The 144179-nt window shown below is 45.3% G+C and overlaps 4 protein-coding genes and 2 non-coding genes across 6 annotated transcripts; 5 read left to right on the top strand and 1 right to left on the bottom strand.

Annotated features, from left to right (window-relative positions):
• Positions 1-33810: 33810 nt before the first annotated feature.
• On the bottom strand, positions 33811-102758 carry LOC144698507 (uncharacterized). The gene is made up of 9 exons (XM_078570446.1): positions 102661-102758; positions 99923-100031; positions 96954-97066; positions 94714-95236; positions 89174-89337; positions 75119-75877; positions 51614-51903; positions 35320-35376; positions 33811-34028 (listed from the first exon to the last, which is right to left on the bottom strand). The coding sequence occupies exons 1-9, from the start codon at positions 102756-102758 to the stop codon at positions 33811-33813; spliced, it is 2331 nt and encodes a 776-aa protein (XP_078426572.1).
• Positions 70559-125778, top strand: LOC144698505 (uncharacterized). The gene is made up of 5 exons (XM_078570443.1): positions 70559-70672; positions 114975-115891; positions 122637-122971; positions 124998-125225; positions 125643-125778. Exons 2-5 carry the CDS (start codon positions 115289-115291, stop codon positions 125776-125778), a joined length of 1302 nt encoding a protein of 433 aa, XP_078426569.1. The 5' UTR covers positions 70559-70672; positions 114975-115288.
• trnat-agu (transfer RNA threonine (anticodon AGU)) lies at positions 84453-84525 on the top strand. Its single transcript has one exon. It is a non-coding gene; the product is annotated as a tRNA-Thr (tRNA).
• Positions 89902-92700, top strand: LOC144698251 (uncharacterized). The gene has a single exon (XM_078570232.1). It carries the CDS (start codon positions 90160-90162, stop codon positions 91186-91188), a length of 1029 nt encoding a protein of 342 aa, XP_078426358.1. The 5' UTR covers positions 89902-90159; the 3' UTR covers positions 91189-92700.
• Positions 109842-110684, top strand: LOC144698506 (uncharacterized). The gene has a single exon (XM_078570444.1). It carries the CDS (start codon positions 109842-109844, stop codon positions 110517-110519), a length of 678 nt encoding a protein of 225 aa, XP_078426570.1. The 3' UTR covers positions 110520-110684.
• A 15507-nt stretch (positions 125779-141285) lies between the features above and the next one.
• trnak-cuu (transfer RNA lysine (anticodon CUU)) lies at positions 141286-141358 on the top strand. Its single transcript has one exon. It is a non-coding gene; the product is annotated as a tRNA-Lys (tRNA).
• Positions 141359-144179: the final 2821 nt, after the last annotated feature.

Raw genomic sequence — 144179 nt, 5'->3', positions numbered from 1 at the left:
TGTGAGCCTCTTTTCCATATCTTCAACAGCTCAATAGAGTCAGCGATTGTTCTCTGAGATCGGAAAGTAGCTCATGGTGTTCCCACTTTCCAAATCAGGGAAAAATCAGAGCCAGGGAATGACAGGCCCATCAGTGTGGCCACGATCACAGGGAAGATGCTTGAAGGTTTCTGATTCTGTTTCTGATCACTGGGGGAGAGAAGGATCCATTCGAGATCCTCAACATGGATTCCGGGAAAGAATGTCATGCCTTAGAAACCTGTTGTGTTTTGTGAAGAAGTTGCTGTGCTGGTGGATGAGGGGAATCAGGTTGACATTGTCTATCTCAAGGTGTAATCCAACACCAGCATCTTGTATTTACACAGAGGGTTGTGGGGCTGGAGGAGGTTACAGAGATACTGAGGATCCGTTTGACATTGTCTATCTCAGAGGTGTCAAACTCCTTTTCCATGGTGGCTCTGCCAATATCCTGGCACTGGGTGAGGGCCACATTCAGCAGAAGTTATTAAAATGAAACAAGATACTGATAAACTTTATTAGTATTCACTGACATCTCGATTTTATTCACTGCTCCTGCTGCTCCTGATACCTGGCAGCTCTTCACTTGAACCATCACATCAATACTTGGAGCAAATGACTGGGCTGAGGTCTGTCTCGGATAAAAACATGAGGACCTCTTGTCAGCACAGAATCAGAGAAATTATAGCACAGAGGAGGCCATTCAGCCCATCATGTCTGTACTGGCTGAAAATGAGCTGTCCAGTCCAATCCCACTTTCCAGCTCTTGGTCTGTAGTCCTGTAGGTTACAGCACGACTGGTGCATAACCCAGTACTTTTTAAATGTGAGTATTTCTGCCTCTACCACCCTTTCAAATAGTGACTTAAAATTCCCCAGCACCCTCTAAGTGAAAACATTACTCAACTCCCCTCTAATCCTCCCACCAATTACTTTAAACCTCAGCCCCCTGGTTACTGGCCACTCTGTTAATGAAATAGGTCCTTCCTACCCAATCTATCTGGGACCCTCATCATTTTATACACGTCAATTAAATCTCCCCTCAGCATCCTCTATTCCAAAGAAAACAACACCCGCCTCTCCAAATCCTCCTCAGGGTTAAAATTCACCAGTCCTGGCATCATCCAGATAAATCTTTTCTGTGCCCTCTCCAGTGTGATCACATCCTTCCTGTAAAGTGCTGACCAGAACTGGACTGTGCTCTAACTAGTGTTTTTTATATTTCTAGAATAACCGTTCTCTCACCTTCTTTAACTTCAATGTGATGGAAACTCACAGCTGGAACCTGTCAGCATTTGAAAGATATTTACAAATTTTCGAGGGTTCCTTACAGTTGGGATCTTCCTCTGTTCTGTCCACTCGAGGTGTTAGATAACAGACTTTCTCCTGGGAATATCGAGCTGGGGTTTTGGGCCATGTGGTGTTTCCTTGTTCATCTTGTTGACTCTAAATATTGAATTGTGTGGTTAGAGACACCAGGTAATCAAGCTGACAACAGATTATCTCACACTGACTTTATTAACAGCACTGCAATCATACAGATAGAGTATAGTTCCCCAATCAGAATAGGGATAATCACAGAATCTTTACAGTGCAGTAGGCCATTCGGCCCATTGAGTCTGCACTGGCTCCCTGAAAGAGCATTCCACCTAGTCCCACTCCCCTGCCTTATCCCGTAACCTTGGACATTCTCTCTTTTCAGGTAGCAATCCAGCTCCCTTCTGAATCCCTCAATCGAACCTGCCTCTACTGCCCTTTCAGGAAGTTAGTTCGAGACTCCAACCACCTTGTGGGTGAAAAAATGTTCCCTCACATCACATTTAGGGAGGGAACTTAAAAGCTTCACATCAAGGCAGGGCCGCCAATGATGGAGTAATTATAATCTTGGGTGTTCGAGAGGGCAGAATGAGAGGAGCGCAGAGGGTCATGTGACTGGAGATTACAGAGATAGGGAGTGATGAGGTCATGGAGGGATTTGAAACTGAGGATACAAGTTTTAAAATTGAGGCAAAATTGACCAGGAGCCAATGTCGGTCAATGAGCACAGGGGTGATGAGTGAATGGAACTTGATGTGAGAAAGCTCAAGGTCAGCAGAGTTTGGATGATCTCATGTTTCCGTGTGGGGATGGGGTGAATGTGAGAGGCCGGCCCGGAATGTACTGGAACTATCACGTCTAAAGGTAACATGGATGAGGGTTTGAGCAGCAGATGAGCTGGGGGTGGGGTGGAGACAGGCGACGTTATGGAGATTGAAATATCTGGTATTAGTGATGGTGTGGATATGTGGTCAGAAACTCATCTTGGAGTCAAATATGACACCAAGAATGTGAACAGTGTCGTTCAGCCTCAGACAGTTCCCAGGGAGAGGGATGGACTCGGTAGTTATGGAACGGAATTTGTAGTGGTGACCGAAGACAATGGCTTTGGTCTTCCTGATTTTTAATTGAGGAAATTTCTGCTCATCCAGTACTGGATGTGAGATAAGCAGTTTGATAATTTAGTAACAGTTGGATGATGTCACCTAGTGGCAGCCTGTAGATGAGAAATAGGAGTGGCCAAGGATAGATCCTTGGAGGACACCAAGTACAAGGACTTTGGAGAGGAAAGGGAGGTTGGAAATGGGGTGGTAGTTTACAACGACAATTGTGGAAAAAGTTTTTTTTTTAGGATGGGTGATGATGGTGGATTTAAAGGTGAGGGGAACAGTACCAGGAGAGAGACAGAACCATTAGCTGATATTGTTGAGATGGAGAAGTTGGATGGTCAACAGTTTAATGTGAATAGGGTTATGGGAACAGAGGTGGGTCTCATGGACAAGATGAGCACTGAGAGGGCATGAGGGGAGATGGGAGAGAAACTGGAGAAAGATGTGGGTTCAGGGCTCGGACAAGGGGACTTTAGAGACAGTTTGTCCCGGTGGGCTAGTGGAAGGGAGGGAAGCAGCAGAGGCAGCTGATCGGATTGTCTCAATCTCAGTGACAAAGAAGCTCTATGAGCTCCTCACACTTGTTGTTGGAGGTGAGGATGGAGGAGACAGGAGAGAGGGAGAGTCCTTCAGAAGGAACTAATTTGTGTTTGAGATATTAACAAGATTCACCAGACAGTGTGTTTTACACAAAGCTGATTTATTTGACTTTTATCCAGAATATTAACACCTATAACTGGGCTGGAATTTATTAGCATCCGCAGAAATACTCCCCAGTGAAAATCGTTCAGTCCCGGGTGGTGTTAACAGGAAAATCCCATCATTGTATTTAAAAAGACTCAATATTGTGTGTGTAATACAAAGCTGATTTATTTGACTTTTGTCCAGAACATTAATGCCTAGAACTTAACATCAGAGAAACAGACCCTAATAAACATCGTTCACTCCTGAATATAATTAACAGTAAAATCCAATCACTGTCTTTATGTGTGAACTCGCTGGTGTATCAGCAGGTTAAATGAATGAGTGAATCCCTTCCCACACTGGGAGCAGGTGAATGGTCTCTCCCCAGTGTGAACTCGCTGGTGTGTCAACAGGTGTGATAACTGAGTGAATCCCTTCCCACACTGGGAGCAGGTGAATGGCCTCTCCCCAGTGTGAGTTCGCTGGTGTACAGTGAGTTGAGATGCTCGCCTGAACCCAGTTCCACAGTGAGAGCACCTGAACGGTCTCTCGTCAGTGTGAACATGTTGATGGGACACGAGTTCCCCAGAACTTTTAAAGCACGTCCCACAGTCTGAGCATTTATAAGGTCTCTCGTCAGTGTGAACTCACTGGAGTTTCAGCAGGTTGGATGACTGAGTGAATCCTTTTCCACATTCAGAGCAGGTGAACGGCCTCTCCCCCTTGTGAACTCGCTGGTGTTGTTGCAGCCCTGTTGATCGAGTGAATCTCTTCCCACACACGGAAAATGTGAACGGCCTCTTCCCAGTATGAACTTGCTGGTGTTGCAGCAGGTTGGATGACTGAGTGAATCCCTTCCCACACTCAGAGCATGTGAACAGTCTCTCCGTCGTGTGAACTCGTTGGTGTTGCAACAGGTCGGATGAGTGAATGAATCCCTTCCCACATTCGGAGCAGGTGAATGGTCTCTCCCCAGTGTGAATTCGCTGGTGTCTCAGCAGGTTGGACGATCGAATGAATCCCTTCCCACATTCGGAGCAGGTGAGCGGTCTCTCCCCAGTGTGAGAGCGCCAATGAGTTTCCAGCTCAGATGGGCATCTGAATCCCTCTTCACAGCCTCCACATTTCCATGGTTTCTCCCCATTGTGAACAGTGCTTTTTCCCTTCATGTTCAAAATCAGTTTACGATAAATTGAGCGACTCCTTCAGATCCAGATGTGATGTTTGGTTTCAGTTTCCCGACTGAAAATCCTCCCCTTCTAATACCCTGTGAAATTGATTTAAAACAGAAAAAAGGGAGTGAGAGAGAACCCACAAAAACACAAAGGCAGGTTGTGAAATTGAGCTGAATGAATCTGGGAATTTGTGGGGCCGGCACGAGGAAAAAGTGACCATGAAAACTGCTGGATTGTCATAAAAACCCAACTGGTTTACTAATGTCCTTCAGGGAAGGGAACCTGCCACTCGGTCTGGGCCTACACAAGACTCTGGTCTCCTTAAGATAACAGATAGGAACCGGAATAAACCATACGGTTCATTGAGCTGCTCCACCATTCGAAATGAGCATGGCTGATCACGGGCTTCAACTCCACTGTCTGAGAGAGAAAGAAAAGAAGAGAAGGGGGTAGTAGAAGCGGGGATAAAGAAGACGGACTTAATAGAGCTACATCTCACTGCATAAGTGTGAGCTTATCCATTCTGGTCGGAAGAATGAAAAGGCAACATTATTTAAATGGAGAGAAACTTCAGAATGCACCAGTGTAGAGGGATCTGGGTGTCCTCGTGCATGAATCGCTGAAAGCTAGTATGCAGGTACTGCAGGCAATAAGGAAGGCAATTGGAATTTTGTAACTTATTGCTAAAGGAATAAAGTATGAAAATAGGGAAGTTGCTGCAACGGTACAAGGCATTGGTGAGAACACACCTGGAGTACTGTGCACAGTTTTGGTTCCCTTACTTGAGGAAGGATGTAGTTGCATTGGAGGAGGCTCAGAGGAGGTTCACTAGATTGATTCCAGAGATGTGGGGCTTGTTTAATGAGGAGAGATTCAGCAGTTTATGCCCATACTCGCTAAAGTTTAGAAGTATGAGAGGAGATCTAATTGAGGTATATAAGGTGCTAAAGGAGACAGACAAAGTAGACGTGGAGCGGATGTTTCCCCTTGTGGGGTATTCTAGAATGAGAGGCCATAGTTTTAGGCTATGGGGTGGTAGATTTAAATCAGAGATGAGGAGGAATTGCTTTTCTCAAAATCTGTGGAATTCACTACCTCAGAGTGCAGTGGATAAACTTAAGGAGGAGATAGATAGATTTTTAATTCGTAACGGTTTGAAAGGTTATGGGGAGATGTTGGGAAATTGGAGTTGAGACCGAAATGATATCAGCCATGATCGTAATGAATGGCGGGGCAGGCCCGAGGGGCTGAATTGCCTACTTCTGCTCCTAGTTCTTATGTTCTTATTCAAGAGTCAAGCCTGGTACAGAATTTTTTTTTCTAATTATTTGATGGTATATGGTGGTATATGGCTTGGTCAGCATTTATTACCCATCTCTATTTGCCCCTGAGAAGGTGGTGTTGAGCTGCCTTCTTGAACCACTGGCAGCTCAGCCTCACCTTCTCAATGCACATTGTCCTCGGGGAGTCAGGCATTCCCCAGTCACGTGCTCAGCCCTGGCTCCCCGCTCTCATTCTCTTCCGCCTTTGTCATCCAGCCCAAGCCCCGCCCACTCCATGACGTCACCAATATGGCCGCACATGCGCCCTGCTCCCCGCTGAAACAAGATGGTGGCCATTAAACCGGTCCCGGGGAAACAGCGGCTCCAGGAGATTCGCAGCACCGGACAGAAACGGTTCGGGAGTTTCTTGTTCGCGGCTTGTGGCCTACACCAGGGGTTTCTGAAGCCTTCCCGCCCACCCACTGTCGGTAACGCTGCCTCCGCTTCGGAAAAGAGGTAAAATATAAGCTGGTTTAAGGTGGGGGGGGTGGGGAGGGGTGGAGACAGGTAGAGCTGGATAGAGGGCCAGTGATAGGTGGAGATAACCAAAATATGTCATAGACAAAGGGATAAAGAGGTGTTGACGGTGGTGATATTATCTAAGAAATGTGATAATAGGTGACATTAAGGGTAGAAAGCAGGATGAGCAAGGTACAGATAGGGTTATCTGTGGGGGTGGGGTCGGGGGGGAAGGGATCGAAATAGGCTAAAAGGTAGAAATAAAACAATAGATGGAAATACATTTAAAAATAATGGAAACAGGTGGGAAAATAAAAATTTATATAAATTATTGGGAAAAGGGGGGATCGGAAAGGGGGTGGGGATGGAGGAGAGAGTTCATGATCTAAAATTGTTGAACTCAATATTCAGTCCGGAAGGCTGTAAAGTGCCTAGTCGGAAGATGAGGTGCTGTTCCTCCAGTTTGCGTTGAGCTTCACTGGAACAATGCAGCAGGCCAAGGACAGACATGTGGGCATGAAAGCAGGGTGGAGTGTTGAAAAGGCAAGCAACAGGGAGGTCTGGGTATTGCTTGCGGACAGACCTAAGGTGTTTCGCAAAGCGGTCACCCAGTCTGCATTTGGTCTCTCCAATGTAGAGGAAACAGCATTGGGAGCAACGAATGCAGTAGACTAAATTGAGGTAAGTCCAATTGAAGCACTGCTTCACTTGAAAGGATTATTTGGGCCCTTGGACGGTGAGCAGGGGGGAATTAAAGGGGCAGGTCTTGTTTTATCTCTACCTTTTAGCCTATTTCGATCCCCCCCCTGCACCCCACTCCCACAAGGGCTATCTGTACTTAGCTCGTCCTGCTTTCTACCCTTAATGTCCCCATTATCAGCTAATATCACCATCGTCAACACCTCTTTGTCCTTTTGTCTATGACATCTTTTGACTATCTCCACCTATCACTGGCCCTCTATCCAGCTCTACCTGTCACACCACCCCTTAAACCAGCTTATATTTTCTATTTTTCCTTAGTTCTGATGAAGAGTCATTCGGACTCGAAACGTTAGCTGTATTCCTCTCCGCAGATGCTGTCGGACCTGCTGAGTTTTTCCAGGTATTTTTGTTTTTGTTCTAGAAACTCACAACATTCTCTCCTCCTGCGACCTGGACCAGGATGACCGCGCATGCGCCCTGCTGCACATTGCCCCTATAAAGATGGCGGCCGTTACCCCGGGCCTGGCGAAGGGAGAAATCCAGAATTTCTCGGCCCGTTCTCTGTAAACACAAGACCGGTACCTTGTTATTTGGGGTCTGCGGCCTGCACTGTGTCTTTATGAAGCCTCCCTGCCCACTCCACCGACTCCATTCCTCCTCACACACCCACTAACTCTGTTAGTTTGCTCCACTCGACATTCCCTCACTCGCTCTGAGCAGTTTCAGTACCAGACCAGCACTGCGCATGCTCGTGAAAAATACCGCAATGTGCATGCTCCAAGCACACACCGTCCTGCGCATGTGCGGGGAGCTGCTGTAATGAGAATAGGGCACATTCTGCACCGCAGTGAATGCTGGGTGACCACTCCGCCATTGAAGGGTAACGTTGTAGAATGAAACTGCAGTCCAGTAATCAGAATACAATGGGTGCCATCGGGACAAGGTATAAAGTCTTCGAATCAATTGATACAGCAACTAAAATGCTCTGGGCTGTACCCTAATTCCCTCCTAGATGTTATGAAGAGCAGAACAAATACCCTGCAGTTAGATCCGAACTCGATGGAGTCTCAGCATATGGATTATTTTTCACTATACATGGTTCATTTTAACCCTGCCAACAGGAATGCTCTGACGGTGGATTAAATCCTTTGAATTTTAAAGTTGGTGTGTTTACTGCTTTGCAAACTGAATAAATCCCTTCGCACATGTGAAATATCTGGATGGTCTCTGGATGTGACTGTGTTCCTGTGTCAGTAATTGGGTCAATGGTGTGAACCATTTGCATTTTCAGCTTGTGCACGTGAGCTTACTTAGACATTTTTAGCTGAAAAATGGATCTCAAACCTTATGGCTTCCACATTCTTAGCACTAATTAGTTAAAGAAAATCAAAATGCTGCAGATGCTGGCTTACTGAAATAAAAAAAAGCAGAAAATGCTGGAATTCTCTGCAGGTCTGGTCGCGCCTCTCGAGAGAAAAACATAGCTTTTAGCGGATTAGCGGGTCTGTGAGATTAGGACTAATTCTTTTGTGGATTCTCAACATAGACTTGTTGGAGGTGACAGTCTGTTTCTGTTTGGTAATATTTCTGAAACTTTTGGATGTCAAAAACGCATCAATGGATAAATGGCAGCATGAAATATTGGGTACAGTCGATGAAGCTTCACTAATAAATTGGCCTCCCACTATTGTGAGAACCTATTTATCATTCACATGGATTGGGACAGACTTTGGTAAACTGAGATGTCATGGGAATGTGTTAATTATTAATATCACCTATGGCGATTCCAGGTTAAATTACCACCAGGAAATCAGTTACATAGCGCATTTAAAAAAAAATTATTTTACTTATCTTATTTATTGTTATTTATCAGTCATATGTAGGCCAGACCAGATGAGGATGGCAAATTTCCTTCCCTAAAGACATGGGTAATAAGATGTGTTTTTACGAAATCTGATGGTGGTCTCATTGCTTGTGATTGCAGATTTATTAATTGAATTTAAATTCCACCAGCTGCCGTGGTGGGATTTGAACCTGTGTCCTCAGAGCATGAGCCACCCTCTGGATTACTCATACAGATGTCCCGGCTTTAGAAAGACAGCTTATCCTGAAAACAGCCCCAACTTTGCATTTAAAATAAGAAAACGAACACTAGGTGGTTATTGCACCAATCATTATAAAACAGACCAGCATTTAACTTTACAAATATGTATAAAGTAATGGAGCCAGAGTCCATAAGTTACACGTCAAACATCACACAAAAAATGTCACAATGTGTTACTCATACAAAATCTTTAAAAAAAACCAATTCCAGCTACTGACCTGATATTTACAAACAGTTACAACTATCATCTTAGTTGGATTTCTCTATTTAGAGCAGTGATCTAAACTCAGAGTTTAACAGTTAAATGTTACAAATGTGCCGCAGCCTTCAGAGGACACGTGCGCAATAATTAAGAATATCCAGTTAAGATGGGATGGAAGTCACTTCCATTTAATAAAATGTCTTCCTTTGGATTGTATGAAGTCTGCTTAGCACAAAAAATCACCTAATGCTGAAAGGGGGTGAATATAAAGTTCAAGGTTGCTGAAATAATTTAATTGCTTTCTTTGCTCGGCTGGAGTCTTCAAAAGATGGGTTGGAAAACACAGGTGGAGCAGCACACAGCAGGTTAATAAATCAATTAAATAGATGCGTATTATATCAGCACATGAATAAATATCGTGTTTCAGTATCTTTTAAGTGAACATTTTGCTTTCATTTCTCCACTTAATATATTTGAGCCAAGTTTAATTATTGGCTCTGAAAGGTTGTATCATAATTAAGTCCTCTCTAACAGCATTGCGGGTGTTCCTACACCACAAGGACTGCAGCCGTTCAAGAAGGCAGCTCACTACGACCTTCTCAAGGGCAAGTAGGGATTGGCAATAAATGCTGTCTCACATTCTGTGCATGGATACACAAAACTGAAAAACTACTAATCACAAATTGAAAACAAGCCTAGGATCAATTGAAATACAGATCTGTAAAAATAATAATTGCAGAAGATGAATCTTGAAATTTAAAAGTAAAAAAACAAAGCTGGAAGCACTCAGCAGCTGAGGCTGCATGATTCATCAGAACTGCTCTGTCGAGTTCCCAACAATGTATCAACATGAAGCAGGAAACTCTCTCCTCCCTGCTCCCACTCCTCCTCACTGAGTCTGAACTGGGGACAATGTGTTAACATGAAGCAGGAAACTGTTCTCTCTGCTCCCACTGCCCCGCACTGAGCCTGAACTGGGTACAATGTATCAACATGAAGCAGAAAGCTCTCTCCTCCCTGCTCCCACTGCCCCTCACTGAGTCTGAACTGGGTATAATGTGTCAACATGAAGCAGGAAACTGTTCTCTCTGCTCCCACTCCCCCTCACTGAGTCTGAACTGGGTACAATGCACAAGGAGCCATTACTGTGTCCAGAGCTTTCTAAAATTATTATTTATAAATAACGTTCAAAGTAGTGTTACTATTAGTTATGTTAGAGTGGGTTAACACAACCGTTTAAACTACCCTCTGGGAAGCTTGGACACGTGCTCCCTGCAGACAGGGCATCATTTCACTTCACAAGGTCTCAGAGGGAGGATTAGCATTCTCCCATCCCATCAACCTTTCCTTCTCATTTCAACATTCCAGCAGATAAATAATGTTTCAATCTGCTAATATAATTGTAGAAAATAAGCTATAACTGTTAAACTCAATCCCAGACGAGAGTGTGCAATGCGCTGAAATCAATTCATTTTGCTCACCACAAGTGTGAACAGTTTGCTAAAAACAAAAAGCTAAAAGCTACTGCGGATGCTGGAAATCCAAAACAAAAACAGAATTACCTGGAAAAACTCAGCAGGTCTGACAGCATCGGCAGAGAAGAAATCAGTTAACGTTTCGAGCCTTCATGGCCCTTCGGCAGAACTGAAGCATAGTTAGAAGAAGGGAGAAATATAAATTGGTTTAAGGTGGGGGTGGGGAGAGAGAGAGACATTGAGGGTGTGGTGATTGTGGAGATGAGCAGATAATCAAAAGATGTCACAGACAAAAGGGTCAGAGAGGTGTTTTGTCTGAGAAAAGTGCTAATTAAGAATGGAGGACAGGATATTCAAAGTACAGCTCTAGTGGGGGTGGGGTGGAAAGGCTAACAAGGTTTTAGTTTTAGATTTAAAAATAATGGAAATAGGTGGGGAAAGAAGAATCTATATAAATTATTGAAAAAAAAGCGGGGGGGGTGGGGAGGGAAAGAAACGGGGTGGGGATGGGGGGAGGGGGAGTTTAAGATCTAAAGTTGTTGAATTCAATATTCAGCCCGGAAGGCTGTAAAGTGCCTAGTCGGAAGATGAGGTGCTGTTCCTCCAGTTTGCGTTGGGCTTCACTGGAACAATGCAGCAAGCCAAGGACAGACATGTGGGCAAGAGAACAGGGTGGAGTGTTAAAATGGCAAGCGACAGGGAGGTTTGGGTCTTTCTTGCGGACAGACCGCAGGTGTTCCGCAAAACGGTCGCCCAGTTTGCGTTTGGTCTCTCCAATGTAGGGGAGACCGCATTGGGAGCAACGAATGCAGTAGACTAAGTTAGGGGAAATGCAAGTGAAATGCTGCTTCACTTGAAAGGAGTGTTTGGGCCCTTGGACGGTGAGGAGAGAGGAAGTGAAGGGGCAGGTGTTGCATCTTCTGCGTGGGCATGGGGAGGTGCCATAAGTGGGGGTTGAGGAGTAGGGGGTGATGGAGGAGTGGACCAGGGTGTCCCGGAGGGAACGATCCCTACGGAATGCCGTCAGGGGAGGTGAAGGGAAGATGTGTTTGGTGGTGGCATCATGCTGGAGTTGGATCAAAGGATCATCCTCCGCCATTTCCGCCAACATGTCTGACATGTGACTCCAGATCCACACTGAAATGTGGTTACTCTTAATAACCCTCTGAAATGGTGTGGCAAGCACTTGCCTCAAGGGCAACAAATGCTGTCCCTGCCCACATTCCATGAAAGAAAGCTTTTAACATCACCGCCACTGAATGGCTACAATTTCGGAAGGAAGTGAAGACAGAGGGTCCAGAAAAGATGCAAGAGAATGCTTCCCCTTCCAAGGATAACAAACCAACTTCACCTCGCCTAATTGAAGTTCCGATCTCTCGTGAATCTTTCCTCCACACTCTCACATTCTTCGTAAAGCTCAGCATTGGACACAATGCTGCAGTTGGGTCCAAAGCAGTGTTTTATTCAGGTTCATTCTAACTTGGTTGATTTTGTACTTTATTCCTGTATTCATAAAGCCCACGATTCCACATGCTTTATTCACGAATTTCTCAGCCTGCCCCGCCATCTTCAATGATTTGTGCACATATGGACCCAGATTACGCTGCCCCTTTTACAATTGTATCCTTTATTTTATATTGCCTCTCCTTGTTCTTCCTACCGAAATGAATAACTTCACCCCTCTCTGAATGAAATTTTATCTGCCACCTGTCTGCCCATTCCACCATCTTGTCTGTGTCCTCTTGAGGTTTATCACCATCCTCCCCACTGTAAACACAAATTGAAAAATTGGTGTTGTTTGCAAATTTTGAAATGCAGCCCTGCACACACAAGTCTAGGTCATTAATATATATCAAGAAATCAGTAGTCTGACTACCGACCCCTTGTGATCCCACTGTATACTTTTCCTCAATTTGAAAAAGCAGCCGTTCACCATGCATGTTGTTGCCTGTCACACAGCCAGTGCTGCCTCTGCCCCATGGATTTTAACTCTGCTGACAAGCCTGTTACTTGGCACTGTATCAAATGTCGTTTAGCAGTTCATGTGCACATCAACCGTGTTACCCTCGTCAACATTCTCTGTTACCTTATCAAAAACTCAAGAAATTTAGTTCAACACGATTGTCCTGAACAAGTTGTACAAGTGACCTAATTTCGACCTGAATTGCCGCTTCTAAATGCTTTCCCACACAGAGGTTAAACTGACTGGTCTGTCAATGCTGGGCTGACCCTTCCATTTAAGATCACTAAGGATTTAATATTAGTGCCAGGAAGTGTGGGGAAAATGTAAGGAGTTGTGAAATTCTAACATTTAAAGACACTGATAACTGATAAATAGCTCAATAAATAATCAGTTTTCAAGACATAAAGTACAGATAAATTAATTTATGAGTAACTGAATTGAATTATTAATAATGTCAGGTAGAGTGCTTGGAATGGAGAAACGAAAATTACTGCAATGCTTAAAACATGAAATGAAAAGATTAAAAACTGGAAACACTCAGCAGGTCTGGAAGAATCTGTAGAGAGAGAAACACGATTAACTTTTCAGGTCTGTGAGCCATTGAAACGGGGGAGATGGAAGAGGAACAGAAGGAAAGGTCTAAGAAAGGCTGCAGGGCGGGAAAGATTAACTGACAAAAGGTTTCATGATGCAAGGTCAAAGGGAGTGGTAATGGGACTAATAAAAGCACAAAAGCTGCTTCTAGATTAGGTGTGAATGGCACGATAGCAACAGTCTGAATACAATGTGAAGAAAATGAGAGAAATAAGAAAGGAAAACTAGGACTCAAAGAAATAAGGAACAAATGAGGGCAGAGATTATGATAGAAAATTGTTGAACTCAAATTTTGATTCCCGAAGTCTATAAAGCGTCTCCTTTTGATCTGATTATGAACTGTTACATTTCTATATATTCTCAGGTCAGATGAAAGGTCACAGAGCTGTCACGTTAACTCTGTTTCTCTTGCCACAGATGAAGGCCTGACCTGCTGAGGAATTCCAGCATTTTCAGATTCATGTCGAGATTGTAGACTGTGAAAGTTTGTAAAGATAGAGATTGTCCCAAATTAATTTGCCACATTGATAACAGAAGTCTCGGTCTCATGAAACTCCAGTCTCATTATATTTGGGTCTGAGGGAGAATGTTCACTGTTTATATTGGGTCCTGGGATGATAATGTTCACTGTTTTAAATTCGGGTCTGGGGGATAATGTTCACTGTTTTATATTCGGGACTGGGGGGGATAATGTTCACTGTATTGTATTCCGGTCTGGGGGATAATGTTCACTGTTTTAGATGCTGGTCTGGTGCGGAATAAAATGAAGAGCTTCTTTAATTGAGGACAGTAAGTGCATTTTTCATATATATAAACAAAACATTTAAACAAAATAATCTATCCTGTTGTGTGGGACAAAATATTTCAGTTTTACTGAATTCAATTAAGGCGAGTTTGAAGCTAAATCCTGCAATTCTGTAAATATAAACTAAAACCAGACAAGCAGAAGTCTGCTGATGGTGGATGGCGCCGGGATGGTGGTGGGGGGAGGTGTCCGGAGGATGTCTAACACACACTGCACAGGGTGAGCAGGGGAAAGGGGAGGAATTACTTGATTAAACAGGGATCCAGGGACAATAGCAGAAGTTGGGAATAATTTGAATGGAGCAACGGGATAGGGACAAGTCAGAGAATCATAGAATGGTTACAGCAAAGAAGGAGGCCGTTCAGCCAATCGTGTCTGTATTTGCCCCCTGAAGGGACAATTTACCTAATGCCACGTCCCTGCCTTTGCCCCACAGCCCTGCAATTAAACAAGATTGAACAAGTCTTAAACAAAACTTGTATGAAACAAGATGTTTACGTGAAGGGGCAGCAGAAATAAAGAAAAACAACTTATTTACAGAGTGTATCGGGGGTGGGGAGCAGCATAATATACCTGTGCAGGTCAGTGAGGATCCCCAAGGTCCATCAGCCGTCTGCATGCAGTGTTTAATGGGCCTTGGGGGAGGTGGAGATGGAACCATTTGGGACAAAGCACAGGGCGGGAGGTCACCCCTCCCCCACTGTCCTGGTCACACGAAGGACTCACCTTGGACTGTCCCAAACCTGGGCCGGGCGGGGTCAAGGTGCAGGAAGCTGCAAGCTGGTAGGTTGAGCTGTGAACTGGGCGGAGTTGAGGGGTTTGAGTGACAGGTCTGGGGCTATATCAGAGCAGGCACAGTCACGGCTTCCCCTTTCCTCGTGGAAGTTTGACTGGAATCGTGTTGGTGAGTGTTTCTAAACTCTGTCTCACTATCCCGGGAATGGAGGTGGTTTGGAGGTTGCAGTGAGTGTTGGATTATATTGTTTCTCCTCATTCTTCCCGTTTCTCCCACTCCCAGTTCCAGGCTGCAGGTCCCGGTGATTCTGGATGCGGGACAGTTGTTAGTCCCGGCCCTGGTGTGGGTGCGCAAGCGCAGATGCGCGGCTTATTGTTCTGTAATAATGGCGGGTGATCGTCCTCCTGTATTTTGCTGCAGTTCTTCATCTCCTTGACTCTCCCGGCGCCATAGTTGCCACCTGCCGATTGCGGCTACCGACCTTCCAACAGGAAATTAACAACTTTTAGATAGAGCGGTTTCTGGGGCGCATTGCATTGTGGGAACATTGCCCGCCATTAGTCGACGGCCATCGCCGAGAGTTATCGTGCAGCCTGAAGGCAGGTCAGCGACCTGAGCCCCTACTTCTGTTTCTTAATCTGTTCATGCTGCCTGACCTGCTGGATATTTAAAACAGTTTAGCTCTTAATTTCAGTTCCAGTCTTGCAGAGCTTTGCTTTTGTTTTATTGTTTCATGCAGCCGCGTCTGGAAACACAGGCAGACCAATTAGGAGCCGGTTTAAATTAGGGTGGGTGTTGAATGGGGGTCTTTTTTGTTGCATCAATTTTGAGCTGGAGTGGAATTGGAGGAGAAGCTGCTGGGGTTAACCCCGAGCACTTTGCAACCCAGTCTGGCCCAGCAATTTCCAGTGTTTAAGGCTGTTAAAGGAGGTAGATCCTGTGGTAGAACAGAGTGACAAACGTCCGTTCAATTTAAGAGTGTTGCTTTAGTAGCAAGTATTTCTACAGTGCCTTTTTTTCCGAGATTTTTTGTTAACTCGTTTCTTGGTATTTGGTGTCACTAACAAGACCAGCAGATATCGTCAATCCCCAGTTGTCTGTTAGTCAGGTGTTGGTGGGCCTTCTTCCTGAATCGCTGCAGTCACTGTGGTGAAGGTGTTCCAACAATGCTGTTTGGTAAGGAGTTACAGGATTTTCACTCAGCGATGATAAATGTCCAAATCAACAACAACAATTGCATTTATGTAGCACACTGATTAGAATAGAACGTTCCAAAGTATTTCACGGGAATATTATACCGGAATATTTAACACTGAAGCACATGAGGAGATATTGGGGCACATGATCAACAGCTTGGTCAAAGAGGTAAGTTTTAATGAGAGAACACATCTTTTACCAGTTTCTCTCCCATCTCCTCTCATGCCTTCTGTGTGCACCAACTGCTCCATCGACCCTCTTCCCACTAAACTACTGACCATCCAACTTCCCCATGTTTGCCGTCATTGTCAATGGTTCTTTCTTTTCAGATACTGTTCCGGTCTCCTTTAAACCTTCCATCATTATAACATCCTTAAATAAAAACAAGCCCTTCACTCTTCCATCTTTGCATGCTGCCGCCACATCTCCAGCCTCTCTTTCCTTTCAAAAATCCTTAAACATTTTGTAATCTCCCAAAACTGTGTCCATTTTTCCGAGAACTCCCTGTTTGAATCCCTCTGCCCTGCCTCAGTTCGAAAACAGTTCTTATCAAAGCCACAAGTGAGATCCTATGTGGCTGCGACACAGGTAAACTTTCTCTTCTGGTCCTTCCCGGCGTGTCTCACCTTCTTGGAGAGGAGACAGCCAGACCTGTGAGGAACACCTCCGATCGGGCAGCGGGCTGAGTTTGAAAATAAACCCAAGGGCGACATCACAGGAAAACTTGGTTGGTGAGAAGTTGCTATTAGGGATTGTGTTTAAATAGCTTAAAACTAGAAAAAAAAACATAACATTTATAAAGAAGTAGCTGCCTGTATTTCAGTAAGGAACACCAACAATAGGGCAGTAACATTAAATCAAGTCAAAGTGAAATAGAGTCATAAAGTAAACCAAAGTAAGGTAAAGTTAGGAGAAGTGTCGCAAAGTGAAGTTACTGTTAATTTATTCTACTAGTCCTCCTTACTTTAAGTGTAAAATTAGAAGGAAGTAAAATGGGTAACAGGAAGTAGTAGTGAGGCTACAAGGCAGGAGAAACAAAGCAGAGCATTGAGTCTGCTTCGAATGCAGAATTATGTTAAAAAGGGAAAATTAAAGGCACTCTCTCTGACTGCGCACAGCATTCTCAATCGATGATCAAAAGGCACAAATAGTAAGATATTATAGGGGTAAGATATTATTGCCATTATGGAAACATGGCTGCATGGTGACAAAAACTGGGAACTGAATATTCATGGATACTGGAAGTTTAGTAAAGGCAGACAAGGAGGTGGAGTTGTGCTGATAATAAGGGATGAGATCAGTGCATTAGTAAAGGAGATCTCAGTTTGGAAGAACAATGTGGAATCTGTTTGGGTGGAGCTAAGCATTAGCAAAAGGCAGCAGACATTTGTTGGAGTTATTCATAGCCTGCCAGATAGTAATGTATTAATCAGGAGATGACAGAAGCATGTAGCATAGGGTATACATTGATCATGGATGACTTCAATCTACATGTACACTGGATAAACCAATTGAGCACTGATGCAGTGGAAGATGAATTTCTGGAGTATGTTGGGGACGGTTTTCTAGAGCAGTATGTTGAGGAGCCGACTCGAGGACAGGCTATTTTAGATCTAGCATTATGTAATGAAAAAGGACTAACTAATAATCTTGGAAAAACTCAGCAAGTCTGGCAGCATCGGCGGAGAAGAAATCAGTCAACGTTTCGAGCCCTCATGGCCCTTCAGCAGAACTGAAGCATAGTTTCAACAAGGGAGAAATATAAATTGGTTTAAGGTGGGTGGGGGGGAAGAGACACATTGAGGGTGTGGTGTGAGCAGATAATCAAAAGATGTCAGAGACAAAAGGGTCAAAGAGGTGTTGAAGGTGGCGGTCTTTGTCTGAGAAAAGTGCTAATTAAGAATGCAAGACAGGATATTCAAAGTACAGCTCTAGTGGGGGTGGGGTGGAAAGACTAAAGGTTTTAGTTTTAGATTTAAAAATAATGGAAATAGGTGGGGAAAGAAGAATCTATATAAATTATTGAAAAAAAAGGCGGGTGGAGGGGGGGAAAAAGAAACGGCGTGGGGATGGGGGGAGGGGGAGTTTAAGATCTAAAGTTGTTGAATTCAATATTCAGCCCAGAAGGCTGTAAAGTGCCTAGTCGGAAGATGAGGTGCTGTTCCTCCAGTTTGCGTTGGGCTTCACTGGAACAATGCAGCAAGCCAAGGACAGACATGTGGGCAAGAGAACAGGGTGGAGTGTTAAAATGGCAAGCGACAGGGAGGTTTGGGTCTTTCTTGCGGACAGACCGCAGGTGTTCCGCAAAACGGTCGCCCAGTTTGCGTTTGGTCTCTCCAATGTAGAGGAGACCGCATTGGGAGCAACGAATGCAGTAGACTAAGTTAGGGGAAATGCAAGTGAAATGCTGCTTCACTTGAAAGGAGTGTTTGGGCCCTTGGACGGTGAGGAGAGAGGAAGTGAAGGGGCAGGTGTTGCATCTTCTGCGTGGGCATGGGGAGGTGCCATAAGTGGGGGTTGAGGAGTAGGGGGTGATGGAGGAGTGGACCAGGGTGTCCCGGAGGGAACGATCCCTACGGAATGCCGTCAAGGGGGGTGAAGGGAAGATGTGTTTGGTGGTGGCATCATGCTGGAGTTGGCGGAAATGGCGGAGGATGATCCTTTGAATGCGGAGGCTGGTGGGGTGATAAGTGAGGACAAGGGGGACCCTATCATGTTTCTGGGAAGGAGGAGAAGGCGTGAGGGAGGATGCGCGGGATATGGGCCGGACACGGTTGAGGGCCCTGTCAACGACCGTGGATGGAAAACCTCGGTTAAGGAAGAAGGAGGACATGTCAGAGGAGCTGTTTTTGAAGGTAGCGTCATCAGAACAGATGCGACGGAGGCGAAGGAACTGAGAGAATGGGATGGAGTATTTACAGGAAGCGGGGTGTGAGGAGCTGTAGTCGAGGTAGCTGTGGGAGTCGGTAGGCTTATAATGGATATTGGTGGACAGTCTATCATCAGAAATTGAGACAGAGAGGTCAAGGAAGGGAAGAGAAGTGTCAGAGATGGACCATGTGAAGATGATGGAGGGGTGGAGATTGGAAGCAAAATTAATAAATTTTTCCAGGTCCCGACGAGAGCATGAAGCAGCACCGAAGTAATCATCGATGTACCGGAGAAAGAGTTGTGGGAGGGGGCCAGAGTAGGACTGGAACAAGGAATGTTCCACATACCCCATAAAGAGACAGGCATAGCTGGGGCCCATGCGGGTACCCATAGCCACACCTTTTATTTGGAGGAAGTGAGAGGAGTTAAAGGAGAAATTGTTCAGTGTGAGAACAAGTTCAGCCAGACGGAGGAGAGTAGTGGTGGATGGGGATTGTTGGGGCCTCTGTTCAAGGAAGAAGCTAAGGGCCCTCAGACCATCCTGGTGGAGGTGTAGAGGGATTGGACATCCATGGTGAAGAGGAAGCGGTTGGGGCCAGGGAACTGGAAATTGTTGATGTGACGTAAGGTGTCAGAGGAATCACGGATGTAGGTGGGAAGGGACTGGACAAGGGGAGAGAGAAGGGAGTCAAGATAACGAGAAATGAGTTCCGTGGGGCAGGAACAGGCTGACACGATCGGTCTGCCAGGACAGTTCTGTTGGTGGATTTTGGGTAGGAGGTAGAAGCGGGCCGTCCGAGGTTGGGCGACTATCAAGTTGGAAGCTGTGGGAGGAAGATCTCCAGAGGAGATGAGGTCAGTGACAGTCCTGGAAACAATGGCTTGATGTTCTGTGGTGGGGTCATGGTCCAGGGAGAGGTAGGAGGAAACGTCTGCGAGTTGACGCTCAGCCTCCGCGAGGTAGAGGTCAATGCGCCAGACAACAACAGTACCACCCTTGTCAGCGGGTTTGATGACAATGTTGGGGTTGGACCTGAGAGAACGGAGTGCAGTGAGTTCAGAGAGAGACAGATTAGAATGGGTGAGAGGAGCAGAGAAATTGAGACGGCTAATGTCACGCCGACAGTTCTCAATGAAAAGATCAAGAGAAGGTAAGAATCCAGAGGGAGGGGTCCAAGTGGAGGGAGAATATTGGAGATGGGTAAAAGGATCCGTTGAACGGGGAGAGGACTCCTGCCCAAAGAAGTGAGCACGGAGACGAAGACGGCGGAAGAAGAGTTCAGCATCATGCCGAGCCCGAAATTCATTGAGATGAGGGCGTAAGGGTATGAAACTAAGTCCTTTGCTGAGCACTGAACGTTCAGCATCGGAGAGGGGAAGGTCAGGGGGTATAGTGAATACGCGGCTGGGGCTGGGATTGGAAGATGGGGTGAGGACGGAGGTACAAGCAGGGGTGGAGGGTCCCCGATGGGTGTTGGAGTCGATGAGTTGTTGGAGCTTGCGTTCCTTAGCACTTGAGAGAAAGAGAAAAAGTTTCTTGTTGAGGCGACGGATGAGGCGAAGAATAAAATGAAACTGGGGGCACGCGCAGCTTTGAAAAAGGGTGCGGCGGTGCTGCTGGAGGGAGAGGTCGAGTGTGTTCACATGGCGGCGCATGGCACTGAGTGTGGATCTCAGAATGCGACGGGAACAGCAGTCCGAGAAACGTTTTATGTCCCGGAGATACCTGTAATCCTGGGTGGGTTCGAAACAAGAGGGATGGAATTTCAGTTGAAATCCACGTGGGGTGAGTCGGAGACGGAGACAGTCACTGACACCATATCTCCTTTCTCAGTGACTGTCTCCGTCTCCGACTCACCCCACGTGGATTTCAACTGAAATTCCATCCCTCTTGTTTCGAACCCACCCAGGATTACAGGTATCTCCGGGACATAAAACGTTTCTCGGACTGCTGTTCCCGTCGCATTCTGAGATCCACACTCAGAGCCATGCGCCGCCATGTGAACACACTCGACCTCTCCCTCCAGCAGCACCGCCGCACCCTTTTTCAAAGCTGCGCGTGCCCCCAGTTTCATTTTATTCTTCGCCTCATCCGTCGCCTCAACAAGAAACTTTTTCTCTTTCTCTCAAGTGCTAAGGAACGCAAGCTCCAACAACTCATCGACTCCAACACCCATCGGGGACCCTCCACCCCTGCTTGTACCTCCGTCCTCACCCCATCTTCCAATCCCAGCCCCAGCCGCGTATTCACTATACCCCCTGACCTTCCCCTCTCCGATGCTGAACGTTCAGTGCTCAGCAAAGGACTTAGTTTCATACCCTTACGCCCTCATCTCAATGAATTTCGGGCTCGGCATGATGCTGAACTCTTCTTCCGCCGTCTTCATCTCCGTGCTCACTTCTTTGGGCAGGAGTCCTCTCCCCGTTCAACGGATCCTTTTACCCACCTCCAATATTCTCCCTCCACTTGGACCCCTCCCTCTGGATTCTTACCTTCTCTTGATCTTTTCATTGAGAACTGTCGGCGTGACATTAGCCGTCTCAATTTCTCTGCTCCTCTCACCCATTCTAATCTGTCTCTCTCTGAACTCACTGCACTCCGTTCTCTCAGGTCCAACCCCAACATTGTCATCAAACCCGCTGACAAGGGTGGTACTGTTGTTGTCTGGCGCATTGACCTCTACCTCGCGGAGGCTGAGCGTCAACTCGCAGACGTTTCCTCCTACCTCTCCCTGGACCATGACCCCACCACAGAACATCAAGCCATTGTTTCCAGGACTGTCACTGACCTCATCTCCTCTGGAGATCTTCCTCCCACAGCTTCCAACTTGATAGTCGCCCAACCTCGGACGGCCCGCTTCTACCTCCTACCCAAAATCCACCAACAGAACTGTCCTGGCAGACCGATCGTGTCAGCCTGTTCCTGCCCCACGGAACTCATTTCTCGTTATCTTGACTCCCTTCTCTCTCCCCTTGTCCAGTCCCTTCCCACCTACATCCGTGATTCCTCTGACACCTTACGTCACATCAACAATTTCCAGTTCCCTGGCCCCAACCGCTTCCTCTTCACCATGGATGTCCAATCCCTCTACACCTCCATCCCCCACCAGGATGGTCTGAGGGCCCTTAGCTTCTTCCTTGAACAGAGGCCCCAACAATCCCCATCCACCACTACTCTCCTCCGTCTGGCTGAACTTGTTCTCACACTGAACAATTTCTCCTTTAACTCCTCTCACTTCCTCCAAATAAAAGGTGTGGCTATGGGTACCCGCATGGGCCCCAGCTATGCCTGTCTCTTTATGGGGTATGTGGAACATTCCTTGTTCCAGTCCTACTCTGGCCCCCTCCCACAACTCTTTCTCCGGTACATCGATGATTACTTCGGTGCTGCTTCATGCTCTCGTCGGGACCTGGAAAAATTTATTAATTTTGCTTCCAATCTCCACCCCTCCATCATCTTCACATGGTCCATCTCTGACACTTCTCTTCCCTTCCTTGACCTCTCTGTCTCAATTTCTGATGATAGACTGTCCACCAATATCCATTACAAGCCTACCGACTCCCACAGCTACCTCGACTACAGCTCCTCACACCCCGCTTCCTGTAAATACTCCATCCCATTCTCTCAGTTCCTTCGCCTCCGTCGCATCTGTTCTGATGACGTTACCTTCAAAAACAGCTCCTCTGACATGTCCTCCTTCTTCCTTAACCGAGGTTTTCCATCCACGGTCGTTGACAGGGCCCTCAACCGTGTCCGGCCCATATCCCGCGCATCCTCCCTCACGCCTTCTCCTCCTTCCCAGAAACATGATAGGGTCCCCCTTGTCCTCACTTATCACCCCACCAGCCTCCGCATTCAAAGGATCATCCTCTGCCATTTCCGCCAACTCCAGCATGATGCCACCACCAAACACATCTTCCCTTCACCCCCCTTGACGGCATTCCGTAGGGATCGTTCCCTCCGGGACACCCTGGTCCACTCCTCCATCACCCCCTACTCCTCAACCCCCACTTATGGCACCTCCCCATGCCCACGCAGAAGATGCAACACCTGCCCCTTCACTTCCTCTCTCCTCACCGTCCAAGGGCCCAAACACTCCTTTCAAGTGAAGCAGCATTTCACTTGCATTTCCCCTAACTTAGTCTACTGCATTCGTTGCTCCCAATGCGGTCTCCTCTACATTGGAGAGACCAAACGCAAACTGGGCGACCGTTTTGCGGAACACCTGCGGTCTGTCCGCAAGAAAGACCCAAACCTCCCTGTCGCTTGCCATTTTAACACTCCACCCTGTTCTCTTGCCCACATGTCTGTCCTTGGCTTGCTGCATTGTTCCAGTGAAGCCCAACGCAAACTGGAGGAACAGCACCTCATCTTCCGACTAGGCACTTTACAGCCTTCTGGGCTGAATATTGAATTCAACAACTTTAGATCTTAAACTCCCCCTCCCCCCATCCCCACCCCGTTTCTTTTCCCCCCCTCCACCCGCCTTTTTTTTCAATAATTTATATAGATTCTTCTTTCCCCACCTATTTCCATTATTTTTAAATCTAAAACTAAAACCTTTAGTCTTTCCACCCCACCCCCACTAGAGCTGTACTTTGAATATCCTGTCTTGCATTCTTAATTAGCACTTTTCTCAGACAAAGACCGCCACCTTCAACACCTCTTTGACCCTTTTGTCTCTGACATCTTTTGATTATCTGCTCACACCACACCCTCAATGTGTCTCTTCCCCCCCACCCACCTTAAACCAATTTATATTTCTCCCTTGTTGAAACTATGCTTCAGTTCTGCTGAAGGGCCATGAGGGCTCGAAACGTTGACTGATTTCTTCTCCGCCGATGCTGCCAGACTTGCTGAGTTTTTCCAGGTAATTCTGTTTTTATTTTGTTTTGGATTTCCAGCATCCGCAGTAGCTTTTAGCTTTTTGTTTTTAACTAATAATCTTGTTGTAAAAGAACCTTGAGGGGCGAGTGAACACAATATTATAGTGTTTTATACTATGTTTGAAAATGAGGTAGTTCACTCTGAAGCAAGGGTGTTAAAGTTGAATAAAGGAAATTATGAAGGCGTGTGGGAGAAATTGGCTGAGATAGAATGTGAAAATACATTAAAATGTACAGAGGCAATGGATAGTCTTCAAAGAATTATTAAATAGCTTACAGCACATACACCTTCCTTCAAGGTGCAGAACCCCCAAAAAGTCAGTCAACCGTGGCTGACAAAGGAAGTTAAGGATGGTATAAGATTTAAAGATAAGGCTCATAAAGTTGCCAGAAGTGGGAGTAAACCTAAGGATTGGGAGGCGTTTAAGATACAACAAAAGAAGACCAGGAAACTGGTAAAGAGAGGGAGAATAGCATATGAATGCAATCTAGAGAAAAGATAAAAATATACTCTAAGAGCTGCTTTAGGCAAATGAGGGTCCATTCATGCAGAGTTGGGGAATAGAGAAAGGACAGAGAAGCTAAATGATAATTCTGAGTCTGCCTTCACCGGGGAAGATACAAGAAATCTCCCAGGTTTAGAGATCCAAGGGAGTAGGGAGAATAAGGAGATGAAGGTAATTAATATCAGTAAGAATTGGACTGAAAGTTGATAAGTCACCGGGACCTGACATATTAATTAGCAAAATAAACCCACATGGGATAGGAGCCAATACAATGGCATGGATTAAGGATTGGTGAACAGGCAGAAAACAGAGAGTAGGAATAAAGTGGTAATTCTCGTGTTGGTAGGCTGTGATTAGTGGGTTACCACAAGGATCAGTAAATGGGTCCCAGTTGATCACAATATATATTAATGATATGGATGTGGGGACCAAATGTAATCCTTCCAAGTTCGCAAATGATACAAAGCGAGGTGGGAATGTGTTGTGAGGTAGATGTAAAGCAGCTATGGGAGGATTTGACTTAGTGAGTGGGCAAGAACATGGCAGATGGAATATATTGTGGAAAAATGGCAGAAGGAACTGACGTTCAGAGTATTTCCTAAATGATAAGAAATGAGAAAGTGTAGATGTACAAAGGGACCTGGGTGTCCTTGTCCATAAGTCGCTGAAGGCTAACATGCAGATGCAGCAAGCGATTCGGAAGGCTCGGGGAATGATAGCTTTTGCCACAAGAGGATTTGAGTACAGGAATAGTAAAGTCTTGCTTTAATTGTTTAGAAACTTGTTTAGACCGCACCTGGAGTAATGTGTGCAGTTTTGGTCACCTTGCCTCAGAAGGATATTATTGCCATAGAGGGAGTGCAGCGAAAGTTCACAGGCCTGTTCCGGGGATGGTGGGACTGTCTTATGAAGAGAGATTGGGCAAATTCACCCCCCTTAATCAGTACATATTTCACCACATCTCCACCTCCTTTTAGATCTGAAGAAGGGTTTTACGGAATCGAAACATTAACTCCGTCTCTGTCTCCGCAGATGCTTTCAGACCTGCTGTGTTTTTCCGGCATTTTTTGTTTTCGTTCCCCTGTTCCTATGTCTGCGGTGGATCCCCCTCTCCCAGGCCTGGGCTTCCATGTGATGTTCTGACTGATGACAGGATTAACCTTCTCCCTAGCCTGTCCTAACCCTTCTGCCCGTTCATTTATTGAAACCAGGGATTCTACTTGTTCTAATGGTGATTTTCCCTGCCTGGCGAGTCATTCCTTGAAGTGAGCCCTTGAATTATTTGTACATTGTTTTATCATGTTCCCACGTTTCAGTAACAAATGTTGAAATGTCTGCTCCACACCCACAGGGTTTCATCTGTTTAAAGTCACAAACAGAAAGGTCCAGTTTTCTCCTGGAATTTGAGACAAATCAGCTTTCAGAATGATGCAGAGTTTCAGCCAATGAGGGAGAACCGAGATCAGCCCCGCCCCTCATTCAGTCTGATTGGCTGGAGGAGCAGCTGCTCCCATTCGGTCATCCAGCCCCACCCACTCCTCCTTCGCTGCTGGAAAAACTCAGCAGATCTGACATCATCTGTGGAATGAAAATAAACAATTAATGTTTCGAGTCCGTATGACTCACTGTTTTGTTCTCTCTCCACAGATGCTGTTAGGCCTACTGAGTTTTTCCAGCATTTTCTGCTTTTGTTTCAGAATTCCACCATCCACAATTTGCTTTTACTTTAAAGTTGTGAAGTCACCTGAGCCAAATGAGATGCACCCAAGGATCCTGGGAGAACTGGATTAACAGAAATTTCCTCCATTTAAATATTGAGAAGACTAAAGCCATTGTCTTCAGTCCTCGCTACAAACTCCACTCCATAGTCACTGGCTCCATCCCACCACCTTGCTGGGAGTTGGAGCGGAGCGGACCTGTGGGAGGTAGTGGGGAGCTGAGGAGCCCCTATAAATACAGATCGGGGATTTGAATGAGGAGCGTCTATAAATACAGCCGGGGGATTTGAGAGAGGAGTGTCTATAAATACAGACCGGGGATTTGAGAGAGGAGCGTCTATAAATACAGGCCGGGGATTTGAGTGAGGAGCGCCTATAAATACAGACCGGGGATTTGAGTGAGGAGTGTCTATAAAAACAGACGGGGGATTTGAGTAAGGAACGTCTATAAATACAGACGGGGCATTTGAGTAAGGAACGTCTATAAGTACAGATTGGGGATTTGAGTGAGGAACGTTTATAAATACAGACGGGGGGTTTGAGTGAGGAATGTCTATAAATACAGAGCGGGGATTTGAGTGTGGAGCGCCTATAAACACAGACGGGGTATTTGAGTGAGGAACGTCTATAAATACAGATGGGGGATTTGATTGAGGAACGCCTATAAATACAGACGGGGGATTTGAGTGAGGAACGCCTATAAATACAGACGGGGGATTTGAGTGAGGAGCGTCTATAAATACAGACCGGGGATTTGAGTGAGGAATGTGTATAAATACAGACGGGATATTTGAGTGAGGAACGCCTATAAATACAGACTGGGGATTTGAGTGAGGAGCGTCTATAAACACAGACGGGTATTTGAGTGAGGAATGGGCTGTTTCACTGTTGCAGCTGCTGTGAGGCAGCAGGAGTGGGGGGGAAAGTGGCAACTGTGATGTCACAGGAAGCTGGTAAGTTGAGTGGTTGGTAAGTGTTCAGTCTAAGGGACAGTGTGTGAGAAACCAGCTTAGGACAGGCGAGTTAAGGTAGATCTATAAATAAAAATAACTTTACAATAATAAACCAAAATTTGAACACTTTAAAATTCAAATAAAACAACAAAGATTTTAAACAAGCAATAAAATAGAGTTACTTAAATAAACATCTAATACACATCCCTTGTAGTTAAGAAGCATTTGATCTTTAGTTGTCAGGGGTACTAGCATTCAGTAAACAGTAAATTGTAGCATACATGGGAAGAAAGTAATTAAAGTAAATTAACTAAATAACATAAGTTAGAATGGTAGGACAGGGGTTATGTTGCAGCTGTGAGATGTGGGAGCTTTTGGACATCAAGGTGATTCATGACAAACACGTCTGCAGGAAGTGTAAGCAGCTTGAGGAATTCCGGATCAGGATTATTGATCTGGAAACCGAAATGCAGACACTGTGCAACATAAGGGATGGGGAGAAACACCTGGATACTTTGTTCCAGAAGACAGTCACACCTCTTAGAAGAGGGTCATCTGTTTGATCAGCAGTGAGGGACAGGAGGATGTGACTGTCAGTGAGGCAGGTAATGGGACTGAGCAGGCAGGAGTGGAGGGGCCTCAGACTTTGCAAGTGTCAAACAGGTTTGAGGTGCTCACAACCTGTGTGGATGAAAGTGAAATGTGCAAGGTGGATGAGCTGGCTGGCCATGACACTGTGGTACAGGAAGCCATTCACACAGGGGGAGCAAAAATGAATGTAGTGGTAGTAGGGGGAAGTATAGCGAGGGCATTGACACTGTTTCCTGCAGCAAAAAGTGAGAGTCCAGATGGCTGTGTTGCCTGCACAGTGCCAGGGTTCAGGACATCTGCTCAGGGCTGGAGAGGGACTTGCAATGGGAGGGGGAGAATCCAGTTGTCGTGGTCCATGTACGTACCAATGACATAGGTAGAACTAGGAAAGAGGTTCTGTAAAGTCAGTATAAGGAGCTAGGTACCAAATTATGTAGCAGAACCTCAAATAATCTCTGGATTATTACCTGAGCCACTTGCAAATTGGCATCGGGCAAATAAGATTAGAGAGACCAATGCGTGGCTCAAAGACTGGTGTGAGAGAACTGGGTTCCGGTTTGTGGGGCACTGGTATCAGTGCTGGGACAGTGGGGGCTGTACCGTTGGGACGGTTTACACCTGAACCGTGCTGGGATGTGTCCTCGCAAATCGCATAGCTAGGGAAGTAGAGAGGGCTTTAAACTAAACAAGAGCGGTGAGGGATCAAGTTTGGGTAGAGGTAGCAATTCAAGGTGTAGAGTCAAGACAGGAGAGCCAAATAGTAACATGAGAAATGAGGTTAGAGAATGACAGGAAAGGACTTAGAGAAAAAACCTAAGAATAAATCAACAATCAAGACTAGATGTTACAACGGTAACAAAAAGACAAGACTGAAGGCTCTCTATCTGAATGCACGTAGCATTCAAAACAAAGTAAATGAATTGATGACCCACACAGAAGTAAATAAATATGATCTGATTATAATTATGGAGACGTGGCTGCAGGACAACTAAGATTGGGTCCTTAATATTGAGGGGTACATGACATTCAAGGAGAATAGGAAGCTGGGTAAAGGTGGCGGGGTTGCATTGTTAATCAAAGAGGGCATTGGTGCAATAGTTAGAGATGACCTTGGATCAGGAGATCAGGATGTAGAATCGGTTTGGGTGCAGATGAGGATTAGTAGGGGAAAAATAGTCATTACCAGGAGTGGTTGACGGGCCCCAAACAGCAGCCATAGAGTAGGACAAAGTATTCAAGAGAAAATATTGTGTGCTTGTGATAAAGGGACGGCAATAATCATGGGTGATTTTAATCTACACAATAACTGGAAGTATCAGATTGGCAGTAATAGCCTGGATGAGGAGTTCTTAGAATGCTTTTGAGATAGTTTCTTAGAGCAGCATGTTCAGGAACCAATCAGAGAGCAGGTTATATTTGACGTGGTATTGTGTAATGTAACAGGATTAATTAATGACCTCAGAGTAAGGGCACTGCTAGGTAGCAACGAGCACAATATGGTTGAATTTTACATCCAGTTTGAAAGGGAGAAGAGTGGGTCAAAGACTAGTATCTTAAACTTAAATAAGGGCAACTATGTGGGGATGAAAGCTGAGCTAGCTGAAGTGAACTGGGAAACTAAGCTAGAGGATAGATCAATCGAGAAGCAGTGGCAGACATTTAAAGGGATATTTCAAAGTATTCAGAATGAGTACATCCCGACCATAAAGAAAAATTATAAAGGGAGGACCCATCATCTGTGGTTAACTAAAGAAGTTAAGGAAAGCATCAGCTGAAGGAAAAAGCATACAACTCTGCAAAGATGAGCAGCAGGACAGATGATTGGACAGAAATTAAAGAACAGTCGAAAATGGCTGAAAGGTTAATCAGGAGAAAGAAATTAGAGTGTGAGAGGAAGTTTGCTAGAAATGTAAAAATGGATAGCAAGTGTTTCTACAGGTGCTTAAAAAGGAAAAGAGTGAGCAAAGTGAGTGTTGGTCCTCTAGAGGGTGACAGTGGGGAGTTAATAGTAGTTAAGGAAATGGTGGAAGAAATGAATAATATTTTGCTTCTGTGTTCAATATAGAGGATACAAAAAACATTCCAGTAAAAGCTGCAAATCAGAAGGTGACAGGAGAAAGGAACTTGGTGAAATTGAAATCACTGGGGAAATGGTACTGAGCAAATTGAAGGAGCTGCCGATGTCAAGTCTCTGGGACCCAATGAACTACATCCTAGGGTCTTAAAAGAGGCAGCTAATGCGGTAGTTGGTGCACTGGTGTTAATTTTCCAAAATTCGCTCAATTCTGGAAAGGTTCTGTCAGATTGGAAAGCAGCAAATATAACCCCTCTATTCAAGAAGGGAGGGAGGTAGAAAACAGGAAACTATAGGCCAGTTAGCTTGATGTCTGTCGGGGGGAAGTTATCAGAATCAATCATTAAGGAGGTTATAGCTGGGCACTTAGAAAAGCTCAAGGCAATTGGGAAGAGTCAGCATGGTTTTATGAAAGGAAAATCATGTTTAACCAATTGATTTGAGTTTTTTTTGAAGGAGTAACATGCGCTGTGGATAAAGTGGAGCCTGTAGACGTACTGGACTTGAATTTCCAGAAGGCATTTGAGAAGGTGCCACATCAAAGATTATTATGGAAAATAAAAGTGCATGGTGTAGGGGGTAACTTATTAGCATGGATAGGAGATTGGCTGGCTGGCAGAAAGCAGAGAGTGTGTGTAAATGGGTCTTTTTCTGATTGGCAGGATGTGATGAATGGAGTCCCACAGGGGTCTGTGCTCGGGCCTCGAACTTTTTATGATTTACATCAATGACTTATTTGAGGGGTGTGAAGACGTGGTAGCGAAATTGGCAGATGGCACAAAGGTAGGTAGAAAAGTATGTTGTGAAGAGGACATGAGGAGGTTGCAGATGGATGTAGATAGGTTGAATGAGTGGCCAAAGATCTGGCAAATGGAGTGAAATGTGGGAAAATGTGAAGTTAGTCACTTTGGCAGGAAGAACAAAAAAGCAGAGTATTGCTTAAATGGAGAATGGCTGCATAATTCTGAGGTGCAGAGGGACCTAGGTGTTCTAGTAAATGAGTCACAAAAAGTTTGTATGCAGGTACAGCAAGTAATTAATAAGGCTAATGGAATGCTATCCTTTGTTACGAGAGGGGTTGAACATAAAAGTAAGGATGTTATGCTTCAGTTATACAGGACTGCACCTGGAATACTGTGTGCAGTTTTGGTCTCCTTATTTAAGGAAGGATATAAATGCATTGGAGGCGGTTCAAAGGATGTTCACTAGATTGTTACCTGGAATGAATAGGCTGTCTTATGAGGAAAGGTTGGACAGACTGGGCTTGTTTCCACTGGAGTTTAGAAGAGGGAGGAGTGATTTGATTGAAGTATACAGGATCCTGAATGGCCTTGACAAGGTGGATGTGGAAAGGATGTTTCCTCTTGTGGGTGAGTCCAGAACTAGGGGGCACCGTTTCAAAATTAGGGGGTCGCCCTTTTAGGACAGAGATAAGGAGAAATTTTTCTCTCAGAGGGATGTGCGAATGGGAACTCTCTGCCTCAGAAGGCGGTGGAGGTGGGGTCATTGAATATTTTTAGGACAGAGGTAGATAGATTCTTGTTTGGCAAGGGAATCAAAAGTTATCGAGGTTAGATGGGAATGTGGAAATTCAAAGACAAGAAGATCAGCCATGATCTTATTGAATGGCACAGCAAACTTGAGAGGCCAAATGGTCTGCTCCCGTTCCTATTCCATATGTTCTTATGGTCTCTCTCCAGTGTGAATTCGCTGGTGTATTCGCAAGTGGGATGACTGAGTGAATCCTTTCCCACACACGGAGCAGGTGAATGGTCTTTCCCCAGTATGAAACCATTGGTGTCTCAGCAGGCCGGATGGCTGAGTGAATCCCTTCCCACACTCAGAGCAGGTGAATGGTCTCTCTCTAGTGTGAAACCGCAGGTGTATTCGCAGGTGGAATGACTGAGTGAATTCCTTTCCACACTCGGAGCAGGTGAATGGTCTCTCCCCATTGTGAAACCGCTGGTGTGTTTGCAAGTGGGATGGCTGAGTGAAACCCTTCCCACACTCAGAGCAGGTGAACGGCCTCTCCCCATTGTGAAGCCGCTGGTGTATCAGCAGTTGGGATGACTGATTGAAACTCTTCCTACACTCGGAGCCGGTGAACAGCCTCTCTCCAGTGTGTAGCTGCTGGTGTCTCAGCAGCTCAGATGACTGAGTGAATCCCTTCCCACACTCAGAGCAGGTGAATGGTCTCTCCTCAGTGTGAATTCGCTGGTGTGTTCGCAGGTTGGCTGACAGAGTGAATCCCTTCCCACACTCGGAGCAGGTGAACGGCCTCTCCCCAGTGTGACTGCGTCGATGGATTTCCAGCTGGGATGGGTAACTGAATCCTTTCCCACAGTCCTCACATTTCCACGGTTTCTCCATTGTGCAGGTGTCCCTGTGTCTCTCCAGGTTTGATGATCAGTTGAATCCTTGTCCACACATAGAACACGTGTACAATGTCCCCCTGCTGTGAATGGTGTGATGTTATTTCAGGCTGTGTAACTGGTTAAAGCTCTTTCCACTGTCAGTTCACTGGGACACTCTCATTGAGGGGTGTATGTGTCTCGGTGCTTTTCCAGACTCACTGATGTTTGAAATCTTTTCCCACAGACAGAACAGACAAATATTTCTCGTTCGACATTCAAAGACAATAATATTCAGGTCCTGATGAATCGAGTGACTCTGTCAGATCTTGATGTGATGTTTGGTTTGAGTTCCCCCTCTGTAAATCCTCCCCTTCCGATACCCTGTAAAAGGAGTTTACAAAAGTGATCACTATAAGAACAGGATAGAAATTCAGAGCAGACAATTCTCATTTCTTTGAACATTATTTCCTGTCTCCTTCTCCCAAAGCTGCAAATTCCCGTCCCACACTCTCCCTCCTCCCTGTGCTGAAGCCAAACAGAATTTTGGATAATTCTTCCTGTATCTTTGTTACAAATTTGTCCAACTGAAGATAACAATATGTTTCATCATTCACTTCAGTCATTACTCGTGACAAGACATTAATCTGAAACCCCCTGACCGACCTTACAGAATAGCAGACATTAACCTTGTGTCCAAAACTTACTGTGTGGAGATTTAATGAGCGATTGTGAAGATGGTTTCTCCAAACCTCCCTGGGTTTCCTTCGTTCCTTCTCTCCCTCTCTAACTAAGTTAAACCTGGGATCAGTCTCATGGTCCATTCTGGTTACTGCTTCTCTTCCTGATGACTAATTAACTCCAATTAAACACTGAGAAGACTGAAGACACTGTTTTCAGTCCCTGCTCCAATCTCCATTCCCTAGATACCAACTCCATCCTTCTCCCTGGGAACAGTCTGAGATTAAACCAGTCTGTTGATAACCTCGGTGTTACATTTGATCTCAAGATCAGGTTCTGACCTCATATCGGTGCCGTCACTAAGATCGCCTCTGTAACATCACCCGCCCTCACCCCGTCACAGTGCATCTGCTGCTGAAACCCTCATCACTGCCGTTGTTACCTCCAGACTTGAACGACTATCCCAACACACTCCTGGCTGGTCTCCCACATTCTACTCTCCGTAAACGTGAAGCCATCCAAAAGTCTGCTGTCCACGTTTTCACTCATAGCAAGTCCTGTTCCTCTGTCACCCATTTGCTTCCTGACCTGTCTTGGATCCCGGTCAAGCAACAGCTTGATTTTAAAATTCTCATCCTTCTTTTCAAATCCCTCCGTGGCCTCGCCCCTCCCTTTCTCTGTAATCTCCTCCAGCCCTACAACCCTCTGAGATATCTGCACTGTTCCAATTCTGATAGCTTGTACATTCTCCATTTTAATCGCTCCAGCATTAAGTTCCCTCGTTCCCAAATTCTGAAATTCTCTCCCTACACCTCTCCCTCTGTCTCCCACATTTTCCCCCTTTAAGACACTTGAGTATTGCTAAAAAAAAGAGACATTCTGTTGAAACCTTTTCTCTTGTACTCATCAGGACAGACGCAAGAACATCAAATTTCAAAGATTATAAGTCGGGCTCAATATGTGGCTTACTTTTGCTTGCTAGAAGCTACATATATTCATACACAGGGAACTGTCCACTGCAGACAGAAGGTGCATGTCCAGGGATGGCTGTTTGTTGAATTAAACAAAAGCATGGAGGATGATAGCTCTTTGGTGAATTCTCCATGGTAATGCCTTGACCAATCAGAGCTGACTGGCCAACCAGTCAACACCCTTTCCTTGTGCGGCACAAATTGTTATTCGCTCAGAAATTTGTGTTTTTTGCATCTGTCCAGAGGAGTGCAACATGAAATATCAGCAATATGTCTCCTTTTCTCAGCAATACTTAAATTCTGTACTGCTGAGTGACTGTGGGTTTATAATTCTATTGTTGCTGATCTAAAACTCCTGGTGAACACACATTTTATGAACGTCTCCCTCGGGCTGTTGCTCATTGTCCCCGTGAGGATGGCGGCTGCGCATGCGCCCTGTAGCACATTGACCCATCAAGATGGCGGCCGCGCAGGCGCCAATCTCCACATTGCCCCTATAAAGATGGCGGCCGTTAACTCGGGCCTTTCTCCCGCAGCGCCGAGCAAACCCGGGGATAGTGGATTCTTATTGAGGGATTGGGGCCGTACCGTGAGTTTATGAAGCTTCCAAATTCATCCGCCGGCCCTATCTCTGTTCACGGGTTTATTTTCAGTTCTGTATCCGCATTCGGTCATTGCTAAACCCGCATTTTAAATCCGCTCACACTGAGTTCACTTACCGCCTGTCTCCACGGACTGCGCATGTTCCGACTGCAAATGACTGGCGGCAGCTCCGGACCAATAGGAAGAAGGGGCGGGATTGGATGACCGAGCGGGAGCAGCTGGTCCTCCAGCCATTCGGAGTGAGAGGGGCGGAGCCTGCTGGGAGTGGAGCATACGCAGTGTGGGCGCGGGACTGGGATGAAGACGGTGGATTTTTTTTCCCCCAATAATTGATATAGATTTTTCTTTTCCCTCCTATTTCCATTATTTTTAAATGTATTTCCATCCATTGTTTTATCTCTACCTTTTAGCCTATTTCAATCCCTTCACCCCACCCCACCCCCACTAGGGCTCTCTGTACCTTGCTCGTCCTGCTTTCTACCCTTAATTAGCACATTCCTTAGATAATATCACCACCTTCAACACCTCTTTGCCCTTTGTCTGTGACATCTTTTGGTTATCTCCACCTATCACTGGCCCTCTATCCAGCTCTACTTGTCCCCCCGCCCTTAAACCAGCTTATATTTCACCTCTCTTCTATTTTTACTTAGTTCTGTTGAAGAGTCATATGGACTCGAGACGTTAACTGTGTTCCTCTCCGCAGATGCTGTCAGACCTGCTGAGTTTTTCCAGGTATTTTTGTTTTTGTTGCGGTGGAATTTAAAGTCCAGCAGGTGAGAAAGAGTCGAGTGCAGGAGAGGAATGGAGCCGGGGGGTGGACTGGGAGGGTTCACACACACCCGGTGTAGGACTCCAAACCCGGATTAGAAACTCCCGGAGCTCAGTTTACACCGAGTGTTTGGAAACTCCTTTTACAGGGGGTTAGAAGGGGAGGATTTACACACAGCAAACTCAAACCTAGAGAAATATTTGTCTCTTTGGACTGACCTGCTGAAACACATTGAATTCTCACTGGCGAGAGGCTGTTCAGTTGCTCACAGTGTGGTAAGAGCTTCAGGACATCATCCCACCTGGGACACCACATTCACACTGACAACAGACCTTTTAAATGACCAGAGTGTGAGAAGTGCTTTAAAAGGTGTGGGGAATCTTGCGGTATGTTAGAATTTCTTTTTGCTTAAATCTATGCGAACGGAATTGTATACCCTGGCATGGCACTGGAATACGGTAAAAGGGAAAGACAGTATATTACCTTGAACATCTTCAGTGTAAGTGTGAGCTGCTGTTAAATCAGGCTGTATAGGTAGAACTTAAAAACAAAAAGGGGGCAATCACATTGTTGGGAGCATACTATAGACCCCCAAACAGTCAGGGAGAGATAGAAGGGCAGATATGTAGGCAAATCTCAGAAGTGTCAAAATAATAGAGTAATAATAGTCGGGGATTTCAACTTCCCCAATATTAACTGGGATAGACCAAGTGTGAAAACTTTGAGGGGGCTGAATTCTTCAAATGTATCCAGGAGAGATTTTTAAGCCAGCACATAGAAAGTCCTACAAGAGATGTGCTGGACCTTCTTTTAGAGAACAAAACTGGGCAAGTTGGAGAAGTGTCAGTGGGGAAGCAGTTCAGTAATAATGACCATAACTCCGTTAGATTTAAGTAGTTATTGAAAAGGACGAAGATGGATCGAAAATAAGGGTTTTGAATTGGGGGAAGACCAATTTCAATATGATAAGACAGGACCTGGCCAAAGTGGACTGGGAGCAGCTACTTGTAGGAAAATCAACATCAGAGCAGTGGGAGTCATTCAAAAAGGAAATAGTGTGCAGGACCAACATTTTCCCACAAAGGACCAACAAGTCCAGAGAAACCGGGATGTTGAGGAATTGACAGGATTAGATAAGGGGGGAGAAATGGGAAGCTTATGGTACATACCGAGGGCTCAAAACAGCAGGAGCCCTTGATGGATAGAGAAAGTGCAGGGGGTTACTTAAAAAAGAAATTAGGAAGGCGAAGAGGGGGCATGAAAAACACAGCTGGGTGAAATAAGTTAAAATCCAAAGGCATTTTATAAGTATATTCAGGGAAAGAGGATAACCAGGGAAAGATTAGGGCCCATCAGGGACCAAAATGGCAATCTGTGTGAGGAGCTGGAAGATGTAGATGAGGTTTTAAATGAGTACTTTGCATCTGGAGTAACTATACAGAAGGATGATGTAGATATAGATATCAGGGAAGGGGACTGTGATATACTTGAACAAATGAGTATTGAGAGGGAGGAGGTATTAGCGGTTTTATTGGGCCTTAAAAGTGTATTAATCCCCAGGCCCAGATGAAATGTATCCCAGGTGCTGTGGGAGGCAAGGGAGGAGATTGCAGGGGCCCTGACATTAATTTTCAAATCCTCTCTGGTCACAAGAGAAGTACCAGAGGACAGCTAATGTGGTACCATTATTAAAGAAGAATGGTAGGGATAAACCAGGGAGCTAATAGGCCAGCGAGTCCAACATCAGTGGTAGGGAAACCTTTGTAAATGTTCTGAGGGACAGAATTAATCCCCACGTGGAGAGGCAAGAACTAATCAAGGGTAGTCAGCATGGCTTTGTCAGTGAGAGATCATGTCTAACAAATTTGATTGAATTTTTCGAGAAGGTGACGAGGTGTGTAGATGCGGGTAGTTCAATTGATATAGTCCACATGGAATTCTCTAAGGCTTTTGACAAGGTCTGGCATGGGAGACAGGTCCAGAAGGTAAGAGCCCATGTGATCCAGGACAATTTGGCAAATTGGATCCAGAATTAGCTCAGTGTCAGGAGGCAGAGGGCGATGGTCAAAGGTTGGTTTTGTGACTGGAAGCCTGTGTCCAGTGGCGTACTGCAGGGTTGGGTGCTGGATCCCTTCTTGTTTTTAGTGGACATTAATGATGTAGACATGAATGTAGGAGGTATGATCAGTAAGTTCACAGGTAACACAAAAAAATCACTAGTGTGGTAAATAGCGAGGAGGAAACCCTTAGACTACAGGACAATATAGATGGGCTGGTCAGATGGGCAGAACACTGGAAAATGGAATTTAATCCCAAAAAGTGTGAGGTGATGCATTTCTGGAGGACTAGCTAGGCAAGGGAGTATATAATGAATGGTAGGACCTGGGAAGTACAGACCCTCGGTGTGCATGTCCATAGATCCTTGAACATAAGAACTAGGAGCAGGAGTGGGCAATTCAGCCCCTCGAGCCTGCCCCGCCATTCATTACGATCATGGCTGATCTCATTTTGGCCTCAACTCCAATTTACCTCCCTCACCCCATAACCTTTCAACCCATTACTAATTAAGTCCGTGTGGTGAAGGTGCTCGCACAATGCTGTTAGGTAAGGAGCTACAGGTTATTCACCCAGTGATGAGGAAGGGACATTGTTGTTGTTGATTTGGAGAAATATCAATTTGTGTTTATATCACACATTTATTGTTATATAGTTTACCAAGACATTTCACAGAAATGTTAGAAACCAAGGAGATACTCGGGCAGGTGGCCAATAATTTGGTCAAAGAGGTCGGTCTGAAGGAATATTTTAAAGGATGCAAATGAGGTAGAGAGGCAGAGAGATTTAGGAAGGCAATTCTAGAGTCTTGGAAACTGACAGAATGGCAACCAATGATGGAATTATTAAAATCAGTAATTCTCGAATTCGGAGAGAGCAGATATCTCGGGGGGTATTGTGAGGCTGGAGGAGGTTACAGAGATAGGAATGATCACAACCATGGAGGAAAACAAGGAAGAGAATGTGAAAATTTAGGTGCTGCTTAAATGAGTGCCTTCAAATCATTTGTATAGTTTGTGAATGGCTGTGGGCCAAGCACTGATCCTTGCAGTATCCCACAAATAACTGCCTGTCATCCTGAGAATGAGACATTTATTCCGACTCTCTGTTTTCTGTCTGTTCACCAATTCTCAATCTATAACAGGATATTACCCCAATCCCATGCACTTGAATTCTGTTTATTGACATCCTGTGCTTTGTTTAGTAACCTTCTCTCTCTGTCCCTCCCACTCCTCTCTCTCTTACTCTCTCTGTCACATTGAATTCTCCAGCCCAGCGAGTTCTGGATGCTCCATCATTGAATATATTTCCGGCTGAGATGGAGAGATTTTCGATCTCTCAGGGAGTCGAGGGATATGGGAAGTGGGTGGGAAAGTGGAGTTGAAACCCAAATTCAGCCACGATTGTATTGAATGGTGGAGCAGGCTCGATGGGGTGTTAGGACTTCTCTTGTTCCTATTTTGTATGTTCTTATGGAGTCCAGAGTCTTGTGTTGGCCCAGACCGGGTGGCAGGTTCCCTCCCCTGATGGACTTTAGTGAACCTGTTGGGTTTTTATCACAATCCAGCAGTTTTCATGGTCACTTTTTCCCAGTGCCGGCCCCACAAATTCCCAGATTCATTCAGCTCAGTTTCACAACCTGCCTTTGTGTTTTTGTGGGTGTTCTCTCACTCCCCTTTTTCTGTTTTAAATCAATTCCACAGGGTATTAGAAGGGGAGGATTTGCAGTTGGGAAACTGAAACCAAACATCACATCCGGATTTGATGGAGTCGCCTAATTCATCTTAAACTGAGTATCTTCAGATTTTGAACATGGAAGAAAAAAGCACTGTTCACAATGGGGAGACACCGTACACGTGTTCTGTGTGTGGACGAGGCTTCAGCCGATCATCTGACCTGACGGAGCATAAATGCAGTCACAATGGAGAGAAACCATGGAAATGTGGGGACTGTGGGAAGAGATTCAAATCCCCATTGGAACTGGGAACTCATTGGTGCACTCACACTGGGGAGAGACCATTCACTTGCTCTGAGCATGGGAAGGGATTCACTCAATTAGCCAACCTCATGGGACACCAGCGAGTTAACACAGATGAGAGACATTTTAAATGCCCACAGTGTGAGACGTGCTTCAAAAGTTCTGTGGAACTAAAGTCCCATCAACATGTTCACACTGATGAGAGACCGTTCAGGTGCTCTCACCGTGGGACTGGGTTCAGACGATCATCTGAACTCATGGCACACCAGCGAGTCCACACTGGAGAGAGACCGTTCACCTGTTCCAGGTGTGGGAAGGGATTCATTCAGTCATCCAACCTGCTGCTGCACCAGAGAGTTCACACTGGAGAGAAGCCATTTTCCTGCTCCGAATGTGGGAAGGGATTCAGTTGTTCATCCAACCGGCTAAGACACCAGAGAATTCACACTGGAGAGAGGCCATTTACCTGTTCCGAATGTGGGAAGGGATTCATTCAGTCATCCAACCTGCTGCTGCACCGGAGAATTCACACTGGAGAGAGGCCATTTACCTGCTCTGAATGTGGGAAGGGATTCAGTTGTTCATCCAACCGGCTAAGACACCAGAGAATTCACACTGGAGAGAGGCCATTTACCTGCTCTGAATGTGGGAAGGGATTCAGTCAGTCATCCATCCTGCTGAGTCACCAGAGAGTTCACACTGGAGAGAGGCCATTTACCTGCTCTGAATGTGGGAAGGGATTCAGTCAGTCATCCGGCCTGCTGAGACACCAGCAAGTTCACAAGTAACTGTCGTGATGGGATTTTGCTCTTAATAACATTCAGGACTGAAGTATGTTCATTATAGTGTGTTTCTGTAGACACTAATAAACTCCAGCCCACTTAGATAAAAGTCAAATAAATCAGCATTGTGTTAAACACAATGCGTTGAACCTTTTACTATTTTTAACAAGTTAGTTCCTTTTTGATGTTAATAAACTCCAGCCCAGTTACAGATTCTGTATAAAATTGGAATAAATCAGCTTCGTGATGAATAGTTGAGTCGTTTTGATATTTCTAGCACAAGTTAGTTCCTTTTGAAGGGCTCTCCCTCTCCCCTGTCTCCTCCATCCTCACCTCCAACAACAAGTGTGAGGAGCTCATGGAGCTTCTTTGTCACTAAGATTGAGACATTCCGATCAGCTGCCTCTGCTGCTTCCCTCCCTTCCACTAGCCCACCGGGACAAACTATCTCTAAAGATTCTCCTTGTCCGAGCCTGAACCCGTGATTAAATGACAAAGGGGATGATGGTGCAAGGCAGCATTGGGTGATAATGAGACAAGGAAATAAACTAATGGGACAAGTGGATAAACAACAGACAGGCCCAGAGGAGGGATAAATGGTAAAAGAAGAACCATTACCAGACCCTACTGTCAGAAAAAATGGGAGCAGTGGTTATGATTTGAAATTGTCAAAATGAAGGTTGAGTCCAGAAGGATGTAAAGTGTCCAATGAAAGAAGGGCTGCTGTTTCTTGAGCTTCCATTGAGCTTCATTGGAACAGTGCAGGAGGCCGAGGTCAGAGTGGGAGTGGGTGGAGACTAACCTGATAAATGACCAGAACCTCAGGGTCACACTTGGAGACTGAAAGGTGATGTTCCACAAAGCAGTTACCCAATTGGGATTTAATCTCCTCAATGTAGAGAAAACTGCACTGTGGTCAGTGAATAGACAATACTGAATAGCAAGAAGTACCAGTAAATCACTGTGTCCCTTGGAAAGTGTTTTGGGCCCTGGAATGAGGGAAGGGAGGAGGTGGACGGGTGCTGCTGCATCTGCTGTGCTTGAATGGAAATGATTCACAGTGATTTTCATAAGAACACAAGCAATATGAGCAGGGTTGGACCAAAAGGCCCCTTGAGCCTGCTCCACCATTAAATGTTCTTCCAGCTCAACTCCACTTTCCCATCCTATCACCATATCCCTTAGTGCCCAAATATTTATGGATTTCCACCTTGAACATATCAAGATAGAGAACAACAGACTCAGTGCAACTATTAATCTGGGAAATGCACAAACAAGGTGCATGTGAATTACAAATTCACCTCTTCGCTGCTTGGTAATCATGTTAAATGAGCTTTACACTGACCCCATGCTGAAATCTAGTCATTCTCTGACAGGTATTCTTAATGGTATAATTAGCAAATTTAGAATGAAAAATACCCTCTGCTTCACTGTAAGGCTGAGAGACAACTTTGTAATTGATTCATAATGTCACAGGCCGGCTCATTAGGTCTGCTCATTTCATCTAATCTTATTTTCAGCTAATGGGAGAATGGCTGAAACAGGGGGTGGTGAATAACAGCTCGAAATCACAGTCCCCTCTCCCGAAGCCATAATGATCCTTACAACATACAGGAATTTGGGATAATGTGACTTTGATGCTCAGATTAGCTCTGCCTCCATATTATAGGAAGGAGCGAAGCACTGGGGATGGTGCAAAAAAGATTTACTGGAATGATGCCAGAATTGGAAAATATGTCAAATTCACAAAGATTTAACAGATTGAAAAGTTTTTCTCTGGAAAAGAAAGTGAGGGATGACTTGACTAAGGCCTTTAAGATAATGAAAGGGGTTGACAGGGTAGACAAATGGAAGAGTTTTCCACTTGGAGATTGTTGAGAATAAATATACCTTAGTCATCAATAAATCTAATGCACAATTCATATGCAACTTCTTCAATCAGAGATAAAAGCAGAAAATCATGGAAATACTCAGCACATCCAAGAGAATCTGTGAATTGAGAAATAGAGTTAAGTTTTCAGGTCTGCTCACTGATGCAGTGCAGTTCTGATGGAAAGTCACAGCCTTGAAATTTAAATACATCTTTCACTCTCCACAGACACTGCCAGATCTGCTCAAAATTCCAATATTTTGTTTTTTTATTTCAGATTTACAGCACCACCTTTCTCTAACTGTGGTTGAGAATGCAGAGCACATTCTGAGAAGGGTTTGAGATCCCAGTGTGAGCTGAACCTCATGTTGCAAAATCACACCATGAAATCACACCAGCTGAATGTGGAAATGGATTCACCTCGTTATTCCATTTTCTGACACAGCAGCACAGTCATACCTGTGGGAGACTATTCAGATACTTCATGTGTGCAACCCTTTGCTCACTGCCCACCTGCTAACACTCCAGTTTTAGAAGGTCAAAGGATTAGATCCACAATTGCTACATTCCAGCTGACAAGACAGAGTTTCAGTAGTCATAATATGGGAAGAAAAATCACTTGTCTGCACCGCTGCTGAGAGTCCAGTGAGTTCAGATCTAACTGTCAGGGTTTGTTCTGTTGTTAATTACACCAAGGACAGAACTATGGTGGAGGGGCCGTGCACTATGGTTGCCATATCAATATTAATAATTTTATATATTGGCCCTATGGCGCCAATCATCATCGGATCATAAAACATAATTATCTTATCAGAAAAGGCCTTTCAATGGCGGTACGTTTACCCAGGATTGAGTGGGGGGAAGAATGTGATGTATGCTCACGTCAGGCGATCCTCGCGCAGGCGCAGTAGCTGACAGTGACTGGTACATGCGCATTGCGAACTCTGACTGGAGCATGCGCAGTACCATCTGTAGCTGGAGCTGGTGGAAGTCGCTGAGAAATGGCGAACACAGGCGAGTAAAAGGAGCCGGTGAGTGGGGGAGGGATGGAGGCGGCGGAGTGGGTGGGGAGGCTTCATGAAGACCCTGTGAAGGTCTGATATCTTGAATAAGAAGCTACCGGTCCTGCGGTTACACCGAATGGAGAGGAGACAATTCTGACCCGCGTCTCCTCTCGGAGACAGGCCCGAGTTAACAACCGCCATCTTCACAGGGGCAATGTGCAGCAGGGCGCATGCGCGGCCATCCTGGTCCAGGTAGCAGGAGGAGACGATGTTGCGCATTTCTATCCTGGACTGACAGGGATGGATTTTGGAAACTCCTTTTCCAGGGGGTTAAATGGGAAGGATTTACACACAGCAAACTCAAACCAAGAGAAATGTTTGTCTCTTCTCAATTTCTATCTTCGACTGACGGTTAGTGTTTTTGTAAATTTCTGATACTGGATCTTAGAAGAGGAGGGTTGACAGATGGGAAACTCAAATCGAATATCAATTCAGATCTGGCAGAGTCACTCGATTCGTGAGGACCTGAATATCATCGGCCTTTAAATCTGGAAGGTAAACAGTTGGCCTGTCTGTCTGTGGGCAAAGGTTACTTGTAGGAGAAAGAATAATTAACTGGGGAAAGCCGACTTCAATAGGGTGAGAATGGATCTGACCCAGTAAAGTGGAATCAAAGGTTGGCAGGAGAAACTGTAATTGAGGAATGGGCTGCCTTAAAGAGGAAATAGATCAGACATAGTAATGACATATTCTTACAAATGAGGAAGGTATGGCTAACATATCCACAGCTCACTAAATAAGAGAAGAGATTAAGATGAAGATGAATAAGTCTGCTAACAGAGATATCAGGTGGCTAATACAACCGAGAGACAGGATAAAGAAAGGATATTCAGAGAGAAATTGGAAAAAGAAAGTAAGAGAAGCAAAGAGAAAGTATGAGAAGAGACTGGCAGCTAACATGGAAGGAAATCAAAACGCTTTCTCTGGCTGATACCTAGTAACAGGCCGGTAAAAGGAGAAAGGGGCTGGTTAGGGATTTAAAAAAAGGTGATTTACCCATTGGGACAAGGGGTATGGATGAGGTATAAATGAATATTTGGCATCTGTCTTTACCAAAGAAGATGATGCTGCACAGGTCATGGTTAAAGAGAAGGTAGTTCAAACACTTGTGGTGTTTAATATTGATAAGGAGAAGGTATTATATGGGCTGTCTGATAAAGTTGACAAGGCACCAGGATTGGATGAGATGTATCCAAGGATACTGAGGGAATTCAGAGTGGAAATTGTGGAGGCACTGACCATATTATTCCAATCTTCTTCAGACCCATGTGTGGTGACAGAGAACAGGAGAATTGCAAATCATACACCTTTCTTCAAAAAGGGTGTAATGATAAGCCCAGCAACTACCAGACCAGTCAGTTTAGCCTTGCGAGTGATAATTCTGGGCAAAATTAATAGTCACTTAAGCAAATGTGGGCTAATTCAGGGAAGCCAGCACAAGTTTGTTAAGGGAAAATCATTTTAAACTAACTTGCTTAAGGTTTTTCAAGAGTTAACAGTGTGGTTGATGAGGGTAATGCTGTTAATGTGGTGTACATGGTCTTCCAAATGGCATTCGATAAAGTGCCACATAACAGACTTGTGAGCAAAGTTATAGCTTATAGAACAAAATGGGCAGCAGCAACATGGATACAAAATTAACTGAGTGACAGGAAACAGAGAGTAGTGATTTTTCAGAATGGAGGAAGGTTGAAAGTGGATTTCCCCAGGAGTCAGTGTTACGACTCCTGCTCCTATGACCTAGACCTTAGTGTTCAGGCACAATTTTGAAATTTATGGGCACAGACTGTGTAGAAGGTCCTTTCTCTGGTGGACCTTAGTGAACCAGTTGAGTTTTTGTGACAATCCAGCATCTTTCATGGTCACTTTTTCCTCGTGCCGGCCCCACAAATTCCCAGATTCATTCAGCTCAGTTTCACAACCAGCCTTTGTGTTTTTGTGGGTTCTCGCTCACTCCCTCTTTCTGTTTTAAATCAATTCCACAGGATATTAGAAGGAGAGGATTTGCAGTCAAGAAACTGAAACCAAACATCTGATGGATTGCACAGTTTATCGTAGCCTGAATATCATCGGATTTTGAACATGGAAGGAAAAAGCACTGTTCAAAGTGGGGAGAAACTGTACACGTGTTGTGTTTGTGGACAAGGCTTCAGCCAATCATCTAATGTGGCAGGACATAAATGCAGTCCCAACAGGGAGAAACCGTGGAAATGTGGGGACTGTGGGAAGGGATTCAATTACATGGAAAGACATCGGTGCAGTCAAACAGCAGAGAGATCGTTCATCTGCTCCAAGTGTGGGAAGGGATTCACTCGTTCATCCTACCTACTGAAACACCAGTGAGTTCACACTGACGAGAGACCTTTTAAATGCTTGGACTGTTGGAAGTGCTACAAAGGTTCCTGGGAACTGATGTCCCATCAACGTGTTCACACTGACGAGAGACCGTTTGGCTGCTCTCACTGTGGGACTGGTTTCAGGAGATCATCTCATCTGACTATGTACCAACGAATTCACACTGGGGAGAAGCCATTTATCTGTTCCAAGTGTGGGAAGGGATTCACTCAGTCATCCAACCTGCTGAGACACCAGCATGGTCACACTGGAGAAAGGCATTTCACCTGTTCAGAATGTGGGAAGGGATTCACTGATTCATCCCATCTGTTGACGCACCAGCGAGTTCACAGTGAGGAGAGACCTTTTCAATGTCCAGACTGCGGGAAGTGCTATAAAAGTTCCGGGGACCTGATGTCCCATCAACGTGTTCACACTGACGAGAGACCATTCAGGTGTTCTCACAGTGGGACTGGGTTCAGGCGTTCAGCTAATCTTATTTCACACCAGCGAGTTCACACTGGAGAGAGGCCTTTCACCTGCTCCGTGTGTGGGAAGGGATTTACTCAGTCATCCTACCTCCTGAAACACCAGCGAGTTCACACTGGGGAGAGACCGTTCACCTGCTTTGAGTGTGGGAAAGGATTCACTCAGTCATGCAACCTGCTGAGACACCAGCAGGTTCACGAGTAACTACAGTGATTGAGTTTTGCAACTGAACCATATACATTGGGGACTGTTTCTGCTGATGGTAGTAAACTCCAGCCCAGTTATAGGTGTTAATGTTCTGGATAAAAATAAAATCATTAAGCTTTCAATTAAATAGATTATGTTGAATCTTTTTACTATCCCTAAGACATTAGTTCCTTTCGAAGGGCTTTCCCTCTCCCCTGTCTCCTCCATCCTCACCTCCAGCAACAAGTGTGAGGAGCTCATGGAGCTTCTTTGTCACTAAGTTTGAGACAATCTGATCATCTGCCTCTGCTGCTTTCTTCCCTTCCACTAGCCCACCGGGACAAACTTTGTCTAAAGATCCCCCATCTCCGAGCCCTGAACCCACATCTTTCTCCAGTTTCTCTCCCATCTCCCCTTCCTGCCCTCTCAGAGCTCACTTTGTCCATGAGACCCACCTCCTGCTCCATCGACCCTATTCCCGCTAAACTGCTGATCACCTAATTTCCCCATGTTCACTGATATTAACGGTTCTCTCTCTCCTGGTACTGCCCATCTCTTCTTCAAATCTGCCATCATCACCTGTCCTCAATAAAACCAACACTTGACCCCACGATCCTATTAAACTCCCGCTCCAGCTCCAACCTCCTTTCGCTCTCCAAAGTCCTGATCACCTCCCAAATCCATGTCCACATTTCCCAGAACTCATGTTTAAATCCCTCCAATAAGATCTCTGTCCCTGTCACGGTATCGAAACAGCTCTTCCCAAAGTCACCAATGACACCCGATGTGAATGTGACAAAGGAAAACTCCCTCATTGTCCTTCTCGGCCTGTCTGCAGCCTCTAACAACGTGGACCAAACCGTCCTCCTCCAATGCCTCTGCACTGGTGGCCAGCTGGGTGGGACATGATGAAACAATGTACAAACAATTCAAGGGCTGACTGACTTCAAGAAATAACCGGGCAGACAGGGAATGTCACCGTTACAACAAGGAGAGTCCGTGGTTTCAGTGAATGAACTGACAGAAGGTGTTGTGGATTATCTAAGACATTCGACATGAGTCAGCTGTGTGATGGAAAAGCAACATTAATGACAAATATGGGGATACAGGAGAGCCCCAAAGACATCTCATCGATAGAAGTTTCTCCCATACATTTGGAGTATTTTGTAGACATTACAGCATTGATTATGATTACAGAATGAACCGTGTGCCTTTGTTTATAATTTCGATCCTGTACGTTCATGCCTATGTAGAAATGGTCTGCACCCATACCTGGTTCCTCTGTTATTCCCCTCCCACCCCACACCACAAGTGCACTCCCTCTGACCTTCTCGACTTTCTAGCTCTTTCTCACTGTCTCCCTTTCCATCAAAAATCAGCAAATTGTTAAAAAAATGAATGTAAAAATAATGTCTAACCTTGTAATCCCGACATTAGCAAGAAGTCCCCTTATGTCCCCTTATAAAGATCTGTCCATTCGAACATACCCTAATCCTTCTGTTAGTCCTAAATTAATTATGTCAGACAGGCTAAGCAGAATTAATAACTTGAAGCATCTATGTGTTAATGACGCATTCCCCCCTTTCAAGGTTTAGGACAGGTTAGGAAGAAGGTTCATATTGTCATCATTCAGAACAACCCAGATTACAAAGGAACAACTGATCTCAAAGACAACCTCTTGTAGTGTGTGTGGAGGTGGTGTGCTGACTCAGGTTTAAATGAGTTAAATGATATATGTTTTCTATGTTAGACAATCACATTAAAATCTGGAACTCAGATGGGGATATGGATTTGTGTTAGGTGGGAAGATCGGGATCAGTGTATTACTCCAGGGAGCCTAATGATCAGAGGGACAGTATTTCAGAACTGATTCCTGTGATAGCAGCAATCCCATTGCTGTCTGTGAAAAAGACCGATGGAAATATTTAAAGTGGAAACCATAGGCGTGTTGGAGGATGATGTACACAAGGAATTTGTGAACTATCTGAGGATAATGGTGAGGGGAAAGGAATGGATCTGGAAAGCAGCAGACACTTCATGTTGCTCCAGGAGAAGTGGGGCCTGGTTGTGTAGGTGTCAGGTTTTACACAGCACACAGTCAGCCTGTGGTTTCACCCTGGATGAAGGATCTCCGAATCGTACCATTCACATCACTGGATGGGATTCTCAGGAGCCATGTTGTCTGCTTGGAGAGGAAGGTTTGTGTTATAGCTAATGAGAAGCAGCACAGACAACCACACACAGAGACCCACACTCATTCTGTCTGTCTTACACACTCAGACAACCTCTCCACACCCATACACTTTTACACACACTTCCACACTCAGGGATACACCCGCACTCATACAAACAGACACATGAGGACACATCCTGTCCTACCAGGTGTACAACACCAACCAAAGTGACTAATACTGGGGATAAAGTATTGGTGCCTATGGAGAACACTGATTTTGGCACATTCAAGTCAACATCACCCTCCATAGCCTGTGAGCGGTTTTGAACATCCAATCTCACCCCTTTCTCTGAACATTAAATCTCCAACGAACAACATCTGGGACAGAGGCTGCAACACAATTAGAACAATGAGCTGTCTATTGCCAGCTTTGGTGACAGTGGGAGGTAGTGTAAATTTCAGAACAACATCCTGGATAATTACAGCCTCTAATCTCCTCTTGGAATGACTTAAAATGTCAATTCCTCTCATGTTGATGGTCTGTTTGATGAGAGAATTCTGAGACAGATCACATGGAGAAAGAATATAATGTTGTTTTGACTCTGTATCCAATATTCCCCTGAGTTTGTTCATTGCTGCCCCAATGTCCTGAGACATGCTCCTTTGTTCAAAAATAACTATTTTGTGTTAGCAATATTAAAAAAGACTCAATACACCATGTGTTTAACACAAATCTGATTGTTATCCAGAATATAAACCCCTATAACTGGGCTGGAGTTTATTACCATCAGCAGAAACAGACCCCAATGAACATGGTTCCGACCTGGATGTGATTCACAGCAAAATCCAATCACTTGTTAGTTGTGAACTTGCTGGTGTCTCAGCAGGTTAGCGGCTGAATGAATCCCTTCCCACACTCGGAGCAGCTGAACGGCCTCTCTCCAGTGTGAATTCATTGGTGTACAGTGAGTTGAGATGACCATCTGAATCCAGTCCCACAGTGAGAGCACCTGAACGGTCTCTCGTCAGTGTGAACACGTTGATGGGACATCAGTTCACTGGAATTTTAAAGCACTTCTCTGTCCACTTTAAAGTCCACTCGGCAGTGTGAATTTGTTGATGTGTCTGTAGGTGGGATGACTGAGTAAATCTCTTGCCACACTCAGAGCAGCTGAACAACTTCTCCCCAGTGTGAACTTGCTGGTGTCTCACAAGGTTGTTTGAATGGATGAATCTTTTCCCACACTCGGAGCAGCTGAATGGCCTCCCCTCAGTGTGAGTTTGTTCGTGTCTCAGCAGGCTGGATAACTGAGTGAATCCCTTCCCACACTCTGTACAGGTGAATTGCCTCTCCCCAGTGTGAGTGTTCTGGTGTATTGTGAGTTCTGATAAATATATGCTTTCTTTACCACCTGATCCACCTGTCCTACCACCTTCAGGGACCTGTGGACATGGACTCCGAGGTCTCTCACTTTTTCTACCCCTCCCAATGTTCTCCTGTTTATTGTGTATTCTCCAGCTTTGTTTGCCCTCCCCAAATGCATTAGCATGAATTATCTTTCTCTTTTACAGCTGATTTAAAGTTGCAGATTTTGCTCCAAAGGTTAAATTGGGATTGATATTCAAAGTTAACTATTTAACTGCAGCAACAACTTCAGCTGGGAGCCAGTGAATTAAGAGGAAAGATCCCAGACAGCGGTTCTTCAAGGTACACTGCAGGCCCGACAGCTCAATCAGCTCCACTCTCAGCTCAGGAGAGCTCAACAACTCCACATCCTGTCCACAGGAGAGTTCACCTGGTGCAGTGGGACCAACATTCATGCTTTAACTAACAGCACCATAAAAACTAGATTAATCAGTTAGTCTGATTGCTGTTTGTGGAATCTTGCTGTGCACAGACAGGCTGTCATGAAACAGGAACAACTTATATAAAACATCCCAAGGTGCTTCAGAGGAGTTTCATAAAGAAAAAACTAACAAGTCACATAGGGAGATATTAGGATCAGTGGACAAAGCCGTGATTGAAGAAGCAGATTTTAACCAACATCTTTAATCAGGAGAGAGAGAGGTGGAGGGGGTGGAGAAGTTGAGGGAGAGAATTTCAAAGCTTCACACCAAGGCACAGCCATCAATGGTTGAGTAATTAAAGTCATGGATGTCAAAGAGGCCAGGAGGATGAGTGCTGAAATCTAGGAGGGTTGTAGGACTGGAGATTAGAGAGATAGAGAGGGATGAGGCCATGGAGGGATTTGAAACAAGTATGCAATTTTAAAATGGAGACATTGCTTGACCAGGAGCCAATGTGGGTCACTGAGCACAGGGCTGATGGGTGAATGGGATTTGAGGTGAGAACACACAGGCACAGAGTTTTTGATGATCTCATGATTCCATGTGGGACGGGGTGAATGTGAGAGGCCGGCCAGGAATGTATTGGAATCATCAAGTCTAAAGGTAACACGGATATGGATGAGAGTTTTAGCTGATGAGCTGGGGGTGGGGTGGAGTCAGGCAACGTTATGGAGATTGAAATATCTGGTGTTAGTGATGGTGTGGATATGTGGTCAGAAACTCATCTTGGAGTCAAATAAGACATCGAGATTGTGAACAGTGTGGTTCAGCCTCAAACAGTTCCCGGAGAGAGGGATGGACTTGGTAGTTAGGGAACGGAATTTGTAGTGTTGATCGAAGACAATGGCTTTGATCTTCCCAATTTTTAATTGGAGGAAATTTCTGCTCATCCACTACTGGATTTGGGATAAGCAGTTGGATAATTTAGTAACAGTGGAGGAATGGAGAAGGATGGTGGTGAGGTAGAGCTGGGTGTTGTCAGTGTACATGTGAAAACTAACACGGTGCTTTTGGATGATGTCACCGAGTGGCAGCATGGAGATGAGAAATAGGAGGGGCCAAGGATAGATCCTTCGGGGACACCAAGTACAAGGACTTTAGAGAGGAAAGGGAGGTTGGAGCTGGGGCAGTAGTTTGTGAAGACAATGGGGGATCAGAGATTGTTTTTTTCGATGGGTGATGACGATGCATTGAAAGGTGAAGAGGGACAGTCCCAGGAGAGAGAGAACACCATTAATAATATCAGCTACATAGAGAAATTAGATGATCAGCAGTTTAGTGGAATAGGATCGATAGATCAGGAGGTGGGTCTCATGGACAAGATGTGCACTGAGAGGGCATGAGGGGAGATGGGAAAGAAACTGGAGGAAGATGTGGGTTCAAGGTTCAGACAAGGGGAACTTTAGAGACAGTTTGACCAAGTGGGCTAGTGGGAGGGAGAGAAGCAGCAGAGGCAGCTGATCAGATTTTCTGAATCTTAGTGACAAAGAAGCTCCATGAGCTCCTCACACTTGTTGTTGGAGGTGAGGGTGGAGGAGGCAGGGGAGAGGGAGAGTCCTTCAAAAGGAACTAACTTGTGTTCGAGGCATTAAAAAGATTCAACTCACAGTATTTCATACAAAGCTGATTTATTTGACTTTATCATATATATTTTTTAAATATTAAACTTATAACTGGGCTGAAATTTACTAACATCAGCAGAAACAGACCCCAATGTACATGGTTCAGTCCTGGATGTGACTAACAGGAAAATCCACTCAATGTTCTGAGTTACTTGTGAACTTGCTGATGTCTCAACAGGCTGGATGACCGAGTGAATCCCTTCCCACACTTGGAGCAGGTGAACGGTCTCTCTCCAGTTCACTGGTGTACAGTGAGTTGAGATGATTCCCTGAACCCAGTCCCACAGTGCGAGCACCTGAATGGTCTCGTCAGTGTGAACACATTGAAGGGACATCAGGTTCCCGGAACTTTTAAAGCACTTCCCGCAGTCTGGGCATTTAAAAGGTCTCTCCTCAGTGTGAACTCGCTGGTGTGTCAGCAGATGCGATAATTGAATGAATTCCTTCCCACACTCAGAGCAGGTGAATGGTCTCTCCCCTGTGTGAAGTTGCTGGTGTTGATGCAGCCCTGACGATCGGGTGAACTCCTGCCCACATTCGGTGCAGGTGAACGGTCTCTCCCCTGTGTGAGCTCGCTGGTGTTGTACCAGCCCTGATGGTCGCGTAAATCCACTCCCACAATCGGGGCAGGTGAACGGCTTCTCCCCAGTGTGAACTCGCTGGTGTCTCAGCAGGCTGGACAATCGAGTACATCCCCTCCCACTAGAAAGCAGCTGAATGGCCTCTCCCCAGTGTGACTGCGCCGATGAGTTTCCAGCTCAGACGGGAATCTGAATCCCATTCCACAATCCCCACATTTCCACAGTGTCTCCCCACTGTGAACGGTGCTTTGTCCGTCCATGTTCAATAGGGCGACTCCGTCAGATCCTGATGTGATGTTTGGTTTCAGTTTCCTGACTGCAAATCCTCCCCTTCTAATCCCCTGTGAAATTGATTTAAAACAGAAAAAAGGGGAGTGAGAGAGAACCCACAAAAACACAAAGGCAGGTTGTGAAATTGAGCTGAATGAATCTGGGAATTTGTGGGGCCGGCACGAGGAAAAAGTGACCATGAAAACTGCTGGATTGTCGTAAAAACCCAACTGGTTCAACTAATGTCCTTCAGGGCCACCCGGTCTGGGCCTACACAAGACTCTGGTCTCTATAAGAACTGAAGAAATAGGAACAAGAGAAGTCCTAACACCCCATCGAGCCTGCTCCACCATTCAATACGATCGTGGCTGATCTTGGGTTTCAACTCCACTTTCCCGCCCACTCCCCATATCCCTCGACTCCCTGAGAGACCAAATCTCTCCCCATCTCAGCCTGAAATATATTCAATGATGGAGCATCCACAAATCGCTGGGCTGGAGAATTCTATGTGACACAGAGAAACAGAGAGAAGGGGAGTGGGAGAGGCAGAAAGAGAAGGGGAATGGGAGAGGCAGAGAGAGAAGGGGAGTGGGAGAGGCAGAGAGAGAAGGGGAGTGGGAGAGGCAGAGAGAGAAGGGGAGTGGGAGAGGCAGAGGGAGAAGGGGAGTGGGAGTGGGATAGGCAGAGAGAGAAGGGGAGTGGGAGAGGCAGAGAGAGAAGGGGAGTGGGAGAGGCAGAGAGAGAAGGGGAGTGGGAGAGGCAGAGAGAGAAGGGGAGTGGGAGAGAGAGAGAGAAGGGGAGTGGGAGAGGCAGAGAGAGAAGGGGAGTGGGAGGGAGCAAGAGAAGGTGAGTGGGAGAGAGAAAGGGGAAGTGGGAGAGACAGAGAAGGGGAGTTGGAGAGAGAGAGAAGGGAATGGGGGAGAGAGAGATAGAGAAGGGGATTGGGAGAGAGAGAGAAGGGGAGTGGGGGAGAGAGAGAGATAAGGGGAGTGGGAGAGGCAGAGAGAGAAGGGGAGTGGGAGTGGGATAGGCAGAGAGAGAAGGGGAGTGGGAGAGGCAGAGAGAGAAGGGGAGTGGGAGGGGCAGAGAGAGAAGGGGAGTGGGAGAGGCAGAGAGAGAAGGGGAGTGGGAGAGGCAGAGAGAGAAGGGAATGGGAGAGGCTGAGAGAGAAGGGGAGTGGGAGAGGCAGAGAGAGAAGGGGAGTGGGAGAGGCAGAGAGAGAAGGGGAGTGGGAGAGGCAGAGAGAGAAGGGGAGTGGGAGAGGGGGAGAGAGAGAGGAGGCGGAGAGAGAGATAGAGAAGGGGATTGGGAGAGAGAGAGAAGGGGAGTGGGAGAGGCAGAGAGAGAAGGGGAGTGGGAGAGGCAGGGAGATAAGGGGAGTGGGAGAGGCAGAGAGAGAAGGGGAGTGGGATAGGCAGAGAGAGAAGGGGAGTGGGAGAGGCAGGGAGATAAGGGGAGTGGGAGAGGCAGAGGGAGAAGGGGAGTGGGAGTGGGATAGGCAGAGAGAGAAGGGGAGTGGGAGAGGCAGAGAGAGAAGGGGAGTGGGAGAGGCAGAGAGAGAAGGGGAGTGGGAGAGGCAGAGAGAGAAGGGGAGTGGGAGAGAGAGAGAGAAGGGGAGTGGGAGAGGCAGAGAGAGAAGGGGAGTGGGAGGGAGCAAGAGAAGGTGAGTGGGAGAGAGAAAGGGGAAGTGGGAGAGACAGAGAAGGGGAGTTGGAGAGAGAGAGAAGGGAATGGGGGAGAGAGAGATAGAGAAGGGGATTGGGAGAGAGAGAGAAGGGGAGTGGGGGAGAGAGAGAGATAAGGGGAGTGGGAGAGGCAGAGAGAGAAGGGGAGTGGGAGTGGGATAGGCAGAGAGAGAAGGGGAGTGGGAGAGGCAGAGAGAGAAGGGGAGTGGGAGGGGCAGAGAGAGAAGGGGAGTGGGAGAGGCAGAGAGAGAAGGGGAGTGGGAGAGGCAGAGAGAGAAGGGGAGTGGGAGAGGCTGAGAGAGAAGGGGAGTGGGAGAGGCAGAGAGAGAAGGGGAGTGGGAGAGGCAGAGAGAGAAGGGGAGTGGGAGAGGCAGAGAGAGAAGGGGAGTGGGAGAGGGGGAGAGAGAGAGGAGGCGGAGAGAGAGATAGAGAAGGGGATTGGGAGAGAGAGAGAAGGGGAGTGGGAGAGGCAGAGAGAGAAGGGGAGTGGGAGAGGCAGGGAGATAAGGGGAGTGGGAGAGGCAGAGAGAGAAGGGGAGTGGGATAGGCAGAGAGAGAAGGGGAGTGGGAGAGGCAGAGAGAGAAGGGGAGTGGGAGAGGCAGAGAGAGAAGGGGAGTGGGAGAGGCAGAGAGAGAAGGGGAGTGGGAGAGGCAGAGAGAGAAGGGGAGTGGGAGAGGGGGAGAGAGAGAGGAGGCGGAGAGAGAGATAGAGAAGGGGATTGGGAGAGAGAGAGAAGGGGAGTGGGAGAGGCAGAGAGAGAAGGGGAGTGGGAGAGGCAGGGAGATAAGGGGAGTGGGAGAGGCAGAGAGAGAAGGGGAGTGGGATAGGCAGAGAGAGAAGGGGAGTGGGAGAGGCAGAGAGAGAAGGGGAGTGGGAGAGGCAGAGAGAGAAGGGGAGTGGGAGAGGCAGAGAGAGAAGGGAATGGGAGAGGCTGAGAGAGAAGGGGAGTGGGAGAGGCAGAGAGAGAAGGGGAGTGGAAGAGGCTGACAGAGAAGGGGAGTGGGAGAGAGAGAGAAAGAAGTGGAAGAGACAGAGAAGGGGAGTTGGATAGAGAGAGAAGGGAGTGGGGGGAGAGAGCGAGACAAGGGAGTGGGGGGAGAGAGAGAGGAAGAAGGGGAGTCGGAGAGGGAGAGAGAGAAGGGGAGTGGGAGAGAGAGAAAGAAGAGAAGTGGGAGAGACAGAGAGAAGGGGAGTTGGATAGAGAGAGAACGGAGTGGGGGGAGAAAGAGAGGAGTCAGAGAGAGATAGAGAAGGGGAGTGGGAGAGACAGAGAGAGAGGGGGAGTGGGAGATGCAGAGAGAGAGGGGGAGTGGGAGAGAGCAAGAGAAGGTGAGTGGGAGAGAGAAAGGGGAAGTGGGAGAGACAGAGAAGGGGAGTTGGAGAGAGAGAGAAGGGAATTGGGGAGAGAGAGAGATAGAGAAGGGGATTGGGAGAGAGAGAGAAGGGGAGTGGGAGAGAGAGAGAAGGGGAGCGGGAGAGGCAGAGAGAGAAGGGGAGTGGGAGAGGCAGAGAGAGAAGGGGAGTGGGAGAGGCAGAGAGAGAAGGGGAGTGGGAGAGGCAGAGAGAGAAGGGGAGTGGGAGAGGCTGAGAGAGAAGGGGAGTGGGAGAGGCTGACAGAGAAGGGGAGTGGGAGAGAGCAAGATGGATAAAAGGGGAGTGGGGGAGAGAGAGAGAAGGGGAGTGGGAGAGAAAGAGAAAGAAGAGAAGTGGGAGAGACAGAAAAGGGGAGTTGGATAGAGAGAGAAGGGTGTGGGTGGAGAGAGAGAGAGAGGAGTCAGAGAGAGAGATAGAGAAGGGGAGTGGGAGAGAGAGAGAGAAGGGGAGTGGGAGAGAGAGAGAAGGGAGTGGGAGAGGCAGAGAGAAGGGGAGTTGGAGAGAGAGAGAAGGGAATGGGGGAGAGAGAGAGGAGGCAGAGTGAGAGATAGAGAAGGGGATTGGGAGATAGAGAAGGGGATTGGGAGAGAGAGAAGGGGAGTGGGAGTGAGAGAAGGGGAGTGGGAGAGAGATGGGGAGGGGGAGAGAGATGGGGAGGGGGAGAGATGGGGAGGGGGAGAGAGATGGGGAGGGGGAGAGAGATGGGGAGGGGGAGAGAGATGGGGAGGGGGAGAGAGATGGGGAGGGGGAGAGAGATGGGGAGGGGGAGAGAGATGGGGAGGGGGAGAGAGATGGGGAGGGGGAGAGAGATGGGGAGGGGGAGAGAGAAGTGAGGGGGAGAGAGAAGTGAGGGGGAGAGAGAAGGGGAGGGGGAGAGAGAAGGGGAGGGGGAGAGAGAAGGGGAGGGGGAGAGAGAAGGGGAGGGGGAGAGAGAAGGGGAGGGGGAGAGAGAAGGGGAGGGGGAGAGAGAAGGGGAGGGGGAGAGAGAAGGGGAGGGGGAGAGAGAAGGCGGGGGAGAAGGGGAGTGGGAGAGGGGGAGAGAGAGAAGGGGAGTGACAGAGGGGGAGAGAAAGAAGGGGAGTGACAGAGGGAGAGAGAGAAGGGTGTCGGAGAGGCAGAGAGAGAAGGGGAGTGGAAGAGATGGAGAGAGAGAAGGGGAGTGGGAGAGACAGGGGGTGATGGGTGAGTTTTAATAAACCTACAACAAAACCAGAACTTGGATTGAATCTCCTGAACCACTAACCTTCATCCTCTGGAAGGCCCAGGGTAACAGGTGTATGTGAACACCATCACCTCCAAATTCCCTTCCAAGTACACACCGTCCTGACTTGTCTGACATCCAGTACTGGATGTACAGAAATTTCCTGCATTTAAATATTGGGAAGACTGAAGCCATTGTCTTCAGTCCCCGCTACAAACTCCACTCCCTGATCACCGACTCCATCTCACTCCCTGGCAACTGTCTGAGACTGAACCAGACTGTTCACAACCATGGTGAAATATTTCACCCCAAGATGAGCTTCCAACCACATATCCACATCATCACCAAGACCGCCTATTTCCACCTCAGTAACATCGCCCGACTCCAGCACAGTCTCAGCTCATCTGCTGCTGAAACTCTCATCCATTCCTTTGTTACCTCTAGACTTAACTATCCTAACACACTCCTGGCCAACCTCCCACATTCAACCTTCCTGTAATCTTGAGCTCATCCAAAACTCTGCTGCCCATGTGCTTACTCGCACCAAGTCTTGTTCACCCATCACCTCACAACTGACGGACCTGCAAAGACTCCAGGTTTAGAAGCACCAAAATTTTAAAATTCCCATCCCTATTTTCCAATTCCTGTATGGCTGCTCCCTGTTGCTGTAACCTCCTCCAGTGTCACAACCCTCCGAGATATCTGTGCTCCTCTAATTTGGCCTCCTGAGCATTCCTGATTTTCCTTGTCCCACATCTGTGCCCATTCTATCAGTTTCCAAGGTCTCAAGCTCTGGAATTCATTCCCTAAACCTCTCCCATTCTCTACCTCATTTTCCTCCTTTAATTTACTCTGTAAAACTCACTTCTTTGACCAAAAGCTTGGTCATCTCCTCATAATATCTCACGTGGCTTAGTGTCAAACCTTGCATTATAACATTTCTGTGAAATGCCTTGGAACATTGTCTTACATTAAAAGTCTCATATAAATACAAACTGTTGTTGTTGATTTGGACAAATATCACTGTTCCTTCATCACCACTGGGTGAATAACCTGTAACTCCTTAACTGACAGCATTGTGGGAGCACCTTCACCACACGGACTGCAGCGGTTCAAGGTCAAACATCATCTTCCCCACAGGCAACTGGGGATTGGCAATATTTGCTGGTATCTGTGGGGAATGAAACAGAATTAATGTTTCAGGGTGTGCAGAATGAATTCCAAGGAATAAACATGCTGCAGAATTTGATGGTCAACATAAGTTCAGAAGTGGAAGAGGAATGGACTATAGTGCAGGAAAATCAATTTCTGATTATGAAAGGGACTGTGGGAAGATAAAGCTGGTAAGCCAGCAGCACATGGTCGGGGAATGGACAGAAGAGGAAACCTCATTGAGACACCGTTGGTAGAAGTAGCAGTAAAACCCTAAACAGAGCTAAAACACACCCAGTATTAGGGACAGAGGGAGTTAGACAATGGTGGAGAGGTGATCAGGGAGGGCAGAGGTGAAACAGAGCAATAGATGGACATGGATTCAGATCCACAGTAAACGAGTCACACCAGCCCCAGAGCCATGGAACCTCTCACAGATACAGAGCGTAGAACTAAAACCTAAACTAAAAGTTGTACCTGAGTAGTGAAAAATACTCACCTCTGAAACAATTTCAGTTTTCAATTTTAAAATCTCCTGCTGGAGCCTGCAGCTGGAAAGATATCAGAAGCACTGGAATCAGAGAAAAATCTCCCAGTTGAGGAAATACCCAGGGAGCAGGATGTTGTCACCGTGTAATTGTCGATTTGCGATGATGTCACACACACGGACACAGAACATCTGGGTCTGTACAAACCAGTGATCACCACACATTATGAAGGATGGGAGGGTCCTGAGGTATATATGAGGTAGATAAAGAAAAACGATTTCCGTTAACTGATCATAAAAGGGTTATGGGAGACAGTTTAAAGATTTTGTGAAGATCTACAAGGGGGATATGAGGAAAAAAGTTCACACAGTGAGCGGTAATGACCTGGAAGTCAATGCTTACACTCAGAGACCGATAATATCCAGGTTGGGATGAATCGACTGATTCTTGCTGACTCTGATGTGATGATTGGTTTGAATTTCCAATCTGCAAAACCTCATCTTCTGGTATCCTTTAAATAGAATTTACAAAATCCGTCATTGTCAGTGCAGGATAGAAATTGAGAAGAGACAAACATTTTTCTTGGTCTGAGCTGACTTCGTATAAATTCTCCCCTTCTAACCCCCTGTAAAAGGAGTTTCCAAAATCCATCCCTGTCAGACCAGGATAGAAATTCACAATATTCTCTCCTCCTGCTACCTGGACCAGGATGACCGCGCATGCGCCCTGCTGCACATTGCCCCCTATAAAGATGGCGGCCGTTACCCCGGGCCTGGCGAAGGGAGAAATCCAGACGTTTTCGGCCCGTTTTCTCCAAACACAAGACCGATACCTTGTTATTTCGGGTCTTCGGCCTGAACTGTGTCTTTATGAAGCCTCCCTGCCCACTCCGCTGGCTCCATTCGTCCTCACACACCCACTAACTCTGTTAGTTTGCTCCACTCGACATTCACTCAGCCGCTCTGAGCAGCTGCAGTCACAGACCAGCACTGCGCATGCTCGTGAAACAGCCCGCAATGCGCATGCTTCAAGCACAGACACACACACACACACACACACACACACACACACAGCAATGCGCATGTGCGGAGTTGCTGCTGTAATGAGGATAGGGCACATTCTGTCCCGCAGCGAATGCTGGGTGTGCACTCCGCCATTGAACGGTAAAATTGTAAAATCGAAACCCAAGTTCAGTAATCAGAATACGATGGGTGCCATAGGGCCAGGATATAAAATTGTCGAATTAATTGGTTATAGCAATTAAAATGCTCTATATCCGCCATAAAGTCTCACCTGAATGTAATGACCAGCAGAACAAACCCCTGTACTAAGATGGGGTATTTTTCACCATACATGGAACATTAAAACCGTGTCTTGCCAGTAGGAATGCTCTGACTGTGGATTAAATCCTTTGAATTTTAAAGCTGGTGTGTTTACTGCTTTGTAAACTGAATAAATCCCTTTACACATGTGAAATATCTGGTTGGTCTCCCACTGGTGTGACTGTGTTGCTGTGTCAGTAATTGGGACGATAGAGTGAGTTCTTTTCCTTTTTCAGCTTGTGTACATGAGTTTATGTACACATTTTCACCTGAAACATGGATCTTAAACTCTTCTGGGAATGGATTCCACATTCTTAGCACTAATTAGTTAAAGAAAATCAAAATGCTTCAGATGTTGGCTTTCTAAAATAAAATAAACCAGAAAATTCTGGAATTCTCGGCAGGTCTGGTAGCGTCTCTGGAGAGAACAACGCTGTTTTTATATCTGGTCTGTAACTTTTCATCAGGACTGCACTACATCAGTGCACAAATCGGGCAGATAGTAACTAAAACCTAAAATGGGCTTTTGGACAAAAGCAGACAAGACACCGAAAGCCTCGAAAGGAGAATCTGTTGTGCGACAGCTGGTTGCTGGTGACATGGATGTGTCTGCAGTGGGTAGGATCAGACCTTTTCCATGTTTCCATCAATCAATGTCCCACCTGTTCTTTTCGAAGAGTGAAACTGATAGAAAACAAATGTCATTCCGGTGTTGACAATCTGAAGCTTTAAATAGCTGACTTAGTTTAAGATATCTTGCAGATTTTTTTTTTTTGTTTGTGTCTCTGTTGTATGACTGGTAGGAATTTGGCAGGTAAACGAAAGGTTGGTGGTTTAAGACCATCAGGAACGAGGCCTTTGCTGTTTTCTCCCCATGATCATTCATTGTCACAAAGTTCCAGGATGACAATTGGAACTTTGGCTACAAGAAAATATTCACCAAACATTGCCAACTCTACTTTTAAGCAATGGATTCCCAAACTAACAGTGTTTTTTTTAATGAATATCCATTTGAAATTTAATGAGAAAACAATCAAACCTACCATGTAACTACGTCTAACCCATTGAAATCTATGAAGTTATTACATTCAAACAAACCCATCAATAATTCTCACGTCCTCAGCTCCACAGTGAGTGAGACAGGGAAAAGAAGAAAAGCAGCAATATTCAGGTCCCACACTCTCCACTCACCCGCTGCCAGCAGAAAGCAGCAACTGCAGCTTCAATAAGCGGGTTACTGCCCATCCCTGGGACACAAGATATTCCAACTCAGCCCAAACCTCCCAATACACCGAGCACAGGCTCAGGAAAATGCAGGTAGATTATATGCTGTTTACTAAGCCTCCGAGGAGCATTTACAGAACATCGAGTGAGTGAGTCACAAATAAAAGTCACACCAACTTTCTAAATCTTTTCACTACAAAATTCTTTCATTTTAATGAAAATCCGGCTCTTGTGAATCTGAAAATGAGTACCATGTGATTAGTGTTACCGAGCGACATGTTTTCCATTGTTTGTCGGTCAGATTTGGAGTTTAGTTTGTGTTCGCTATTGAAGCGAATCCCATTTCAAAATAAGGGCACAACGCAGCTAAATATTACATCCAGGAACAAATCCTGAGAAAAATGGATCCCAATGTTTGGAAGGAGGTGCAGCTGAGAAGCGGAAGCTGTGAATGATGATATTGATTATTGAGTGGAAAGCAGTGGGCCCTTGGTCAATCATCATGGCCGAGTGGTTAAATGGATGGTTTCAAAATCCGTTCGGGTTTCCCCAGGCAGAGTCAAGACTTACCGACTGTGGTTCTCATTATTGCTGATTTCAACCAGTTGTCTACAGATCTATCGGATCAATGGAAGGAAAAACATCCAAAAAATCACCTTTAGCTCTGAAGAAGGGTCATACGGACTCGAAACTTTGAATCTGTTTCTCTCTCCACAGATGCTGCCAGACCACTGAGTTTTTCAGCATTTTCTGTTTTTATTTCATATTTTCAGCATCCACAGCATTTTGCTTTTATCCAAAAATTCTCCTGATTTTTGAACTCTAAGGGAATGAAGGGCCATCAGGATCGGGTGGGAAATTGTTGTTGGGGCTGGGGATCCGCCATAATCTCAAAAGGTGACGGCGGAGGCTTGTGGGGCCTTATGATGTATTGTTGCTGCTTTGCTTCTGTTCTATTTCAGTATCAATACCAGACAAGGCGATGGGGAGTAACAGCCTGAGCTTGATAGTGTGGCCGAGCAGTCTAGGTGCTCGATCGTACTTCTACTTTCGGTGGAGGCGTCGGTTTGAAGCTTATAGTTACCAAAATTGCACTTTCAGAACTCCCATTGGTCGAAGAAATGCCAGCCTAAAGTTGGAGCAGGTGTGTGCGGTGTTTTATTTTAACAGGAAGAGCGAGGAGAGACAATAAAAATATAAATTGCTGTGTAGAAAAGGCGGGTTGTCAAGGTCGCTGAATTCCTCTTCCAACGGCCTCTGCTGTCCCCATCTATGCTTGTATACCATAGGGCCAGTCGTCGTCGCCGAGTGGTTAAAGCCGTTGAGTCCAAATCCATTGGTCTTTCCCGTTCATTACTCTGCCTGGTTTTAATTGTGTGTCTACAGAGTCTATTATTGGTTAAATGGAATAAAATGCATGAAAACACTCGGGCGTTTTCCTATTTCTGGTCATTCACGAAACTTACAGTTGGAACTGGAAAATAAAGTTATTGGTCATGCTTGCTGTCTGGGTGTTTGTCTCTCCTTAGAAACAATCCCTTGCCCTCTGTCTCGGTGTTTCTGTCTGTGTGTGTTCCTCTGTGTGTGTCAAAGTGGTTCAGTTCCCGAGGGGGTGAACACATTTTTACCATCACAAACTTTATTCACAATAGTTGTGCAGCTTCACGTTAAAATGTTACAGACAAAAATGTCAGGATGAAAGATGCAAGAGGAGTTTGCGATGTTTGGAAGGAGGTGCAGCTAAGAAATGGAAGATGTGAATGATGTTATTGATGATTGAGAGGAATGCATTACAACCTTGGAGCTTTTGTAGGTCGATGACCTTCTTCACTTGGAAATTCAGAACAATCTGAGGCTCCTGGTGGAAAGCAACAGTTGTTTCCATGTATGTTGGTATATGGATGGATTTTTCTATATGCCGGCTAGTTCAGTCGGCAGAGCATGCCAACCTTAATCTTAGGTTCGAGCTTCACTTTTGCTTTTAATCTTGCTGCTTTTAACGCCAACCCAATCCCTGCGGCAGCTGTGAAACGTACAAGGCAGACATTAAACACTGAAAGCAACCGATGCACAAAAAAATCAAATCATTGTCTTGTTGCATCTATTTCTGCTTCTGCCCCTCCATATCCCTCTTCACGCCCAGCTCCCAGGTCAATTAGCTGCTTGATTCAGACACAGTCAGTTCATGGGAATGTAAGACACAATACGATCGGTTTGCAGACCATTGAGTAAAAAGACACCAGGATCTCATCTTCCTGATTCTCCCAGATACTGATTACAGGAATGTGCACAGTGCCGATTATCCACAGTAACACTTTCCTTCCAGTCTTGTGTACGTTGTTCAGCTTTGAAATTGTTCATATTTTCACACTGGATTTCAATGTGAAGAAAGCAGAGTTGTGATAAGCTGTTATTGATCGGCAGGTGTACTGTAGGAAGGCATATGACAGGCTGATGATAACAGTGCTCTTTGGACGTGGTGAGCTCCAGTGAAGGATTGGCACCATTAATGTGTCGCTCAATTAGTCTCGTGACAAATCTCGGGCTGGAAATGACAAGGAAACTCACTGAATTTGCTCCGTATTTAGGTTTCAAAGGAGCCGATTCCAAGGTAAGAAATTACATCTCGCTGGAGTGGACTATAAAATGGCAGAATTATTGTGAAAGAAGCAGTCGTGGTGTTGGAAAACATAAAACTACAGAAAGTTGCAACATCGGAAGAGGCCATTCGGCCTTGTGTACTGCTTTCAAAGAGTAGTTCTGATTGTTTGGTCGATCAGGAGTAATATCTGTGCCAGTGCAAACAGGAATCAGCAAAATATATCCTTCTCCCACCCATATTTTGCCTGGCACCACCATCTCTATTGTCAGTGCTCTACAACCAGCCCTTCTCTTCTCCTTCTTTCATTTCTTCACTCCGCGACTGTGTTCGTTCTTGACCTGTTCCCAATGTGACATTTTGTGCTCTGAGGCAAAACTCCAACTCCCCTTCCACTGACTCCGGTGCAAATGTTAAATGTTTTCAATAAATAAATTCGCAACACTCGTTTATAACCATTTCACAAGATCAATAAATCTTCATTCCCTGACCAAGAATCCAACACCACCTGAGGCGCTAAAAACACCGAATCCTAACCACTGGACCACCAGAAAAGCTGTCAAGTCTTCTTCCGGTGTGGCTTATCTACGCTGCTTTCACCATTTAAAAAATATTTCAGATCTCTTTTACCTCAAAACTGCATGTTTAGACTCAAGACAAACCAATTCTTCAGCCAACGACAGCTCTGCTTTCTTCACATTGAAATTCAGTGTGAAAATATGAGCAATTTCAAAGCTGAACAACGTAGACAAGACTGGAAGGAGAGTGTGACTGTGCATAATCGGCACTGTGCACATTACTGTGATCAGTATCTGGGAGAATCAGGAAGATGAGATCCTGGTGTCTTTTTACTCTATGGTCTGCAAATCTATGGTATTGTGTCTTCCATTCCCATCAACTGACTGGGTCTGCATCAAGCAGCTAATTGACCTGGGAGCTGGACGGGCAGAGGGAGCTGGAGGGGCAGAAGCAGAAAGATATGCAACATGACAGTGACTTGAATTTTATGAGCATCGGCTGCTTTCAGTGGTTAATGTCTGCCTTGTAAGTTTCACAGCTGCCGCAGGGATTGGGTTGGCGTTAAAAGCAAGGCTTGAACCCGCAACCTTGAGATTAAGAGTCACATACTCTGCCGACTGAGCTAGCAGGCTATACGGGAACAGTAATTCATATCACAACATATATGTAAACAACTGTTGCTTTCCACCTGGAGCCTCAGATTGTTCTGAATTTCAAAGTGTAGAAGGTAATCGACCTACCAAAGCCCCAAGGTTGCAATACATTCCTCTCAATCATCAATAACATCATTCACATCTTCCTCTTCCCAGCTGCATCTCCATCCAAACATTGCAAACTCTCTCTTGCATCTTTCATCCCGACATTTTTGTCTGTAACATTTTAATCTGAAGCTGCACAACTATTGTGAATAAAGATTGTGATGGTAAACATGTGTTCACCCCCTCGGGAACTGGACCACTTTGACACACACAGAGGAACACACACAGACATTTACACCAAGAGTGACGGAGGGCAAGGGATTGTTTCTAAGGAGAGACAAACACCCAGACAGCAAGCATGACCAATAACTTTATTTTCCAGTTCCAACTGTAAGTTTCGTGAATGACCAGAAATAGGAAAATGCCCGAGTGTTTGCATGGATTTTATTCCATTTAACCAATAATTAACGCTGTAGACATAGTTAAAACCAGGCATAGTAAAAAAAACGGGAATGACCAATGTATTTGGACTCAGTGGCTTTAACCACTCTGCGATGACGACTGGCCCTATAGTATACAAGCATAGATGGGGACAGCAGAGGAGGAGGACATGCGGCCTCTGGTGTCCGTGCCAGCCGATGGAAGAGGAATTCAGCGACTTTGCCAACTCGCCTTTTCTGCACAGCAATTTATATTTTTATCGTCTCTCCTCGCTCTTTCTGTTAAAATAAAACACCGCACACACCTGCTCCAACTTTAGGCTGGCACTTCTTCGACCAATGGGAGTTCCGAAAGTGCAAGTTTGGTAACTGTAAGCTTCAAACCGACGCCTCCATAGAAAGTAGAAGCACGATCCAGCACCTTAGATTGCTCGACCACACTATCAAGCTCAGGCTGTTACTCCCCATCGCCTTGGCTGGTATTGATACTGAAATAGAACAGAAGCAAAGCTGCAACAATACTTCATAAGGCCCCACAAGCCTCCCCCGTCACTTAATAAGATCATGGCGGATCCCCAGTCCCAACACCAATTTCCCACCCGATCCCGATGGCCCTGCATTCCCTTAGAGTCAAAAAATCACGAGAAATTGTGGACAAAAGAAAAATGCTGTGGATGCTGGAAATATGAAGTAAAAACAGAAAATGCTGGAAAACTCAGCAGGTCTGGTAGCATCTGTTGGAGAGAGAAACAGATTCAACGTTTCGAGTCCGTTTGACTCCTCTTCAGAGCTAAAGACGATTTTTAAATGCTTTTCCTCCCATTGACCCGATAGTTAGTTCTGCAGACACCTGGTTGAAATCAGCATAATGATCAGTTGGTAAGATTTGATTCTACCTGGGTAAACCCCAATAGATTTTGAAACCATCCATTTAACCACTCGGCCATGATAATTGACCACTGCTTTCCACTCAATAATCAATAGCATTATTCACAGCTTCCGCTTCTTAGCTGCACCTCCTTCCAAACACTGGGGTCCATTTTCCTCAGGATTTGTTTCTGGATTTAATATTTACCTGCTTTGTGCCCTCATTTTGAAATGGAGTTCGCTTCAATATCCAACACAATTTGAATTGCTAACACGATGGACAAATAATGGAAAGCAAGTGACACGGTAACACTAATCCCATGGTGCTCACTTTCAGATTCACAATGGTCCGCTTTTCAATAAAATGAAAGCATTTTTATTGAAAAGATATACAAAGTTGGTGTGACTTTTATTTGTGACTCACTCACTCGGGTATTCTGTAAATGCTGCTCGGAGGTTTAGTGATCGGGATATAATCCACCTGAGTTTTCCTGAGCCTGTGCTCGGTGTATTGGGAGGTTTGGCCCGCGTTGGAGTATCTTGTGTCCCAGGGATGGGCAGTAACCCGCTGATTGAAGCTGCAGTCGCCGCTTTCTGCTGGCAGCGGGTGATTGGAGACTGCGGGGCAGGAATATAGCTGCTTTTCTTCTTTTCCCTGCCTCACTCACTGTGGAGCTGAGGACGAGGGAATTATTGATGGGTTTGTTCAAATCCAATAACTTCATAGATTTCAAATGGGTTACACGTAGGTACATGGTAGGTTTGATTGTTTTCTCATTATATCTGAAATGAATATTCATGAAAAAAACACTGTCAGTTTGGGAATCCATTGCATAAAAGTAGAGTTGGCAATGTTTGGCGAATATTTTCTTGCAGCCAAAATGCCAGTTGTTATCCTGGAACTGTGTGACAATGAATGATGATGGGAGAAAACAGCAAAGGCTTCGTCCCTGATGGTCTTAAAGCACTAACCTTTCGGCTACCTTCCAAATTCCTACCAATCATACAATAGAGGCTCACACAATCAAAACCTGCAAGCTATCTTAAACTGACTCAGCGAGTTAAAGCTTCAGATTGTCAATACTGGAATGACAGTTGTTTTCTATCAATTTCACTCTTCGAAAAGAGCAGGTAGGACATTGATTATGGAAACATGGAACCAGTCTGATCTCACCCACTGCAGACACATCCATGTCACCAGGAACCACCTGTCATACAATAGATTCTCACTTCGAGCCTTTTGGTGTCTTGTCTGATATTGTACCAAAGCCCATTTTAGGTTTCAATTCCTGACCTGCCAGACCTGTGCACTGATGGAGTGCAGTTCTGATGAAATGTTACAGACCTGAAATAAAAGCTATGTTTTTCTCTCCAGAGGCGCGACCAGACCTGCTGAGAATTCCAGCATTTTCTGTTTTTTCTATTTCAGAAAGCCAGCATCTGCAGCATTTTGATTTTCTTTAACTAATTATTCCACAAAGAATGTGGACGCCATAAGGCTTGAGATCGATGTTTCAGCTGAAAATGTGTAAGTAAACTCACGTGCACAAGCTGAAAATGCAAATGGTTCATTCCATTGTCCCAATTACTGACTCATTAACACAGTCACACCAGTACAAGACCATCCAGATACTTCATATGTGTGAAGCGATTTATTCAGTTTGCAAAGCAGTAAACACACCAACTTTAAAATTCAAAGGATTAAATCCTCTGACAGAGCATTCCTGTTGGCAGGGTTTAAATGTTCCATGTCTGGTGAAAAATAATCCATCTGCTAAGCCTGCATCGAGTTCAGATCTAACTGCAGGGTATTTGTTCAGCTGTTCATAACACCCAGGGGAGAATTATGTGGAGTCCAGAGCATTTTACTTGCTGTATCAATTCATTCGAAGACTTTATACCTTGTCTCGATGGCACCCATCGTATTCTAATTACTGGACTTCAGTTTCATTCTACAATGTTAGCCTTCAATGGCGGAGCGGTCACCCAGCATTCACCGCGGTACAGAATGTGCTCTATCCTCATTACAGCAGCTCCCCACACATGCGCATTACGGTGTGTGATTGGAGCATGCGCACTATTGTCTCTTTCACGAGCATGCGCAGTGCTGGTCTGTGACTGCAGCTGCTCAGAACGGGGGAGAGAATGTCGAGCGGAGCAAACTAACAGAGTTAGTGGGTGTGTGAAGAGGAATGGAGCCAGCGGAGTGGGCACGGAGGCTTCATAAAGACACAGTGCAGGCCGCAGACCACAAACAACAAGGTACCGGTCTTGCGTTTGTAGAGAACGGGCCGAAAAAGTCTGGATTTCTCCCTTCGCCAGGCCCGGGGTAACGGCCGCCATCTTTTTAGGGGGCAATGTGCAGCAGGGCGCATGCGCGGTCATCCTGGTCCAGGTAGCAGGAGGAGAGAATGTTGTGAATTTCTAACCTGGACTGACAGGGATGGATTTTGGAAATTCCTTTTACAGGGGGTTAGAAGGGGAGGATTTACACGCAGCAAACTCAAACCAAGAGAAACGTTTGTCTCTTCTCAATTTCTATCCTGCACTGACAATGATGGATTTTGTAATCTCCAATTACAGGATACTAGAAGATGAGATTTTGCAGGTGGGAAATTCAAACCAAACATCACACGAGAGTCAGCAAGAATCACTCGATTCATCAGGACCTGGATATTATCGGTCTCTGAGTGTAAGCATTGAGTTTCAGGTCATTACCGCTCACTGTGTAAAGTTTCTTCCTTATATCCCTCTAGTAGATCTTCCCAAACTCTTTAAACTGTCTCCCATAACCATTTTACGATCAGTTAATGGAAATAGTTTTTCTTTAACTACCTCATCTAAACTTCAGGACCTTCACATCCTTCATAATGTGTAGTGATGACTGGTTTGTACAAACCCAGATGTTCTGTGTTTATGACATCATCACACATCGACAATTACACTGTGACATCATCACACATCGACAATTACACTGTGACATCACCCCGCTCCCCGGGTATTTCCTCAACTGGGAGATTTTTCTCTGACTCCAGTGCTTCTGATAGCTTTCCAGCTGCAGGCTCCAGCAGGAGATTTTAAATTGAAAACTGTTAAATTGTTTCAGAGCTGAGTATTTTCACCTTTCAGCTACAGCTTTTAGTTCTATGCTTTGTATATGTGAGAGGTTCCATGGCTCTGGGGCTGGTGTGACTCCCTCACTGTGGACCTGAATCCATGTCCATCCATTGCTCTGTTTCACCTCTGCCCTCCCTGATCACCTCTCTACCATTGCCTGACATCCTCTGTCTCTAATACTGCGTGTAGTGTTTGTTTAGGATGTATGTTTAGGATTTTACTGTAACTTCTGCCCACTGTGTCTAAATGAGGTTTCCACTGCTGCCCATCCCCAGACCATGCGCTGCTGTCTTACCAGCTTTATCTTCCCACAGTATCTTTCACAGTCAGGAATTGTTTTTCCTGCGCTATCGTCCATTTCTCTTCCACTTCTGAACTTACATTGAGCATCAAATTCTGCACCATTTTTATCCCCTGTAATTCATTCTGTGAACCCTGAAATGTTAACTCTGTTTCACTGTCCACAGATAACAGAGCCTATTGTGACCCCCAGTTGCTTGTGGAGAAGATGATGTTTGACCTTCTTGAACTGCTGCAGTCCGAGTGGTGAAGGTGCTCACACAATGTTGTTAGGTAAGGAGTTACAGGTTATTCACCCAGTGATGATGAAGGAACAGTGATATATGTCCAAATCGACAACAACAATTTGTGTTTATATTGCACATTTATTGTTATTCAGTTTTCCAAGGCATTTCACAGAAATGTTACAAAACAAGGTTTGACACTGAGCCACACAAGGAGGTATTCATGCAGGTGACCAATAGTTTGGTCAAATAGGTTGGTTTGAAGGAGCATCCTAAAGGATGCTATGATGTAGAGAGGTGGAGAGGCTTAGGGAGGGAATTCCAGAGCTTAGGCCTTGGAAACTGATGGAGTGACAATCAGTGATGGAGTGATTATAATCAGGAATTCTCAGGAAGTCGGAATTCGAGGAGCGCAGATATCTCGGGGGGGATTGTGAGGCTGGAGGAGGTTACAGAGATAGGAATGAGCACAACCATGGAGGAAAACAAGGATGAGAATGTGAAAATATGGGTGCTTCTTAAATGGGTGCCTTCAAATCATTTCTATAGTTTGTGAATGGCTGTGGGCCAAGCATTGATCCTTGGAGTATCCCACAAGTAACAGCCTGTCATCCTGAGAATGAGACATTTATTCCGACTCTCTGTTTCCTGTCTGCTCACCAATTCTCAATCCATAGTAGTATATTACCCCAATCCCATGTGCTTGGATTTTGTTCACTGCATCTTGTGCTTTGTTCACTAACCATCTCTCTCTGTCTCTCCCACTCCCCTCTCTCTTTTTCTGTCTCTCTCTTTGTCACAAAGAATTCTCCAGCCCAGCGAGTTGTGGATGCTCCATCATTGAATATATTTCCGGCTGAGATGGAGAGATTTTTGGTCTCTCAGGGAGTCGAGGGATATGGGGAGTGGGTGCGAAACTGGAGTTGAAGCCCAAGATCAGCCACGATCGTATTGAATGGTGGAGCAGGCTCGACGGGGAGTTAGGACTTTTCTTGTTCCTATTTCTTATGTTCTTATAGAGGCCAGAGTCTTGTGTAGGCCCAGACTGGGTGGCAGGTTCCCTTCCCTGAAGGACATGAATGAACCAGTTGGGTTTTTATGACAATCCAGCAGTTTTCATGGTCACTTTTTCCTAGTGCCGGCCCCACAAATTCCCAGATTCATTCAGTTCAATTTCACAACCTGCCTTTGTGTTTTTGTGGGTTCTCTCTCACTCCCTTTTTTCTGTTTTAAATCAATTCCACAGGGGATTAGAAGGGGAGGATTTTCATTCAGGAAACTGAAACCAAACATCACATCAGGATCTGACAGAGTCGCCCAATTTATCAAAACCTGAATATCATCGGATTTTGAACATGGAGGGAAAAAGCACCGTTCACAGTGGGGAGAAACCGTACACGTGTTCTGTGTGTGGACGAGGCTTCAGCCGATCATCTGGCCTGTCGAGGCACAAGCACAGTCACAGCGGGGAGAGTCCATGGAAATGTGGGGATTGTGGGAAGGGATTCAGATTCCCGTCTGAGCTGGAAACTCATCGGCGCAGTCACATTGGGGAGAGACCGTTCACCTGCTCCGAGTGTGGGAAGGGATTCACTCATTCATCCAAACTCCTGAAACACCAGCGAGTTCACACTGGGGAGAGACCTTTTAAATGCCCAGACTGTGGGAAGTGCTATAAAAGCTCCTGGGATCTGATGTCCCATCAGCGTGTTCACACTGATGAGAGGCCATTCAGCTGCTCTCAGTGTGGGACTGGCTTTAGGTGGTCATCTCAACTCACTGCACACCAGCGCACTCACACTGGGGAGAGGCCGTTCACCTGCCCTCAGTGTGGGGTAAGATTCAATGATTCCTCCACCCTGCTGACATACCAGCAAGTTCATGAGTAACGACAGTGATTGGATTTTGCTGTTAATCACATCCAGGACTGAACCGTGTGCATTGGGATGTGATTCTGCTGATGTTAATAAACTCCAGAACAGTTATAGGCCTTAATATTCTGGCTAAACGTCAAATAAATCAGCTTTGACCGGCTTCAGCCCATCATCTGGCCTGTCGAGACACATGTGCAGTCACTCTGGGGAGAAACTGTTGAACTATCGGGAGTGGGGGAAAGGATTCAATTACCCATCCCAGCTGGAAATTCATCGACACAGTCACACTGGGGCGAAGCCGTTCACCTGCTCTGAGTGTGGGAAGGGATTCACTCAGTCATCTCTCCTGCTGAGACACCAGCGAGTTCACACTGGGGAGAGACTGTTCACCTGCATCCAGTGTGGGAAGTGATATTAAGATTCTGGGGAAATGATGTCCCACTAGGATTCTCACACTAAAGAGAGACCTTTTAAATGTCCAGACTGCGGGAAGCGCTATAAACATTCAGGGAACTGAGGCACCATCAACGTGTTCACACTCGGAGCGACCGTTCAATTGCTCTGAGTGTGAGAAGGGGTTCACTCATCATCCCACCTGCTGAGACACCAGCGAGTTCACTCTGGGGAGACACCGTTCACCTGCTCCGTGTGTGGAAAAGGATTCACTACCTCATCCCACCTGCTGGGACTCCAGCGAGTTCACAAGTAACTACAGTGATTGGATTTTGCTGTTAAATGCATCCAGGACTGAACCATGTTCATTGGGGTCTGTTTCTGCTGATGTTTAATAAACTCCAGCCCAGTTATAGGGGTTAGTGTGCTGAATAAAAGTTAATAAATCAATTTTATGTGAAATATACTGTGTGTCAAATCTTTTTGATATCTCTTAGACAAGTTAGTTCCTTTCGAAGGGCTCTCCCTGTCCCTTGTCTCCTCCATCCTCACCTCCAACAAGAAGTGTGAGGAGCTCATGGAGCTTCTTTGTCACTAAGGTTGGGACAATCCGATCAGCTGCCTCTGCTGCTTCCTTCCCTTCCACTAGCCCTCCAGGCCAAACTATCTGTAAAGATCCCCCTTGTCCGAGCCCGGAATCCACATCTTTCTCCAGTTTCTCCCCATCTCTCCTCATGCCCTCTCAATGCTCATCTTGTCCATGAGACCCAACTTCTGCTCCACTGACCCCATTCCCACTAAACTGCTGATCGCCCAACTTTTCCATGTTCAATGAGATTGTTAATGGTTCTCTCTCTCTTTTGGTACTGTCCCTCTTCACCTTTAAATCCACCATCATCAACCATCCTAATAAAAACAATTTTGACCCCACTGTCTTTGCAAACTGCCCCCATCTCCAGCCTCCCTTTCCTCTCCAAAGTCCTTGTACTTTGTGTCCCCCAAGGATCTATCCTTGGCCCCTCCAATTTCTCATCTACATTCTGCCACTAGGTGACATCATCCAAAAGCACCACAACAGTTTTCACATGTATACTAACAACACCCAGTTGCATGTATAATCAGTGTCCTATTATATTCATAATCAGGATCTAATTGCATTAATAATCAGTGCCTGATTACATTGTCAGTGTCCTATTACGTTATTAATCAGTGACCTATTACATAAAGAATCAGCATCATATTACACTAGTAATCAGAGTCCTATTACATTAATAATCAGAGTCCTTTTACATTACTAATCAGGATCTAATTATATTAATAACATGGTTCCACTGAATTAATAATCAGGCTGCCTGTTGCAGCAATAATCAGGATGCAAATACATTAATAATCAGAATTATTTCAATGAACTATCAGAATCCTATTGAAGCGATAATCAGGGCCCTATTACAGTATAGTCATTTGCCAATTGTGTCAATAATCATGATCTGATAAGATTTATAATCAGGAGGCTAGTATATTAATAATCAGAGTCCAAATACATTAATAACCTGTTAGTAATCACCCCCCCACCCGCACCCCCACCCGCACCCCAACCACTCAACAACTGTCACACCCCTCAACAAATTTCACTCTGGGGGTCACATGAAGCTGAATCATTAAAATGGGGTCACATCAGGAGAAACTGTGGGAAGCACTGATTTAATCCAACCCCTTTCTGGACTTTAAATTACTTACCTCACCATTCAATGTCACATCTCCTTGTTCTATCTCCCTGACAGAAGTTATTATTATTCATGTTTATCAGGTCTCGTTGTGGGTTCTTGTTCTCAGTACTGGTGTCTGTTTCACTTCATTCTTCACCCTGAACCTGTCATAGATTCTGCCATCAGCCTGTACAGTACATGGCCTGTTGTCATGAAAGGAGTGGATAATACTGAGCAGCTTTGGTGGACAATCAAGTTTCTCCAATATCTTCTACAGTTCTGCCCTGCTGACGGAGTCGAAGTCTTTAATGAAATCTAGTAAAGTAAGGTAAAGAGGTTTATCCTGTTCTCTACATATCTCTTGTAGCTGGCGTATGGAGAAGATCATGTCCACTGTAGATCTGCCAGCACAGAAACCGCACTGTGCTTCTGGATACACTCGGTCTGCAAGTAGATGGAGTCTTTTAAGTCTGACCCTAGTGAAGGACGTCCCTGTGATGCTGAGGAGTGAGATGTCCCTCTCTCAAATTTATTTTTGTACATTTTGATAATTCTTGCATTACTCGTGTTCTATGGAATGGATCCTACTTCACAACAGAGAAGGAGGTCGTCATGAAGGTGCGGCAGTAGATGGGACTTCCTGGGCTTGAGCAGTTCAGTTGGAATTCACAGAATCACACAGTGCAGAAGAGGCCCTTCAGCCCATCGAGTCTGCACCGACACGTGAGAAACACCTGACCTACCTACCTAATCCCATTTACCAGCACTTGGCCCAATTCCATCCTTGCCGAGTGCTTTTCTGTTTGCTGAACAATCAATGGCCTTTATGCGCTCAAATGATGAGGACTCCTCGTCCAACTCAACCATGACTGGAAGATGCAGTCAGCATCTTCAGTGTCAACGGAGACTGGGAGGTGCCGGTCCCGTGGGAGTACAGCTCACAGTCATCTTCAACCCACTGGGACATTTGTTCACTTCTGTAAGTGAGAACTTCACCATCTGCTGATTTCAGGGGGGCAACTTTGGTGATGGTCGGACCAAGCGCCCTCCTGATCCCATCATACACAACACATAGATTTCCATTGTCACAGGCAGTTTGGATTTATTGACGTGGGCTGATCCAGTGTTTATTTGCACAGTATCTCCCTGTCTTTTACACAACTGTCTCAGCTACTTGCAAGTTACACAGTGCTCTAGCTGTTGGGTTTATGTTGTAATCAGGTTGGCTTTGCTTTTTGCTTCAATGACAGATTCATCTCTGCTGAGTAGGTCTCAAGCCAGTCTTTGTTGTGGGTTCCACCTTTACCAAATGTTGCTGCTGCTGTGTCAGAAATGATTGAACTCAGCGACTTCCAAGATTCAGCAATATCAGCGTTAACTGATGAAGCTTTTACTGATGTGCCTGTAAAATATTTTACTGTTTTATGTTCCTTGATAAATTAATTTCATCATGGAGGTGTCTTTGTGTGGAATGTACAAGTCAGTAAGAATTGTCAGCAAGGATTAATCAGTACTCTCTAATTGAAGATGTTAATTAGTGGAACCTCTCAGACACTGAATTATAGACTTTGCTCCAAAGATAAATTTAGGATTGAAGTAAAAATTCATAGTTTTATTGTAATCGAGTTCCTGTTGAGAGTTCTTAAATTAAGAGGAAAGTTCACAGATGGTGCTTTTAAGAAAGGGACACTGCAGCTCAGATAATCAGTGACAGATCCAGAAAATTAAACTCCAACCAGTTATAGGGGTGTTAATATCAGCAGAATCAAAGCTAATACTATCTGACTATCAGTCCTGGATGTGACTAACAGCAGCAATAACAGCGAAATCCAATCCCTGCAGTCACTTGTGAATTCGCTGGTGTGACAGCAGGTTGGCTGACTGAGTGAATCCCTTCCCACACACAGTGCAGGTGAATGGCCTCTCCCCAGTGTGAACTCGCTTGTGCACTTTAAGATTAGATGAAGACCTGAACCTCTTTCCACAGGAAGTGCAGCTGAATGGCTTCTCCCCAGAGTGAACTTGCTGGTGTGACTTAAGGCTGGCTGGCTGAGTGAATCCTTTCGCACACACAGAGCAGGTGAATGGCTTCTCCCCAGTGTGAATTCGCTGGTGTGACTGAAGGCTGGCTAACTGAGTGAATCCCTTTGCACACACAGAGCAGATGAATGGTTTCTCCCCAGTGTGAACTCGCTGGTGTGCAGTGAGGTCAGAGGAATGCCTGAACCTCTTTCCGCAGGAATTGCAGCTGAACGGCCTCTCCTCAGTGTGAATTTGCTGGTGTTTTAGCAGGTTGGAGGACACAGTGAATCCCTTTCCACACACAGAGCAGGTGAATGGCCTCTCCCCAGTGTGAAATCGCTGGTGTCCACTCAGGTGGGATGAAGACCTGAACCTCTTACCACAGTAAGTGCAGCTGAAGGGCCTCTCCCCAGTGTGACCTCGCTGATGTGTCAGCAGAGTGGATGACTGAGTAAATCCCTTGCCACACATGGAGCAGGTGAACGGCTTCTCTCCAGTGTGAATACGTCGATGGCTTCTCAGCAGAGATGGATAATTGAATCCTTTCCCACAGTCCCCACATTTCCACGGTTTCACCATGGTGCTGGCTCCAATGTGAGTGTGTCAATGAATTTCCAGCTGGGGTGGATAACTGAATAGCTTCAGACCATTCTCACATTTTCTCATCCACACACACAACACGTACACAGTTTCTCCCCACTGTGAATGGTGCGATGATTTTTCAGGCTGTGTAACTGGTTAAAGCTCTTTCCGCAGTAAGTTCACTGGAACACTCTCACTCGGGTGTGCGTGTCTCAGTGCTTTCCCAGTCACACTGACGTTTGAAATCTTTTTCCCACAGAAAGAACAGTCAAACATTTCTCCTTCCACATTCAAAGGTTGATTATATTCAGGTCCTGATGAATCGAGTGGCTCAGTCAGATGTTGATGTGATGTTTGGTTTGCGTTTCCAATCTACAAATCTTAATATTTGATGATGTTTGGCATCTGAAAATCAAAAGTAATCATTGTCAGTCCAGCGTGGAAATTAATAATTGACAATTCCACTTGCTACGGAATATTTCTTCCTCCCGTCTCCCCTCCCCCACCCCAAGCTGTAAATCACAGTCCCACACACACTCTCCTTCCTGTGATGAGAAATCCAGATCCATCATGCAATCTCCACCATTTCTTTCCTCTCCCAGTTTTCTATCTCCCTCTGCTCTGGCTGGGTTCAGTTCTACAGCCCTGCTGTAAAAGGAATTTAAAATCCACTACTGTAAGTCCAAGATTAGAAACCGAGAAGAGACAAACATTTCCCTTGGTTTGAGTTTGCTGTGTGCCTGTAAAAGGAGTTTCCAAAATCCATCCCTGTCAGTCCAGGATAGAAATGCACAATATTTTCTCCTCCTGCTACCTAGACCAGGATGTGACCGCGCATGCGCCCTGCTGCACATTGCCCCTATAAAGATGGCGGCCGTTACCCCGGGCCTGGCGAAGGGAGAAATCCAGAATCCAGTTCTCTGCAAACCCAAGACCGGTACCTTGTTATTTGGGGTCTGCGGCCTGCACTGTGTCTTTATGAAGCCTCCCTGTCCACTCCGCTGGCTCCATTCCTCCTCACACACCCACTAACTCTGTTAGTTTGCTCCGCTCGACTTTCTCTCAACCACTCAGCAGCTTCAGGCACAGACCAGCACTGCGCATGCTCATGAAAGAGACAGCAATGCGAATGCCCCAGTATACTCAGACGCGCATGCGCAGCGAATTTCTGTTGTGAGGATAGGGCACATTCTGTCCCGCATTGAAAGCTGGGTGAGCGCCCCGCCATTGAAAGACCAAATTGTAGAATGTCTTCATCCTGCAATCAGAATACGATCGGTGCCATAGGGGCAAGACATAAAATTGTTAAATCAATTGATGCAACGGCCACTTTGCTCCAGGCTCCACCACAATTCTCTCCTGGATGTTATGAACAGCAGAACAAACCACGACAGTTAGATCTGAACTCAGTGCAGTCTCAGGAGATGGGACGAGCTAGTGACCTTTTTCCCCCCTACACATGGAACATTTAAACCGTGTTGTGCCAGTAGCAATGCTCTGATTATGGATCAAATCCTTTGAACTTTTAAAGTTGGAATGCTGACATGTGGGCAAACTGAATAAAGCTATTTGCACACGTGAAGCATCTGAACATTGACTCTGATGTTATTAGTGAAATTAACTTATCTGAGACATTGAAAGGATTCTGCACATCAGGAATTCAAACCTAATATTGGCTTCAGGACAATCAGAATACTTGGGAACAGACAAGACACGCAAAGGCTTGAAGGAGAGCTGGTTCCCGGTGACATGGATGTGCCTGCAGTGGGTGGGATCAGACTGTTTCCATGTAGCCATTATGAAGGTCCCAAACTTTACCTTGGAAGAGGTAAGCTGATAGAGAACAATTGTTATTCTGGTAGCAGAAATCTGAAGCTTTAACTCACTAACACCCTAGGTTAAATCTGCATCAGTCTCTGTGGTGCAATTGGTCAGCATGTTTGGCTGTTAACTGAAAAGTTGGTGGTTCAAGACCACCTAGGGCCGAAGCTTACACTGTTTCCCCCTCATCGGCATTCATTCTCACACAGTTCCAGGCTGTCATTAGGTACTTCCGCTGAAAGACAAGATTTCTGAAATGTTGCCAGTTCGACTGTTATCCAAGTGAGTTCCCAGGCAAACAGCTTTTTTCGAATATTCATTTCAAATTTAATGAGACAACAATTAGCCCTACCATGGACCGATATCTAACCCATTGGAAATTTATGAAGTTATTGGATTCAACCAAGCCCATCAATTATTCTTTCTTTCTCAGCTCCACAGTGAGTGAGACAGGGAAAAGCAGCAAAGCCGCAATATTCCAGCCCCGCACTCTCCACACCCACTTCCTGCAGAAAGCAGCGACTGCAGCTTCAATCAGCGGGTTACTGCCCATCCCTGGGACACAAGATACTCCAACTCGGGCCAAACCTCCCAATACAACGAGCACAGGCTCAGGAAAACGCAGGTAGATTATATCCCGGTCACTAAACCTCCGAGCAGCATTTACACAATACCCGAGTTAGTGTGTCACAAATAAAAGTCACACAAACTTTCTAAATGTTTTCAATGTAAAATTCCTTCATTTTATTGAAAATCTGACTGTTGGGAATCTGAAAATGAGCACCATGCGATTTGTGTTACCGAGTGAGTTGTTTTCCATTGTTTGTCCGTCAGGTTTGCAATTCAATTTGTGTTGGATATTGAAGCGAATCTGATTTCAAAATAAGGTAACAAAGCAGGTAAATATTAAATCCAGGAACAAATCCTGAGGAAAATGGATCACAATGTTTGGAAGGAGGTGCAGCTGAGAAGCGGAAGCTGTGAATGATGTTAATGATTATTGAGTGGAAAGCATTGGATCCTTGGTCAATCATCGTGTCTGAGTGGTGAAAACGATGCTTTTAAAATCCACTGGGGTTTCCAAAGTCTTATCGATTGAGCTTCTCATTATTGCTGATTTGAACCAGGTGTCCACAGAGCTCTCCGATCAATGGAAGAAAAAACATCCTAAAATTCTCTTGATTTTTGGAAGGGAATGAAGGGCTCTCAGGATCGGGTCTTGGGACTGGGGATCCGCCATGATCTTCTGGAGTGACGGAGGAGTCTTGTGGGGCCTTGTGACATGTCGCTGCTGCTTTGATTCTGTTCTATTTGAGTCGAAATACCAAACAAAGAAATGGGCAGTAGCATCCTGAGCTCGGTATCGCAGCTGAGCGGTCGTAGGTGCTGATTTAAGGTCTCACTCTTTGTTGAGGCGTGTTTTCTAACCCCAATGCTGCTGAAATTGCCCTATTGGTCGAAAAAGTGCCAGCTCACAGTTAAAGCAGGTGTATGCGGTGTTTCACTTTAACAGGAAGAACGAGGAAAGACAATAAAAATATAAATGGCTGTGGAGAAAAGGTGGGGTTTTTGAATCAGCTAAATTCCTCTTCCATGAGCCAGAATTTACACAATGGGCCGAATGTCCTCCTCCTCTGCTGTAGCTGCCTTTGATTTTATACCAACGACACTAACCTGTGCATAGAGCCAGTCGTCGTGGCCGAATGGTTAAGGCAATGGAGTCAATATCCATTGGGGTTTCCCTCTTCGCATTATTCCCGGTTTTAACTTTGTGTCTAACTCAGTCGGTAGAGCGAAGGCTGGTAATGCCAGGGCCTTGGGTTCGCCCCACGGCGGGCACAGCTTCTTTCAAGCAAATAATTCACTAAGCTCATCACTGCGGTTCCTGTGAAGTTTACACATGTCGGATATTCACCACTGAAAGTACTTGATGCACAAAAGTTTCTAAGCACTTTCACGTCACATCTCTTTCTGCCTCATCTCCAGCTCTCTCTGCTCTTCCAGGAGCTACTTAACCAATCTCAGTCAGTTCGTGTGAACATAAAACACAACGTGATCAGTTTACAGATAACAGGGCAAAGAGACACCAGGATTCCCCTGATTCTCCCAGGTACTGATTACAGGAATGTGCACAGTGCTAATTATCCACCGCTACACTCTCCTTCCAGTCTTGTCTAAGTTGTTAAGCTTTGAAATTGTTCATATTTTTGCACTGGATTTCAATGTGAAGAAAGCAGAGCTGTGATAAGCTTATATTGTTCAGCAGATGTACTGCACGAAGGTACATAACAGGCTGATGATAAAAGTGCTCTTTGGACGCGGTGAGCTCCAGTGAAGGATTGGCACCATTAATGTGTTGTTCAATAAGTCTCGTGACAAATCTCGTGCTAGAACTGAGAAGAAAACTCGCTGAATTTGCTCCATATTTTGGTTTCAAAAGAGCCGAATGGAAGGTTAGAAAGTACATCTCGCTACAGCGGGTTATAAAATGGCAGAATGACTGTGAAAGAACCTCCCGTGCTGTTGGGAAACATAAAATTACAGAAAGTTACAGCATAGAAAGAGGCCATTCGGCCTCGATGAGCTGATGTGCTGCGTTTAACGGCCAGTTGTGATTGACCCATCAGGAGTGATATCTTTGTCAGTGCAACCAGTAGGGACCAAAATTCGTCCTTCCCCCATCCATATTTTGCCTCGCGCCACCATCTCTGTGGTCAGTGCTTTGCACCCAGCCCTTCTCTTGTCCTCCTTTCATTCATTCATTCACTCCGCCTTTATCTTTTTTCCCGACCTGTTCCAAGTGTGATATTTCCACCTCGGAGGCAAAACTTCAACTGTCACCCCAAAGATTCTGGTGGAGCTGCGAAATATTTTCAGTCAAAAAGTACTTAATACCCATTTTAACAAGATTAATAATCTGAATTCCCTGACCGGGAATCGAACCCAGGCAGTGGCGATAAGAGCGCTGAATTCTGACTGCTAGACCACCAGGGAAGCGGTGAAGCTTTTATCAGTTTGGTTTATCGATGCTGCTTTTAACAATGTTTCCATTTTAAATGGACTGAATTCTTCAGTCAATGACAACAACAGTTGCTGTGAGCTGGGACATGGAATTGACAGTGAGGTGAAATAGCCCCACAAGCTGCTCATGTGTAACTGTCAATTTCCAAAACCCACCAACATCATTACTGCGGCTCCTGTGAAACTGACAAGAGAACACACGGCAGACATTCATCACTGAAAGCAACTGACACACATCAAATTCTAAACATTTTCATGTCGCATCTGTTTCTGCTTCTGTCCCTGCCTCGCCTCCAGCTCCCTCTGCCCGTCCAGCTCCCAGGTCAATTAGCTGCTTGATGCAGACACAGTCAGTTCATGAACCCAAGCTTCCCTTCGAAAGCAGGGTTAGGGAATGTGGGACACAAGGATTTTAGAAAGAATGAGTTTGCAGATGACATAGTAAAGATAATCTGGGATCTCATCTTCCTGATTCTTCCAAATACTGAGTACAGGAATGTGCACAGTGCCGATTATCCACAGTCGCAGGCTCCTTCCATTCTTGTGCACATTGTTAACCTTTGAACCCACTCGCAAGATGGATTATAAAATGGCAGAATGACTGTGAAAGAAGTAACCGTGGTGTTGGGAAACATAAGATTATAGAAAGTTATAGCAAAGAAAGAGGCCATTCGGTCCTGTGTGCAGCCCAAAGAACTCTGAAGAAGAGTCACGCTGAATCGAAACATTAATTCTGTTTCTTTCTCCAGAGATGCTGCCAGACATACTGAATTTTTCCAGCATTTTCTGCTTTTATTTCAGATTTCCTGCATCCACAGTATTTTGCTTTTATCTCTGGATTTTTAGCCCAGTGACAATGCCAATACGCCATCTCCTGAATGCTGACAAATGAACAAGAAAATACGGGTGTGGTTGGGTGGGTTTCCTCCTATTTAAATGATAAATCCTCAGGCGGCAGGATTCGAACCCATGTGTTCATCTTAAGCAACAAATGTAAATTATTGAACATTCACTCACACTTAAATGAGCAAGCTTGGATAATGCTCTTACCAGGTTTCAAACTGCAACTCCATCAGCTGTGAAGCGAATATGACCCCACTCATCACTATAATCCCTGCGCTGTAAAGATCCCAATGGAGCTGTCTGGAATGTTAAACGGTGACGTCATGCAGCAGCACTTTGGGTCTTTGTTTTGAAGAAATGGAATTCGGCTGTTCTCATTAGGAATGCTGGAGACAGACTGATCAACAATGTCATCATCAAATGGCACAGCGCAGTAAGAGGCCCGAAGATGGAAGCAAAATATTGTAGACGCTGGAAATCTGAAATAAAAACAGAAAGTGCTGGCAAAAACTCAGCAGGCCTGGCAACATCTGTGGGGAGAGAAGCTGAGTTAATGTTTCGAGTCCGTATGTCTCTTCTTCAGAGTCAAGCCGACTCGAAGCATTAACTCTGCTTCTCTCTCCACAGGTGTTGTCAAACCTGTTGAGTTTTTCCAGCATTTCCTGTTTTTACTACAACGTGAAGCCATTCACCCCATCGTATCTGTGCCAGCTATTTTTAAAGAGCTAACCAATTCGTCTCAAATTACTTCTCTCTTTCCTTAAACCTGAGTTTTCCCCCTTTCAATCATTGTCCATTTCTCGCTTGAAGAAGGAATTTCTGCAGAATCCATGCACATTTTGCCTTAGTTAACAAAGTTTCCCCGACCCAATGACATGAAGAGTTGGACTGGGATTTCTTATACAGTTTTTGATACAAACATTATTTATTTATGCAATTGATTTCATATCGAATTACAAAAGAACTTTACCCTGATCAAGCCGGTCATCATTATTTCTGAGCTGATATATACAATCTAATTCCATTTGCTCTACAAACGGGAGAGCTGGATTCAGGTTCCAGTCTCTGGAGGAGTGGTTCCGTATCCCACCGCTCCCAAATTTTCAGTTGCTTCCCACTTTTGGGCACGTTAGGAATTCCATTTGGGTGAGCAAGAGACAAGTCCAGTTTAATACGGGGGGTGGGGGTTGGGGCGGGTTGTGGTCCTTTATTTTGACAGGGTGAACGAGGAGAGACAATGTAAATAGAAATTGGTGTGGAGGAAAGGCGTGTGAGTGGAATTGGTTTAGTTGCTCTTCCTGAGAGCCAGCACAGACACGACGGGCCGTACGACTTACTTCATAGTCATCTCTGATTTGATATGAACATGTTCTCCCTCAGGAAGTGCTGTTAGTCGCGGACGAATGTTGAGGGCGATGGTACTGACATCCATCGGGGTTTCCCCAATGTTGGTTTGCTGACTGCGGTTCTCGTTATTCCCGATTTTAACCAGGTGCCAACAGGATTAGTTATCGGATAAATGGAATCAAACAAAAACTCCCGCGCTTTCATCTGCAAGGATTTGCAAAATCTGCATTTGGAAATGGAACAAAACTGAGCCGGTTTGGTGACATTCTTTCTTTCTGAGTGTTTGTCTCTCCTTAGCCCTCTGTCACTCTCGGTTTATATGTGTGTGTGTGTGTTCCTGTGTGTGTCAATGTGCTTCAGTTCCTCATTTTTACCGATCCACACTTTATTGACCTTAGTTTTGTGGCTTCATATTAAATTCGTAGAGAGAAAAGAAAAACAGGTTTAAAAGGTTCAGGAGGAATTTTCTTTCTGTATTTCTGAGTGGAGACTGTTCAGTTATTAAGTGTCCGTATGTTACAAAGCGGAGGGCGATTGAAATTTTCACTGAGCAACATTTAAACAGACAGACACCGAGCCCATATGGTCGAGTGGTTAAGGCAATTAACACATTGAGAGTATGATTTGTAAATACAAATACTCCAAACTGATACCCCGCGGACATTAGGAACTGTATTTCTTCTCGAAGCTGTTCCACGTGTGATATTTGCAGCTCTGATGTGAAACTTCAACTCTCGCTCCACTGATTCGGGCGGAACTATTGCGTTTTTCGGATATCAATCAATAAGTAAATCAGGCCTGTTTTAACAGTTTGTGCCAGATCAATAAACTTTCATTGCCTGTCCGAGAATCGAGTCCGGGCCACGGCGGTGAAAGGGCCGAATCCTCACCTGGACACCACGAGGAAAGCTGTCTATAACTCTTGCAACGTGCTTTATCTCCGCCCCATTTGCCCTTTTTCGGATACTTTCACCAGAGATAAGTTTCTCCGACAGAATTATATCATAAATGACATCTTCGGGCAATGACAGGCACTGTTTTTAATGGGTGAGCTGCAGTGAAGGATTCGCACCAATAAAGTGTCGTTCAACTGGTCTGGTTCCAAATCCTGTGCTGAAATTAATGAAAAATTTTGAAATTGCTCAGTGTCTTGACTTCAAAAGCGAGAATGTAAGAAAGTACATTCCCCCAAGCGTGCAATAAAATGTCGGAATGACTGGGAAATGATGCTTGGAAAAAATAACATTATAGGCAGCTCCAGCAAAGAAAGAGGCCATTCGGCCTGGCGCGCTGCTTTCAAGGAGATTGATTGGTCAGGAGTGATATTTGTGTCAGTGTAAACAGGCAGCAGTAAAATCTCTCACATAACCACGGCAGACATTCATCACTGAAAGCACATCAAATTTTGCCGTTTTCATGTCGCATCTTTTAATTATCTGTTCTCCATCTCAGACATTTCCAGGTCTATCATCTCTCATCGATGGGGAACGTTGTCCTGTTCCTCGTTCCACTAGGAGACTTACTGTGAATAAAATATGGCAAGTGGCTCCATAGCTCAGTGGTTAGAGCACTGGTCTAGTAAACCAGGGGTTGTGAGTTCAATTCTCACTGGGGCCTGCATGCGCAGTATGAAATTTGGTGGCAAGGTCACTTTTGAGGCGAGCACTGTAAAAGGATATCAGAAGGTTATGTGAGTGGCCAACAAGATGGCAGATGGAATATAATGTGGGCAGGTGTGTGAATAAGTTCCCTTGTTACTAAAAATTAGAACAGCAGAATGCTTTTGAAATTTGTAAGTGCTGATGTTCAGAGAGACTTGTGCAAGCAACGGAGAAAGTGAGCATGCAGGTACAGCAAGCAATAAGGAAGGTCGATGGCAAGGGGATTGTAATAAAGCAAGAATAAAGAAGTCTGTTTTGGTGAGACGGCATCTAGAATCCCGTGTGCTGTTTTCATCTCCACATTTATAAAAGGATATACTGGCAGTGGAGACGGTACAGAGAAGGTTCACTAAATTGGTCTCTGGGATGAAGTGGTTGTCCTATGATGAGAGGCTGAATAAATTGGGCTTCTATTCTCTGCAGTTTAGAAGAATGAAAGGCAATCTCATTGAAACCTACAAAATTCTGAGCGGGCTTGATAGGGTGGACACAGAGATTGTATCCACTGTTCAGGGAGTCTAAAACACTGGGGCACTGTCTCAGGATAAAGGGCCGATAATTTAGGGCTGAGATGAGGAGAAATTACTTCACCCCAAGGGTTGTGAATCTTTGAAGTCTCTACCCAAAGGGTTGTGGATGCTCCATCATTGAACACATTTAAGGCTGGGATGGACAGAGGTTTGCTCTCTCAGGGAATTAAGGGATATGGGGAACGGGCAGGATAATGGAGTTGAAGCCCAAGATCAGCCATGATTGAATTGAATGATGGAGTAGGTTCGATGAGCCGTGTGGTCTACTCCTGCTCCTATTTCTTGTGATCATGTGTATGATAAAGTCAGTAATTCATGTTATAATAAAAACAGAAAGTGCTGGAAGTTCTCAGGAGGTCTGACAGCAAATGTGAAGGGAGAAACAGAGTGAAGGTTTCAAGTTTAATTCGACTCTTTTCCAAACCATAAATTGGGTCCTAGTTACGACATTTTGCACAACATCGAGACAGGGAATGGAACCCAGGCGGTGAAAGCACCGAATCTGAACCACTAGGGTGTTTCTATAGCATATTCTTTGAACGAAATTAGCTTCCAACTGAAGGTTTAATGATTTAAGACAATTTAGAATCCATCTCTTCCTGCGTCTACTTATATCACTGACATAGTTCTGCTTTGTGCCCTTTGGCTACAAGGAAATCCTGCCCAAACTTTGCCACTTCTGCTGTTATTCAGTAAGTTCCCACACAAATAGATTTATGAATATTCAGTTCAAATAAAGCGAGAGAATGGAGGAAACATGTGCATAACATCCAACCTATTAGAAAGATTGGGTTCAAAGCAACGAATTCTCTGATTGCATATACCGAACTGGAACACACTATTACACCGATGGAATCCACTGTCTGTTCAAATGTTGCTCAGTGAAAATTTCAATCTTCCTCCGCTGTGTCACATATGGACTGAATCAATAAGCAGTCTCCACTTAAATAAATACAGAAAGCGTCAATCTCCTCTTGCAATTTTTAAACCTGTTGTTATTCTTTGTACCATTTACCATGATGATATATGATGCAAGTGAATAAAATTTGCAATGGTAAAAATGAGTTCACCCCCTCAGTAAACTGAACCACATTGACACACACATATGAACACACACAGACATATACACCGAGAGTGACAGCAGGCTCGGGTTTGTCCCTGAGGACTGGCAAACTCTCAGAAAGCAAGGATGCCACTAAATAGCTCAGCTTTGTTCCAATTCTGACTGCAAATTCTGTGAATGCTTATGGATGCACAGAAAAGAAGGATCACAGAAGTGAAACAGGAAAAACAGACGGGAGTGTTTGGAAGGTTCTGACTCCATTTAGCCAATAATTAATTCTGGAGGCACCAAAAGGAAGGAACACTGAGCAGTGCAATCGGCAGGATGCGAATCAGCGTGGGCAGATCCCAGTGGAGTTAGAATCCATCGGCTTAATCGCTCAGCCATGACTGGAGACCTTACACTGGTGTAAATGTTGTTCATGTAAAATCATGGAATGGTTACAGTAGAGAATGAGAGCATTCAGTCCCGCCTATTCGCAGTCACCCTGAAATTCCTACAGCCTCCCTTGTTCTTCCTACCAAGACGAACCAAGTCATATATCAAATTACCCGAGCCTATGCTAAGGAATTTGATGAAACGTCTGAAAGGACGAACCAACTGAAACTTTGGCAGTGATGAGATTCAAACACACAACTCAATAGAAGCTGCAGCCTAAATTGGCCACTCATACACTCTACTGCTGGCAATATGTTAGTAACCATTGCCTTGAGTGGTATTGGTGCTGAATAAGAACATAACAAGTAGCATCAGGAATAGCCCATTTTGTCGCTCGAGCCCCTCACTGTTCCAAAAACTCAGAGCCAAGGCAACACCACATCTTGAGGCCATTCAGCCCGAGTCAGAGGAACATCGGCCTTTCAGCTCTTTGATCCTGCTCCGCCATTCAATAAGATCGTGGCTGATCTTGTGGTCTCAACTCCACTTCCCTGTCTGTCCGTTCCGTCCCGCGCCCCCCGCCCCCCATAGTCCTAGACTCGCTTGTCTATCAAAAATCTGTTTAATTCTGCCTTGAATAAATTCAATGACCCAGCCTCCAATGTTTCCTGGGTAACATTCCTCACACTAACGTCCCCCTAAGAAAAGAAAAAAAACCTCTTCATCATCGTCTGAAATGGGAGACCTGTTACTCTTCTGGAAACTAACTCACCTGTTCCCATTCCCCTGCCCTTTCCCTGGACATGCTGCAGGTTTTAGTCCAGTTCCCTTTTGAAATCCACAACTGAATCTGCCTCCCCCACACACTCTATCTAACCCAGCCACTGGCTTCATCCCTTCCCGCTCCCCGGACAGTTTCTCACCCAAATAAAGAGCCGCCGCACTACTTGGTGCAACCCCGGGATCGGGAGTTTCTTATTGAGAGTTTTGGGGCTCCACTGAGTGTTCGTGACGCCTCAACATCCACGCAGCCGCTGCCATTCCTCCCCACCACTCGGCCTCTCCATTCCGCCCCAAGCACTCGGCCGCCTTTAGCCCTCCCCACTCACTTAGCCTCCCCGTTGCTCCCTTGCCACTCGGCCCCTTCATTCCTCTCCACCCACCGGCTCAATTCACTCGCATCGACATTCTGTTGCTCAGCTCAAGTTACACCCCGCAATGCGCATGCTCCTGGCAGAGTCCAGTACTGCGCCTGCGCAGGGAAATCTTGCAGTGAGGATCGGGCACATTCTACCCCGCAGCGAAGGCTGGGTAGGATCACCGCCATTGAAAGGTCACGTGGTTGAATAGAAAATTATGTTTTGTGATCCGAAGACAATGAAGCCATTGGGCCAATATGTACAATTATTTTTTTAAAATCACACGTTCACTTCAGCTGCTGAGACTCCAATGGGTTCACACGCAACCGTTGGGGTTTGTTCTGCTGTTGGTTACTCCCAGAACAGAACTGTGGTGGAGGTTTTAGGCACATTGGTTGCTGGAATAAATTAGTTAATAAGTCTGTATATTATCTCCATGGCTGCAATGGTAATCGGAGTTGGAAACTAAATTATCCATTTAAGATTTCGCTTTCTCCATGGCGGTGTTCCTACCCAGCATTCGCTGCGGTGTAGAATGTGCCCTATCTTCACCACAGAGGCTCCCGCGCAGGCGCGGTGGTGGGATGAGAAGGGAGCATGCGCAGGTCAGGTTGGCGCATGCGCAGTCTGGATGAGCAACAAATGGGATGCGGTTATCTCAGCTACACAACCGGAGAGAATTGGCCGACTGTAGGAGGAATGGAGACGGCCGAGTGGGTGGGGAAGATTCTCAAACACCCAGTGGAGTCCTTAACCCCAAAGGAAACTGCCGGTCCCGCGGTCACACCGAGCGGGGCGGCGGTTATTTATCGGGTGAGAAGCTGCCGGGTGAGCGGGGAGGGATGGAGCCGGCGGCTGGGTTAGACAGGAGGGTTCACAAACACCCGGTGTAGACCCCAAACCCCCAGTAAGAAGATCCCGGGTCCGGGTTTGAACCGGCGGCAGCTGCTCGGGATTTTCCCGCTGACAGGCCCGGGGATCAACGGCCGCCATCTTTATAAGGGTCAGTGTGCGGCGGAGCGCATGCGCGGACACAGATGGCTCAGCCCCGCCCCTCATTCACTCCGATTGGCTGGAGGACCAGCCGTTCCCGCCTGGTCCTCCAGCCCCGCCCGCTTCCTATTGGTCAGTCACAGAGAGAAACAGCAGAGAAACAGGCCCTTCGGCCCATCGTGTCTGTGCCGGCCCGCAAGCCCCCATCTATTCTAATCCCATTTTCCAGCACTTGGCCCGTAACCCTGTAAGTTGTGGCGTTTCAGATGTTCATCTAAATCTTCTTAAATGTTGTTGCCTCTACCACCCCCTCAGGCAGTGAGTTCCAGTCTCCAACCACCTCCTCCAGGTGAAAAGATTTCCTCAAATGCCCTCTAAACTTCCTGCCCCTTACCTTAAATCGATGACCCCTGGTTATTGACACCTCTGCTACGGGGAAATGCTTCTTCATTTCTACCCTATCTCTGCCCCTCATAATTTTGTAAGTAAAACAACCCTAACCTATCCAGTCTCTCTTCACTGCTGAAACTCTCCACCCCAGGCAACATCCTAGTGAATCTCCTTTGCACCTCACCAGTGCAGCCAGAGAAGCCGGAGCTGGAGCCAGAGATGCCGCCAATCACTCCCCAGTCATTTTGAGCTGGAGCAAGAGCAGTGCGGAAGCCCTAGGATGTGGGTGAGGAGGATTCAGAAACACCCGCTGGAGGCAGGAAACTCCCAATAAGAACCTGCAGCTCTGGGGCTTTTCACCACGAACAGGCCCAGTTTAATGGCCGCCATCTTGCTTCAGCAGCGAGCTTTGCGCATGCCCAGCTATCCTGGTGAAACAAGAGAGTAGGCGGGGCTTCAGGGTCCCAGTGAACAGGAGAAAAAGTGATTCATTCATTGATTTTATTCTCACTCTGGACACAGGGGTTTGAGAACTGAACTGAACCAGAGCAGATGGAAGGAGAAACTGGGAGTGGAGGAAACATATGGGGGAGACGGTATGATCGGTTTGGAATTTAGCACAGGAAATTGGAGAGTGTTTGGGCCGAGGATTAGCAGCTTTGGGAAATGAGAAAATAAAAACGAGAATTGTCTGCTCTGAACTCCTATGCTGTACTTAGTGATTACTTTTGTTAACTCTCTTTACAGATCTTAGAAGGGAAGGATTTGGAGATGCGCACTGAAACTAAGCATCTTGGTTGAGTCAATTGTTATCCAGAACCTTAATACCGTCGACCTTTGAAGGTGGAAGGGAAAATGTTCGTCTGTTTTGTCTCCAAGAAAATAATTGAAACATAAATGTGACTGGACAAGCATAGAGACACATATACAAAAGTGAGAGTGTTTCAGCACACTGACTGTGGAAGGAGCTTTAACCAGTTACACAGCCTGGACAAACATCACACCATTCACAGCAGACAGAAACTGTCAGCTGTTCTGTGTGTGGACAAAGTTGCAATTGATCGGCTCAACTGTAGGAACACAAAGACATTGGCACCATGGAAAAACCTTGGAAATGTGGGGACTGTGGTAAAGGATTCATTTATCCATCCCGGCTGGAATACCATCGACGCAGTCACACTGGGGAGAGGCCGTTCACCTGCTCCAAGTGTGGGAAGGGATTCACTCAGAAAACCTCCCTGATGTTACACCAGAGAATTCACACTGAGGAGAGGCCCTTCAGCTGCACTTACTGTGGGACGAGGTTCAGGTATTCATCCACCCTCACTACACACCAGCGAGTTCACACTGGGGAGCGACCGTTCACCTGCTCCATGTGTGGGAAGGGATTCACTCAGTCAGCCAGCCTGCTGAATCACCAGCGAATTCACACTGGGGAAAAGCCGTTCACCTGCTCTGTGTGCGGGGAGGGTTTCACTCGGTCATCCAGTCTTTGGTCACACCAGCAAATTCATACTGAGGAGAAGCCTTTCAGCTGCACCTCCTGTGGAAAGAGTTTCGGGCATTCATCCACACTTGCTGTACACCAACGTACTCACACTGGGGAGAGACCGTTCACCTGCTCTGTGTGTGGGATGGGATTCACTCAGTCATTTGACCTGGTTAGACACCAGCGGCTTCACACTGGGGAGAGACCATTCATCTGCTCCGTTTGTGGGAAGGGATTTGCTCGATTATTCAGCCTCCAGTTACACCAGCGAATTCATACTGAGGAGAATCCATTCAAGTGCAGTAGCTGTGGAAAGAGTTTCAGACAGTCATCTGTCCTCATTGAACACCAGCGAATTCACACTGAGGAGAAGCCGTTCAGCTGCACTTCCTGTGGAAAGAGGTTTAAGCATTCTTCTGCCCTCACTGTACACCAGCGCACTCACACTGGGGAGAGGCCGTTCACCTGTTCTGTGTGTGGGAAAAAATTTGCTCAGTCATTTGATCTGGTGAGACACCAGCGAATTCACACTGGGGAGAGACCATTCACCTGCTCCGCGTGTGGGAAGGGATTTGCTTGGTTATCCAGCCTTCAGTCACACCAGCGAATTCACACTGAGAAGAGCCCATTCAGCTGAAATATCTGTGGAAAGAGTTTCAGACAGTCATCTAAGCTGACTGTACACCAGCGAGTTCACATTGAGGAGAGACCATTCACCTGCTCCGTGTGTGGAAAGGGATTCACAAGGTCCTCCAACCTGCGGACTCACCAGTGAATTCGTAAATGACTGTGGAGTTGGATTCTGTGGTGACTGCTTCTGTTAATCATGTCCAGGATTGATAGTCTGACAATAATTAGGTTTGTTCCTGCTGATGTTAACAGCCGTATAACTGGCTGGAGTTTAATATTCTGTTTCTGTCACTGATTTTCTGAACTGCAGTGTATCTCTTAAAAGCACCATCTGTGATATTACCCTTAATTCAAGAACCCATGACAGGAACGCATTTATAATAAAATTATTAACTTTTACTTTATCCTAAATTTATCTTTGGCAGGAACTCTACAATTCAGTGTCTGAGAGGTTCCACTGATTAACATCTCCAATTAGAAAGTGCTGATTAATCCTTGCTGACAATTCTTACTGACTTGTACATTACTCACAGTGACACCTCCGTTATGTAATTAAATTATCAAGGAAGATAAACAAAATAGTGAAGTATTTTACAGGCTCATCGATGAAAGCTTCATCAGTCAACATTGATATTGCTGAATCTTGGAAGTCGCTGAGTTCAATCATTTCTGACACAGCAGCAACAACATTTGGGAAAGGTGGAACCCACAACAAAGACTGGCTTGAGACCTACTCAGCAGAGATGAATCTGTCATTGAAGCAAAAAGCAAAGCCTACCCGATTACAACATAAACCCAACAGCTAGAGCACTGCGTAACTTGAAAGTAGCTGAGACAGTTGTGTAAAAGCCAGGGAGATACTGTGCAAATAAACACTGGATCAACCCATGTCAAGAAACCCAAACTGCCTGTGACAATGGAAATCTACGTGCTGTGTATGATGGGATCAGGAGGGCGCTTGGTCTGACCATCACCAAAGTTACCCCCTGAAATCAGCAGATGGTGAAGTTCTCATCGACAGTAGTAAACAGATGTCCCACTGGGTTGAACTGAACTGTGAGCTGTACTCCCATCAGACAGACATCTCCCAGTCTCTGTTTGACTCTCTCCTGCAGTTTCCTGTCATGGTTGAGTTGGATGAGGACCCTCATCATTTGAGCTCAAAAAGGCCATTAATTGCTTAGCAAGCAGAAAGACACCCTGCAAGGATGGAATTCCAGCTGAACTGCTCAAGCCCAGAAAGTCCCATCTACTGTCACAGCTTCATGACCTCCTCCTTCTCTGTTGGGAAGTAGGATCCTTTCCACAGGACACGTGTGTGATTGAATAATGATCACAATATACAAAAAGAAAGGTGACAGAGGAGATTACAACAACTACAGGGACATCTCACTCCTCAGCATCACAGGGACGTCCTTCACTAGGGTCAGGCTTAAAAGACTCCATCTACTTGCAGACCGAGTGTATCCAGAAGCACAGTGCGGTTTCTGTGCTGGCAGATCTACAGTGGACATGATCTTCTCCAAGCTGAGAAAAATACTAAGAGAATTGGAAAATCAAAGATTAAAATAGGATTTGCTTTATCCTTGATCTGAAAATGAAGCTACATAAAGTTGACACAAGTGTGCACATTTGAGAATGTTTCTTCAGCCCCTTTGCTAACAAGCTGAGAAGTTAACCCTTTCCACTGACAGCACAGTGACAATGTAAACAAAAGGCTTTGCTTTTTAAAGATTTGGCTTCATCCCATTTGTTATCATTCAGGACGAAGTGCCTGAGAATGGGAGATATGGGAGTGATCTACAATCTGATTGCAAGTATCTGTACTTCTGTCTCTGATCTACAAACACCACATTATGAGTATTAAATGGGACAATAAAGTTCCTCCAGTTTTCCTGAATGAGATAGAATGGTAATTAATGGAATGACGCATTTAGAATAAAAGAGAAAATCACACCACCAGTTGGGAAATGGAATAATTCACCTGGGTATAATTCAATGGAATAGTTCAATCTGATGTACATGTACATTCAAGTGAAAGTCAGGAAAGTTTTTAAGATGAGACCAGTAAACAGAGATTTCTCTTGGTGATGTTTGTGTCCTTGCCTCTGTATTTAACAGAAACTGAATTCGACAGTTTGGCCACTATCCAAGGCATCAGAACCAGGCAGGGTTAGATCAGCAAAGATCTTCAGACAGACGCCCCATTGATATTTTGATAAGATCACTTGAAAGGCCAAGGGCGACTTGCATAGGTTGGCACATGTAGCATGGTATTGGGATACTGGTGTGAGTGTGCAGATGTGATATGTCACATGTGGTGTAATTAACATGTGGAAATGCATGGTGACCCTGCACTGAAGAACAGGTCCCAGACATGCTCAACTACTTGACAACAGAACAACATGAAGTGATTATTGTGGAAAATTGAAGGAGACATTTTAAATCATCAAGACATTAACATATATTCCATAGTGAAACTAACTATAAAACAATCAGCATTGAATTAAACACACTCGTATCTATCAGAGAGATTAAAGTTAAAGTGAAGAGGGAAATTGAATCTGGATTTAGAAAATATCCAAAAGGTGGATGCAGGTGAACAGAGAGCTGGAGAATCTTTAAAAACCGTGCATGAACTTTTGTTGAACCAGATGTATTTACAACATTCCAAAAATGTCGAATTGAGAGAGATGATCAGCAGGTGGGGAGGATGAATCTCAGTCAATAGTTATCACATTTTAGTCGAAAAGTTTTGACATTTATTCTGGTGGCAGCTCAAGGGTTTGTGTTGCTGATTCTGATCATTCTAGTAGCTTTAGTATGTTATCTACGGTTTGTCATCAAGAAATTAGGAAAACAAGCTCGGAGCTTAGAAATAGTGAGGCTAGTCAGAAATCAGTTGTGAGAAGTCAATAAGGATTTTCCCTTTTCATGGTGGGGAGATCTGTAAGAAATCATTGTCTAATAACCTTATAAAACCTTCAGAAATGCATTGAATATTATAGGAATAGGTCTCTATCTTTTGTTTAGGAAGAATGAGGGGAGATGGGAGAGAAACTGGAGAAAGATGTGGTTTCAGGGCTCAGACAAGAGGAAACTTTAGAGACAGTTTGTCCCGGTGGGATAGTGGAAGGGAGGGAAGCAGCAAAGGCAGATGATCGGATTGTCCCAATCTTAGTGACAAAGAAGCTCCATGAACTCCTCACACTTGTTGTTGGAGGTGACGATGGAGGAGACGGGGAGAGGGAGAGCCCTTCAAAAGGAACTAACTTGTGTTAGAAATCTTAAAAAGACTTGACACACGGTGAGTTGAACACAAAGCTGATTTATTTGACTTTTATCCAGAATATCAACCCCTATAACTGGGCTGTAGTTTATTACATCAGCAGAAACAGCCCCAAATGAACATGGTGAGTCCTGGATGGAATTTCACAACAACATCCAATCACTGTAGTTACTTGTGAACCCGTTGGTGTCTCAGCAGGTGGGATGACTGAGTGAATCCCTTCCCACACTTGGAGCAGGTGAACAGTCTCTCCCCAGTGTGAACTCGCTGGTGTGTCAGCAGATGGGATGACTGAGTGAATTCCTTCCCACATTCTGAGCAGGTGAATGGCCTCTCCCCAGTGTGACTGCGCTGGTGTTCAGTGAGGTGAGATGACCACCTGAACCCAGTCCCGCACTGAGAGCACCTGAACGGTCTCTCGTCAGTGTGAAGACGTTGATGGGACAGCAGATTCCCAGAACTTATGTAGCACTTCCCACAGTCTGGACATTTAAAAGGTCTCTCCTCAGTGTGAACTCGCTGGTGTGTCAGCAGGTTGGATGAATCCGTAAATCCCTTCCCACACTCAGAGCAGGTGAAAGGTCTCTCCCCAGTGTGAACTCGCTTGTGAGTCAACAGGTGGGACAACCGAGTGAATCCCTTCCAACACTCGGAGCAGGTGAACGGCCTCTCTCCAGTGTGACTGCGCCGATGTATTTCCAGCAGGGAAGGGTAATTAAATCCCTTCCCACAGTCTCCACATTTCCACGGTTTCTCCCCGTTGTGACTGCGTTTATGTTTTGACAGGTCAGATGATCGGCTGAAGCCTTGTCCACACACAGAGCACGTGTACGGTGCTTTTTCCCTCCATGTTTAAAATCCAATGATATTCAGGTTACGATAAATTGGGCGACTCCATCAAATTCTGAAGTGATGTTTGGTTTCAGTTTCCTGATGATAAATCCTCCCCTTCTGTGAAATTGATTTAAAACAGAAAAAAGGGAGTGAGAGAGAACCCACAAAAACACAAAGGCAGGTTGTGAAATTGAGCTGAATGAATCTGGGAATTTGTGAGGCCGGCACTAGGAAAAAGTGACCATGAAAACTGCTGGATTGTCATAAAAACCCAACTGGTTCACTAATGTCCTTCAGGGAAGGGAACCTGCCACCCAGTCTGGGCCTACACAAGACTCTGGCCTACAAGGGTGGAGAGAGGTGAGAGAGGCAGGGGGTGAAGGTATATCTACAACACAACAAGAATTTGACAAAATTTCCAGAAACCTCAACCTCCACCCCCCGGAAGGACCAGGGTAGATGTATGTGAACACCATCACCTCCAAGTTCCCCTGCAAGTCACACACCATCCTGACTTGTCTGTCATCCAGTATTTGATGAGCAGAAAGTTCCTCCATTTAATTACTGGGAAGACTGAAGCCATTGTCTTCAGTCCTAGCTAAAAAATCCACTCCCTAGACACTGACTCCATCCCTCTCCCTGACTGACTGAGACTGAACCAGACTGTTGATAGGAATAGGAGTAGGCCATTCAGCCCATCAAACCTGCTCCACCGTTCAATCCGATCAATGTCTTTTTCCCCACACTATCCCCGTATCCCTTTATGTAATTGCTAATTCCTTTGTTCCCTCTAGACTCAACTCCTGGCTGGCCTCCCACATTCAGCACCCCTGTAATCCAGAACTCTGCTTACTCGCACCAAGTCTTGTTCACCCATCACCCCTGTACTCACTGACTTACAAAGGCTCTGGGTTAAGGAGAACTTCAATTTTAAATTTCTCATCCTTAGTTTAAATTCGTGCAAGGTCTTTCCTTCCCTACCTCTGTAATCTCCTCCAGCCTCACAACCCTCCAAGGTATCTACACTTCTCTAATTCCGACCTCATCAGCATTCCTGATTTTAACTGCTCCACCTTTGGTGTCTCCCCCTTCAGCTGCCACGGCCACAGGCTCTGGAATTTCCCCCGTAAACCTCTCTTTCCTCCTTTAAGATACTCCTTAAAATCTACCTCTTTTAGTAAACCTTTTTTCATCTGCCCTGATATCTCTTCATGTGGCTTGGTGTCAAATGTTGCTTTCTATCACTCCTGTGAAACGCCTTGGAGGGTTCTGTCACACAATAGAATTAATTAATTAACGTTTCAGGGTGGACAGTATGTGATAGTCAATATGAGCTCAGAGTGGGAGAGAAATTGACGATAGCACAGGAAAAACAATTCCTGACTATGAAAGATACTGTGGGAAGATAAAGCTGGGAAGCCAGCAGCACTTGTTCAGTGGGTGGGCAGCAGTGGAAACCTCATTTAGACAGAGTTGGCAGAAGTTGCAGTAGAGTACGAAACATAGTTAAAACACACCCAGTATGAGAGGCAGGGGAGTTTAGACAATGGCAGAGAGGTGGTCAGGAAGGGCAGAGGTAAAACAGGGCAATAGGTGGACATGGATTCAGATCCACAGTGGAGGAGTGACACCAGCCATTGAACTCTCACAGATAACACAGCACAGCATTAAAGGTCTCAATTGTAGATGAATACTCAAAAATATTAACCTCTGAAACTATTTCACTTGTTCCAACTTTAAACTCCCCTGTTGCAGCCTGCAGCTGGAAAGATATCAGAAACACTGAAGTCAAAGAAAAATCTCCCAGTTGAGGAAATACCCAGGGAGCGGGGTGATGTCACCGTGTAATTGTCGATGTGCGATGATGTCACAGACACAAACACAGAACATCTGGGTCTGTGCAAACCAGTGATCAACACACTTCATGAAGGATGGGAGGGTCCTTGAGAGGCTGCAGAGCAGATTTGCCAGAATGGTTCGAGGGATGAGGGATTTTAATTATAAGGTTAGGTTTGAGAAACTGGGGTTTTCCTCTTTGGTGTGAAGGAGATTGAGGGGAGATTTGATAGAGTTGTACAAGATTATGAAAGGTATGGGTAGTGTAGTTAAATGAAAGCTTTTCCCATTAGCTGATTATGAAAGGATTAAGGGACAGAGATTTAAGATTTTAGGCAAGATTCACAAGGGGGATGTGAGGGAGAGATTTTTTACCCGGTGACTGGCAGTGACCTGGAACTCAATGCTTACATTCAAAGGCTGATGATATTCAGGTCCTGATGAATCAAGTGACTTTCAGATTTTGATGTGACGTTTGGTTTGAGTTTCTCGTCTCCACTCTTCTAACATCCTGTAAATAGAGTTCACAAGATCCATCACTGTCAGTCCAGGACAGAAATTCTGAAAGGCCAAACGTTTCTCTTGGTTTGAGTTTGTTATGTGTAAAACCTCCCCTTCTCCCCTGTAAAAGGAATTTCCAAAATCCATCCCTGTCAGTCCAGGATAGAAATGCACAATATTCTCTCCTCCTGCAACCTGGGCCAGGATGACCGCGCATGCGCCCCGCTGCACATTGCCCCCTATAAAAATGGCGGCCGTTACCCCGGGCCTGGCGAAGGGAGAATTCCAGAATTTTTCGGCCCGTTCTCTGCAAACACAAGACCGGTACCTTGTTATTTGGGGTCTGCGGTCTGCATTGTGTCTTTATGAAGCCTCCCTGCCCATTCCGCTGGCTCCATTCCTTCTCACACACCCACTAACTCTGTTAGTTTGCTCCACTCGACATTCACCCGCTCTGAGCAGTTTCACTCACAGACCAGCACTGCGCATGCTCGTGAAACAGACGTATTGCGCATGCTCTAAACACACACACACACACACACACACACACACGCAGGGTAATACGCATGTGCAGGGAGCTGCTGTAATGAGGATAGGGCACATTCTGCCCCGCCGTGAATGCTGGGAGACTACCCCGCCATTCAAAGGTGATAATATGCAACTGAAACATATGTCCTGTAATCAGAATACGATGCCAAGGGGGCAAGATATAAAATTCTTGAATTAATCGATGCAGTGACCAAATTGGTCTGGTCTCCACCATAATTCTCTCCTGGACATAATGAACAGCCGAACAAAGCCCTACATCTAGACCTGAACTCACTGGAGTCTCAGCAGTTGGGGTGAGCTGGTGCCTTTTTTTCGCTGCCAAACATGGAACATTAAATGCCTCTTGCCAGTAGCAATGCCCTGACTGTGGATCAAACTCTTTGAACTTTTCAAGTTGGAGTATGAGCACGTGGGCAAATTGAATAAAGCCCTTTGTACTCATGAAGTATCTGAATGGCCTCGCACCAGTGAGACTGTGTTGCTGTGTTGGTAAAAGAGATGATGAGTGAATCCCTTTCCATTTCCAGCTGGTGAATGGTCTGTTTACAGTTTGAATTTACCTATATGTTTTCAGCTCAGACATAGATCTCGAAATCTGCTGGTAATGGGTTCGTCCATAACAACAAGGAGCAGGAGTGGGCCATTCGGCCCCTCAAGCCTGCTGTGCCATTCAATAAGATCATGGCTGATCTGAAAGTAACCCGAAATCTATATCGTGCCTGCCCCCAATAATGTATCACCCCTTTGCTTACCAAGAATATATCCACCTCTGTTTTAAAAATATTCAAAGACTTTGCTTCCACAATCTTTTCAGGAAGGGAGTTCCAAAGACTCACGGCCCTCTGAGAGAGAAAAAACTTTGCTTCAGCTCCGGTTTAAATGGGTGACCCCTTATTTTTAAACAGCAATCCCTAGTTCTAGATTCTCCCACAAGAGGCAACATCCTCTCCACATTAACCCTGTCAAGTCCCCTCAGGATCTTATATGTTTCACTAAGGAGTTAATATACTGCAGGTGCTGGCTATCTCAAATAAAAACAGAAAATATTGGAATTCTCAGCAAATCTGTTAGCGTCTGTGGAGAGAGAAACATACTTTTCATTTCAGGTCTGTAACCTTTCATCAGAACTGCACTGCATCCGAACGGTTAATTTTGCCTCTCAATCCAAAGATGCTGCCAGGATTAGTCAGGGAACTCAAGAAGATAAAGAAAATCCCTTTGAGGAATGGAATCCGAGGAAAATGAAGGGTGAAATGCCCGACTGACCAGAGACAGTCAAGGCATCTTTCCCTTCTTTAAGACGTTGGAACATTGATGTTATCAGTGAAATTAACTGATCTGAGACATTGAAAGGATTCTCGTTACTGCACATCAGGAATTCAAACCTAATATCGGCTTCAGGACAATCAGAATATTTGGTAAAAGACAATACATGGGAAGGCTTTAAGGAAGACGGCATCGGTTGTAGGAGAGCTTGTTCCCGGTGACATGGATGTGTCAGCAGTGGGTGGGATCAGACTGTTTCCATGTATCCACAATGAGTGCCCACCCTTTATTTTGAAAGAATAAAACTGATAGAGAGTGATATTCATCTGGGTAGCGGCAACCTGAAGATTTGACTCACCTTCACCCTGGTTGGGATACCATGTAGTCTGACCTTTTATAAGTCTCTGTGGCGCAATTCATCAGCGTGTTTGCCTGTTTATCGAAAGGTTAGAGGTGAAGTTGTTACTGTTTTCCCTCCATCAGTATTCATTGTCACACAGTTCCGCATTGTCACCGGGTACTTGGGCTGCAACAGTTCCCGCATTGTCACCGGGTACTTGCTCTGACCAAATGGTCTGTTTAGGTTGAACACAAGTGACTTCTTAACCAATAAGAAGAACCATTGCTGTTAGCTGGAACATGAAATCGATACTTTCCCCGTTTAAGATAGTTCTTAAAGCTTCCACCTTTGACAGAGCTTTTAGTCCGGATATGTGGCTCGGGGTCACACTTTATTATATAATGATCTCGAGGAACGCCTTGTGACGTTTCATTACGTTAAACGTGCTTTATAAATATAAGTTGTTGTTGTAAGACACACATAGAAAGGGCCAATCTCCTCTTTTATCTTTTACGCTGCTGCTTCTCTCTGCAACTTTTTAACATGAAGTTGCACAACTAATGTAAATAAAATTTGTGATTTTAAAAACGCTTTCACCCCTCAGGGAACTGAACATATTGACAATCGCAGAGGAACACGCACAGATATATACACCAAGCATGACAGAGGCCTAAGGGGAGACAGGGGCGAATAAAGCATGGATTTCACTAACTTGACTCAATTTTTGATCGATTTCCAAAAGCAAATTTCCTGAATGGAAATCAGAAAATACTTGTGTATTTGGATGGGTTTTCTTCTTTTGAAATGATAATTAATTCGGTTACAATCACAAAAGGCAAAAATCCTAGTCAGCAGGATATTTATATTTACAACAAAGGTTGTAAATCTCAAAATGAGCACCATGGGATTTGTGTTGCACAGTGACTCGCTTTCCTGTTTCCAAGATAAATACTTATCCTGTACGACATTCCATTCCCAGATCTAAATTATTTTAAACCAATTAAACTATCTGATTGCACTTCCACTCACACTTAAATAAACACGCTTGGATAATGCTCTTGCCAGGTTTCAAACTGCTGCACTATCACATGTGAAGCGAATATGACCCCACTCGCCTCTATAAACCCTGCGCTGTAAAGATCCCAATGGAGCTGTCTGGAATGTTAAACGGTGACGTCATGCAGCAGCACTTTGGGTCTTTGTTTTGAAGAAATGGAATTCGGCTGTTCTCATTAGGAATGCTGGAGACAGACTGATCAACAATGTCATCATCAAATGGCACAGCACAGTATCATCAAATAGCACAACGCACATCCACCAACATCCACGCATCGTGTCTGTGTCCCTTGTGTACAAAGAGCTTTCTAATTAATCTCAATTTCCTTCTCTTTCTTCTTAACCCTGTTTCTTTTTTCGCTTTGAAGCTATTGTCCAATTCCCATGTGGAAACTCAGAGTTGAGAAAACCAACATTGAAAGCTTCAGCTGGTTCCTCACCTGAGCAAATACGTCAGGATTGGTTTCCGTGCACTGACGTTTGCAGTGCTTTATTTTGGTCGGAAGAACAAGGCAGTATAATTTTCAGGGTGATGTGGAATCAATCGGGCCGAATGTCCTCTTCCTCTGCTGTAGCCATCCCAAGATTTTATATGAACAGCATTAATACTCTTTGAAGGCTCATTGCTGTGGCCGAGTGGTTAAGGTTGGATTCGAAACCCATTGGGAATCTTCCCAAATAGGTTTGAATCCTGCCGACTGTGCTGCTCCCTTTACTTCCCTTTCGGTGCCTCCAGAATAAATTATTGATGAAACGAAGTCAAAAACCTTCCAAACTCTCCCATGTGTTTTTCCTGTCTGACTTCCATGTTCCTTCATTCCCGTACATCTGCTAGCATTCACCAAATCTCCAAATGAGCACCATTGGATTTGTATTGCACAGTGACTCGCTTTCCTGTTTCCAAGATAAATGCTTATCCTGTAAAACATTCCATTCCCAGATCTAAATTATTTTAAACCAATTATACTATCTGTTTAAGCATGTGATCGAACCGGACCTTTGGATATCTGTAACAATCATTTATCCCTGTTCTATGAAGAGGGACAATCTGTAACAATTATTTATCCCTGAGTTCTGATAAAGAGTCATACGGACTCGAAACTTTAACTGTGTTTCTCTCCGCAAATGCTGCCAGACCTGCTGAGTTTTTCCAGGTATTTTTGTTTTTATCCCTATTCTGTAACAGACTCGGTTTGCAGGTTGAAGAGGAAACGTATTGAGAATGTCGATATAAACTCAGAAAGAATAAGGACATGCTGAATCAGAATAAACGTCTTATATAAATTCAATATGAAATCAATTGTGTAAATAAGCAATAATTATATCAAAACCAGTATCAGGAACCTAAGTCCAACTCATTATGTCATGGGGTCAGAGAAACTATTTTAATTATGGCAAATTGTGCATGGATTCTGCAGAAACTGCTTGTTCGAAAGTGAATTGGACAACTACTTGAAGTGGATAAGCATCATGTTTATGAAAAAAGAAAAGTAAATTGAGACTAACTGGTTCCTCTTCATAACAGAAGCTGGCACAGGTCGGTTTAGTGGTTAGGATTCAGTGCTCTTACTGCCGCGCACCCGGGTTTGGATAGATATGATGATCGAATGATTTTCCAACATGTTGTGCCATTTGATGATGACATTGTTGATCAGTCTGTCTCCAGCATTCCTAATGAGAACAGCTGAAATCTATTTCTTCAAAACAAAGACCCAAAGTGCTACTGCAGGACTGCATTGTAATCAGGGGTATGGGGTGCTGTCTCCTGCTGTGTTTCTGTGGTGTAGTGGTTATCACGTTCGCTTTACACAATAAAGGTGCCCTGGTTGGAATCCGGGGAAGAAACGTAGTTGAATTGCTCCTGTTTACTGTGGAACATTAACTGAACGCAGTATCCGACAACCATGTTATGTTCTCTCTTCATCATTTCACAGAATAAACACTCAGCAAAGTAAACATACTTTTAAACTGGCAGCAGGTGAGTGCGGGCCCGGATATTGCTGCTTTTCCCTGTCTCACTCACTGGAGAGCTGAGGAAGAGAGAATAATTAATGGGTTTATTTGAATCCAATAACTTCATAGATTTGAAATGTGCAATGGTACAAGGTTGATCAGTTGTTAAAAATATAAATTATATTTGAAAATGATCCTCAGAAAAAATCATTACTGTTAGAAATCGTTGGTTAACCAGGAGGTTGCAATTTCTTTTCTTTCTTTTGTCGCTTAAGGACCCAATGTCACCCTGAACTGTGTGACAATGAATGTTATTTGTGTTTTACATAAACGTGTCATTTTGTAGGAGAAACGTGCCTCTGGTGAAAGAGGCCTGAAATGAAACTAGAAGATACAGGCATCAGGCTAGGTTGTAACTCTAGTGGTCAGGAATCAGCATTTGCACCACTGCGGCCTGGGTTCGATTCCGAGTCAGGGAATGGTAATTTACTGCCCTCGTGCAAATTGCTAAAATTTAGCTGAATAAAACCTCAAAACGCATAAAAGCTCTGCCAGAATCAGTGGAGTATGGCATCGGCGCCAGAAATATCATCCGTCAAGACCAAATACAGAGGTGAAGATATGGAATGAGGAAAGGGTTGTGTTAGGTTGCATAGCACCAACTGTCGGGATGATGGTGCAAGGCAAAATATAGAGATAATAGCGGAGCTTTGACTGTTTACACCAGCACAAATATCTCCCAGATCTGGTACCAACTCTCGTGTTAAAGGGGAAGAAAATTTCTCGCTGAATCTTCCACTTTTTTGCTGCACCTCCTTCCAAACATTGCAAACTCCTCCTGCATCTTCCATCCTGATATTTTTCTTTGTGACATTTTGATATGAAACTGCACAACTAATGTGAATAAAGTATGTGATGGGAAAAATGTGTTCAACCCCTCGGGGAACTGAACCACATTGACATAGAGAGAGGAACACACACAAACACATACACCAAGAGTGACAGAGGGCAAAGGAGAGGCAAACACCTCGAAAACGAGGATGTCACCAACTTGGCCAATTATTGTTCAATTTCAAATTGCAAATTTAGTGAATGTTTGCAAACGAACAGAAATAAGAAACGCAGAAATGATTGAATGGCTTTTATTTCATTTAACTGATAATTAATTCTGAAGGCAGTTTGCTAAAGTTAGGAATTGCCGATGATGCTTTCATTAGTCTCTGTGGCACAATTGGTCAGCACGTTCGGCTGTTAACCGAAAGGGGGACATTCATTGTGGATACATGAAAACAGTCTGATCCTACCCACTGCAGACACATCCATGTCACCGGGAACCAGCTCTCCTACACCCAGTGCCGTCTCCCTTCGAGCGTTTCAGTGTCTTGTCTGTTACCAAGTATTCTGATTGTCCTGAAGCCGATATTAGGTTTGAATTCCTGATGCGGAGTAACGAGAATCCTTTCAATGTCTCAGGTCAGTTAATTTCACTGATAACAAGTCAATGTTCCAGCATCTTAAACAAGGGAAAGGTGCCTTGACTGTCTCTGTTCAGTTGGACAGTTCACCCTTCATTCTCCTCGGATTCGATTCCTCAAAAGGGACTTCCTTTTTCTTCTTGAGTTCCCTGACCACATCTGGCAGCATCTTTGGATTGAGAGCCATAATTAACAGTTCAGATGCAGCACAGTCCTGATGAAATGTTGCAGACCTGAAATAAAAACAATGTTTCTCTCTCCACAGACGCTATCAGATCTGCTGAAAATTCCAGCATTTTCTGTTTCATTTCATATAGCCGGCATCTGCAGTATTTTGATTTTCTTTAAATGATTTGTGTTAAGAATGTGGAATCCATGACCAGTAGACTCCAAGGTCCATGTCTGAGCTGAAACTGTATAGGTAAACTCACAATGTTAACAAAATGTTCACCAGCTGGAAATGGAAAGGGATTCACCCTATCAACTCATTTACTGAGACGGCAACACAGTCTCAGTAGTGAGAGACCATTCAGATAATTCATGCATGTGAAAGGATTTATTCAGTTAGCCCACCAGTTAACACACCAGCTTTAAAAGTTCAAAGGACTTGATTCACAATTGAAGCATTGCTACTGGCAAGACACGGTTTCAATATTCCATGTATATTGAAGAAATATCATCAGTTCACCCCATCTGCTGAGACTTTAGTGAGGCCAAGTCTAACTGTAAGAGTTTGTTCTGCTGTTAATAGTTACATCCAGGAGAGAATTGTTGTGGATGTCAGTGCAATTTGGTCGCTGCATCAGTTCACTGAACAATTTTATATGTTGGCCCTATGGCCCCATCGTATTCTGATCAGAGGACAGAGATTTTGATTCTACATATCGACATTCAATGGCGGAGAGGTCACCCAGCATTCGCTGCGGCTAAGAATATGCCCTATCCTCACTAGAGCTCACCACACATGCGCTCATCGGCTAGTCTTTGGCGCATGCGCATTACGATCCGATTCACGAGCATGCGCAGTGCTGGCCTGTAACTGAAGCTGCTCAGCGCGGGTAATAGAAAATGTCGAGTGGAGCAAACTAACAGAGTTAGTGGGTGTGTGAGGAGGAATGGAGCCAGCGGAGTGGGCAGGGAGGCTTCATAAAGACACAGTGCAGGTCGCAGACCCCAAATAAAAAGGTACCGGTCTTGTGTTTGCAGAAAACGGGCCGAAAAATCCTGGATTTCTCCCTTCGCCAGGCCCGGGGTAACGGCCGCCATCTTTATAGGGGGCAATGTGCAGTAGTGCGCATGCGCGGTCATCCTGGTCCAGATAGCAGGAGGAGAGAATGTTGCGCATTTCTATAATAAAAGCAAAAAACTGCGGATGCTGGAAATCCAAAACAAAAACGAAAATGCCTGGAAAAACTCAGCAGGTCTGGCAGCATCTGCGGAGAGGAACACAGTTAACGTTTCGAGTCCGAATGACCCTTCAACAGTTGAAGGGTCATTCGGACTCGAAACGTTAACTGTGTTCCTCTCCGCGGTTGCTGCCAGACCTGCTGAGTTTTTCCAGGTATTTTCGTTTTTGTTGCGAATTTCTATCCTGGACTGACAGGGATGGTTTTTGGAAACTCCTTTTACAGGGGGTTAGAAGGGGAGGATTTACACACAGCAAACTCAAACCAAGAGAAATGTTTTTTTTCTCAATTTCTACCCTAGACTGACAGGAATGGATTTTGAGTACTGTATTTATTGGATTCTAGAAGATGAGGTTTTGCAGATGGGAAACTCAAACCAAACATCACCTCAAAGTCTGATAGAATCACTCGATTCATCAGGATCTGGATATTATCGGCCTCTGAGTGTAAGCAATAAGTTCTAGGTCATTAGCACTCACTGTGTAAAATTTCTTCCTCATATCTCTCCGGTAGATCTTGCCCAAAATCTTTAAACTGTGTCTCTGAATCTTTTTACGATTAGTTTATGGAAACCGCCTTTAACTGGCTCATATAAACCTCAGGACCCTCACATCCTTCATAACGTGTGGTGATCACTGGTTTGCACAGACTCAGAGGTTCTGTGTCTGTGACATCATCACACATCGACAATTGCACTGTGACATCATCACAGATCGACAATTACACTGTGACATCACCCCGCTCTCCAGGTACTTCCTCAACTGGGAGATTTTTCTCTGACTCCAGTACTTATAATATCTTTCCAGCTGCAGGCTCCAGCAGGAGAGTTTAAATTTAAAAATGGTGAAATTGTTTCAGAGTACCATTCATCTACAATTTCGAGATTTTAGTTCTGTGCTCTGTTTCTGTGAGAGGTTCCATTGCTCTGGGGCTGGTGTAAGTCCTTTTGCTGTGGATCTGAACCCATGTTCATCCATTGCTCTGTTTCACCTCTGCCCTCCCTGATCACCTCTCTACCATTGTCTAACTTCCTCTGTCTCTAATACTGCGTGTAGTTTAGCTCTGTTTAGGATTTTACTGTGACTCCTTCTGACTGTCTCAATGAAGTGTCCACCGATGCCCATCCCCTGACCATGTGCTGCTGGCTTCCCAGCTTTATCTTCCCACAGTTTCTTTCATAGTCAGGAATTGTTTTTCCTGTGCTATAGTCCATTTCTCTTCCACTTCTGAGCTTATATTGCCCATCAGATTTTGCACCATCTTTATTCCCCGTAATTCATTCTGCGCATCCTGAAACATTAACTCTTCGTTTCACTCTCCACGGATACTGCCTGACCTGGTAAGTTTTTCCAATAGCGCTAGCGAAAGTGAACTGGCAAATTAGGTAAGGGGATGGGCCAATGGAGATGCAGTGGCAGACATTTGAGGGGATATTTCAGAATACACAGAATAAATAGATACATTCAAACAAGAGATAAAAATTTCAAGAGGACGACCCTCACGTGTAGTTAACTCAGAAAGTTAAAGATAATATCAAACTTAAAGGAAAATCATATAATTGCGCAAAGATGGATGGCAGGTCAGAAGATTGGTGAGAATATTTTAAAACTGCAAAGGATGATGAAGGGATTAATAACAATGGAAAAATTAGAGTATGAGTGAAAGCCAGCTAGAAAGATAAAGGCCGTTAGTAAGATAAGAAAAGAAGTTCTATAGACATTGAAAAATGAAAAGAGTTATGAAAGTGAACATTGGTCCCACAGAATGTGAGTCTGCAAATTAATAATGGAAAATAAGGAGCTGGCAGATGAATTAAACAGGTATTTACATCGGTCTTCAGAAAATAGGATCAAAGTAACATCCCAAAAAATAGCTGTAAATCAGGACCTGGAAGGAAGGGAGGAACTCAAGAAAATTACAATCACCAGTGAAGTAGTACAGAGCAAATTGTTGAAGCTGTGAGCTGACAAGTCCCCAGTTCCTGATGGACTTCATCCTAGGGTCTTAAAAGAAGTGGCTAGTGACATAGTTGATGAATTTGTTTTAATTTATTAAAATTCCCTAGACTCAGGGAGGTTTCATTAGATTGGAAATTAGCAAATGCAACTCCTTTATTCAAAAAGGGAGGGAGACAGAAGGCAGGAAATTCCAGACCAGTTAGCTTAATGTCTGTTGTAGGCAAAATGTTAGAAGCTATTATTAAAGACATTGTGGCAGAGCATGAAGAAAAGTTAAAGGTAATCCGGCAGAGTCAATATGGTTTTGTGTAAGGGAAATCATGTTTAACCAATTTATTGGAGTGCTTTGAAGGAGTCACATGTGCTGTGGATAAAGGGGAATCGCTGGATGTGCTGCACTTAGATTTCCAGAAGGCATTTGATAAGGTTCCACATCAAAGGTTCTTGTGGAAAATAAAAGTTCATGGTGTAGGGGATAACATATTGGCATGGGTAGATGATTGGCTCACTAATAGGAAACAGAGAGTTGGCAAAAATGGGTGTTTTTCTGGTTGGTGGGATGTAACAAATGGTGTGCCACTGGGATTAGTGCTGGAGCCTCAACTTTTTACAGCTTATATAAATGACTTGGATGAAGGGACCAAGGGAATGGTGGCTAAATTTGCAGATGACACAAAGATAGGTAGGAAAGTAAGTTGTGAAGAGGACAGAAGGAAGCTACAAAGGGTTATAAATAGGTTAAGTGAGTGGCAAAGATCTGGCAAATGGAGTATAATGTGGGCAAAAGTTAAATTGTTCACCTTGGCAGGAAGAATAAAAAATAAATTATCTAAATAGTGAGAGATTGCAGAGCTCTGAGATTCAGGGGGATCTGGGTGTCCTAGTGCATGAATCACAAAAGGTTAGTATGCAGGTACAACGGGTAATTAGGAACGCTAATAGAATGTTAATATTTATTGTGAGGGGAATTGAGAACAAAAGTAGAGTGGTTATGCTTCAGTTGTACAGGGCACAGGTGAGATCACATCTGGAGAACTGTGTACAGTACTGGTCTCCTTATTTCAGGAAACATGTAAATGTGTTAGATGCAGCTTAGAAAAAGGTTACTAGACTAATACCAGGAATGGGCAGATTGTGTTATGTGGAAAGATTGGACAAGTTAGGCTTGTATTACTGAAGTTTAGAAGGGAAAGATATGACTTGAATCAAACCTTTAAGATCCTGAGGGATTTTGACAGGGTCGTTGTGGCGAGGAAATTTCCTCTTGTGGGAGAATTCAGAACGAGGGGTCACTGTTTAAAAATAAGGGGGCGCCGATTTAAGACAGAGATGAGGGGAATGCTTCTCTCTCAGAGGGTAGTGAATCTTTGGAATTCTCATCCTCAAAAGGCAGATGAACTGAGACGAGGGCTGAGTCAGCGATGTTACTGAGTGAAAATAGATGGTCTTGGTGAAGATGTGGATTTTTGTTTGGAAGCTCATCTTGGGGTGAAATATTTCACCATGGTTGTGAACAGTCTGGTTCAGTCTCAGATAGTTGTCAGGGAGAGGGATGGAGTCGGTGTCAAGGGAGTGGAGTTTGTAGCGGGGAATGAAGACAATGACTTTGGTCTTCCCAATTTTTAAATGGAGGAAATTTCTCCCCATCCATTACTGGATGTCAGACAAGTCAGGATGGTGTGTGACTTGGAGGGGAACTTGGAAGTGATGGTGTTCACATACACCTGCTACCCTGGCTCTTCTCGTTGGAAGAGTTTGATGGTTTGGGAGATTCTATCAAAGTTCTGGTCAAGTTGCAGTGATACAAAATCTTGCTTATCACCTGCATCTCACATCTCTCTCTCTCTGCTCCAATAGAGGCCAGAGTTTGTATAGATCCAGACAGCATGACAGGTTCCCTTCCCTGAAGGACATTAGTGAACCAGTTGGGTTTTTGTGACAATCCAGCAGTTTTCATGGTCACTTTTTCCTCGTGCCGGCCCCACAAATTCCCAGATTCATTCAGCTCAATTTCACAACCTGCCTTTGTGTTTCTGTGGGTTCTCTCTCACTCCCTTTTTTCTGTTTTAAATCAGTTTCACAGGGTATCAGAAGGAGAGAACTTGTGGTTGGGAAACTGAAACCAAACATCACATCAGGATCTGACGGAGTCGAGTCGCCCAATTTATCGTAACCTGAACATTATCGGATTTTGAACATGGAAGGAAAAATCGTTCACAGTGGGGAGAAACTGTACACATGTCCTGTGTGTGGGCGAGGCTTCAGCCAATCATCTGACCTGTCGGAACATAAATGCCATCACAAAGCAGAGAAGCTGTGGAAATGTGGGGATTGTGGGAAGGGATTTAATTACCCAGTTCAGCTGGAAACTCATCGGCGCAGTCACACTGGGGAGAGACCGTTCACCTGCTCCGAGTGTGGGAAGGGATTCACTCGGTTATACCACCTGCTGACACACCAGCGAGTTCACACTGGGGAGAGGCCATTCACCTGCTCTGAGTGTGGGGAGGGATTCACTCAGTCACCCAACCTGCTGACACACCAGCGAGTTCACACACGGGAGAGACCTTTCAAATGTCTGGACTGCGGGAAGAGCTTTAAAAGTTCTGGGGAACTGATGTCCCATCAACGTGTTCACACTGATGAGAGACCGTTCAGGTGCTCTCAGTGTGGAACTGGGTTTATACGATCATCTCAACTCACTGAACACCAGCGAATTCACACTGGGGAGTGGCTGTTCACCTGCTTTGAATGTGGGAAGGGATTTAATAGGTCATCCAACCTGCTGACACACCAGTGGGTTGACACTGGGGAGAGACCATTCACATGCTCCAAGTGTGGGACAGGATTCACTCAGTTATCCACCCTGCTGTGACACCAACAAGTTCACACTGACAAGAGACCTTTTAAATGCCCAGACTGCAGGAACTGTTATAAAAGTTCCGGGGACCTGCTGCACCATCAACGTGTTCACATTGATGAGAGACCGTTCAGGTGCTCTCACTGTGGGACTGGGTTCAGGCGATCAAATGACCTCACTGACCACCAGCGAGTTCACACTAGGCAGAGGCCGTTCACCTGCTCCAAGTGTGGGAAGGAATTCACTCAGTCATCGAACTTGCAGACACACCAGCGAGTTCACACTGGGGAGAAACCATTCACTTGCTCTGAGTGTAGGAAAAGTTTCAATGAGTTACCCCACCTGACAACACACCAGCGAGTTCACAAGTAACAGCAGTGATGGGATTTTGCTGTTAATCACATCCAGGACTGAACCGTATTCATCGGGGTTTGTTTTTGCTGATGTTAATGAACTCCAGCCCAGTTATAGGTTTTAATATTCTGGATAAAATTCAAATCAATCCGCTTGGTGTTTAACACAGTGTGATGAATCTTTTCAATATCTCTGACACAAGTTAGTTCCTTTTGAGGAGCTCCCCCTCTCTCCTCCATCCTCACCTCCAACAATAAGTGTGAGGAGCTCATGGAGCTTCTTTTTCACTAAGATTGAAACAATCCGATCAGCTGCCTTTGTTGCTTCCCTCCCTTTCATTAACCCATTGGGACAAACTGTCTCTAAAGTTTCCCTTTGTCTGAGCCCTGAACCCACATCTTTATCCAGTTTCTCTCCCATTTCCTCTCAGTGTTCATCTTGTCCATGAAACCCACCTCCTACTCCATCAACCCTATTCCCACTAAACTGTTGATCACCCAAACTCTCCCTCATTTCTTTCTCTGCCTGTCCACAGTCTTTGACACCATTGACCAAACCATCCTCCTCCAATGTCTCTCCACTGGTGTCCAGCTGGGTGCGTCTGCACACTCCTGATTCCTTTCTTATCGATCTCATTGTAGCCAGAGAATCACCTGGAGTAACTGTGGCTATTTGAGTTACAATTTCACAGATTGACTCACTCAGTGAGTGATCAGATCTCACTGAACTTAGATAGAAAAATGATCCATTATCAGTCTCACACTGACCATATCTTACAGACCGAGTCTTTCTTAAGATCAATGGAGAAGAGTGAAAACATTCTCGTCCACAACCCAAGCACATAGTGAGAAAAAATATCTGAAAATTCCCTTTAAAATGAAAGGTACAGCAGAACGACTGTGCACTGCTCTGTTACAGACTTATTGAAACAGATTCATTGTCACCTCCTCCCTTCCCACATTCCAGGGCATTTTCCACACACTTTCCAGATGACACAGTGATTTACTTGTACTTCTTGCTATTCAGTATTGTGTTTTCACTGCTCACAATGTGATCTCCTCCACACTGAGGAGACTAATTCCCAATTGGGTGACTGTTTTGTGGAACATCACCATTCAGTCTGCAATTGTGATCCTGAGCTTCTGCTCATTTACTATTTTAATTCTAGGAATCACTTTTGGTCTGAACTCTCTGTCCTCAGCCTCCTGCACTGTTCCAATGAAGCTCAGTGGAAGCTCGGGAAACAGCAGCTCATCTTTTATTTGACACTTCACAACCTCCTAGACTCAAGCTTCATTTCAACAATTTCAGATCATTGCCACCACTCCCATTTTTTTCAGACAGTCGGTTCTGCTGTTGCCATTTATCCCTCCTCTGGACCTGTCTTTTGTTTCTCCTCTTGTCCCATTAGTTTATTTACTTGTCTCATTATCACCCAATGTTGTATCATCCCCTTTCTCATTTAATCACTCCAGCCGTCCATCCCATCACAAGACCGTTTGTCCTTTCCTCGTCTCTTTTCCCTGACTCTGTACTTGTTTGTAAACTATTACATCTCTAAATTCTTCCATTTTCTATAAAAAGCCAGCGACCTGAAACATTCACTCTGTTTCCAACTCCAGAGAAACTGTTGACCTGCTGAATGTTTCCAACATTTTCTGTTTTGAGGTCGGATTCCCAGCATCTGCAGTATCTTGTTTCAGGGTCACAGTGGATCAGTTTTCTCTGAATTATCGTTCCCTGTTTAAAGGTGAAGAAGGGGATTTTAAAGAATGAGACAATAACTGTCCCCCTGTTCGACATGAAACTAAACTCACTGTTAATTCCTCCTCAGTAACAATTGTAAACACAAAGCTTCCAGCCGGGATTGAACCGGGGACTTTCTCATGTAAAGTAAAGGTGATAATCAGTGCACTAGGGAAATGAGTGTGAATCCCCCCCGGACAGAGGGGAACTGACCATCCATCTCTAGCTCTAATTCCCAAACAGAAAATGCTGCCAAGAATCAGCAAGTCAGGCTGAGTCTGTGGCCGCTCTCACCATCTGAAACCGTCACAATGCCCGGCTGATTGACGGCAGGTCCGGACCAATAGGAAGAGGGGGCGGGACTGGAGGACCGAACGAGAGTGGTTGGTCCTCCAACCAATCGGAGTGAATGAGGGGCGGGGCCGTGCTGGGAGTGAAGCATGCGCAGTGTGAGTAATGGCGATGAAGAGACGCTTCTTTCTCAGTTCCGCAATCGGTGAGTGGATAAAATGGTGGGGAGAAGGGAGCGATGGATCAGGCCGGTGGGCGGGTTGGCTTCGTAAACATGTTGTGTAAACGGCAAACCCAGAAAAAGAACTTATGGTAAACTTTGGACCGTCCCCTTCGTTTACGCCGAGGTTTCTCCCACTTTCAGGCCCAGGGTTAACGGCCGCCATCTTTATTGGGGCAACCTTTTTGGAATCTTCATTGACAGAATAAGAATAACTTGTCCATCAAACTGCTTCATGTTTTGAGTTACAATGTCTTATTGATGAGCTGGAGGAATGGTATATGTCCAAGTCAGTGACAATAATTCGTATTTATACTGGGGCTTTAACATAATAAAACTTCACAATGCATTTCACAGAAATGTTGCCAAGTAAGATTTGACACTGAGCCACATAAGGAGATATTAGGGCAGGTGACCAAAAGCTTAGTCAAAGAGGTCGGTTTTAAGGAATGATTTGTAGGGGAGAAAGAGAGGTGGAGAAGTCCAAGGACAAAAATCCAGAGCTTGTGGCCTTGGCAAATGTCACCAATGGTGAAGTGATTAAAATCAGGAATGCTCAAGAGGCCGGAATTAGACGGGGGTAGAGATCTCGGAGGGGTGTGTGGCTGGAGGAGATTACAGAGACAGGGATGATCACAGCCATGGAGAAAAACAAGGATGAGAAATATAAAATTTAGTTGCTTCCTAATGAGGAACCTTTCTGGGTCACTGAGCACAGGGGTGATGGGTGAACAAGACTTGGTGCGAGTAAGCACACGGGCAGCAGAGTTTTGAATGACCTCAAGATTACAGGGAGGCTGAATGTGGAAGGCCGGCTGGGAGTGCGTTAGGATAGTTAAGTCTAGAGGTAACAAAGGAATGGATGAGAGTTTCAGCAGCAGATGAGCTGAGACTGGGCTGCAGTCGGGCGATGTTACTGAGGTGGAAATAGGCGGTCTTGGTGATCATGTGGATATGTGGTTGGAAGCTCATCTTGGGGTGAAATATTTCACTATGGTTGTGAACAGTCTGGTTCAGCCTCAGACAGTTGTCAGAGAGAGGGATGGAGTCATTGGTGAGGGAGTGGAGTGTGTATTGGGGACTGAAGACAATGGTTCTGTTGAAGGGTCATGAGGACTCGAAACATCAACTTTATTCTTCTCTGCCGATGCTGCCAGACCTGCTGAGCTTTTCCAGGTATTTCTGTTTTTGTTTTGGATTTCCAGCATCCGCAGTTTTTTGTTTTTATAACTGAAGACAATGGCTTCAGTCTTCTCAATATTTAAATTGAGGAAATGTCTGCTTATCCAGTACTGGATGTCAGACAAGTCAGGACAGTATGTGACTTGCAGGGAAACTTGGAGTTGATCGTGTTCACATACACCTACTACCCTGGTCCTTCTAGGGGGAGGAGGTTGAGGGTTTGGGAAATTCTGTCGAAGTTCTGGTTGCGTTGTAGAAATATGAAATGTTTCTCCTTCACCCCCTACTGCTCCTAGATACCTCTCTCTCTCTCAGAGAGGCCAGAGTCTTATGTAAGCCCAGACCGGGTGGCAGGTTCCCTTCCCTGAAGGACATTAGTGAACCAGTTGGGTTTTTATGACAATCCAGCAGTTTTCAAGGTCACTTTTTCCTCATGCCGGCCCCACAAATTCCCAGATTCATTCAGCTCAATTTCATAACCTGCCTTTGTGTTTTTGAGGGTTGTCTCACTCCATTTTTTCTGTTTTAAATCAATTTCACAGGGTATTAGAAGGGGAGGATTTGCAGTCGGGAAGCTGAAACTAAACATCACGTCAGGATCTGACGGAGTCGCCTAATTTATCGTAACCTGAATATCATCGGATTTTGAACATGGAAAGAAGTTGTACTGTTCACAGTGGGGGGGAAATGATACACGTGCTCTGTGTGTGGATGTGGCTTCAGCCGATCATCTGATCTGTCAAAACATAAATGTGATCACAACGGAGACAAAGCACAGAAATGTGAAGACTGTGGGAAGGGATTCAGATCCCTCTCTCAGCTGGAAACCCATCGGTGCTGTCAGACTGGGGAGAGACCGTTTCCCTGCTTCACCTTTGGGAAGGGATTCACTTAGTTATCCCACCTGCTGAGGCACCAGCGAGTTCACACTGGGGAGAGGCCTTTTACATGCCCAGACTGTGAGAAGTGCAATAAAAGTTTTGGAGATCTGATGTCCCACCAACATATTCACACCGATGAGAGACCGTTCAGGTGCTCTCACTGTGGGACTGGGTTCAGGCAATCATCTGACCTCATTGTACACCAGCGAGTTCACACTGGGGAGAGGCCGTTCACCTGCTCCCAGTGTGGAAAGACATTCACTCAGTCATCCACCATGATGCGACACCAGCGACTTCACACCGGGGAGAGGCCATTCACCTGCTCTGAGTGTGGGAAGGGATTCACTCAGTCTTCCAACCTGATGAGGCACCATCGAGTTCACACTGGGGAGAAGCCATTCACCTGCTCCGAGTTTGGGAAGGGATTCACTCAGTTGTCCGAGTTGCTGTCACATCAGCGAGTTCACACTGGGGAGAGACCTTTTAAATGTCAAGACTGTGGGAAGTGCTACAAAAGTACTGGAGAGCTGTTGTCCCATCAACGTGTTCACACTGACGAGAGACCGTTCAGGTGCTCTCACTGCGGGACTGGATTCAGGCGATCATCTCAACTCACTCTACACCAGCGAGTTCACACTGGGGAGAGGCCGTTCACCTGCTCCGAGTGTGGGAAGGGATTCACTCAGTCATCTCACCTGCTGATACACCAGCGAGTTCACACTGATGAGAGACCTTTTAAATGCCCAGACTGTGGGAAGTGCTATAAACATTCTGGTGAACTGATGTCCCATCAACATGTTCACAATGATGAGAGACATTTTAAATGCCCAGACTGTGGGAAGTGTTTTAAAAGTTCCAAGAACCTGATGTCCCATCAACGTGTTCACACTGACGACCGACCATTCAGGTGCTCTCACTGTGGGACTGGGTTCAAGACATCATCTGAACTCACTGTACACCAGCGAATTCACACTGGGGAGAGGCCGTTCACCTGCTCTGAGTGTGGGAAAGAGATTCACTCAGTTATCCAACCTGCTGAGACACCAGCGAGTTCACACTGGGGAGAGGCCATTCACCTGCTCCCAGTGTGGGAAGGGATTCACTCAGTCTTCAAACCTGCTGAGACACCAGCGAGTTCACAAGTAACTGCAGTGAATGGATTTTGCTGTTAATCACATCCAGGACTGAATCATATTCATTGGAGTCTGTTTCTGCTGAAGTTAATAAGCTCCACTCACGTATAGGGGTTAATATTCTGGCTAAAAATCAAATAAATCAGCTTTTTGTTGAATGCACACTGTTATTATCTCTCACACAAGTTAGCTACTTTTAAAGTGCTCTCCCTCTCCCCTGTCTCCTCCATCCTCACCTCCAGCAACAAGTGTGAGGAGCTCATGGAGCTTCTTTGTCACTCAGATTGATACAATCTGATCAGCTGCCTCTGCTGCTTCCCTCCCTTTCACTGGCCCATCGGAACAAACTGTCTCTAAAGTCCCCCCTTGTCTGAGCCTTGAACTCACATCTTTCTTTAGTTTCCCCACCCCCATTTCCCCTCATGCCCTTTTAGTGCTTATCTTGTACATGAGACCCACCTCCTGCTCCATCGACCCTATTCCCACTAAACTGCTGATCACACAACTACCCCATGTTCAATGAGATTGTTAATGGTTCTCTCTCTCCAGGTACTGTCACTCTCTCCTTCAAATCTGCCATAACCACCCCCTCCTCAAAAAACAACCCTTTCACCCCACCGTCCTTACTGCCCCATCTCCAACCTCCCTCTCCTCTCCACACTGTTCGAACCTGCTATCACCTCCCAAATACTGGGATTCTCAGTGTGAACAGGGTGGGATATGTTTGGAGACAGGATGTCCCAGTTCCCCACCCTGGGATTCTCAGTGTGAACAGGGTGGGATGTGTTTGGAGACAGGATGTCCCAGTTCTCCACCTTTAAAGGGACAGGGAGAGGACCAGCTGGGCTGAATGATGCTGCTTTATGACATCACTGCAGTGCCTAGTAACCATTCTCCCTGAGCCCTGCTCATTATGGGCTGGCTTTAGCTCAGTGCTGTTACAGGGAGGGAAACAGGAGGAGGATTCGAGCCGTATGGAGCTCAGGATTAATGGGGAGAGATACAGGGTCAATTTCTACCTGAGTGAGAAATGTCATTGTCCCAGACACTCCCTGTCCCTCGGTATCTGAATCCGGGGGACAGGCTGATGGGTTTGCTCTGTATCTAATCCGTGCTGTATTTGATTGGACAGTGTTTGATTCTGACAGTAGTTGTGGACCTCGATGATGATGAGATAAAACCATCAGCTTCACCCCTGGACACAGATCCTGAAGGACAAGGAGTGTCTGGAATATTTTGGATCATGTCCTTGACCCAGTTTTGAACTTTCTCACATCTCCTCTCATCTTGCTTAGTTCTAATGAAAAGACCCCCAGTTTCTCCAGTCTCTCCTCATGGGAAAGAGAAGTTGGAATTAAGTTAGAAACTCAAAGAGGAGCTTCACAGCAGACAGGTCACCATGAGAAAACATTTCATTCCACAGTCAGTTATTATCATCTGGAATACACTGTCTGAAAGTTTGGTGTGAGCAGGTTCAACAGTAACTTTCAAAAGGGAATTGGAGAAATGCTTGAAGGAAAACATTGACAGGGCCATGGGGAATCAGTAGGGGAGTGACTATTCAGATCGCTCTTCCAAAGAGCTGGCAAAGGCACAATGGGCAGAACGGACCCCTTTTTAGCTGGAGGCTCTCATCCATGGTGTCATCTGTGAATCTCCCCTGCACCCTCTCCATGGCCTTGACATCATTCCTGTTATAAGATGCCCAGGATTTGACTCAATATTCTAAATGCAGCTTAACCAATGATTTACAAGTTAATTTCATAAAGAAAGTGGAGTAACAGGTTCAAACAGCATTTTAAACTTGTCCTTCAAACTTAAAGATCTGTGTATCTGAACCCCTTGTAACATGGCTAAAATACTTTGAGGTAAATTCTCTGATATAACGTATGTTATGGGATAGAGAAGTTTAGTCTGAGTTAGAAACTCAAACAGGCTCTTCACTGCAGACAGGTCACCATGGCAACACTGATAAGACATTCCATTGCACAGAATCAGCTCATTGGAAACTCGAATCAGATCAGGGAAAAGTTCAGAGTTTGTCTGTTATTAACCACAGTATAAACTGAAATCAGAGTGAGGAACAGAATAGATCAGATTATAATGTGTGATGTTTGTACCTATAATTGTGTAACTATCAGAAATAACAGAATTAACAGTTGGCAGGGGAGTTTTTTGGAGAATGAGAACATTCCTGAAGAAAAGTAACTGTTGGGAACCAGGGAATGTCTCCTTGTAAATCACAGGTTAGAGAAATTCCAGCTGTATTTTCCTCATTTCCTGTCAAAACCCAGCAGGGAATCCAAAGAAGAGTCAGGGGCCAGAGCTGCATCACAACAGGGTATAAAAGTGAGGGGATACTGATGTAAGGGGGCAGTCGGGACTGGAGACACCGGAGATCAAGCTCAGGGTGCCCGAAGTTCCATCCAGCGGGCTCACCTCGTGTAAGTGACTGTGGACACACGGGACTTGCATATTTACTCTGATTGATGGATCAATATAATATACGGTAGAGGACAGAGAATCTGCTCAGCTTGTATTTCTTAAAAAAGGTACTAAAATTGTTGACACTGGACTCTCAAGTCTATTGATTTACGAAGACAAATTGTTAGCTGGAATCACCCACCTCTTTACTGTTCTGACCCTCTACTCCCTTTAACCTGTTCCCATTCACAAATATCAAGGGGAATTTTTGACTGATTATGGAGCGCCTGTAAATGGAGAAGAAATTGGAACTAGTCAGAATGTCTGTAAATGGAGGAGAAATTGTGACGGTCGAAGGTGAGTCTGTTAATGAACAGCAATGTGACTTGTCAGGGAGGGTTTGGAACTCAACATCAATGTGACTTGTCAGGGAGCGTCTGTAAATGAACAGAAATGTAACTTATCAAGGAGAGTGTGTAACTGAACAGCAATGTGACTTGTCAGGGAGGATCTGTAAATGAACAGAAATGTGACTTGTCAGGGAGGGTCTGTAAATGAACAGCAATGTGAATGAGCAAGAAATGGTGTGGTCAGAGTGTGTCTGTACAGGAAGTAGAAATGGTCACAGAGAGCCCTTGGTTAGTTATGGGAAATTTTGGAGTTGGATGGCATAGAGGGAGGAACATAGTGATAGGCTAAAGGGATAGATGGATAGAGCGAGAGACAGAGAGAGAATAAAAGAGAGAGAGTAAGAGAAAGACCAAAAGCTAATTAAAGAGGAGAAAATGAGTCAAATTCCATGTGGCAGATAAACAGAATTTTTTTAAGTATATACTGCTTTGACAGTTAGTAGTCTTAGAAAAGAAAAAAATAGCTGATGTCTGATCAGGAAAGAGGCAGTTGGTTGAGGGGCTGCCGTTAGTTTAACACAATCTCATTAAATGGAGTGATACACAGACCAGCCTCCCATGTGGGTGAGCGGCAGCAGCAAGAACCACATGAAAACCGGAGATTGTGGAAGGTCCAGCAGTGTCAGGATCCAAGAATACAGGACCGACAGAGGTTATTCAGCCAATCAAGTCTGTACCAGCTCAAAGACCAACCCAGTTCATCCCACTCCCCCTCTTTCCCCCTACCCCCCAGTTGTTAACCCTAACAAAGGCCTGAAAGGTTGACTCTATCTCTCTCCACAGATGTTGCCTGAGCAGCTGAGTATTTCAAACATTTTCTGTTTGATTCTTGGGAAATGAGTTTGTTGAAGAAACAACCCCAACCACCTGCCCTCATGCATCAAATATAAAATTAGTAAGCAAACACCGACCCCCCCAACCAATATAAAAGGAGTTTTGTTTTAGAAACAAATATTTCTGTACAGGCTTTTCATTCTTGGTGTGTGGGCATTGGTAGCAAGTCCATTAATTGTATTGCGCATCCCCAGTTAGTCTTTGTGCAGGTAATGGTGGGCCACCTTCTCCTTGACCCACTGTCTAGTGAAGGTGCTCCCACAAGGTCATGACGTAAAATCCTGAGATCCACCATTTTCACTCAGCGATAAAGGAGCAGTGAGTATATGCACAAGACAGGATGGTGTGTGACTTAGATGGAAAGATGGGGATAAGGGTGTTCCCCAGCATCTTCTACATTTCTCCTTCTATGTGGCGTAAACCTTAGGGTTTGGAGGTTCCATAAAAATTCGGTTGTGTTGCTGATGTATAAAATCCTTCGTCTTCACCTTGTCCCGTCTCCCTCTCTCTCTCCTCAGGTAGGGACAAAGACCAGGTGGCAGGAACCACTCCCATGCACTTGCTAGCTGTATCAATTGAATTAATAATAATATATGGTTGGCACCAATCATAATCGGAGCTCGGAATATGATTTTGTATTTAACAACGTCACAGTTCAATGGCGCTGCAGTTACCCAGCATTCACCGAGAGGCAGAATATGCTCTATCTTCACTGCGGGAAATCATTGCGCAGGCGCAGTTCCAGTCTATGGGCGGAGCATGCGCATTGTTAGGTTCTGGCCGGAACATGCGCAGTTGCGGTGCTGGGCGGAGAGTCGCGGTCGGGTCGGATCAGGGAGGAGAGCGGAAGCAGAGTCGACCCAGCGGGCAGGTGAAGGCGAATGGAACCGGCGAGCGGGTGGGACGCCTTCATAAATATACACTGCAGGCCTCAAACCGCGAATAGGAAGCTTCGGATCCCGCGTTTGCGCCGATTTGGCGACGGCGGCTTTTGTCACGATCTCGGGCCCAATGGGCAACGTTGCGCATGCGCGGCCGCCATCCTTTTAGGGGGCAATGGGTAGATGCGCATGCGCGGCCGCCATATTTATCGGGGGCAATGGGCAGCAGCTGTGACCACAGTTGGAGCAATTAAAATGAGGAATTGTCAGCAATCTGGAATTAGAGAAAGTGAAGATCTCTGGGGGAGGGACTGTGAGACTAGAGGAGATTACAAAAGAATGGATGAGAGTTTCGGCAGCAGATGAGCTGAGACTGGGCTGGAGTTGGGTGATGTTACTGAGGTGGGAATAGGTGGTCTTGGTGATGATGTGGATCTGTGGTTGGAAGCTCATCTTGCAGTGAAATATTTCACCATGGTTGTGAACAGCCTGGTTCAGTATCAGACAGTTGTCAGGCAGAGGGATGGAGTCGGTGGATAGGGAGTGGAGTTTGTAGTGGGGACTGAAGACAATGTTCAGTCTTCCCAATATTTAAATGGAGGAAATTTCTGTTCATTCAGGACTGGATGTCAGACAAGTCAGGACAGTGTGTTAGTTGAAGGGGAACTTGGAGGTGACGGGGTTCACATACACCTGCTACCCTAGATCTTCTAGCGCGTGGAGGTTGAGGGTTCGGGAGATTCTGTCAAAGTTCTGGTTGAGTTGTAGAGATATAAAATCCCCCTGCTTTACCGGGTGACTCTACCACCTCTCTCATTCTTGCTCTCTACCCCTTTTCCCAGAGGGTCCAGAGTCTTGTGTACACCCAGACCGGGTGGCAGGTTCCCTTCCCTGAAGGACATTAGTGAACTAGTTGGGTTTTTTAGGACAATCCAGCAATTTTCATGGTCACTTTTTCCTAGTGCCAGCCCCACAAATTCCCAGATTCATTCAGCTCAATTTCACAACCTGCCTTTGTGTTTTTGTGGGTTCTCTCTCTCTTTCCCTTTTCTCTGTTTTAAATCAATTTCACAGGGTATTAGAAGGGGAGGATTTGCATTTGGGAAACTGAAACCAAACATCACATCAGGATCTGACGGAGCCGCCCAATTTATCGTAACCTAAATATCATCAGATTTTGAACATGGAAGGAAAAAGCACCGTTCACAGTGTGGAGAAACTGTACATGTTTTCTGTGTGTGGACAAAGCTTCGTCTGATCATCTGGCCTGTCAGAACATAAATCCTGTTACAGCCAAGAGAAACTATTGAAATGTGGGGATTGTGGAAAGGGATTCAATTACCTGTTTGAACTGGAAGCAGATCGACGTACTCACACTGCGGAGAGACCGTTCATCTACTCCCAGTGTGGGAAGAGACTCAGTCTCTCATCCAATCTGCTGAAGCATCAGTGAGTTCACAGGGCAGAGACCGTTTAGTTGTCCAGACTACAGGAAGTGCTATATAAGTTCCAAAGACCTGAAGTCCCATCAATGAGTTCACATTAACAAGAGACATTTTAAATGCCCAGACTGCAGGAAGTGCTTTAAAAGTTCTGGGAAGCTGATGTTCCATCAACGTGTTCACACTGACGTGAGACCTTTCAGGTGCTCTCACTGTGGAACTGGGTTCAGACAATGAAACCAACTCACTAAAGACCAATGTGCTCACACTGGAGTGCACCTGCTCCAAGAGTGGGAAGGGATTCACTCAGTCATCTGACTTGTTGAGATACCAGCGAGTTCACACTGGGGAGAGACCGTTCACCTGTTCCAAGTGTGGGAAGGGATTCACTCAATCACCTGATCTGCTGAGACACCAGCGAGTTCACACTGGGGAGAGACCATTCACCTGTTCCAAGTGTGGGAAGGGATTCACTCAGTCATCTGACCTGCTGAGACACCAGCGAGTTCACACTGGGGAGAGACCATTCACCTGCTCCAAGTGTGGGAAGGGATTCACTCAATCACCTGATCTGCTGAGACACCAGCGAGTTCACACAGGGGAGAGACCATTCACCTGTTCCAAGTGTGGGAAGGGATTCACCCAGTTATCCAACCTACTGAGACACCAGCGTGTTCACAAGTAACTGCAGTGATTGGATTTTTCTGTTAATCACATCCAGGACTGAACCATGTTCATTGGGATCTGTTTCTGCTGATGTTAATAAACCCCAGCCCAGCTATTTTGGTTAATATCTGGATAAAGTCAACAAATCAGCTTTAAATTAAAAACCTGTGTTGAACATACAAGATAGGATCAGGAGGAGGCCATTCAGCCCCTCAAGCCTGCTCTGCCATTTAATAAGATCATGGCTGATCTGATTGTGGCCTCAACTCTGGATTCCACCTACCCCGATAACCTTTAACTCTCTTGTTAGTTAAGAATCTATCTACCTTTGCCTGAATGATAACCGATGACCCTGCCTCCACCCCTCTCTGGAAAAGAAAGCTCCAAAGACCAACAACCCTTCGAGAAAAAAAATCTCCTCATCTGTCTTAAATGGGAGACCCCTTATTTTTAAACTGTGTCCCCTAGTTCTAGTCTTTCCCACAAGGGGAAACATCCTTTCAGCATCCACCCTGTTGAGCTCCCTCAGAATCTTATATATTTCAATAAGATCACCTCTCATTCTTTTAAGCTACAATGGGTACAGGTCCAGCCTGTCCAACCCTTCCTCATAAGATAAGCCCCTCATCTCAGGTATCAGTCGAGTGAACCTTCTCCGAACTACGAACACACATATCTTTTCTGAAATAAGGAGACCAAAACTGTACACAGTACTTCAGATGCTCACTAACACCCTGAACAACTGTAGCAAAGCACCCCTACTTTTATAGGCCATTCCCCTTGCAATAAAACAACACCATTTGACTTCCTAATCACTTGCTGTACCTGAATGCTAACATTTCCTGATTCATGTAGCAGGACACCCAGATACCTCTGTATCTCAGACTTCTGCAATCTCTCTCCATTTATATAATTTGCTGTTTTTCTATGCTTCCTGCCAAAGTGGACAAGTTCACATTTCCCCACATGATACTCCATCTGCCAAATTTTTGCCCACTCACTTAACCATCTATATCCCCTTGCAGGCTCCTTAGGTCCTCTTCACAACTCACTTTCCTGCCAATCTTTGTGTCATCAGCAAATTTAGCAACCATACATTCGGTCCCTTCATCCAAGCCATTGCTATAGATTGTAAGTAGTTGAGGCCCCAGTATTGATCCCTGTGGAACTCCACTCGTCACATCTTGCCAGCCTGAAAAAGACCCAGTTTCCCTCTTCTGCTTCCTGTTAGCTAACTAATCCTCTATCCATGTGCATGTGTTACCCCTTCTCAATTCGGGACAAAATTAAGTCATGTGAGCAAATGTGGGTTAATTCAGGAACACCAGCATGGAATTGTTAAGGGAAAATTGTGTTTAATAAACTTGCTTAAGGTATTTGGAGAGGTAACAGAGTGGGTGATGAGGATGCTGCTGTTAATGTGGTGTACATGGACTTCAGAATGGGATTAGAGAATGTGCCGCACAACAGACATGAGCAGAGTTAGCTCATGGATTAAAAGGGACAGTAGCAACATGGATACAAAACTGGCTGAGTATAGGAAACAGCGAGTCATGGTTAATGGATTTCTTCAGACTGGAATAAGGTTTATAGTGGAGTTCCCCAGGAGTCACTGTGAGGACTCCTGCTCTCCTGAACATATATAAATGACACAGACCTTGGTGTTCAGGCTCAATTTTCAAATTTGTGGACAGAGTCTTGAGTGGGCACAGAGTGAATAGCGGCTTCCCTTCCCTGAAGGACATTAGTGAACCAGTTGTGTTTTTATGACAATCCAGCAGTTTTCATGGTCACTTTTTCCTCGTACCGGCTCCACAAATTCCCAGATTCATTCAGCTCAGTTTCACAACCTGCCTTTGTGTTTTTGTGGGTTCTCTCTCACTCTCGTTTTAAATCAATTTCAGAGGCGAATAGAAGGGGAGGATTTGCAGTCGGGAAACTGAAACCAAACATCACAGCAGGATCGGACGAAGTCGCCCAATTTATCATAACCTGAATATGATCGAATTTTGAACATGGAAGGAAAAAGCACCGTTCACAGTGGGGAGAAACCGTACACGTGTTCTGTGTGTGGACGAGGCTTCAGCCGATCATTCGCTCTGTCAAAACACAAGCGCAGTCACACTGGGGAGAAACCGTGGAAATGTGGGGACTGTGGGAAGCGATTCACGTGTCCATCTGAGCTGGAAATTCATCGGCGCAGTCACACTGGGGAAACGCCGTTCACCTGCTCTGAGTGTGGCAAAGGATTTGCTCAGTCATCCCACCTGCTCAAACACCAGCTAAGTCACACAGACGAGAGACCTTTTAAATGTGCAGACTGCGTAAAGTGCTTTAAAAGTTCCGGAGAACTGATATCCCATCAACGTGTTCACACTGACGAGAGACCATTCAGGTGCTCTCACTGCGGGACTGGGTTCAGGCGATCATCTGACCTCACTAAACATCAGCGCAGTCACACTGGGGAGAGACCTTTCACCTGCTCCGAGTGTGGGAAGGGATTCACTCAGTCATCTAGCCTTCTGACACACCAGCGAGTTCACACAGGAAAGAGATCTTTCAAATGCCCAGACTGTGGGAAGTGCTGTAAAAGTTCCAGGAACCTAATTACACATCAACATGTTCACACTGATGAGAGACCGTTCAGGTGCTCTCAGTGTGGGGCTGGGTTCAGGCGATCATCTGAACTCACTGTACACCAGCGAGTTCACACTGGGGAGAGGCCGTTCACCTGCTCTGAGTGTGGGAAAGGATTCACTCAATCATCCAACCTACACAGACATCAGCGAGTTCACAGGTCACTACAGTGATGGGATTTTGCTGTCAGTCACATCGAAGACTGAACCATGTCTATTGGGGTATGTTTCTGCTGAAGTTGGTAAGCTCCAGGACAGATATAGTGGTTCATATTTTGGATAGAAGTAAAATAAATCAGCTTTGTGTTAAATATAGTGTGTTGAATATTTTTACTATTTCTAACGCAAGTTAGTTCCTTTTGAAGGGCTCTCATTCTTCCCTGTCTCCTCTATCCTCACCTCCAACAACAAGTGTGAGGAGCTCATGGAGCTTCTTTGTCACTAAGATTGAGACAATCTGATCAGCTGCCTCTGCTGCTTCCCTCCCTTCCTCTAGCCCACCGGGACAAACTGTCTCTAAAGATCCCCCTTGTCTGAGCCCTGAACCCAGATCTTTCTTTAGTTTCTCTCCCATTCTTATGCCCTCCCAGTGCTCATCTTGTCCATGGGACCCACCTCCTGCTCCATTGACCCTATTCCCACTAAATTGCTGATCACCCAACTTCCCCATGTTCACTGATATTGTTCACAGTTCTCTCTCTGCACGTAGTGTTGATCTATCCTTCAACTCTGCCATCATCACCCCCGTCTCAAAAATCAAACCCTTGACCACATCATCCTTGCAAACTATTGCCCAATCTCCAACCTCCCTCTCCTCTCCAAACTCCTTGAACATGTTGTCACCTCCCAAATCTGTGCCAGCTTTCCCAGAACTCCCTGTCTGAATCCCTCCAATCAGGTTTCTGCCCTGCCACTGGACTGAAACAGCTCTGATCAAAGCCACCAACTACATCCTATGTGACTGTGACAACGGTAAACTATCCCTTCTCAACCTGTCTGCAGCCTTTGACAAGCTTGACCACACCATTCTGCTCCAACACCTCTCCACTGTCGTCTAGCTGGGTGGGGCTGCTCTCTCCTGGTTCCATTCTTCTCTATCTAATCATAGCCAGAGAATCACTTGGAATGTCTTCCCTTCCCACTCCCACAGTTACCACTGGTGTCCCCAAAGGATCCAGCCTTGGCCTCTTATTTCTCATCAACATTCTCCCCACAGCGACATCATCTGAAAACACAGTGTCAGTTATCACATGTACACTGTCAGTGCCCAGCTCTACCTCACCACCTCTCTCCACTTCTCCACTGTGGTTAAATTATCAGACTGTTTGTTTGATATCCAGTGGTGGATGTGCAGAAATTTCTTCCAATTCAATATTGGCAAGACTGAAGACATTATTTTCATTCCCGAGCTACCAACTCCATTCCTTTCTCCAAAGCCAACGGATCTAAGCTCAACAGTCCTGCCACATCCAGTCGTGAATAGTGGTGGACAATTAAGCAACTAATTGGATGATGAGGCTCCCCAACTATCCCCATCCTCGATGATGGAGGAGCCCAGCACAAGAGGGCAAAATATAAGGCTGAACCATTTGCAACAACCTTCAGCCAGAAGTGCTGAGCGGACGATACATCTCGGCCTCCTCCGGAGGTCCCCAGCATCACGGATGCCAGTCTTCAGCCAATTCGATTCACTCCGTGTGATACCAATAAACGGCTGAAGGTGCTGGATACTGCAAAGTCAATGGGCCCTGACAATATTCCAGCAATAGTACTGAAGACTTGTGCTCCAGAACTGGCTGCACCCCTAGCCAAGCTGTTCCAATACAACTACAACACTGGCATCTACCCGGCTATGTGGAAAATTGCCCAGGTATGTCCTCTACACAAAAAGCAGGACAGATCCAACCCGGCCAATTACTGCCCCATCAGTCTGCTCTCGATCATCAGTAAAGTGATGGAAGGAGTCATCAACAGTGCTATCAAGCGGCACTTGCTTAGCAATAGCCCACTCACTGACACCCAGTTTGGTTTCCACTAGGGCCACTCAGCTCCTGACCTCATTACAGCCTTGGTTCAAACATGGACAAAAGAGCTGAACTCCAGAGATGAGGTAAGAGTGGCTGCCTTTGATATCAAGGCAGTCTTTGACTGAGTGTGGCATCAAGGAGCCCTAGCAAAACTAGATTCAATGGGAGTCAGGGGGAAACTCTCCACTGGTTGGAGTCATACTGAGCACAAAGGAAGATGTTGTAGTTGTTGGAGGTCAGTCATCTCACCTCCAGGACATCACTGCAGAAGTTCCTGAGGGTAGTGTCCTAGGCCCAACCATCTTCAGCTGCTTCATCAATGACCTTCCTTCCAACATGAGGTCAGAAATGGGGATGTTTGCTGATGATTGCACAATGTTCAGCAGCATTTGTGACTCCTCAGATACTGAAGCAGTCCATGTCCAAATCCAGAAAGACCTGGCGAATAGCCAGGCTTGGGCTGACAAGTGGCAAGTAACATCCACACCACACAAGTGCCAGGCAATTACAATCTCCCAACAAGAGAGAATCCAACCATCGCCCCTAGACAATCAATGACATTACCATCACTGAATCCCCCACTATTAATATCCTCGGGGGTTCCATTGACCAGAAACTGAACTAGACTAGCCATAAAAATGCTGTGGCTACAACAGCAGGTCAGATGCTAGGAATCCTGCGACGAGTAACTCACCGCCTGACTCCCCAAAGCCTGTCCACCATCGAGAAGCCACAAGTCAGGAGTGTGATGGAATACTCCCCACTTGCCTGGATGAGTGCAGCTCCAACAACTCTCAAGAAGCTTGACACCATCTAGGACAAATCAGCTTGCTTGATTGGCACCCCATCCACAAACATTCACTCCCTCCACCAATGATGCATAGTAGCAGCAGTGCATACCATCTTCAAGATGCACTGCAGGAACTCACCAAGCTCCCTTAGACGGTATCTTCCAAACCCATGACCACTACCATCTCGAAGGACAAGGGCAATAGACACATGTGAACACCACCACCTGGAGGTTCCCCTCCAAGCCGCCCACCATCCTGACTTGGAAATTCCTTCACTGTTGTTGAGTCAAAATCCTGAAACTCCCTCCCTAACAGCACTGTGGATGTACCTACACCACATGGACTGCAGCGGTTCAAGAAGGCAGCTCATCACCACCTTCTCAAAGGCAATTAGCATGGGCAATAAACACTGGCACAGCCGGCAATGCCTACATCCCAAGAATGAATTAATATGAAAAAAAGATTGATAGTCTGATGGCTATTTGTGGAATCTTACTGTGCACAAACAGGTAAACAGTAACAATTTGTATTTATATAACACGTTTAATGTAATAAAACATCCCAAGGTGCATCAGAGAAGCATCCTGAAGAGAAATTTAACATCAAGTCACATAGCATATTAGAGTAAATGGACAAAACCTTCATTGGAGAGGCAGATGTTAACAAGGACCTTTAATCAGGAGAGAGAGCTGGAGAAGTTCAGAGAGGGAATTTCAGAACTTCATGCCAGGCATGGCCAACAGTGGTGGAGTAATTAAAATCAGGGATGTTCAAGAGGCCAGAATGAGAAGGGCACATATATTCATGAGGGTTGAGTGATGGAGGTTGCAGGGGTAGGGAGGGACGAGGCGACAAGAGGGATTTGAAAACAAGGATGTGAGTTTTAAAATTGAGGCATTGCTTGACTAGGAGCCAATGTATGTCAGCGAGCCAAGGGGTGATGGGTGAACAGGACATGGTGTGAAAAAGCACACGGGCAGCAGAGTTTTCGATGATTTATATTTCTGCGTGGGGGTGGGGTGAATGTGAGAAGCTGGTCAGGAATGTATTGGAATCATCAAGTCTCAAGGTAACAAGGGCAGGGATGAGGGTTTGAGCAGCAGATGAGCTGGGGTCAGGTGGGGACATGTGATGTCATAGAGATTGAAGTCCCTGGGGGACACTAAGTCGAAGGACTGTGCAGAGGAAAGTGAGTTTGGAGATGGGGTGGAATTTTAGGGTGCTGGGGTCAAGTGTTTTTTCAGGTGATAACAGTGGATTTAAAGGTGAGAGGGACAGTACCAGAAGAAAAAGAGAGAGCCATTAACAATATCAGCTGAGATAGGGAAGCTGGGTGATCAGTAGTTTAATGAGAATGGGGTCAATACAGCAGAAGACAAGATGAGCACTGAGAGGGCATGAGGGGAGAGAAAGTGGGGAAAAATGTGAGTTCGGGGCTCTGACAAGGGGAACTTTAGAAACAGTTTGTCCCGGTGGGCTCGAGGAAGTGAGGGAAGCAGCAGAGGCAGCTGATCGGATTGTCTCAACCTTAGTGACAAAGAAGCTCCATGAGCTCCTCACACTTGTTGTTGGAGGTGAGGATGGAGGAGACAGGGGAGAGGGAGAGGGCCCTTCAAAAGGAACTGACTTGTGTTAACGATATTAAAAATATTCAACATACTGTGTGTTTAATACAAAGCTGATTTATTTAACTTCATCCAAAATATTTAGCACCTCTAACATGGTTGGAGCTTTTCAACATCAGCAAAAACAGACTCTAATGAAATTTGTTCAATCCTGGATATGATCAACAACAAAATCCAATCACTGTAGTTACTTGTGAACTCGCTGGTGTGTTAGCAGGTGGGATGACTGAGTGAATCCCTTCCCACACTCGGAGCAGGTGAATGGTCTCTCCCCAGTGTGAATTCGATGGTGTCTAAAAAGGGCGGATGAATCAATGAACCCCTTCCCACACTCTGAGCAGGTGTACGGTCTCTCCCCAGTGTGTACTCGCTGGTGTGTCAGCAGGTGGCATAACTGAGTGAATCCCTTTCTACACTTGGATCAGGAGAATGGCCTTTCCCCAGTGTGAATTCGCTGGTGTACAGTGAGGTGAGATGAGTGCCTGAATCCGGTTCCAGTGAGAGCACCTGAACAGTCTCTCGTCAGTGTGAACACGTTGATGGCACAACAGTTCCCCAGAACTTTTAAAGCACTTCCCGCAGTCCGAACATTTAAAATGCCTCTCATCAGTATTGAATCGCTGGTGTCTCAGCAGGTTGGATAGTTGAGTGAATCCCTGCCCACATACAGAGCAGGTGAAAGACCTCTCCCCAGTGTGAACTCGCTGGTGTCTCTGCAGGTTGGATAACAGTGAATCCCTTTCCACACTCGGAGCAGGTGAACGGTCTCTCCCCAGTGTGAACTCGCTGATGAGTTTCGAGCTGAGATGGGGAATTTAATCTCTTCCCACAGTCCTCACATTTCCACAGTTTCTCCTCAGTGTAAACACTGCTTTTTCCTTCTATTATTGAGCTTAATGGATCGAGTGACTGTCAGATCCTGACGTGATGTTTGGTTTCAGTATTCCGACCTCAAATCCTCCTCCTCTAATACCCTGTGAAATTGATTTAAAACAGAAAAAAGGGAATGAGAGAGAACCCACAAAAACACAAAGGCAGGTTGTGAAATTGAGCTGAATGAATCTGGGAATTTGTGGGGCCGGCACGAAGAAAAAGTGACCATGAAAACTGCTGGATTGTCATAAAAACCCAACTGGTTCACTAATGTCCATCAGGAGAGGGAACCTGCCACCCGGTCTGGGCCTACACAAGACTCTGGCCTCTGTGGGAGGAGTGCGAGTGTGAGAGGAAGGGCGAGAGAGAAGCGAAGGAGAGAGAATATCTTGACATATACAAATAGAACAGAAATACATCAGGTTCTTGCAAACCATCAACCTCCACCACCTAGAAGGACCAGGGTAGCAGGTTTGAGTGAACACCATCACCTCAAAGTTCTCTTCAAAGTTACACACCGTCCAATACTGGGTGAGCAGAAATTTCCTTCATTTAAATATTGGGAAGACTGAAACCATTGTCTTCAGTCCCTGCTACAAACTCCACTCCCCAGACACCGACTCCATCTCTCTCCCTGTAACTATTCTCACATCCTCTGAGATTTGTAGATATATTTTATTTCTCTACTTTCTCTCATTGTCTATCCTTTGTCATTATAACTTCACTCATTGATCACTTCCTGTTTCCCCCTCAATTTTACATGTCATTCATTTGCTTTCTTTCAGTATTCTCTCTCTCTCTCTCTCTCTCTCTCTCAGAATCTGTGGGTTTGAGAGTCCAGTGTCAGCAACTTCAATACCTCATTAAGAAGCAGAAGCTGAGCAGATTCTCTGTTCTCTACTGTATCGTATATTGATCCATAAATCAGAATAAACATGCAAGTCCCATGTGTCCACAGTCACTTACACGAGGTCAGCCCACTGGATGGAACCTCGGGCACCCTGAGCTTGATCTCCGGTGTCTCCAGTCCTGGCTGCCCCCTTCCATCAGTATCTCCTCACTTTTATACCCTGTAGTGATCCAGCTCTGGCCCTTGGCTCTTTGTCTTCTCTGCTGGGTTTTGGCAGGAAGTGAGGATAAGACAGCTGCAATTTCTCTAATCTGTGATTTACAAGGACACATTCCCTGGTTCCCAGCAGTTACTTTTCTTCAGGAATGTTCTCATTCTCCCTAAACTCCCCTGCCCACTGTTAATTCTGTTATTTCTGATAGTTTCACAATTATAGGTATAAACATCACACATTATAATCTCATCTATTCCATTCCTCTCTGGTTTCAGTTTATATTGTGGTTAATGACAGACAAACTGTCCTTTTCCCTGATCTGATTCGAGTTTCCAATGAGCTGATTCTGTACAATGGAATGTCTTATCAGTGTTGCCATGGTGACCTGTCTGCAGTGAAGAGCCTGTTTGAGTTTCTAAACTAAACTTCTCTATCCCATAATACACATTATATCAGACATTTTACCTCAATGTCTTTTAGCCATGTTACAAGGGGTTCAGATACACAAATCTTTAAATGTGAAGGACAAGTTTGAAATGCTGTTTGAACCTGTTACTCCACTTTTCTTTATAAAATTAATTTGTAAATCATTGGTTCGGCTGCATTTAGAATATTGAGTCTAATTCTGGGCATCTTAAAACAGGAATGATGTCAGGGCCATGGAGAGGGTGCAGGGGAGATTCACAGAGGTGATACCATGGATGAGAGGCGACAGCAAAAAAGGAGGCCACTCGGCCCATCGTGCCTTTGCCAGCTCTTTGGAGGTGCTATCTGAATAGTCCTCTCCCCTGCTGTTTCCCATGGCCCGGTCAATGTTTTCCTTCAAGAATTTCTCCAATTCCCTTTTGAAAATTACTGTTGCACCTGCTCCCACCAAACTTTCAGACAGTGTATTCCAGATGATAACAACAGACTGTGGAATGATATATTTTCTAATGGTGACCTTTCTGCAGTGAAACTCCTGTTTGTGTTTCGAACTTAATTACAATTTCTCTTTCCCATGAGGAGAGACTGGAGAAACTGGGGGTCTTTTCATTAGAACAAAGCAGGATGAGAGGAGATGTGAGCAAGGAGTTCAAAACTGGGTCAAGTACATGGTACAAAATATTCCAGACACTCCTTGTCCTTCAGGATCTGTGTCCAGGGGAGAAGTTGATGGGTTTATCTCATCATCATTGAGGTGAACGGCTTCTGTCAGAATCAAACACTCTCCAGTCAAATACAGCACGGATTAGATACAGAGTAAACCCATCAGCCTGTCCCCCGGATACAGATACTGAGGGACAGGGAGTGTCTGGGACAATGACATTTCTCATTCAGTCAGGTAGAAATTGATCCAGTATCTCGCCCCATTAATCCTGAGCTCCACACGGCTCGAATCCTCCTCCTGTTTCCCTCCCTGTAACAGCACTGAGCTAAAGCCAGCCCATAATGAGCAGGGCTCAGGGAGAATGGTTACTAGGCACTGCAGTGATGTCATAAAGCAGCATCATTCAGCCCAACTGGTCCTCTCCCTGTCCCTTTAAAGGTGGAAAACTGGGACATCCTGTCTCCAAACACATCCCACCCTGTTCACACTGAGAATCCCAGGGTGGAGAACTGGGACATCCTGTCTCCAAACACATCCCACCCTGTTCACACTGAGAATCCCAGGGTGGAGAACTGGGACATCCTGTCTCCAAACACATCCCACCCTGTTCACACTGAGAATCCCAGGGTGGAGAACTGGGACATCCTGTCTCCAAACACATCCCACCCTGTTCACACTGAGAGTCCCAGTATTTGGGAGGGGACAGCATGTTGAAACAGTGTGGAGAGGAGAGGGAGGTTGGAGGTGGGACAGTAATTTGCAAGGACCGTGGGGGTGAAAGGTTTGTTTTTTGGTGGTGGGGGGTGATAATCACAGATTTGAAGGAGAGAGGAACAGTACCTGAGAGAAAGAACTGTTTAAAATCTCAGTGAACATGGGGTAGTTGGGTGATCAGCAGTTTAGTGGGAATAGGGTTGATGAAGCAGGAGGTGGGTCTCATGGACAAGGTGAGCACTGAGAGGGCATGAGGGGAGATGGGAGAGAAACTGGAGAAAGATGTGGTTTCAGGGCTCAGACAAGGGGAGGCTTTAGAGACAGTTTGTCCTGGTGGGCTAGTGGAAGGGAGGGAAGCAGCAGAGGCAGCTGATCGGATTGTCTCAATCTTAGTGACAAAGAAGCTCCATGAGCTCCTCACACTTGTTGTTGGAGGTGAGGATGGAGGAGACAGGGGAGAGGGGGAGCCCTTCAAAAGGAACTAACTTGTATTAGAGATATTAGAAAGACTCAAGAAAGTGTGCATTCAACACAAAGCTGATTGATTTGATTTTTAGCCAGGTGATTAAGGCTTATAACCGAGTTGGGGTTTACTAACATCAGCAGAAACAAACCTGTCTGAACACGGTTCAGTCCTGGATGTGATTAACAGCAAAATCCAATCACTGTCGTTACTCATGAACTTGCTGGTGTGTCAGCAGGGTGGAGGAATCAGTGAATCTTACCTCACACTGAGGGCAGGTGAACGGCCTCTCCCCAGTGTGAGTGCGCTGGTGTGCAGTGAGTTGAGATGACACCTGAACCCAGTCCCACACTGAGAGCAGCTGAATGGCCTCTCGTCAGTGTGAACACGCTGATGGGACATCAGATCCCAGCAGATTTTACAGCACTTCCCACAGTCTGGGCATTTAAAAGGTCTCTCCCCAGTGTGAACTCGCTGGTGTTTCAGGAGTTTGGATGAATGAGTGAATCCCTTCCCACACTTGGAGCAGGTGAACGGTCTCTCCCCAGTGTGACTGCGCCGATGAGTTTCCAGCTCAGATGGGGTTCTGAATCCCTTCCCACAATCCCCACATTTCCACGGACTCTCCCCGTGACTGTGCTTGTGTCTCTACAGGCCAGATGATCGGCTGAAGCCTCGTCCACACAAACACATGTACCGTTTCTCCCCACTGTGAACGGTGCTTTTTCCTTCCATGTTCAAAATCCGATGATATTCAGGCTACGATAAATTGGGCGGCGCAGTCAGATCCTGATGTGATGTTTGGTTTCAGTTTCCCGACTGCAAATCCTCTCTTTCTAACACCCTGTGAAATTGATTTAAAACAGAAAAAGGGAGTGAGAGAGAACCCACAAAAACACAAAGACAGGTTGTGAAATTGAGCTGAATGAATCTGGGAATTTGTGGGGCCGGCACTAGGAAAAAGTGACCATGAAAACTGTGGGATTGTCGTAAAAACCCAACTGGTTCACTAATGTCCTTCAGGGAAGGGAACCTGCCACCCGGTCTGGGCTACATAAGACTCTGGCCTCTATAAGAACTAAAGAAATAAGAACAAGAGAAGACCTAACACCCCATCGAGCCTGCTCCACCATTCAATACGATCGTGGCTGATCTTGGGCTTCAACTCCACTTTCCCACCCACTCCCCATATCCCTCAGCTCCCTGAGAGACCAAAAATCTCTCCATCTCAGCCAGAAATATATTCAATGATGGAGCATGAACAACTCGCTGGGCTAGAGAATTCTATGTGACAGAGAGAGAGAGAGAAAAAGAGAGAAGGGAGTGGGAGAGGCAGATGGAGGAGGTTAGTGAACAAAGCACAGAATGTCAGTAAACAGAATTCAAGCACATGGGATTGGGGTAATATACTGCTATAGATTGAGAATTGGTGAACAGACAGGAAACAGAGAGTAGGAATAAACAGGTCATTCTCAGGATGACAGGCTGTTACTTGTGGGGTATCCCAAGGATCAGTGCTTGGCCCACAACCATTCACAAACTAGAGAAATGATTTGAAGGCACCCATTTAAGAAGCACCTAAATTTTCACGTTCTCATCCTTGTTTTCCCCCACAGTTGTGATCATTCCTATCTCTGTAACCTCCTCCAGCCTCACAACCCCCCGAGATATCCACGCTCCTCGAATTCCGAATTCCTGAGGATTCCTGATTTTAATCACTCTATCCCTGATTGCCATTCTGTCATATTCCAAGGCCCAAGCCCTGGAATTCCCTCCCTAAACCTCTCCGCCTCTCTACTTCATTTTCATCCTTTAAGATGCTCCTTCAAACCGACCTCTCTGACCAAATTATTGGCCACCTGCCCGAACATCTCCTCATGTGGCTCAGGGTCAAACCTTGTTTTGCAACATCTCCGTGAAATATCGCAGAAAACTGTATAGCATTAAATGTGCGATATAAACACAAATTGTTGTTGTTGATTTGGAACATATATCACTGTTCCTTCATCATCACTGGGTGAATAACCTGTAACTCATTACCTAACAGCATTGTGGGAGCACCTTCACCACACGGACTGCAGCGGTTCAAGAAGGTCAAACATCATCTTCCCCACAGGCAACTGGGGATTGGCAAGATATTGTAGCATCTGTGGAGAGAGAAACAAAGTTAATGTTTCAGGGTGTGCAGAATGAATTACAGGGAATAAACATGCTGCAGAATTTGATGGTTAACTTAAGCTCAGAAGTGGAAGAGAAATGGACCATAGCACAGAAAAGACAATTCCTGACTATGAAAGATACTGTGGGAAGATAAAGCTGGTAAGACAGCAGCACGTGGTCGGGGGATGGACAGCGGAGGAAACCTCATTGAGACACAGTTGGTAGAAGTAGCAGTAAAACCCTAAACAGAGCTAAAATGCACCCAGTATTAGGGATAGAGGGAGTTAGACAATGGCAGAGAGGTGATCAGAGAGAACAGAGGTGAAACAGAGCAATGGATGGACATGGGTTCTGATCCACAGTAAAGGAGTCACACCACTCCAGAGCCATGGAACCCCTCACAGATACAGAGCGGAGTACTAAAACCTAAACTAAAAGTTGTAGCTGAATGGTGAAAAATACTCACCTCTTAAACAATTTCAGTTTTCAATTTTAAAATCTCCTGCTAGAGCCTGCAGCTGGAAAGACATCAGAAGCACTGGAATCAGAGAAAAATCTCCCAGTTGAGGAAATACCCAGGGAGCGGGGTGATGTCACCGTGTAATTGTCGATTTGTGATGATGTCACACACATGGACACAGAACATCTGGGTCTGTACAAACCAGTGATCACCACACATTATGAAGGATGGAAGGGTCCTGAGGTTTATATGAGGTAGATAAAGAAAAACTATTTTCGTTAACTGATCGTAAAAGGGTTACGGGAGACAGTTTAAAGATTTTGTGAAGATCTACAAGGGGGATATGAGGAAAAAAGTTCACACAGTGAGCGATGACCTGGAAGTCAATGCTTATACTCAGAGACCGATAATATCCAGGTCCGGATGAATGAAGTGATTCTTGCAGACTCTGATGTGATGATTGATTTGAATTTCCAATCTGCAAAACCTCATCTTCTGGTATCCTGTAAATGGAATTTACAAAATCCATCACTGTCAGTGCAGGATAGAAATTGAGAAGAGACAAACGTTTCTCTTGGTTTGAGTTTGCTGTGTATAAATCCTCCCCTTCTAACCCCCTGTAAAAGGAGTTTCCAAAATCCATCCCTGTCAGTTCAGGATAGAATTTCACAACATTCTTTCCTCCTGCTACCTGGACCAGGATGACCGCGCATGCGCCCTGCTGCACATTGCCCCCTATAAAGATGGCGGCCGTTACCCCGGGCCTGGCGAAGGGAGAAATCCAGACTTTTTCGGCCCGTTCTCTGCAAACACAAGACTGGTACCTTGTTATTTGGGGTCTGCGGCCTGCATTGTGTCTTTATGAAGCCTCCCTGCCCACTCCGCTTGCTCCATTCCTCCTCACACACTCACTAACTCTGTTAGTTTGCTCCACTCGACATTCTCTCACCCGCTCCGGGCAGCTTTAGTCACTGACCAGCACTGCGCATGCTCATGAAAGAGACAGCAATACACATGCTCCAAGCACACATCGCAATTCGCACGTGCGGAGTTGCTGCTGTAATGAGGATAGGGCACATTCTGTCCCGCAGCGAATGCTGGGTGTCTGCTCCTCCATTGAACCGTAAAATTGTAAAATCGAAACCCAAGTTCAGTCATCAGAATATGATGGGTGTCATAGGGGCCAGGATATAAAATTGTCGAATCAATTGATACAGCAATTAAAATGCTCCGTATCCGCCATAATTCTCTCCTGGATGTAATGAACAGCAGAACAAACCCCTGTACTTAGATCTGAACTCAATGGAGTCTCAGCAGATGGGGTATTTTTCACCATACATGGAACATTTAAACCGTGTCTTGCCAGTAGGAATGCTGTGACTGTGGATTAAATCCTTTGAATTTTAAAGTTGGTGTGTTTACTGCTTTGCAAACTAAATAAATTCCTTTGCACACATAAAGTATCTGGATGGTCTCACACTGGCGCGACTGTGTTGCTGTGTCAGTACTGGGGCAATAGAGTTCCATTTTCAGCTTGTGCACACGAGTTTACTTACACATTTTCAGCTGAAAATTGGGTCTCAAACTCTTCTCGTCATGGGTTCCACATTCTTTGCACTAATTAGTTAATGAAAATCAAAATGCTGCAGATGTTGGCTTTCTGAAATGAAAGAAACCAGAAAATTCTGGAATTCTAAGCAGATCTGATAGCATCTGTGGCGAGAAAAACATATTTTTTTTTTTCAAGTCTGTAACCTTTCAACACAACTGCACTACATCTGTGCACAAATCTGGCAGAACAGGAATGAAAACCAATAACAGGCAAGGCACCAAAAAACTCGAAGGGAGACCCAGCTGTATGACATGGATGTGTCTGCAGTGGGTGGGATCAGACTGTTTCCATGTTTCAACAATCAATGTCTCACCTGTTCTTTGAGAAGAGTGAAACTGATAGAGAACAATTGTCATTTCAGTGTTGGCAATTTGAAGCTTTAACTCGCTGCCTCAGTTTAAGATATCTTGCAGGTTTTGCTTGTGTGAGTCTCTGTTGTATGATTGGTAGGCATTTGGTAGGAAACCGGAAGGTTAGCAGTTTAAGACCATCAGGAACGAAGTCTTTGATGTTTTCTCCCCATCATCATTCATCCCCACACAGTTCTGGGGTGACAATGGGCACTTTAGGTGCAGGTAAATGTTCGCCAAACGTTGCCAACTCAACTTTTATGCAATGGATTCCCAAACTGATATGTTTTATCATGAATATTCAATTCAAACATAATGAGAAAACATTTAGACCTACCATGTACCTACGTCATTTGCAATCTATGAAGTTAATAGATTCAAACAAACCCATCAATAATTCTCTTCCTCAGCTCCACAGTGAGGGAAACAGGGAAAAGCAGAAAAGCAGCAATATTCCGGCCCTGCACTTTCCAATCGCCCGCTGCCAGCAGAAAGCAGCGACTGCAGCTTCAATCAGCGGGTTACTGCCCATTACTGGGACACAAGATACTCCAACCAGGGCCAAACCTCCCAATATACCGAGCACAGGCTCAGGAAAACACAGGTAGATTATATCCCGATCACTAAGCCTCCGAGCAGCATTTACAGAATACCCAAGTGAGTGAGCCACAAATAAAAGTCAGACCAACTTTCTAAATCTTTTCATTGTAAAATTCCTTCTTTTTATTGAAAAGCTGACTGTTGTGAATCTGAGAATGAGCACCATAGGATTAGTGTTACCGAGTGACTTGTTTTCCATTGTTTATCCAACAGGTTTGCAATTCAATTTGTGTTGGATACTGAAGCGAATCTGATTTCAAAATGAGGTCACAAAGCAGCTAAATATTAAATCCAGGAACAGATCCTGAGGAAAATGGATCACAGTGTTTGGAAGGAGATGCAGCTGAGAAGCGAAAACTGTGAATAATGTTATTGATGATAGAGTGGAAAGCAGTGGGCCCTTGGTCAGTTTCATGGCCGAGTGGTTAAATGAATGGTTTCATAATCAGTTGGGGTTTCCCCAGGGAGAGTCAAATCTTACCGACTGTGGTTCTCATTATTGCTGATTTCAACCAGGTGTCTACAGATCTATCGCGTCAATGGGAGGAAAGGCATTCTAAAATCCACTTTCGCTCTGAAGCCATACGGACTCGAATCGTTAACTCAGTTTCTTTCTCCACAGGAGCTGCGAGACCAGCTGAGTTTTTCCAGAATTTTCTGTGTTTATGTCATATTTTCAGCATCCACAGCATTTTGTTTTTATCCAAAAATTCTCGTGGTTTTTAGGCTCGAAGGGAATGAAGGGCCATCGGAATTGGGTGGCAAATTGCTGTTGGGGCTGGAGATCCGCCATAATCTTATAAAGTGACCGAGGAGGCTTGTGGGGCCTTATGACGTATTGTTGCTGCTTTGCTTCTGTTCTATTTCAGTATCAATACCAGCCAAGGCGATGGGGAGTAACAGCCTGAGCTTGATAGTGTGGCCGAGCAGTCTAAGGTGCTAGATTGTACTTCTACTTTCTGTAGAGGGATCGGTTTGAAGCTTACATTGGCCAAAATTGCACTTTCAGAACTCCCATTAATCGAAGAAGTGCCAGCCTAAAGTTGAAGCAGGCGTGTGCAGTGTTTCACTTAAACAGGAAGAGCGAGGAGAGACAATACAAGAATAAATTGCTGTGGAGAAAAGGCGGGTTGTCAAAGTCGCTGAATTCCTCTTCCATCGGCCACCAGAGGCCGCATGTCCTCCTCCTCTGCTTTCCCCATCTATGCTTGTATACCATAAGGCCAGTCGTCATCGCCGAGTGGTTAAAGCCATTGAGTCCAAATACATTGCTCTTTCCCGTTTTTTACTATGCCTGGTTTTAACTGTGTCTACAGAGTTAATTATCGGTTAAAATGAATAAAATCCATCCAAACACTCGGGAGTTTTCCTATTTCTGTTCATTCACGAAACTTGCAGTTGGAACTGGCAAAAAAATGTTATTGTCATGCTTGCTGTCTGGGTGTTTGTCTCTCCTTAGAAACAATCCCTTGCCCTCTGCCACACTCGGTGTATATGTCTGTTTGTGTTCCTCCGTGTGTGTCAATGTGCTTCAGTTCCCGAGGGGGTGAGCCCATTTTTACCAGCATAAACCTTATTCACAATAGTTGTGCAGCTTCATCTTAAAATGTTACAGGGAAAAATATCAGGATGAAAGATGTAAGAGGAATTTGCAATGTTTGGAAGGAGGTGCAGCTAAGAAGTGGAAGATGTGAACGATGTTATTGATGATTGAGAGGAATGCATTGCAACCTTGGGGCTTTTGCTGGTCGATCACCTTCTACACTTTGAAATTCAGAACAAGCTGAAGCTCCAGGTGGAAAGCAACAGTTGTTTACATGTATGTTGGCATATGGAGCTTTTTCTTCCGCATGCCCGGCTAGCTCAGTTGGTAGAGCATGAGACTCTTAATCTCAGGGTTGTGGGTTCGAGCCCCACCTTGGGCGCTGTGGCATTTTTTAAAATCTTGCTGCTTTTAAGGGAAAACACCAACCGAATCCCTGCGGCAGCTGTGAAACTTACAAGGCAGACATTAACCACTAAAAGCAACCGATGCATATAAAATTCAAAGCAATTTCATGTTGTATCTCTTTCTGCTTCTGTCCCTGCCTCTCGTCCAGCTCCATCTGTCCTTTCAGCTCCCGGGTCAATTAGCTGCTTGATGCAGAGACAGTCAGTACATGGGAATGTAAGACACAATAAGATAGGTTTGCAGACCATAGAGTAAAAAGACATCAGGATCTCATCTTCTCCTAGATGCTGATTACAGGAATGTGCACAGTGCCCATTACCGACAGTCACACTCTCCTTCCAGTCTTGTGTAGGTTGTTCAGCTTTCAAATTGTTCATATTTTCACACTGCGTTTCAATGTGAAGAAAGCAGAGCTGTGATAAGCCTATATTGATCAGCAGATGTCCTGCAAGAAGGTACAAGATGGTAACAGTGCTCTTTGGACGCGGTGAGCTCCAGTGAAGGATTGGCACCATTAATGTGTCGCTCAATTGGTCTTGTGACAAATCTCGTGCTGGAATTGACAAGGAAACTCATTGAATTTGCTCCGTGTTTTGGTTTCAAAAGAGCCGAATACAAGGTAAGATATTACATCTCGCTGGTCTGGACTATAAAATGGCAGAATTATTGTGAAAGCAGCCGTGGTGTTGGAAAACATAAAATTATACAAAGTTACAACATAGAAGGAGGTCTTTAGGCCCTGTGTACTGCTTTTAAAAAGCAGTTCTGATTGTTTGATCGATCAGGAGTAATATTTGTGCCAGTGCAAACAGGAGGCAGCAAAGTATATCCTTCTCCAACCCATATTTTTCCTCGCACCAACATCACTATGTAAACTGCACTGCAACCAGCCCTTCTCTTGTCTTTCTTTCATTTCTTCACTCCACGTCTGTGTTTGTTCTCGTACTGTTCCCAATGTGACATTTTGAGCTCTGAGGCAAAAATTCAACTCCCCCTCCACTGACTCTGGTGCAGCTGTTAAATGTTTTCAATCAATAAGTTCGCAACACTCGTTTTTAAACATTTCACAAAATCAATAAATTTTCATTCCTTGACCGAGAACCAAACCCCACCTGAGGCGCTAAAAGCACCGAATCCCAACCATTGGACCACCAGGAAAGCTGTCAAGTTTTCTTCCGGAGTGGCTTATCTACGCTGCTTTTACCATTTAAAAAAATACTTCAGACCTCCTTTACCACAAAACTGCATATTTAGACTTAACACAAACCAATTCTTCAGCCAACAAGAACATTTGCTGTGAGCTGGAACATGACATCGACAATGAGGTGAAATAGTCCCACAAGCTGCTCATCTTCAACTTACAACTTCTAAAACCCTCCAGCCTAACCACTGTGGGCCCAATGAAAGCTGTAAATCCGAGTCACGGGACACCAGAGGAACTACCAATAAGGCTTGAAATTTGGATTATGGAGCTACTTTTGACATTTTTTTTTCATTTTAGATCTCTTTCACCAGAGACAACTTTCTCCTGCCAAATGATCTGTTTGGGTTGAACACAAGTGACTTCTTCACCAATGAGAAGAACCATTGCTGTTAGCTGGAACATGAAATCGATACTTTCCCCCTTCAAGACAGTTCTTAAAGCCTCCCCCTTTGACCGAGCTTTTAGTCACCTGACTGAATATGTGACTTGGTGTCACACTTTGTTCTATAATGATCCTGGGGAACGCTTTGTGACGTTTCATTAGGTTAAAGGTGCTTTTTAAGTTGTTGTTGTAGTGCATACATAGAAAGAGACAAACTCCTCTTGCATCTTTCATCCTGATATTTTTCTCTGTAACATTTTAATATGAAGTTGCACAACTAAAGTGAATAAAGTTTGTGATGGTTAAAAATGTGTTCACCCCCTTGGGGAACTGAACCACATCGACACACACAGAGGAACACACACAAACATATACACCGAGAGTGACAGAGGCCTGAGGAGAAACAAACACCCAGAAAACAAGGATGTCACCAACAGGTCTAATTATTGTTCTATTTCAGACAGAGATTATGGTGAATGCTTGCAGATGAACGGAAATGAAGAAACGAGGAAGGGAAGCAGGAGAACCACCCGAGAGTGGTTGGAAGGTTTTTATTCCATTTCCCCAATAATTAATTTTAATCTGGAGGCACCTAAAGGAAGGAGCAGCGAGGTCGGCAGGATTCAAGCCTTCATGGGGAGAGCGCAATGGATTTTAAATCCATTGTCTTCACCACTCAGCCATGATTACAGACCTTATATCGATTTTAACCTTTTTCATATAAAATCATAGACAGGTTTAACAGAGAGAGAGGACATTCGGCCCCACACATTCCCAGTCACCCTGCAATTCCTACTATCTCTCCTGGTTCATCCTGCCAGGAGGGACATCTTAATACGGCAACAACCACAAGCCCGGGCTCAGGTGAAGTGACTGAAAGAACAAAACAGCTGAAACGTTGATGGCTTGAGGATTCGAACCCATGAAAACAACGAAACCCAAGCCAATCTCGTTAAAACGTGGAGCCACGCTGCCACCATCAACAGTAGACCAACCATTGCCTTGGGTGGTGTCGGCTCTGAATTAGAACATAACAAATAGGAGCAGAAATAGACCATTTTTCCCCTCAAGCACCTCATAGTGTCAGAGAATCAGAGCCAAGGCTACACCACAGATAGAGGCCATTCGGCCCGACTCATAGGAACAAAGGACTCAGGGACAGGAGTTGGCCATTCAGTCCTTTGAGCCTGCTTCACCATCCAATAAGAT

Source organism: Cetorhinus maximus, chromosome 23, assembly GCF_964194155.1.
Source record: "Cetorhinus maximus chromosome 23, sCetMax3.hap1.1, whole genome shotgun sequence".
Lineage (NCBI taxonomy): Eukaryota > Metazoa > Chordata > Chondrichthyes > Lamniformes > Cetorhinidae > Cetorhinus > Cetorhinus maximus.
Note: the sequence above shows the minus strand (reverse complement) of the source record. Positions and strands in the feature narration are given on the sequence as shown.

Coding starts and splice junctions, on each gene's coding strand:
- LOC144698251 (XM_078570232.1), top strand. CDS start 90,160: ATGGAAAAACCTTGGAAATGTGGGGACTGTGGTAAAGGATTCATTTAT.
- LOC144698507 (XM_078570446.1), bottom strand. CDS start 102,758: ATGGTTGTCGGATACTGCGTTCAGTTAATGTTCCACAGTAAACAGGAG. Junction 95,237..96,953: donor AATGCTGTGCTGTGTTATCT/GTGAGAGTTCAA, acceptor ACATAAACGCAG/TCACAACGGGGAGAAACCGT. Junction 75,878..89,173: donor AGTGAAGAGAGACTGGATAG/GTTAGGGTTGTT, acceptor CATTGGAGCCAG/CACCATGGTGAAACCGTGGA.
- LOC144698506 (XM_078570444.1), top strand. CDS start 109,842: ATGGAAGGAAAAATCGTTCACAGTGGGGAGAAACTGTACACATGTCCT.
- LOC144698505 (XM_078570443.1), top strand. CDS start 115,289: ATGTCCCACCAACATATTCACACCGATGAGAGACCGTTCAGGTGCTCT. Junction 115,892..122,636: donor ACCTGCTGATACACCAGCGA/GTTCACACTGAT, acceptor TTGAGATACCAG/CGAGTTCACACTGGGGAGAG. Junction 125,226..125,642: donor TGTGGCAAAGGATTTGCTCA/GTCATCCCACCT, acceptor GGCTGGGTTCAG/GCGATCATCTGAACTCACTG.